This window comes from Marmota monax, unplaced genomic scaffold, assembly GCF_021218885.2.
Source record: "Marmota monax isolate L192 unplaced genomic scaffold, Marmota_monax_Labrador192_F-V1.1 WCK01_AAM20220418_F8-fsc00061, whole genome shotgun sequence".
NCBI lineage: Eukaryota > Metazoa > Chordata > Mammalia > Rodentia > Sciuridae > Marmota > Marmota monax.
Window position 1 is genome coordinate 19,774,745 of NW_026695230.1, and position 107,464 is coordinate 19,882,208.

Consider the following 107,464-nt stretch of genomic DNA (forward strand, 5'->3'; position numbering starts at 1 on the left):
ATCACACAAAAAGGAGGTTCAGGGTGCCAAGAAACAGGGGTGGAGTAATAAGACCCTCAGACTGCTAAATATAGTAGTACACTACACAAAGAAAAGGACAATAATGGAAAGGCTGAAATTAAAAGTTATAGAATAGGTACAGGGAGAACAATATAGGTTAGAAGTGGAAAGCTGGATTTAGGATATTTTAAGCAAGCAGTGAAACATTAAGGTATCATTAATTAGATCCCACAGATTTCACTTTGTCCTTTTTCACAATTTATTTCTCCTGTTTCTCTTCCTAAATTTTGTACTGTAGTTTTCCACTTCCAAATGCCCCTGAAGATAAAAACTCAGACCTTTCTTTACCTAAAAGTTTTACTAGTAATCCTGGGAAGATATACTATGAAAGTAACAAGCAGGGGAAATGGTTGAAATTATAGAATGTCCCCAAATTCCTACAGGTTTCAGCTCTGTTCTATGGCCACTGACTTCCTAGGAAGCTGAACCTAAAAGCCTCCTTTTTTTTTTGGAACACTGTTGTTCTTAGATACTGTCTTTCTCTAGATCCAAAAGAATTCTTTTTTATAAAACAAAGTCCAGGAAAAAGTTATAAGCCAATATATACTCAGCCATTTAAGTTAGACTCAAGAACAGACAAAAAAAGAGCGATCATGAGTAGGAACCAACTTTCTATTGCTATTACTAACCTTAAAATTGTGTCCACATACCCTATTTTACCCAAATGCCTGAGAATGCGGATATTTTCCTCCTACATATAGAAGGAAATTTCTCAGCTGCCAGGGCTAAAGCCAGCAGATATACACTAAATGAACAAAGATGGTACTAATACAGTGGACTAAGGTTCCCTGCCCAGAATATAAACCAAACAGAATAAAGAACAGGTTTATTGGCTCCAGAAGGAAAAACAAACACACAAACAAAAAACAGTACCCAACTTTCAGATAAACCCCTCAATCTCTCTGTACAAGCTTCATCAAGCCCAAAGTCTATTGAGTCCTTCAATCTGAGGATCCATCCAGCACCTTCTCTCCTGGGGTTGGAGATGGCTAGCTGCCTGATGACGAGACTCTGGGCTGTTCTGCAGTAACACCTGGCACAGCTGAGGAAGCCTCGTAGTCTGCGATGCGGCGCTGTACTAGAGCAGGCATGAGCTGCACGTAAGCAGCCATGAGGCGGTGGTTGGAATGGATCAGCTTCCCAGCGCAGCTATGCAGGCAAGCCTCCTGGAAAGACAAGATGCAAATAGAAGCCAGAGATGTCCCATCAAGCCCTCCTCCTCCTTCCCCATCTCCAATCTCGGGGTGAGGTCACGGAAAAGCCATGGTCAGAGGAAGGGTAATGGGGAGAGGTGCGGCGAGCACTCCATCGTTAACTGTGAGACTCGAGGGAAACCTCTCTACAGTTCCCCACCTCCTCAGCGTCCAGAGCTCGGTGGTGCAGGCTGGGCACACAGCGCTGAAAGCAGAGTTCTGTCATCCGATTGTAAACCAACAGGAAGTCTCGCAACTGGGAGAAAAGGGGGCCAAGAAGTCAGCGAGAAGGGCCTCCACCGCAACTCAAAGCCCCGCCGCCCAGGTTTCCCAGGACCGCGCACCACGGCCGGCTATTCCAGCCCTCAAATCCCTGGCTCTTTGGGGTTCTTGAGATGCAGACAGGGAAATGAATGAACGTCCGGTCCCGAAGCAACTTAAGTCTCACTCACGTTCCTCAGTTGCTGCTGCTGCTGCTGCTGCTGCTCCATCACGCCTCCGGAGCTAGCTACGCCACTTCCGTTACAGCGTCCCGGTTCCGCCCCGGAAGTAATCTCTCGCCTCTCCCCGAGGACTTGGCCCCAGGTTCGCCCCGCCTATGGCTTCAACGTCATTTCCGCCCTTATAATCTGCGACGTGGCCGGCTTCTTCTGCCCAGAGAGGACGTCACTTCCTTCGAGTCCCTGACCTGCTGCTAGAATCGCGACGGGAACTGGAACCTGAGGTCCCCGCACGGCCCGGGCCTGGCGCCCTGAGGGGAAAAGCGTCCCGGCCCAGGTGAGAGGGACATACTTTGGAGAAGGGAAATTGAACGCACAAACCTGTCCTGAAGGCAAGATGCTCATAAGCCCTGGGCAATGATGAGGACACACCTGATGCCCAGGTGTATGGGGTGGGGGGGAAGCAGGGACTCGCACACCTGGAAGACATAACTGACTTTGAAAGGGATTGCGTGTGTCTTGGGAAAGAGAGGCTTTTAGCAGACACCAGGAACATACATCAACTGAATCAATTAAGGCCTTGGGGGGAGGGCCCGAGGAAGAGGAGGTGCATGAGATGGAGGAGGGGGAGACCACCTGAAGGAAGGGGAAAAGAACACCAAGAGATGTGAAGGGCCACGCATTGGAGAACATACCAGAATAGGGATGAGCACCCGAGGCCCAGAAAGGGGTTGTCTCCTGATGGGAGCAAACACACCTGTGTGGGGATAAGTTCCAAGAGAGCACAGACTTTCTCTTGTTCACTGCTGTATTTCCCATTGCCTCAGTACCTGACACGTCCTGGTCTCTCAGTACACATCTGTTGAATGAGCGAATGCATGAATAATTACTAAAAGTGAGGTTGAATGTTGTGAGAAGACACCTGAGGCTTGGGCATGCATGTATAACAGTTTATAAACTTTGGAGGGGAAAAGTACATGTCCCTGACAAAAGAAGTGGTAGCTCAACCCCAGGAACATTCAATTCCTGGGACAACTTCTGAAACCTCAGAAATGGCAAGGGAGGCTCTGTCTTCTGAAGTGCTGGCCAGTTTCCACAATTGTCTGTGTTGGGCTTTGCAGGGTGCTGGGGTGGAAACTCCAGTCCCTTCCCTAGCCATGACGGACGGGATACTAGGGAAGGCAGCCACAATGGAGATCCCCATCCATGGGAATGGTGAAGCTGGGCAGCTTCCTGAAGATGACGGGCTGGAGCAGGTGCTTCTGTTTGATTATTCCAATTGTTTCAATTTAGGGGTCCCAATTTATAAATTCTGAGTTCTCACTCCCATTCCTGTAGCTTTCCCCTAACTTATCTTACTCCATTCTTTTTACAAATCTTCATTCTGATTCTGTGCAGAATATCCTTGTGTACTCTCTCTGATGCTTCAGTCTAAGCTTGTTCCCACCCCCAAAATGTTTCAGCTGCCCCTATGTTCCTGAAGCCCACCTCTTCTCTGGCCTATAGGACCTCCAGCAGGTGATGGTGTCAGGACCCAACCTCAATGAAACTAGCATTGTGTCTGGTGGCTATGGGGGCTCTGGTGATGGACTCATCCCCACAGGTATGAATGATTAGAGATAGGAAGCTTCAGTGGAGAGGGGAAACTGGAATGGTTTGGAGCAGCATAGGATTAATTTAGTAAAGTTTGAGATTTGGGGAATTTCTGCTTATATAAACCCCATGAACTCTCCTCAGCCCAAGGCCAGCTTCTGTGGTTAACCATTTGCTTCCCACTTACCATTTAGTCCCTAAGATGGTTCATTTTTCCTTTTATCACCACTACCACGACCACCTGAGCCAGGTTAATACCTCTACTTCCCAGGAATTCCCCTCTGGAGCTTGAGACTGAATCAAAACTTTGTGAGACTTCTCAAGAGTTTTACTTTGGAATTTAAAGTTTAAAGGAACAGACAACCCTGATTCTCACAGGTTTCCTGTTATTGGGACCCACCATCCTTGACCCCACTCCATCCCCAAATTCAGCATATTTTATTTCCTCTGCCCCTGTGTACCATTACCCGCAACCCCACCTCAAAGAGGCCAAGTATATATTGGGATTTGATTTTAGAGCACAAAGTTTCTTTCTTCTAGTTATCAAGAGACTCCAATTGTCTCCCTTCAGGAAAGTCATTTTCATATGGTGGGAGGGAAGTATAAGTGGGCCACAGAGGAGTCTGCTTATATCTGAGAGAGGCTGGTGTCAGAGAACTTGGTCCTTTAGGGTCTGGCCGCCATCCATCTCACAGTACCACGCCTGCTGGCCCTGGAGATGAGGTGGCTCGGGGCATCGCTGGAGAGAAGTTTGACATTGTCAAGAAATGGGGCATCAACACATATAAGGTGGGAATGAAGCACCTCACCCTTCTCCCCCGGGTACCTTTTTTCCTTTCCCCCAGGTCCTAATATCCCATCTATGGCTGAGACTAAGAGATGGGAGGTGCTGGAGTAGGTACCTATTGGGGGCAGGATCTATGGTCTCTGACCCATTACCCCATCTCCCCATTTTCCAATCAGTGCACAAAACAGCTGTTATCAGAGCGATTTGGCCGGGGCTCCCGGACTGTGGACCTGGAGCTAGAGCTGCAGATTGAGTTGCTGCGTGAGACGAAGCGCAAGTATGAAAGTGTCCTGCAATTGGGTCGGGCACTGACAGCCCACCTCTACAGTCTGCTGCAGACTCAGCATGCACTAGGTGACGCCTTTGCTGACCTCAGCCAGAAGTCCCCAGAGCTTCAGGTGCCTCAGCCAGAGGGAAGAGGTTGTTGGGGAGGGGAAAAAGGCCCGGGCCCTTCCAGGCAGTCACTTCTCAGCCTCCCTCCCTCCCTCCTACAGCCCACAGGGAGAACCCCTCCAGGGTGGTCCCAGCCCTGCCCCCAGCAGCACTCACCTGTGGAGGCAGCCTAAGGGTTTGTACAGAGATCCAGAAGTTGGAGGGAGTGGTGACAAGGGAGGGGGCACACTAGGTGTCTCATAAATAACCTCTTAGGTTGTCAAGAATACATTTAGTATTTGACCTAATCACAGCCCCTCCCCTGCCTGCTGCACTGGCTCTCCCTGTTTCAGTCTTGTGAATGTATCTGAGAACCCCCACACCCCACATTTCTACCCCAGGCATCCCAAGGGTTGCCTTACTAATTTTCTAGCTAAGAGAGCCTTACTAGAGGCAGTTCTTGATTGCTAACAATTTTGATGGCTGTTTCCTCTGCGGGAAGGAGGGAAAAAGGGGTTTATAGTTTCAGTCTAGTAGGGACTGTTACTGAAGTTCTGTCCCTCCCTTCTGCCCTCAGGAGGAATTTGGATACAATGCAGAGACTCAGAAGCTGCTGTGCAAGAATGGGGAGACACTTCTAGGGGCTGTGAACTTCTTTGTTTCTAGCATCAACACTTTGGTCACCAAGACCATGGAAGACACACTCATGACTGTCAAACAGTATGAGGCTGCCAGGTGTGGGCACTGGCAGGGCCTAAGGTTTGGGTAGTTGGCTGGCATGGGTGGAAGTTTGGGCACTAGGGGCATAAGAATTCAGGAAGGAAAGGCAAGCAGTGTTTAAAACAACAGGGTGGAGATCAGCCTTTATCACCCCCTCCCCAGGCTGGAATATGATGCCTACCGAACAGACTTAGAGGAGCTGAGCCTAGGTCCCCGGGATGCAGGGACACGTGGTCGACTTGAGAGCGCCCAGGCCACTTTCCAGGCCCATCGGGACAAGTATGAGAAGCTTCGGGGAGATGTGGCTATCAAGCTCAAGTTCCTGGAAGAAAACAAGGTGCCAACCCCATTCCCTTGATCCTAGACCACCTTCCCATCTGACAGTAACCTTCCCCTCTGACCCTCCCTGTTGTTGGATGGGGAGATGCACCCTGGCTAAGGGAGAGGGATGATTCCCCAGCCCCTCAACTCTTGAGCCTTTTCAGGTCACCCTCCTTCTAATTGCTGGCCTTCTTCTGTTGGAGGATTTGGCTGCTTGTCCCAAGAACATAACTAGGAAAAAAATCACCCCCTGAGCTGGGATACCAGGACCTTAAACCTAACAAATCAAGTCAGGTTTCTTCCATCAGATTGACCCTTCTCCTTTGACTCCCTGGGTGGAGTTCACTCCCCATCCCAAAAGCACCATCAGAGCAGAGTCCATGTGCCCCTGGTCTCTAGCCAGGCTCAGGCTCATAGCCCCTCAAGAAGGGCGCCTGAGTCCAGCCTTAGCTGAACCTGCTGGACCCCCAGATCAAGGTGATGCACAAGCAGCTGCTGCTCTTCCACAATGCTGTGTCCGCCTACTTTGCTGGGAACCAGAAACAACTGGAGCAGACCCTGCAGCAGTTCAACATCAAGCTGCGGCCTCCAGGAGCTGAGAAGCCCTCCTGGCTAGAGGAGCAGTGAGCTGCTCCCAGCCCGACTTGGCTATCAAGAAGGACATTGGGAGGGGCAGCCCAGGGTGGAGGAGTTGGACATGGGACATCCTTTGCCACTTGCTCTCTGGCTTGGGCTCCCTTTCCCTGGCTGGGATTTGACATCAGTTTTGCCCATCCTGCTGTGGTATGAAGAGGGCCTGTAGGCCTAGAAGCTGCTGCCCAGTCCTTTATCTTCCTGGTCACTGGGTTTCATTCCCAGATCTTTTCCTTCTACTCCACAGCCAAAGGCTATGACAAAACCACTCCCTGGCCAATGGCATCACTCCTCAGGCCTATCCCCAGCTCTCGGGGTGTGCCCCTTGACCAATGACAGAGCCTAATAAGGCCCTGTCAGCCAATGGCAGCTCTTCTTGGGCTCCCCTGGGCCAATAATGTTGCCTCCAATACCCTTTGTCCCTTCTCTATGCGTGTCCATTGCAGAGAAGGGGACTGGGACCAAAGGAGTGGGGATAGTGGGGAGCCCCACTTCTGGCTCTGTGTCCGAATGGGCCTCCCCTCACCCACCCACCCAGTTTAATTGTGCTTAGAGCCCAGGAAGATTGGGATCTAGCACTAGGAATAAACCTTTCATAAAAGCAGGCCCAGTGAGGTCAATTTGTGGTGGTGGTGGTGGGGGGGACTGTAGGAGGGTGGGCTGGGTGGAGAAATGTTCAGTCTAATCATATACCTACATCCTATGAATCCAAAAGAGTTATGGCCAGAAAGTAAAGTCACAGGTTTCAGAAACAGTCTGAAGATTCTGATCTCCCTCAGCCCCAACTGGAGCCACAGCTTTATTTTGCCCTTCAGGTCAGCACCAAAACAGCTATGCTCCTCTGGAACATAGGGTCCAGAGGAGTTTGGGCTTGCTGATCTACAGGATGCATTCAATAACAAAGCAAACATTTACTGAGTGCTTTTATTTGCCAGGCATTGCATTAGGCCCTGGGGAAATACCAGTGAATAAAACATGGTCCCTACTCACAGTGCTTACAGCCTAATGAAGAATAGAGACAAGTAACTAGGCAACTACAAAAGAGTGAGAAGTACTAGGATACAGAAATACAGGGCTTGCTTGGGAGTGAAGGGGCATCTAACTTAGACTGGGGCAGAGATAGGCAAGTCCACTTGAAAAGCTAAGACCTGAAGAGTTGACTAGATGACAGGCAGAGAGGCCAATATATATGAAGGCTGAGTAGGGTTCTAATTCCGGAATGAAAAGTGGAAGAGGGCATGGAGAAAGGGATCTGTGAAACCTAAGTAGAGGTTTGACAATTTGGGGGACGTTTAGGGTTGAGAAAATAGTCCAAGGGGGGCCTAAAATAGTGTGGTACAGTCTTCAATTTCTTCATCTTGGATTGCTGGGGACCCTATTCCCGAACTCCAAACATGAACAACCCCTTAGGCTCTTCACAAGAACTGGAGCACTCCTGTGCTGGTTGCTGGAACTCAAAACTTGAAAGACTGAGGCAGTTTCCATGGTCCTTGCTGCACTCAGGTGTTGAGCCCAAATTTGAGCCTTAAGTCACAAGAAAGCTTCCCAACAGCACTAGTTTAGTTGGGGTCTAGGTGTCACTACTTCTATTGCCCCTTGGCCAAAGAAAGCTCCAGAATTTTCAACATTCCCCCGCTATGGAGGGTTGGAGAAAGGGGACAACCCAGTCAGCAGATTCTTATAGTGCTGGGCTTCACAGGAGCCTAATTGTCATGGATACTGCAGTTCCCAGGCAGACTTCCTGGGGTTTGGTTGGTCTAAAGTTATCTGACTGGAGCTTGATTATTGAGGCAGTGGGCATTTTGGGGGCTACTGAGGTTCTTTCAGTATAAGGGCACTGAATTTCAAATGACTCGCCGTAGTGCCCAAATCCTTGTTCCACCAGTTTCTGAGTGATTAGAGTTAATGCCTTGGGGAGCCACAGTCCTGTTCCTTCGGTTGTAAACCGGGCCAAATAAAAGAAGCTATCTATTACGGTTATGAGTATTAAATGAGGTAATGTATGTAAAGTGATTAGTTCTGTGTCTAGTACATAATAAGCACTAAATCCCTGTTTTAATTTTTTATTATTTGCCATCTGGGCTGCTTTTCTATAATGCAATGACTGTGAGAACAATTCTGGGTCTTTGGTGTGAGGAAGGGAGTCGCTGGATGGTCTGAACCATAATTTCCTTACGAGGGGGCTCCTGAGGCAACTAGTCTCACCTATCTATACTGTGAATCCGTTTTCCCAGGGCTTTGAGTATTGCCTTTCTCCGCCCAGAGTTCGTGCAGAGGTACAGAAGATCCCTGCTCTCAGCAGAAACCAAACTAGCAAATTCATAGGCACCCCCCAACCTCCAAGAAATCCAGGAGACAGCCAGGGCGGGTTCCCAGAGTTCGAAATCCCTGCTAATCCAGCAGCTTTTTCCTGAAGGAGCCTCATCCCAGTACCTGAGATCGACCACACCGCCCTTCCCAGAGCCTTCGGGAGCGGGAGGCAGGTGGCGGAGATCCGGGATATGAGATCCAAGATCCGGCTTGCCGGCTCCCCAGCCGCACCTCTGAAGGCAGAGCTGGCTAGAGCCGCAGGGGCGTTAGGGAGGCGGTGCGGGCGGGTTGGGGGCGGACGGGCAGGGTGTGGGCGGGGCCTCCGTGGCGTCGGGAGGGGCGTGGGTGGGTCTTCGGGACTGGAGTCGCCCCCTCCCCCGGCCGGTCTGCAGCCCCGCCCCAGCCCCTCCCTCCGGCCTGTGCGGCTGGTCCGGCGGCGGCGCCGGCGCGGGGACAGGCGGAGGCGCGGGACGTGGGGCGGCGCCGCGGGCAGGGCCGGGCGGACGGGCGCTGGCAGCGGGGGCAGCGCCGCGGGCCCCTCCGAGTGGCCTCAGTCCGGGCCTTGCCCTCTCATCCTGCTCCAACACCGTGAGTGCGACTGGGGGCCCCAAGGGTGCGTTGGCTATCCCGATGTGCCTGGGTGTGGGTCAGGGTCTGAGCGACCGTGTGTCGGTCCGAGCGTCTGTGGGTGGGGGCGCAGATGCTTTTCAAAAGCTGTTCCTGTCTCCGTCCACGTGAGGCGTGTCCATGACCAAGAGAGCAGCGGGGGGATTCTTCGGGCTGTGACTGCTCACGTGAGGTCCATGTTTGCGGGGCGAAGGGGGGTGCGGGCGAGGCGGGTTAGCGCGGGTGGATGGGTGATGGTGCCTTTTAGGAGCGAGGGGTTTGGGAGCTTGTGTGTGTTGGCGGAGGGTGGCGAATGCTGCGGCCGAGGGTGGTTGAGGGTGGGTGGGGTTGCTGAGTGGGACTCTGGAATCTTATGGTTCAGCTTGTCCGAAGGTTTCCTTTCTCCATGGTGCAGGCACCTCCACCCCTCATCTCCCCCACCTCCATCCTCCTTGGGCACTCAGAGGCCCACTAGCCAGGATGGAGGACATCCTTTTCTCCTCTGGCACTGCTTGCTGGACAAGAAGCTTCGCAAGGAGCCTGTTTCTTGTAGGAAAAGACCCTGCTGGCTCCTTTGCAGTATGGGCTCCGTCTGGAGGACCCTTGGCCCCTCCCTGGTTCTGACCTCCTCCTTACTGGACTTGGCTTAAAATACTGGACTGCAAACCTGCAGGGACAGATGGTTGCAGGTTGGAAGGGCAGGCTGCACCCCAGGGAGATCAGTCAGACTAAAGGCAGGCCCTGAGCATGTTTCTGATGTGGGGGTCTGACGTGCACTGCAGAAATCCAGGATTGGCCCCACCAGGGAAATACATCTGGGATGTTAGGGCAGGTACAGAGGTCTTCTTCACAGGTCTCTCCGTGCCAGTCTGTCCATCTCACAAGTGCCCATTCATCCTGTAATCAGGGCTCTGGTTTGCTGCAGAATTGGAATCAGAACTGCAGGCCAGACAGGTGCCCTGCCTATCTTGGCTTGCATACCTCCAGTGACAGAGCACTTACTACCCTCTGCTGTGGGAAATCTTTCTTATGTTAAGTGGAGCTCTCTCTCCTAGAACTTCATTCACTATCTTGTTATTGCCTTAGGTTTTTGCCTTTCTGTTGAAAGGGAACTGCAGAGATTTAAACATGGCTCTTCTGTCATCAACATATATTGAATATCTTCTATGTGCCAGGTACTGCTTCAGCCACCTAGGGGACAATGACATTCTTGCTGAGAAAAGATCTTGAGGAAAGGGGATCATAGTTGAGATAGCATAGCTTGCCTTCAGAAAAACAGAAAAGCTGTATGGCTGGTGAAGGTGCTGAGAAGGAATGTCATGGGTGACTGAAACTCAGCAAACATTTATTTTGTAAGGAGGGTCATCCTTTAACACACCTAACCTTATGGGGGAAACTAAAAAATCAAATAATCAAGGTAGTATAAACCGAGATTTTATCATGGACATGTATTAAAATTTGTAGAGACCTTTGGCTTGAAACAGAGCCTTAGGATTCTCAGATTTTGAAAACAAAAAGACCACCTCCCTCCCAATTTACAAGTAAGTGGATGGGGAAGAACTTATCTTGTATTAGTGGAGTGACAGTGAGGGCTAAATCCTAGGTCTCCTGACTTTTTAAATCTAGATACATTTTAAAGGCAGCATCAAGGATATAGTCATAGCTTGTATCTGAAAGGTCAAAGAAAAGTCAGAATAGAGATTACCAGGGTTCTAGCTGATGTGGTTGGGCGAATGTTGGTGCCTTCTATGGAAATGAGAAACACAGCAAGCAGAGTATGTCAGAGGAAAATGAATTGGAATAGCCCTGTGCATTTTCTTGGTAGAGATGTCCAAGATGCAGTTAAGTCTTGCTCTCTTGCCCAACTAGTCTGTGTTTGTTAATTTTTTGTTTCTCTTTCTTTACTCACTGGTTTTCCAATGTACCTATCAATCTCCTACTTGTCCCTCAAGACCCAGCCCAAATATCCCTTCCTCTGGAAACCTTTTATATTCTCTACCAAGTTAAATTCTTTCTGCCATAGAAGTTTGGAAATGTCAGTGTCACAGTACTTATCATATTGTAGTTGATTTATGTCTATTTCCCACAGTAGTCTGAACACTTGTGAAAGATAGGAAGCACATTTGATTCAGTTTTATGCCTCCAATCCCCACTCAAAGGGCCTGGCCCAGAGAAGTTTGATTGGAGGATTCATTCCACTACTAAGACAGTAGTGCTGAGATTGCTACTGTGAATTTCATCTCTTTCCTTATCTACCAGTCTTTATTGAAAGGGTTCCCTGGATTTGAGGACTTTACTTCATCCAAGGTTTCTTTTGTTCCAGAGAAAGCACCAAAGCTATATCCTGTAGTCATTTGTTGTTTTGCTGAGGTCTCAAATGATCAAATACACATGGAGGCTAGTAAGTGGGAGTGAGTCATTTTTAGCAAGAGAGCCTAGCTGACCTCTTAAATGCACTTTTCAACAGTGCCTTGGGTACCTCCACCCATCACTGTGTAAGTCATGTATAACTGGGAATCTTATGAGATTGTAGGAAGAAGTAGTAGGGAAAATTAGATGCTGTTTGGGAATTTGGAGAAACTGAAGAGCCTACAAACATTTTTTGTAGATATCAAGTATCTAGTAGAGACAGCACTAGATGTCTTCATTTGTTCAAAATCAAGTTCTTGCTTTACTCCCTTGATCTGACTTCCTCTTGTCCAGCTCCCAGAAACTACACTCTTTGAGGTTAATGTCTGCTTCTTTTGGACTTAAAATCATGGGCCCTCGCTGTGGTATTTCACAATGAAGATCACTCCCTTGTTTATGAAGCTGTTTTCTCTTTTGGCCTTCACATTTGTCTTTTCTGCTTTTCCTTCTCCTGTGGCTATACCTTCTCAATCTTCTTTGCAGGCTTTGCTTCCTGGGCCTGTATTAAATATTGGCATTCCTTGGATTCATTGTATTAAACACTGAACTCATCACCCTCTCGTGCAAATTAATCTTCTTCCAGTTTCCAAGCTAGAAAACTAGGAATCATTAAAATTCCTTTTTTCCCCCTAGATTTTCATATAAAACTAACCAGTTTCCAGGCCTGGTGGTGCACATCTGTAATTCCAGCTGCTTGGTAGGCTGAGACAGGAGGGTTACAAGTTCAAAGCCAGCTTGGGCAACTTAGTGAGACATTGTCTCAAAATAAAAAGGGCTGGGGGATATAGCTCAGTGGTAAAGCATCCCTGGGTTTAATCCTCAGTATAGCAACAATAGCAATAACAACAAAAAACCAACCAACAAATTACTAAGTTCAGTGGATTCTTCCTTATGAAATCCATTTCAACTGTCTCTCTCTTGTTACCCTAATCAAGGCAGTCTTAACTTTCCACTCTTGACCCTCTAAGCTATTTCCCCCATAGCAGTAAAAAATATACTTTGATGACCTCTATGCTTAAACTTCCTTTCCCCCAGCTACCACCAAACTTTTCCTTTGTTCTTTGGATAAAACCTAAATACCTCAGCAGGGAAGGATAAAGTCTAAACTCCTTAATAGGGCCAAGGAAGCATTGTGTGATGTAGATCCTACTTACCTCTGCCTCTCATTTCTTAGCCTTCTCTTGTGACTGATGCAGCCTCCTGAAGCAGAAGGCACCATGTTCTCTGTAACTTACTCATCTTGTAGTTCTCAGCTAGAATGTCACTTTCTTTCAAACTCCCTTGACCTGCAATCTCTGGACCCACCCCTGCTCCGGATCTGAGTTAGGTAATTTTTTGTGAGTTCCTAGAACAATCTGTTTGCCCATGTGATCCTCACATTGCAGTGATCTGTTTATTAGATTGTGGAATCCATGAAGCTGAGTTGTGACAATTTATCTTTGTATCCCCAGCAGAGGTATTGAGTGAATGCTGAATAAGGGAATGAGATGCCTTTAGAACTGAGCCATAAAGGATGGGTGGGATTAAGGATGTAGGGGTGGCAGAAAGCAGCAGCTCAAGGAAGGAGGGAAAAATCCAGCTCTGAGTCTAAGACCCTCTTAAGTGTCTGTTATGATAAATTGCCCACTTGAACCACTGCCTGTTGGGGGGCTGATCTCTAGAGTACAGTGGGATGGGAAAGGTAGGTCTAGGAGCCCAGGAAAGGAAGAGAATCTTAGATTCAGACTGGGGTATGGCCTCATCAGTAAGTCTGGGTGGGGAACTGAAGCAGGAAGGGGAAGGGAGGGAGGAGCTATTGGTCTTGGCTATAGCCCAGTCCCCGCCCCTGAGTGACAGCCTAGGAGAGCCCCTGGGGCTTGGAGAGAGGTGGAGTCTGACATTCAGCTGCCCCAGCAGGGCTCTGCAGACCACTCCTACTCTTCCTCCTTTCTCTAGACTAGAGCTTCAGTTAGCTTCCAGCAGCTCCCCTTTCATTCTGCCACCCCTCACTCTGCCTTCCCCTTTGCTATATTAAGTCTCCAGATTCTGAATCTGTCACTTCTGGAGAGAAACTCAGGAACCCAGTGCCCATGTCAGGAGAGGATTTTCTCTGACATGACCTTATAAACCTTCCCATGCCCACTCTCACACAAACATAAGGCATGTACAGATCAGCCCTTCTCCTCTCCCTCCCACACTTGAAGAGGGCTCTGAACTGGCCCCTTGCATGCATTCATTCGTCCATTCATTCTCTGTCTTTAGAGAGACCCATGATACATCTAAATGGGGAAAGCATTGGTGACCTGGTCCTAGTCACAACCTGTTTTGAAATAGTGTGGCTATTTTTCTGCCTTCCTTCATGGCCAGATTTCTGTCATGAATTGTCTACATCTGCTATGTATGTTAACTTCACCTCCCATGCATTCTTCAATCACTCTGTCCTGGCTTCTGCCCTTACCACTCCCTTCACAACCAAATCTGGTAAACACTTCTCAGTCCTTATCTTATGCCAGACCTATCTCCCCTCCCACACTGTTTTTTTTTTTTTTTTTTCTTTTCTTTTCTTTAACAGAATTGGGAATTCAACTCAGGGGTGCTCTACCACATACCTAACCCTTTCCAGCCCTTTTCACTTTTTATTTTGAGATAAGGTCTTGCTAAATTGGCCAGGCTGACCTTGAACTTGTGGTCCTCCTGCCTCTGCTTTCTTAGTAGCTAGGATTGCAGACATGCATCACTATGCCCAGCAACCCCATCTTTTTCTTGAAGCTGTCTCCCCAGATCTCTTTGATTCTACACTCTCTTGAGTCTCCTTCCATTCCACCTTACTTGCCTTTGCTAGCTCTGCATCTTTGGGTGCAGCCCTTTTCTTACTCCACTCTGTATCCCAAGACAGCCATTCTCATTGTTTTAAGTGCCATCGATATGCCAATGATTCCAAATCGATAACCAGCCCAGACTTCTCTTTTGAACTCCTATGTTCTGTTCCTTACTTGACAACTGTATCTGAACATCACAGAGACACCTTAAACAGCATGCCTGGAACAAAATGCCCCAGACAACTTCTTCTTAGCTTCTGCTGTCTGTTAAAGGCCCACCATTTGCTCAAGTGAGAAATCTGGAAGTCATTATTGACATTCCTTTTTCCTTTGTATGTCCAATTCATCACGATATCCTTTTGATTCTACTCCATGACTGTTTCTCTTATCAGTCCACCTTTCTGCCTGTAGCTCTGCTAATGTCCAACATCATTTTACCTGAAGACTGGGGTAGCTTCCTAATTGGTCTCCCTGATTCCACCCTTGCTTCTTTCTCTTTTCAATTCTAATAGTTACCAGAATAACTTTCTTTGGGGGGGGGGGTGGAATGGGGTGGTAATACAGAATTGAATTCAGGGGCACTTGACCACTGAGCCACATCCCCAAAACCCTATTTTGTATTTTATTTAGAGACAAGGTCTCACTGAGCTGCTTAGCACCTCACTTTTGCTGAGGTTGGCTTTGAAGGAAATCCTTTTGCCTCAGCCTCTTGAGCTCCTGGGCTTACAGACATGAGCCACTACATCCGGCCCAGAGTAACTTTCTAATTTATTTTTATTTACTTGTAAATTATATCACCTCCTTCCCCGCTTTAGGATAAAATCATATTCTTAACCTGGCCTATAAATCCTTTATAATCTCATCTCAAATCTATTTCTCAAATCCACCTCTTAACGACATGGTTCATTCAGTTCTCAATGAGCTTTCTGCCTGAGAATCTTCGTATGCTTTTTCTTCAATCTAGAATGATTTTCTCCCTAATTCCTTGTTTCCCACCCTCATCCCTACCAATTTTCTCTCATCTTCAGATTTGCTTAGGTTCACTGCTTGGAGAGCCCTTCCTTGATCTCCAGTCAGAAGTGTTCTTTTTCATCATATCCTCTTGGTTTTTATAGTTCTCCCCCAATACTGATGTGACACCTTGTGTAATTTTATATTTACTTGTTACTTTGTTATGTTGTATAATTTTGTATTTACTTGTTACTTTGTTAATTGCCCTGCTCCTTTTTTTGTGTGGTACTGGGCATGAAACTTGGCCCCTCTCCTGTTAGGTAAGCTCTCTACCACTGAGCTACACACCCAGTGCTTTTTGTTTTTTATTTCAAGATAGGACCTCACTAATTTGCTCAGGCTGGCCTCAAACTTGTGATCCTGCTGCTTCAACCTCCAGAGTAGCTGGGATTCTAGGCATGTGCCACCATGCCCAGTTTGGAAGGCTCTTGGAGGAGGGTTTGGGAGAGGCAGAAGAGATGAAAAGTGGGTGTGTCAGTGAAGATGGACATCCCTGTACCATGCACTTGATGTGTACTATTTCAGATTCTGAAAACAACCATTTGTGGTAGGGAATTATTATTTGCTCAATTGCATATTAGGAAACTGAGGCTTAAAGAAGGCTTGTTCAAAGTCACACAGATGGTAAGCAAGAGACTGAGCCAGGTTAACCCAAGTCTGCCGTGAAACAGATCATCATGCTCAGGGGTCATTCATCACATCCACTTTACCTGCTCCTAGTCACTTCCCTGTCCTGTTTCTGTCAGGGAAGAGAGGGGTGAATTTCTCTGCAGGGGATTTGAATGGTGGGGATCAGATGGAAAGAGGGAGTGCTGGCCTCTCTGCTGCTGACCATCTCTCTGTACACAGGCTATTATAAGTGGCAGGAGCCATCTGTGGTCACCATGGCAAAGAGGGAGGACAGCCCTGGCCCAGAAGTGCAGCCAATGGACAAGCAGTTCCTTGTGTGCAGCATCTGCCTGGATCGGTACCGGTGCCCCAAAGTTCTGCCTTGCCTGCATACCTTCTGTGAGAGGTGAGGGGTTGTATACTGGTGAGGGAAACATTCACTCATGGGAGGGGAAGCAGGTGATCCCCAACCTGCTGGAGAAAAGGGTTTGGTTATAAGAACCTGTGAGTTCCAAAATCTGCTAATACTAGGCCAGGGTTCCTTCCCAGAAAATGTTTTTGTTTTGCTCCTTCCCAGATCCCAAGGCGGCTTTCAATATCACAGAGAAATCAGACAGTGCTGAGTTTCTCAGTCGGCTCTGGCACTGTGGATTTTGTGACTAATAGGAGGATTATTGAAGCCAGGTCTGTCCTTTCCTGCCTATCCTCATTGTCATACTCAAGCATTGATTGAAAGGCAATTATTCCCAGCCTCTAGACTTCTAATCATCATTCATTCATTGAATATTTATTTATTCAGCAACTAGTACATATCAGACCCTGTCCCAGACATTGAGTATATGGTGATGAGCAAAAACAGATATGATCTTTTCTCTTTAGGAGCCTGAATTATAGTAGATGGGCATGGTGGCACATACCTGTAATCCCAGCAACTTAGGAGGCTAAGATAGGAGGATCTGGAGTTTGAGGCCAGCCTGAGCAACTTAATGAGACCCCTTCTCAAAATACAAACAAAAAGAGCTGAGCATGTAGCTCTATGTAGAGCGTTCCATCCCCAGTACCGCAAACAAAACAAAACAAACCCCTAAAAACAAAAGACCATAGAATAGTGAAGGAAATAGTAATCAAATAATTATATAGCCAGATTATGGATAAATGTAATATTGCACCCTTAATTAGTGCTGCAGATAAAGTGTCAGCTATGAGAACTTGGCAGATAGGACTGTTATAGTCCAGAGAATCAGGGAAGCTTCCCTAAGGTGCGATTCTGAGGATGAACAGGTGTTAGTTAACTAGGTAAAGGAAATTGGAAGAGCATTCTAGGCAGGAAAGAGGACATGAAAGAAGCCACTCTCTCCAGCTCTGCTGAAGCAGAGCAAGTGTGATTGAGGATGCCTGGGACGAAGCTAGAGAAGGAACTGGAGGCCAGACCATGTGTGCTTGGTATATCTGTTAGAGAATGTGTGCCTTTCCTTGAAAGCCACAGAAAGCCTTTGCAAGGTTTTATGCATGATCACATCTGTATTTTGACCATATTCTCTCTTTGGCCCTCACTCCTCCTGAGTTTTTCTTGGATGTCCTGGTCCCTGGGTCCTTCTCACCATCACCTTCATCTAAACCTTCCATCTGTTCCATCTTCACTGAAACTTGGCTCTGCCCAAGACATTGCTTCCCTTCCAGATCTGCTCTTTTGAAATTCTAGCTCCACTGCCTTTCCCCTCATCAATAGGAAATGGTCTCAGCCTTACCACTCACAAGTTCTTATATCAACGTGGTGACTTCATTAACCACTTATGCTTCTTAGTTCTTCATTGTTTCTTCTCTACTCCATCTCAGTGATACTCTCTCCCAGCAGTGGTCTCAGTCTGGTCATGATCTGGAATAAAACCAATTTTGTGGTCATAAACTTCAGTATTCTACTCGTGTCTTTTATTACCCCACTGCCACTATGCTATCTTTGACTCCCTAAAAAAGTCTAGCCCCCTCAACTGCTCACTTTTCTCCCAGTCACTGACTCTTCCCTGACCTTCTTTTCTTTCCTGCCCATCCTAGATCCTATGGATGATCATCTGACTAGCCCCTACATAGTTCCCTCATAACTTGGGCATTTGCTAAATCCATGACAGCTCAGTGCTGGATCAGAGCTGTAATTGGACATCTCTGCACTTTCTCCTGTACCCAGATCACTGAGTACTCCTGAAGAAAATAGGTGCCTAGGAAATTATAATAATGATAATAACAATAGCTACAATGTATTGATTGCTGTTTGTCAGGGACTTTCACTGATTTTTTTTTTTTTTTTTTTGGTATCAGGGGATTGAGCACTTGGCCACTGAGCCACATCCCCAGCTCTATTTTGTATTTTATTTAGAGACAGGGTCTCACTGAGTTGCTTATCACCTCACCATTGCTGAGACTAGCTTTGAACTCGTGATCCTCCTGTCTCAGCCTCCCAAGCTGCTGGGATTACAGGCATGTGCCACTGTGCCTGGCTTGCCAGGGACTTTCTAAGTGATTTACATGTATTGATTTATTTAATCCTCACAATAGATACTTTATTACCCCCATTTTAGAGAGGAGGGAACTAAGATTTGGGGTCATTAAGTAAGAAATATGGCCAAGGCTACACAGCATGTAAATAGCTGAGATCTGAATCCAGATTTGACTGTAGAGCCTTCATTCTTCACTAGAACCCACTCATTTATCCTTTGGTCCCTGCTCTCAAAGAGCTTATGTTCTAGTAGTCATTGGTTAGTAAATAAGTGAATAATCAAAAGACTTGCAGCTTCTACTAAGTATTTTGTAGTAAACAAACTGTAAGTGATGAGCTGGAGGATATTCTATGTGGTTACCAGGGATAGCTATGAGAAGGTTACATTTGACCTGAGTTCTGAGGATGAGAATAGGTAGACATGTAGATTATTGTAGGCAACAGAAAATCTGGGTAGAGACCTTAAGGAAGAAGTCATCAGGGCATATTCAGAGACCAAAAAAGAAGCTAGTATGTATAACTGAGTAAGGAGGAAACTGAGAGGAGGTGAAATCAGTCATGGCAATTCATGGGGGCCCTTGCAGGTTTTAGGAGAGTATTTGGATTTTATTCTAAGCAGAGAGGGAAAGTATGGAGGGCCTTTCTATTTTTTTTTTCTTTCACAAAGTAATGTGATATAAATGAGATTTTTTTTTTGGGGGGGGGGCAGGTGTAGTGGTGCATGCCTGTGATCCTATCAACTTGTGAGGGCTAAAGCAGGAGGATCATTAAGGCTTGCCTAGACAACTTACTGAGACCCTGACTCAAAATAAAAATTTTTTAAAATTTTTTTTAAATCCCTAGCACCGCTAAATAAATAAATATAGAGATAGATTGTTTTTTTAATAAATTATCTTAATTTTAAAAAATATTTTTTTAAAGCTCACTTTGGTTGTATGGAAAATGGAGTAAAGAAGAGTGGAATTGAAACCAGTTAGGAAACTGATGGTTATTGAAGTCAGGTACACGCAACAGATAGGAAGGAGGAATTGGTAAGTTAGAAGGTATTTTGCAGGAGTAATGCTAGAATCAGTGAGCTGGGAGAAGAGATTTCAGAGTTGGCGCTGTGGCCGTTGATATGGTTGGTGGTGGGAACATGGATAGACAGCTGGGGTGAAATGGAAGAAAAGATCATTGGGGTGAGGAGGTTAAGGAATCAAGAAATCACAATGATAACAGGTCATTTTGTGTCTATCAGAGGCACCAACAATGATGGCAGAATGTGAGGGAGACAGGATGTAATAGAAGAGAGTGAGTCAGGAAAAAGACTTCAGCAATGCGGGGAGCGACTATTAGGTCAGAGGAGACAGTGACAAAGAGGGGTGGTACAGACAGAGGCATGAGTTTCAAAAGAGCTGAAGACAAATAGAATGTTCCAGTTGGGAAGAGGGGGGTTCCACCCTACCTCTGGCCCTACGGAATGTGGAGCATGAGACAAAAACCACCCTCTACTTGAGAAGACTTCAGGGAAAAGTAGGTCACGATTAAATAAGCTAATATTTGTGAAGCATTTAAAATTGTGCCTGGAACGTAGTATGTGTTAAATTTTATTTCATTAGTGGAAAAGGTATAGAGAACATTAAGAGAAGAGGTTAAGGATATGGAGAGTTTGGGTAATACAGGTCTTCCCTCCACAAATTTTCAGTCTTCAAATACAGCTGCTTGCAGTCCCGAGGTCTGTTTCTAGTAAGTATCATATACCCCCTGCCCCCATGGCAGTGACTAATCCCAGCCACCACAGTCTCTGACTCCTCCCTCCTTCCTCTCTTGTGCCCTTACTGCTGCTGATCTTGCCTGAGGCAAGTTAGGCATCCTCTCTGGGACTTTGCCCCTGTGCTCCTCTATATCCACTTCTCTTTTTCCTCTTTCTTCCATCAGAGGATGGTGTCCACTCCTCCCTTTCAGGACAACCCAAGCCATTCCCTCCATCCCCAAGACTTTGTACTGTTGGTTTGCTAATTCCTTCCATCTCTCCCTTTCTACTGGCTCCTTCTTAAATTATAAACATGCTCAAAACTCCCAGCACAAACACAGAAAAACTCTCTGTCCTCTTTCCCCCCTCCAGTGCCATCCAGTCCCTCAATCCCATTCCCATTCAATTGCCTGACCTCCCCTTTACTCTTCAACTTTTATCAGTCAGACTTTTCTTCTCTCACAACTCCTTTTCTCTTTTTGTTTTCCTCTCATGAAGAGAAGTACCCTCACATTTGTCACGTTCAGTGGGCATTTCAGTCCTCACCCTATCGGATACCTCAGCTGCATTCCACCCTGGTTAATATTCATTCCTGTTTGGACTCATCTTGTTGCCCTAACACTGCTGCACCTCTGGCCTTTCTGCTGTCCTTGTTCCATATATGCTGAATGATCCGTCCTTCTCTCCTATCACTATTTATCCCTTCTTGACTGATTTCATCCTGTTCCTTGGATATAAAGGCTATCTAAATATTGATGGCAGCCCCATTTCTATTTCTAACCTGTCTTCTCTCCAACTGTCTACTGGTACCCTCTACCTGGATATTCCACTGTTTCACTAAGCCAAACTGGAAAATGCCAAACTTCCTATAAGTTACTCCTCTCTGTTTCTCATCCTCTTGAATATCACTACTATCCACTCAGGTACCTAAGCTAAGAACCCAGGATCCAGCCAACATTCATCTCATTTCACATTACAATCAACACTTTTCACTTGTTAAACTTAAATACTTCTCAAATTTGTTCCCACCTCATAGTCCCAAACAGTGTTGCCACTGCCTAAATCCAGGTCTCCCTCACCTCTTTCCTAGACTACTGTAAGAGTATACTGCTTAAGTACATGCTTTTCTTTGCTTTGCATTTAAATCCAGACTCCAGAGCTCACTAGTTTTGTTACCTTGGACCACTTGCCCTTTCTGAGCCTGATAACATAAAGTGAAAAGTATAGCACCTGATATACATGTACTTATTAATAAATGATAACTAGAAGATGTCTCCTTCCCTTCAGATTTACCCTTTACGCAGGTTGGTGCCAAGGAGTTTAAAAAAATGCAAACCTGACTATCCCATGTTCTTGTAGCTCCCTCTTGCTGCTGGAATTAACATCACGTTCCTTGACTTCTCTTAACATTCCTTGGATTGAACTTTGTCTCCAGTCAGTTCAAACTGCTTCTAGATCCCCATAGACTGTGCTGATTCTTGATTTCTTCTATATCTGGACCACCCTTCCTCCTCCTCTTGTATCTTTCTCTGCTCTGGCTAATAATTATTTACCCATGAAGATTTTGGTTACATTACTTCCTCTATAGCCTTTCCTGGGCCATCTTCTCCACTCACCTAAGCCAGATATATTTCCTCATGACTACATCTACTATGTTCCTTGTATTAATGATAAGTAATATTAGTAGCCTACCTTATGTAGCACTTTGGTAAGTCAGGCATTTAGTCCTCTTTAAATGTAAGCAAGTCCTTTACATTTACTCCTCTGACAGACCCTGTGAAGTCTTCACTGTCTCCATTCTACAAAGGAAGAGTCCTTGGCTCATAAAAGTTAAGTAACTTGTCAGGGGTCACACTATATAATCAGTCATTGACCTAAGAGTTAAACCCAGGCAGCCTAGCTCCAGGACTCATGCCCTTAATCATTACACTATTAAATGCTTTAAATTCTGTATTTCTGTGATTTTGTTTTTCTCTGAAGCCTAGAACTATTTTAAGGGCAAGCACTGTGCTTTAGCTTTTTATCCCCAGAGCTTGGCTCAAATTAGGCAAGAGTGGGAAGCCAGTAAATGTTTAATGAGTTAAAGGAGGGTGGGGAGGCTAGTTGTACATTTTCTTGAGGTTTTATAAACACCTGTGAAAGGTAAAACTGTGTTTGTGCATACTGTGGGGAATGCAGCTATGTCTGCTATTCTGAGAGCACCCAGGGATATATTTCAATTCAGTCATGAGAGGCCTTTTATACCTGCTGGCAGATGAAGTATATGTGTGTCAATCACAGAGGTTTCAAAATGAAGTGTAATTATGGCACACCTGTAAGGAGGGGGGTTCACACCTGTGGGGGGAGGAAGTAGAGGCTGCCCCACCCCCTTCCTTTAACTGCCCCTTCTTCCTGGCCAGATGTCTCCAGAACTACATCCCTGCCCAGAGCCTGACGCTGTCCTGCCCGGTGTGTCGGCAGACGTCCATCCTCCCCGAGCAGGGTGTCTCAGCACTGCAGAACAACTTCTTCATCAGCAGCCTCATGGAGGCCATGCAGCAAGCACCCGATGGGGCCCACGACCCCGAGGACCCCCACCCCCTCAGCGCTGTGGCTGGCCGCCCTCTCTCCTGCCCCAACCATGAAGGCAAGGTGGGCCCAAGCGAGGCCCAGTGAGGCCAGGACTTGGGGTGGGAGGAGGAGGAAAGGCAATGGCAGGGAGCCAAGTGACTGTGGGTGAGAGGTGTTTCTCTAGATGAGTGTCCAGGTAGGGGGTGCACTTGGAAGGTGAAGGGCATGGAGGGCATATGGGAAGGGGAGAGGGCAAAAGAGTTGTAGAGTTTGGCTATTGCCTCACCAGAGTCCTTGTACCGCCAGACGATGGAATTTTACTGTGAGGCCTGTGAGACAGCCATGTGCGGAGAGTGCCGTGCAGGAGAGCATCGGGAGCATGGCACAGTGCTGCTGCGGGACGTGGTGGAGCAGCACAAGGCAGCCCTGCAGCGCCAGCTTGAGGCTGTGCGTGGCCGGTAGGCACTGGGTGGGGCCCAAGGCTGATGAGGCTGTGGTGATGGTATCTCAATAGTGGCAGGGTAGGTGTCCTGGGGAGGGGAGAGAAAGGGTCTGGGAGGGCAGAAATAGAAGTCTCAAGAAGTTATCAATTAAGGATCTCCCAGAGGGTAGCAATTAGAGTCCTCAGGGAAAAGGGATGGTCTGTTTTATGAGATGTTTCCATTCCCCAGCTTGCCCCAGTTGTCTACAGCTATTGCCTTAGTCGGGGGCATCAGCCAACAGTTGCAAGAGCGCAAGGCAGAAGCCCTGGCCCAGATCAGTGCAGCCTTCGAGGACCTGGAGCAAGCGCTACAGCAGCGCAAGCAGGCTCTGGTCAGCGACTTGGAGACTATTTGTGGGGCCAAGCAGAAGGTGTGTCTGCTTACCCTTTCCAATCATTGTCTATTGTGAGATGTCTACTTGCCTCCATTGCCCTCCCCCTCCACATCTTCCACAGCAGCCTTCCCTTTACCCAACCTCTGTTTTCTGTCTCCTAACATGGCCTTATAGATGCTGTCAGCATCTCCCTTATCCACATACATCTCTTTGTATTTCTTTCATGCCATGGTACTATTTAAGTTCATCAGTAGTTGCAGAGTTTCCCTTGGTGCCAGTCTGCACAGCCATTCCTCCCCTCTCGCCTCCTCAGGTGTTGCAAACCCAGTTAGACACACTGCGCCAGGGTCAGGAGCACATCGGCAGTAGCTGCAGCTTCGCGGAGCAGGCACTGCGTCTGGGCTCTGCCCCGGAGGTGTTACTGGTGCGCAAGCACATGCGAGAGAGGCTGGCAGCTCTGGCAGCTCAGGCCTTCCCGGAACGGCCACATGAGAATGCACAGCTAGAACTGGTCCTTGAGGTTGATGGGCTGCGAAGATCGGTGCTTAATCTGGGCGCATTGCTCACCACCAGTGCCACTGCACACGAGACAGTGGCCACAGGCGAGGGCCTGCGCCAGGCACTAGTGGGCCAACCCGCCTCGCTCACTGTCACTACCAAAGACAAAGATGGGCGGCTGGTGCGCACAGGCAGCGCTGAGCTGCGAGCAGAGATCACAGGCCCGGATGGCACGCGCCTTCCTGTGCCAGTGGTGGACCACAAGAACGGCACTTATGAGCTAGTGTACACTGCACGCACCGAAGGCGAGCTGCTCCTCTCAGTGCTGCTCTACGGGCAGCCAGTGCGTGGCAGCCCCTTCCGTGTGCGTGCCCTGCGTCCTGGGGACCTGCCACCTTCCCCTGATGATGTGAAGCGCCGTGTCAAGTCCCCTGGTGGACCAGGCAGCCATGTGCGCCAGAAGGCGGTGCGTAGGCCCAGCTCTATGTACAGCACAGGTGGCAAACGGAAGGAGAACCCAATTGAGGACGAGCTCGTCTTCCGTGTTGGTACAGATGGCCGAGGGTAGAGCCAGATGGGGGAGGGCTCAGGCAGGGGGCGGGGCAAGGAGGAGAGGAGGTTCAAAATGATATCCTTTCCTCTCTCATCCCTCCCCCAGGCAGTCGTGGAAGAGAGAAGGGTGAATTCACTAATTTACAAGGCGTGTCTGCAGCTAGCAGTGGTCGCATTGTGGTAGCAGACAGCAACAATCAGTGTATCCAGGTAAGTACCCTAGTAAGTGCCTCTACCTCTCACCAAAAAGGGTTTCTCAAACTACCACCTTTTGAAAAAATGGAGGGTACAGGTCACCTCTTGAAAGATGAAACCCTGCGTATAGTACCATTCACATGTCTCCACAGGCCACTACAGCAACCAGTACCTTCAGTCAGACACCAGGGTTTCCTGTGCTTGCAGCCACTACCTCCCAGGCCATGGCTCATGTTAGATCAGATCCTAGACCTCAATGATCTAGTCATTACCCTTCCCCTCTGCCTCTTGAGCTGCCAGCTGGCAGGCTTACTTTCTCCCTTTTGTCCTAGTGGTCAGAATGTAGCTTGCCCTGTCATGCTATCTTCCCACATATCAGCCTGGCTCCAGGGGGAATACTGCCTGCCTGGAGTCTCTTAAATCATTTAGTTAGCTAGACAGTTAAATGTGGGGGACTAACTTGACCAAAGAGGATACCTTCCAGTGGCTAGAAGATGTAGTGCAACCCTACAGGTGGTCCTGTTCCTGCCTACTTGGTACCTCACACAGTTGATTAAGGCATCTGCCACCTTGAATGGACATGGTCGCTGATGCATTGTGAGCTTTTTAAAACCAGGAAACATGTCTTTTTTTTTCTACTCCTTGTAATATGTCTAGAGCCCAGTATAGGGGTCAGTAGTGGAATAAACAGTTAAAAGCTCAGGCTTTGAAACCAGAAACCTGGGCTTGAATCCCAGCTCTGCCACGTACTAACAAGTCATGTGACCTCTTTGAGCTGTAGTTAACTCATGTATAAAGTTAGGAAAAGCATCTTTCACGGTTGCTGGCAATATTAAGTGATGTAATGTACTGTATCTGACACCTAGTGAACCTTCTAATATTAGCTGTTGTTAAAAATATCATTGTCCAGGTGAAGGCTGTAAACAAAGGCAAGGACGTAGGAAAGTGCTAGAAGGGACTGTTCAGAGAACTGGAAGGATACCAACAGGGCTGCAAGTAGATTACTATTAGGAACTGGGGGTAGCTGAGGTCAGATTGTAAGTGGTTTGGAGATGATGCTGTGGAATTTTGATTTTATACCACAGGGAATTATTTCTAACTACCACGTGCTTCAGTTATTAGAAATATGTTATTGGGTAGCAAAATTTTCCTGAAGATCCCTACCTCATAATAGCTATACTTTTAAATTTCCTGATCCAGCTCTGCTAAAGTCTTTTATTTCAGTGACAGCTCCTCTCTGGCCCCTGCTTTCCACTTAGCAGGCTAAAGGTACCAAGAACGCTTCTGTGGCCAGATTCTCAGTCCTAACCAGCTCCCTTTATTCCTACCCTATTCCTAAGAGCAGAGGATCTGAGAAGCCCATTGCAGCACAGGGAGGCATTTGGGCTAACCCTGGATGGTGAGGTAGGGCTGGAGAGCAGGTGGTAGGAGGACAGGTGCTGAGTCTTTACTTGGGTAGACCTTCCACCTTCCAATTCCTTGTATCACCTTATGGCACAAAAGTTGAGATTTGGGACACATCTTTCCTGGTGTGAAACAAATGGTGCTCACATGGTCACATACACAGAAAAATGGATGTTGCTTTGTATTCCATAGAGAGGAGATATGGCTGTCCATTATTTAAGGGTGAAGAATTGAGAGCGAAGGCCTCAAACATCTGATACAGCTGATGCAGCCTTCCTTTGATTTCTATTCCCACCTCTGCCCCAATATCATATCTCAGATGCCAAAGATGAGATTTTGCTTCTCTTACTCTAGGGTCCTCAGAACTAGTTTGGACTGGGATCCCAGATAGGGTGCAAGACCTCACTTTGTTCATAAGGTTTGGGATCCTTGTGAATTTTTTTTCTTTTGGTTTTTCTGGGGTATAGGGTGAAGCAAAGCCTATCATTGGAACCACACTGACAGAGCAGAAAAAGCTCTGTGATTTTGAAGGAAGAATTTAATTTGTGTATATTATGTCATTGTCTTAATCCAAACATTTTGTCAGCTCTTCATGAAAAATCCTCTTTCCCTTCAGTCAGAATGTTGGTCAGTTTCCTTCTCTGACCTCCCTTAGCATCTTGCTATAGCAGTTTTCATAGTTTGCTAGAAGCATTAGTTTGTTCTATTGGCATTTTAGTTCTTTTGATTTTTGTCTGGTTTTATTTTATTTTGTTTCTCTCACTTAGATTACTAAAGTCAGGGATCTACTTACTACTCCTAGGGCATAGGAGAAGTATTAAGGACCAAACTAGGACACCAGCAGATTCTAAACATATCAGGGAAGCAAATATGATGAGTTATCAGATGTTGAGGAAGAAGGAGGGATCAAGAATAGCAGGACTAGCTGGGTGCAGTGGCACATGCCTGTAATTCCCACAGCTCAGGAGGCTGAGGCAGGAGGATGACAAGGTCAAAGCCAGCCGAAGCAACCAGTAAGGCCCTCAGCAACTTAACGAGACTCTGTTTCAGAATAAAAAATAAAAATGTCTGGGAATGTGGCTAAGTGGTTAAGCACCCCGGGTTCAATTCCCAGTACTAATAAATAAATAAATAAATGGCAGGACTTTGCCAGGCAAGGTGGCACATGCCTATAATCCCAGTAGCTCAGGAGACTGAGACAGGAGGATTGTAAGCTTGAGGCCATCCTTAGCAACTTAGAGAGATCCTCAACAACTTAGTGAGACCATATCTCAAAAAATAAAAAGGACTAGGAATGTGACTCATTGGTAAACTGCCCTGATTTCAATTTCCAGTTCCAAAAAGAAAGAAGATGATAGTACTTGATGGACTAGGTGCATGGGTGTCATTCAGGAGCAGGCCCAGGTATATGTTGATGGGTTCACTTTCTCACATTAAGTTTGTGGTAGCTATACAGCATCTGAGTGGAGATATCCAGTTTAGGTCCAAGATTTACCTGGGGACTTCATTTGTTTGGTGAGTGTCCTCTCAATGCTGAAAACCATATCTGTGCTGAAAATTCAGCAGCAAGCAAAACAGAGGCAGTCCCTTTCCTTTGTGGGCCTTAAATCCTTAGAAAGGGATGCAGATATTTAACAGGTAATTAATCACAAAGTGACAGCTGAATATAAAGAGCACCGTAAAGCATGCATCAAGGAGACCTAACTTTACATGTATATATTGATTTGTGGAGGGTAGGGGCTGGTCATTAAAGGTTCTCAGAAGAAATGACCTGGAAATTCTAAGAATCCAAAGATGAGTAGAAGTTTTCCAAGTGTAAGAGCTGGTATGAGATAGGATGGGAAGAACATGGCCTTGCAAAGCCTCATCAGTCTACCGAGCTGTGTAAACTATAGGAGGCACTGACCCGATGGTACCTTTTAGTCCCCCTCACTTCTGGTCTTTAGCTTGTGATACTTCCCTTCTCATGCTGTCAAGTGATGTCCTGATGCAGAGGAACAGTACAGAACCCATGTGCTGTGCTGGCTGGCCAGATAAAGGCTTGCTGGAAGGTCTGCATCAGGAGGAGGTGATGTCTGTTGATGGCACCAGTTAAAACAGCCCCAGAGATCTAAGACATGGGGGTGGGGCTGAGTGGGGAACCCCGCCCATCAAGGAGGGAGCAGGTCTGGATCAAAGAGCAAGGCCAAAGTTCAGAACTTGGGTTCTTAAAGGCCACTCCTTCCTGACTCTGTTAATTCATCTTGTATCCCCAGAGCCCGTAACAAAGCAGAGTATAGGAGAATTATGCAGTGAATAATGTTTTGGCTGTGAAGGAGAAGCCGGAAGGCTTAGTTTAAGAGGGAAGGAGGATTAAATGAGGTGCTTCTAGGATGGAGAGACCTAAGCATGCAGGGCAGCTGAGGTGGAGGAGGTAGAAGAGGAAAAGTTGAAAGGTTCATTCTATCTAGGAGGAGGGTTACCTTGTCAGCCCTACAGCCTGAATGGAGTAATCTTTGTACACTTTTTCCTGCTTCACCTACTCCTTTCCAGTCTGCTATGAAGTCCTGTTGAGTCCTCCTATCTACTTCCCTTCAGCCTATATCCTTGATCCAAGCCTTCATCATTTCTCACTTAGACTCCTTTAGCAGCCTCTGACTGGTTGACTAGCTTCCAGCCCTGTAACCAGAGTGCTCTTTCTTAAAAAATAAATTTGATCTTGTCACTTCCATACCCAGATATTTTCATTGACTCCTCGTTACACCTAGGATAAAACATAACTCCTCTTGGTCACCAGAGTGTTCCCCTCAATCCAGCCACACAGGACATGTCCTTGAGCAGTGCCCATACTCAACTCTGTGCTTTCACACACTGTTCACTCCATTTCCTATTACTTTTTTTTTTTTTTTTTGGCTGATTTTGGTTCATCATTTGGCATCCTTTTTAGACTATTAGCTCCAATATCCCCTTCTCTTAGTGTCTTTCCTCACCGTTCCTCCCAACCCCTTTCATCTCACAATCCCCTTCACACCTCTGCTGCATGTTCCCTGAGGTGTGCTGTCACATTTGATTCCTCTGTATCCCTAGCATGGTGTCAGTGAGTGCTTGTTGAATGACTGAATAAATGGGGGGTTTCCTCCCTCAGAATCCTGCTTTCTTCCCTCTGTGCCTACAGTGTTTCCCCTCCTCCCTGCTCCCTCCCTTGCTCCTCTGCTCTAGGTTTTCTCCAATGAGGGCCAGTTCAAGTTCCGTTTTGGGGTCCGAGGGCGCTCACCTGGGCAGCTGCAGCGCCCCACAGGTGTGGCAGTGGACACCAATGGAGACATTATCGTGGCAGACTATGACAACCGTTGGGTCAGCATCTTCTCCCCTGAGGGCAAATTCAAGGTGAGAGGCCCACACTTGCTGCACTTGGTACCCTTGGTGTCCAACTCAGCTGACCATGCTCGTGCCTCTTGCTGGTCAGGGCCTGAAATGGTCCAATCCTGCCTCTTGTTGCTCTCTGGTCCAACCTCAGCCCAAGGTTCTGGTCTGATGTAGGACCTGGAATGCTTTCCCCATTAGTCGGGATAAAGCCCCTTACGGTACCTCCTATCTCTAGACCAAGATTGGAGCCGGCCGCCTCATGGGGCCCAAAGGAGTGGCTGTAGACCGGAATGGACATATCATTGTGGTTGACAACAAATCTTGCTGTGTCTTCACCTTCCAACCGAATGGCAAGCTGGTTGGACGTTTTGGGGGCCGTGGGGCTACTGACCGCCACTTTGCAGGTATGGGAGGACAACTGTAAGATCTATCCCAATATGTCCCAGAAAACTCCTCTGGATACCCTAACTCTATAAAGACCCATTCTCCTCTATCTTGGACCCTTTAGCATACCCTAATGTCATCATCCCGGAGACGGTTTATCTCAGCCCTAGATACTGTGTCATTCCAGATACTCTTTCTTGTCCCACTCAGTACCTGAGCTTAATGCCCTAACAACCATTTTCTATTTCAGGGCCCCATTTTGTGGCTGTGAACAACAAGAACGAGATTGTAGTAACGGATTTCCATAACCATTCGGTGAAGGTCAGTGTCTTCCCTCACTCCATGACTACTGTCCCAGTGTCCTTTCCTCTTCCACAAGACTCCTTTCTCTCTCATCTCCTTTTTTCCCTCTTGAAATAATTCACTGAACCAATAAGCATTTATGGCATGGCTACTTTGTCCTACACACTATGCTAGAAGCTGGGGTTACAGTAATGAACAAAGCAAACATATTCTTTATCTTCTTGGTTTGTCAGGTAGGAAAGAGAAGATGGTAACTAGGAAATTACAATATGATACGATAGGTTCTGTAATAGGGAGGTGCAGGGAACTGTGGATGAGTATTTGATTCAGAGGAGACTGTTTGGGGAAGACCTAAAGCACAAATGAGAATTAACCAGAGGTAGAGAAAGAAGAGAGTGTTTGAGGCAGAGGGCAAGGAGGAGCCAGGAATGGGAAATGGACACCCTTAGGGGTGTTCAAGAAACCGGATGTATTTCAGAGTGAATTTGAGGAGGGCACTGCTCCAAGGTGAGGGTGAGGCCCATGTGCCCTGTTAAGGGGCTTACTCTCTTCTCAGTAGCTCTAGAGTGTCCTTGAAGGATTGCAGGCAGAAGAGTGATGCAATCCTATGTGTCTTAGAAAGATCACTGTGGCTCTCAAATCCCCATTTCTGCATCTGTGAAAATAGGATAGTCTTTTGCCTATCTCCTCTGGGGCAGGAAGATTAGTCTCACAGTGGTCCAGATGAGAACTTGGGTCATGATAAAGTATGTACATATACAGATTTGAGAGGGATTTGAGATAGAGTCAAGGGTTGTGTGAACTGTTTGGCTGTCAAGCAGAGAATATGATAGAGTTGAGAGCGACGCATGCCATTGGGTGGTACCAGTCATTGAGTTTGAGAACTCTGACAGCTGCTTTCTCAGGGAAGATGTGCTGCTTAATTTGATATGTTTAGTGGACATCTGCTGAGCCATCCAAGAGGTGGTAGGCTATGTGGATTTGAAACCTGGGAAGAAGATCTGAGCTACTACTATAGATCTGGGGATCCTCAACCCTAGTGCTTCACCCCATCCTTCTCCACGGACCCGCCCTGTGCCTGAGGCCAGGTCTTCAGTCCCTAGCCCCTTCCCCCGCCAGGTATACAGTGCCGATGGAGAGTTCCTCTTCAAGTTTGGCTCCCATGGTGAGGGCAACGGGCAGTTCAATGCTCCCACAGGAGTAGCTGTGGATTCCAATGGGAACATCATTGTGGCAGACTGGGGCAACAGCCGTATCCAGGTGAGTGAGGCCTAGGGATAGCATGAGAGTGAAGTTTCCTGCTTTGCCCTTGTGCCCCTCCCCCAAGCGGCCTCTTACCTGTCTGACCTTACCTTTCCCTTCATTTTCCACTCCTTCCCCAGGTGTTCGACAGCTCTGGCTCCTTCCTGTCCTATATCAACACTTCTGCAGAGCCACTGTATGGCCCACAGGGCTTGGCACTGACCTCGGATGGCCACGTGGTGGTGGCTGATGCTGGCAACCACTGCTTTAAGGCTTATCGCTACCTCCAGTAGCTGAACAGGGGCCCTGCCTGGCTCATGGAGGGACGGACAAAGGGGTGATTGGACAAGAGGGTCTGGCTGGGAGGTGGGCCAGATCTGGCAGCACTGAATGTGGGCTGTGGGCGTGGGTGCGCCCATACCTTCCCTTTCCTCCCCAAACCCCATGGTTGCACTTTATTTATTCGGTTCTTGCTTTGGTGACTGGGTGGGCCTGGACTGTGGTCCTAAGGATGTGTGCAGAGCTTCACCTTATCCCCTTTACACACCTCCCCTGACCCCTCAGTCTGCTCTCTGCCCCACTGCCTGGGGCCAGAACAGCCTCTTACTCCAGGACAGAAGTCCCTCTGGTTGTCTCCCTACCACCCTTTACACACTGACAGAGACAGCAATACCCCACCCCCCATATTAAATAAATGTCTTCACCAAGATGTTTTTGCTGGGTTCTTGTGGGGTGGGACTGTGAAGGATGGGATGTCGGGACCAGCTCTGAACTAAAAGGTGGACAAACAGGTAGGCAGGGTATCCACCTTCCCCATGGGCCCCGTGTTTTGAAACTTCAGGAGAGGAAAGCAAGAGAGGGTAAATCCCTGGGACTCTCAGCCACCTCCAAATCACCATTTCTGCATTTATGATAATACGACAGTCTTTTGCCTATCTACTATGGGGCTGAGAAGAGCAGGGGAAGACCCTTGCCCAGAACACAGCCAGCAGCTCCAGGGAAAGCAGTTTCACGAAATGAAAGCAATGCTTGAAGCCCAAGTGGAAAATGAGTGTGGAGGACCCCTTTTTCTCCATTCCAAGGTTTCCTTTTCCCCACAGTGGAATGAGGATCTTCTTACCCATTCCTGAGCTCTAGTCTACCAAAGTTTGACTGCCAATTCCAGAGATAATTGAGATATAAACAGCATTCAGTGACGTAGGAAACAGAGACTATGATTTTCACTTTTGTTCAAAAGACTAAAGCTCAGAGCAACAGGTCATAATGCTGATGAAGTGCAGAGAACAGTATTGAATCTGTAGCTGTGAAACTCATAACTGGTAAGTTATAGCATCTTACTTATCCTCATGCCTCTGGCACCTAGCTTGATGACTACCAGAGAAGGCACCCAACAATTTGGGAAATGATTGGGAAGGTTGATCATAACAGGTCATGGAAAATATTAAGACTTCATCCTAAATAGCATAATTTCTGGGATGAGGATAGGAGTATCTGTCCATGGACCTGTGGAAGACTGTGGAGGCTTTGCAAAAGTCAGGGGGCACTCTTAGATCATCCATATGAAAGCCTTGATTATATTTATCTCTCTGGTCTTTTCTGTTCCCTCTGGTTGAGACATGGGAGGCAGGTTAAGGGACAGATAAGTTCCTTGAAAGTTCTAAGGCACGTGTTTTTATAGGGCCTATACTTCTGATTCTGATAATGCACAAAATTGCCTGAGCCACATGCCCTGGCCAGCAGAGGTAATGTTCTTATTTATCAACCACTCTCACCAGTAGAGCCTTCTTGAGAGCTCTCATGTGATGGTCTATTACTCCCCTGCACCCCTATTTTGAGCAAAGTACTAGCAGTGATACTAGTACTTACATACTAGTATTAAGCTCAAAGTTCCCAGTCCTTAACCTTTCACCTGTGAGTACCTAAAGGTAGGAGAGGAATAAAATAGCAATAAGATGCCCTTCCTTGGGTGGGAATCCCTAAATGACTCCACTACCAGCCTAAGAACAGACTGCTTGGGCTGATTTCCATAGATAACAAATTAGTGGTCTTCCTAGGTCATGCAAAAGGTCCTCAAAGTGAGGTCACTTCATTCCTCCTAGATCCAACCATGGTGGGCATTTTCCTTCCAGTTCAGGCCTTGGACCAAGTATGTGTGCCTGACAGTGGAAGCGATCCCTTGATTTGGCTGGTATGTGTCTTAAATGATCTTCACAGATTTGTGGGTCACTGCAAAGCCTCTACTGAGACGTGTCAGAAAGTTATATAGTGGTCCTACATGGGCTCACAACTTGCTCATATAGGTCTGTCCAGTGTGATCAACTCTGTGGCCACATGTGACCTATGAGTTCGTTGATTTTTCAACAAGTATTTACTGCTCAGTACTATTGGTAAGACAAAGTGATGGACCCTGGGAATAGAAATGGTCTCTGTCCTTATGGAAATTATAGTTTAGTGGGGAAGGGAAACAAATATGCAACACGAGGAGCTAAATATGCAATGGTGGTTCAAGTTCAAGCTGTAAAGGAAATCAATAGAATACAATGGTGGAGGACAGAGTGTTTAAAAAGGGTGGGCAAGGAAGGTCCCTTTTTATCATCAATCTACAGGTTTGGAGTAGGGTGGATAAGGAACTAGCTATGTCAAAAGGAGACAGAGAATTCCAGACAAGGGAAGAACAGATAGAAAGGTGCTGAGAGTGGAGGTCTTGGTTTATTTGATGATCTGACAGGAGGCCAGGCTGGCTGCAGGCAGGAGGATGCCAGGAAGGCAGAAAGGAATGAGTTGGGTGGATATGAGTTGGATCTTTTAACTCAGGTATAATTTGGATTGGATTTATAGTATAACAATAAACTACTGAGAAGTTTAAGCAGTAGGGATGAACTGGATGCCATATGAAACAAACTAACAATTGGATAGTGATTCTGTGGAGTAAGAAGAGAAACTAGAATGCAAAACAAAGCAGTTCAAAACCTCTAAACATTTCTTAAAGACTGAATACTTTAGAATCATCTATAGTCCTCCAATTTTAGGAATATATTCAAAGAAGATAATTTGGAAATGCACAAAGAGATGTGTGCACCAATGTTCATTACAGCTTTATTTATAAATTGAAAAAATCCCAGAAAAACCTAACTTTTCATCAGTAGGAAACAGTTATTTGAAGTTTTGCTTAAATGTATAGAGAAACCATATGCACATCTTTAAAAATGCTAATGTTTGAGATACACAGTTAAGAAGAATTTTATAAATCACATCTTTCTATTAAGAATGTTATAAGAGTAGAAAAAGCTGGAATCAAAAATAAAGGGATCATAGTGGTGTTCTTTGGCTAGTAGAATTAGAACTGATTTTATTTTTAAGAAAAAAGTTTTAAGTGGGAGCAGAAAGTGATCTGAGATATATTTTTGGAGATCACTGTGGTTATTGTGGAAAAGGCATTGTAGCCTGTGCTGCTATAACAAAATCCCTGAGACTGGGTGATTTATAAAGTACAGAAATTTATTTCTCACAAATTTGGAGGCTGGGAAGTCCAAGATAGAGATATCAGTAGATTTGGTGTCTGGAGGAACAGAAGAGTGCAATAGAACCCATATCACCAAGCCCTTTTTATAGTGCCATTAACACTCAACACCTCTTATTATGCCGTACCTCCCAACACTGTTACATCGGAGATTAAGCTTCCAGCACATGAATTTGGAGGTGGAAGTACCATAGCAAGTACTATATATATTTATTGAAATGAAATAATCCATATAAATTGCTTAGCACAGTGCCAGACACACACAGGTGCCCAATAGATATGAGCAAATCATTATTATTTATTCACAGAGAAACAATAATAGGCTATTCAGAAGAATCATTATAAACAAAGCAAGAGAAAGATATTGGGAGGGATCATTTGGGAGCAGCAAATTCTTTTAGGCTGCCTGAAGCTTTAACTCTGAGACTTCAATCTGGGGGAGGTGGGAGAACCCATACTCTGCTCTGAAGTACACAGCAACAGGCATCAGGCCCAGAATATCCAGCATTCCATGGGGCTCAGTGAGAAAACTCAGATCCACAGCAGGACAGGTGGGACATAGCCATTCCAAGGGACAGTGGATTAATGTCCAACTTAAATGTGACCCATTTCAGTGCAGGAGGAAGTTCTGTCCATGAAGATATTTTCAGGCCCACATTTATATCCCCTTGGGGAAAGTCAGAACTCTATTGGTTAGGAGAATTGAAAAGCCTACACACAAAAAAGGAGATAGTTCAATTTCTCTGGACTTGAATTCCCAAGGAAATCAAGCAAGAGATTGAGGTTCCTAAGCCTGCCCTGGGCAGCAGAGGTTCACAGAGAAAGGGAAAGAATCGTAGAAGGGGGCATTCCACTAAGTTCATCCAAGAAGGGCTAAGGAGAGTGAAGAATGAAGACTGTGGAGGCCTAATTTCAGGGAGGAAAAACCCTGGGCTCTAACCTAAATCAAAGCATGGGAGTGCACTGGTTCCTGAGGCCTCCAGGGGGCATCAGTCCTGAATATGGATAAGTTTCTCAGCCCAGGTCAGAGGGCTGAGAGGACTCTGGATAAGCAGAAGCTGCCTCCTCCAGTGAAGGGTCTGGAAGCAAGTCCTGCCATATCATGGGTACCCCGAGGGGTGTTGCCTTGTACCCTGTGACCAGCACCAGGGTGGCCAACATATCCACACAGTTCTCTACCTCTCAGTTTCTATGTGGAATTTGAGCTTTGGTTGGGGCTGCCTGTGTGTAGAAGACTCTGCTGGCCTGCTCCCTGGAGGCCCTGATAAGGTTTCTAAGCCATCCTGGGGTAGACAAATGGATTAGGAAACAACAGTGAAAAGAAGCCATAAAGCACTTTTCTTGGATAGATGGATTCAGGGGTGCTGTGAAGGGCACCAGAGCTATGTGGGGAAAAGGCCAACATGAAAAACTATCATCCAGTACATTTGCTGTTTCTCCTCAAAGAGCCCATCTAGGTCAGATGATCCCTGGACCAGCAAGTCAGTAATAGAACAATTGAAGACTTTTCTGGAGATTTGGGGTGAAAGCTTCTATCAACCCAGGCAGGCTTAGCAAAGCCTGTAGTTGGGCTGTGGCAGCTGAAAACAAATTGTTGAGGAAATTGCTGATGGAGGGTCATTAGGTGCTCAGGCAGGATCCCAGGAAGATTATATAAGGTTCCAGAGATTGTAAGGGAAAGAAAAGGAGAGGGGCCCAGCATTGGGGCTGCAGCAGATCCAACCAGAAATACCCTGCAATAGAGAGAAGGTGGGTGTCAGACATCAGCTGTTGAAGCTGTCATTACCTCTCAGGGAATCCAGCTTTGTCCACTGACCTATAAAGAGATAATGATGTTAATGGCACATTTTCATTTGTAATTCAGGAGAAGACATTGAACCTGACGGCAGAGGACTGGTGGCATGTAGCATAAATTCTGTTTTTCTGTTGGGAGGAAATTTTGCAGAGTAGAAAAAGGATCTCAGAGCTGGGGGTGAAGCTCAATGGCAGAGCATGTGGTCAGCATGTGCAAGCTCTAGGTTCAATCCCCAGCACCAGAAAGGCAAAGGCAGGTTGGGGGGAATCTCAGACTTTTGCTAAGGTTATATAGGGGGTTGTGAGGGGGGTTGGAATCCTCTGAGAAGGATCAGGACCCTTTCAAGCTTAACTAGAAAAGAGGGACCCAGTAACTCAGCCAGGCTCGTAATTGATTCCACCCACAATTCTCTTCTGACAGCAGCCAATCTCAGAAGGAAATGAGTAGTGAGGAGAGCAGGTACTGGAGATGGTGGGTGAGATCCCAGGAAGGACTAGGTCATCTGTGATCACTAGATTTCAATATGCCACCTATCATAACACACCATTACTAATATTCTACCTACCCTAAAAGAAGGAAAACTGTTAGAAATCCGGCTGTAACATTAGCAACACTAATCAGCACTTAAAATGCATTTATTCCATTTGTTTACTGACCAACTATTATGTGCCATTTTAGCTGGCAGGGATTTAATGGTAAATAAGACAGACAAAACAAGCAAAGTCAAAAAACAAAAATAGGGGTGAGGTGTGAATTGGTGTTAGAGTGCTTTTCTAGCATACATGATGCCCTGGGTTCGATCTCCAGCACTACAGATTTAAAACAAAAACAAATAACCAACAAAAAGCAGCCAAATGAGTAGATAAATGAAATAATTTAAAGTTTCAGTAAGCATCATGAAGGAAACAAGCAAGTCTGAAATGTCTGGATAAGGTGATCAAGAAAGACTTTATTGAGAAGGCAGCATTTAAGTAGAAATCAGCTGCAAATATTGTGAAACCCAGTTACAGTTCTGTTTGTTCTATGATGGGTAAATAAAGCATTTCCCCCCAAAGTGGAAACTACCGTGAGACTAATTATTAGTAATGGTAGTGCCCTTTGGAAGCGAGACACCTCCTCTTCCCACCCTGTTACTTTCAGTTCTTCCCTGCCAGGCAACTTTTGCAATGTTTTGCTGGCAGGCATTGAGGCTGGGCATGGGGCTTGGACATTTGGCAATGATGAATCTTTATTGCCCTCTAAATCACTAATCTAGGGATAAAGCCGAGAAGACTTGGGGTACCCAAGGAAAGCCCCTGATAGATCTTGGAAAAAGCTGTAGGTCTGAGTATGTTGTGTGTGGACCTATGTAAGTATCAGTCTCTTCTAATTGCCTTAGGGCTTTAGTTCAGTATAACTTGACACTTTCTACACAAAGCTGTTACTTCCCTCATCTCTCTTCCCCCACCATAGAGATAAAATCAATCATGGGAAGGTGATCCTCAATCTACCTCCTTCCCTGACTTATACGTACCAAGACCTATGGCCAGTATGATGGAGCCACTGCTGGATATCAATGGCAGGGGCTAGTCTCTGCTGGAAATTTGCTGAAGGGGGATGGGGTATACTGCCGGGAAGAGAGTCTTGGACTGAGATATCTGTCCAGACCCTGACCTTATTTGCAGTGATGTAATCAGCCAATATTAGCATAGTCCTGGGAGACAGCTCATTTCCAGTAGGGTTGGAAGTGGGGGTGGAGCTGCTGCCAACTCTATATAAGGAGTTCAACCCGGAGCCCAGTGCTGTCTTGTGGCCTTTCCAGCTCATCATGAATAGGGTACTAGGAGCACCAGTTGCACTGGGGTTTTTGGGCCTGTGCTGGTCTCTGGTCATTGCCAACCCGCTTCCTTCGTGAGTAAATTAGGGATGGAAAATTGGAATCTGGGCTTGGGTAAGATAAGGCCAGTTTTTAGGCCTGGGTCAAAAGCCAAGGGAGACAAAATGGTTCCACTGGATCCAGACCTCTATCTGTGTTCTCTTTAGGACTAATGCCCATGGGAGTGTTGCTGAAGGTGGGAATGGAACCAAGCCAAACCCAGGTGTGATATGTGAGACACCGACTCCTTGAATCTATCTGTCTGGTTGTATCTCTGCATTTTATCATCTTACTGTTTCTTTTGTTTTTGTTTTGTTTTTTACTTTGCCGTCTCCCTACCTCCACCCCAGAATACTGCCTAGATGGCTGGAGCTTTGACGCTATTACCTTTGATGACAATAGTACCTTGCTGTTTTTTAAAGGTAGGATGGGCTGTAGCTAGAGCATTTGGCACCACAGATTTGGCCCCCCTTTACAGAGACTATTTCTGCCTGTGGGAGGGCTGAGGAATTATCTGAGAGTATCACTAACAACTTCCCGGTAACTGTCTCAGTAGGCCAAATGTTTGTTCTGGGTCCCTCAATTAGTGTGGGTTTTTCAGGGGAATACGTCTGGAAGAGTCACAAATGGGCCCCAGAGTTAATCTCAGAGAGGTGGAAGAATTCTACCACCCCCGTGGATGCTGCATTCCGCCGTGGTCACGACAGTGTCTTTCTGATCAAGGTACTGCTGGGCCAACATGAGGGCTGGGCCAGAAAGAGCTGGAATTGACACAAGAGACCTCCTTCAAGTGGTCCTGGCATGGGGCCTGTCTTAGTCCATTTTCTGCTGCTATAACAGAATATCTGAGACTAGTTCTCTTTGATGAACAGAAATTTATTTGGCTTATGCTTCTGAAGTCTGGGAAATCCAAGACGTTGGTACTGGCATCTGGTGAGGGAATTCCTGCTGCGTCATAGCATGGTAGAAAGGCAGAAGGGCAAGAGAGAGGGCAAGAGGGGTCTGAATTTGCTATTATAACAACCTATATTTGTGGTAACTCACTCCCATTATCATGTTAATGTGATGACATTAATTCATTCATGAGGGCAGAACCCTGATGACCTAATCACCTCTTATTAGATCCCACCTCTCAACATTGTTGCACTGGGGATGGGGTTCTGACACCTGAACTTTTGGGGACATATTCAAACTACAGCAAGGCCCATACTAATAGATATGAACTTTTCTTCTTCTGTGTTTTCTTTTCCCCAAGAAAAGCCCAGGCTAAGGGAATATGTATGTACATTGACCTGAAAGGCACAACCTCCAGTTGCTATTTTTTAGTTCTGGTCTTAAGTTCTAGCAGGCTCTGCTACACCTAACAGTGTTGGCTATCCTTTCCTTACTGTGATTTCTTTACTTGGTTTTTATGATTCTGTGTCAGCTCATCTTCATATGGCAGGGCAGGTCTTCCCAATGCAATGGTATGTGGCTAAGGGAGCAAGTAAAGGATGAAATACAGACTACCATGCTTACCAAGTCCTGTGCCCTGGCCAAAACTGTGTGTGCTCGGAGAGTCATCTTCTCCTTACTTACCAAAGGTACCTACAGTTGAGGTGATCCTGGCTGCCTTTTTTCCCTCTATTCTTCAGTGTCCCATCGTCAGCCAATCCCCAGGTATTACATGGGGATCTACTCCAAGCCCTTTCATGAACCCTCCCTGGGTGATCTCAACCATTACATTATTCTCAGGACTCTTCATGCTGTGAATACCAGGTCTGGGATCTTCTCCTAACACGCCTTCAGACATTTCTTAACCAGTTTCCTGGCAAAAATCTCTGACTGTGGCGTTCCACAGGCACCTCAAATTTAGCATCTTCTGGATTTAATATCTTCCATACAAACAAACCTTTCCTTCTGTGTTCCCTGTTTCAGCAAAGGTACCACCATGTACCTGGTTACTACAAGTCAGGTGTACACGGGTCTCATGGACTTGGCCCTTGGTTTCTCCTCCCTTGTCATGTTCACTGCGTGCCAACCACATGAGATTATGTACATAAAGTTTTTGAGTTTCCTCATTATTGGGCTCTGCTTGCTGCTCCCCCTGCTGGTAACAGTCTTTCCTCATTTGTCCATCTGGAAAATTCCTGCTTATTTTTCAACTCAGGCCAAATGCTTCCTCTCTGCTGTGAAGCCTTCCCCAGGAATTTAGTAGACAGACTTAGGCATTTCTTTATATTCCAAATATACTTTGCATGCTTTCAACCTTGGTGGCTACCTGGCCAGAATTGTAGGAATTGTTTCTGCTTTTGTACAGAGAACTTCTTGAATTCAAAGATTGTCATCCCTTGACTCCCAGTGCCTCTCACAATACCTGGCATATAATGGTCATTCAGTAACTGTTTCTTGAATAAATGCATCGATAAATGAACAAATGAATATAGGAGTGGATGGATGAGTTCAGGATAACTATTTGTGGGTATGTTTGCCCAAACTGATAGTGTTATGATTGAGTATGCCACAGGAGTATCTGGTTATACTTAGCAAGGTGTGTGTGTGTGTGTGTGTGTGTGTGTGTGTGATAGTAATAGCAACAGATTTGCACAGAGGGTATGTATTATACAAGGAGCAACATATTGTTTTCCACAGATGGATTGAAAATGTGTGGTTCTGCAGGAGGATCTTATATAAGTGCAATAGATCAAAATATTGTGTGTGAAGGTTAGGGCTATGGCTCAGCGATAGGGCACTTGCCTGGCATATGTGAGGCACTGGGTTCGATTCTTAGCACTGCATACAAATAAATAAAATAAAGGTCTATCAATAACTTAAAAATATTTTTTAAAATGTTGTGTGTGAAAATCAAGTGGCAGTATCTGGGGATGCACAGTTAAAAAGAGAGTGCTTTTGGATGTAGGGGGACAAAGTCTGGGTGTATCCTCCTGAAAAGAAGGAGAAAGGATATCCAAAGCTGCTCCAAGATGAATTTCCTGGAATCCCATCCCCAGTGGATGCAGCTGTGGAATGTCACCGGGGCGAATGCCAAGAAGAAGGGGTCCTCTTCTTTCAAGGTCAGTCCAGGTGGGAATCTAAGGACCTGGTGGGATGATGGTGGTGGTGTAGTGGTACTGATAGTGATGGTGGTGGTAAAGCCACTGTGCGGCGTTATAAGGAAGGAAAATAGAAAAGCCAGTTATGATCTAGAGGTTAAGTGGGGAGGAGAGGAACTCATTCTCTTGAAGATAACTAGACATAATTCTGCTAAAATTCCTTCATTATTCCCCATGCCCACAGAAAAATGCATGCTCTTTAGTCTTATGTCCAAGATTCTCTAAACCCTGTTGATCATCCAGCTTTGACTCTTCTCACACCCTTATCTTGAACAGTAAATTTGAGAAACTCTGTGCTATTTCCTGTACCTTCAGTTTGCTTCACACTTTTGCTTTTACCTCTTTCTGGAGTTCCATCTCCCTGTCTTATCTGTCTTGTAACTCCTACTTCAGATTTCAGTTTCTTGCCTTCCCTGAGATGTTTTTTTTTTCTTTGACTCTATCACTGAGCTGATTGTGTGTATCTTGCTGTTGAATTGTTGTATCTTTCTCATCTGTCTCCCTGCTGGTACTCTGTGTGGCCAGTACCATATCTGACCCATCTTGGACCCCAGTGTCAGCACAAGCGGGGGCATAACCCAGCCTCACCAAATGCTTGTTGATTTTTTGGAAAAGGAAACCGCAAATGGTTCTGGGACTTTGCTACGGGAAACAAAAAGGAGCGTTCCTGGCCAGCTGTGGGGAACTGCACAGCTGCCCTGCGGTGGATTGGACGCTACTACTGCTTCCAGGGTAACAAATTTCTGCGCTTCGACCCTGTCACGGGAGAGGTGCCTGCAGTATACCCTCGGGATGCTCGAGATTACTTCTTATCCTGCCCTGGCAGAGGTGAGAAAGCCCCAGTCCCAGGGGCCTGCTAGAATTCCCGGAACTTGTGGACCACATGTGCCCCAGCTCCCACCTTAACTCTGTGCCGTAACACCTTGGCTCTTACCCCTAACCCCAGTGCCATTCTGACTCTTCCCATTGTCCAACCATCTCTTCCACCTCAGACCCCACTTTGACCTGTGGTCTCCCTCTATGTTCCCCTCACCTATTTTTTCCTCTAGGCCATGGAATGCACAGGAATAGAACTGCCCACAAGAATGGCACCCACCATGGCCCTCAGTACACACGCTGTAGCCCAGATTTAGTCTTATCTGCCTTGGTATCTGACAACCATGGAGCCACCTATGCCTTTAGTGGTAAGAGACTCCCCAACTCTCACATCTCTTTCAGTTATACCTCTCCTCTTTGAGGCTTTTCCTCCATTTTCATCACTATGGTCTCTACTTTGTGCTCTCTGTCACTACCCTAGCATGTCCTTTTCCATCCTCAACCCCTTTGATGAATATTTTTCAACCTTATCTCTCATTACTCAGGCCTCTAATTTCATCTAATTGTTAACCTCTCAGTAAGTAGGCATCTACTCCCAGGCTCTGTGGATCTCTCTGAGCCCCAAGGGTTCCTCATGTCTTCCTTGCCTAACATCCTGCTGAGCCCTCTGGCTTTTTTTTATTTTAGAGATCTTGTGTTTCTGTCTCCCGTGTGTCCCTTTACTTTGGCATATCTTTCTGAGTACACTAGTTCCCCTGGAATTGATCATTAGGAGCCCTATCTTTCCCCAGGTAGCTAGTTCATATGTCAGGCTTCTGAGATTAGCATCACCTGGGGATGAGATGTTACCATTGCTGAGAACCAGTCAAGAAGTTGTGGATATCCTAGGCCTTTATGAGGTGACTTCAAGGAGTTTTCTCCTCTGAGTGTCCCATGGAAACACCTGTGTCTTGACTTGTAACATCAATTGGTAAAAGCCATCTATTGATACCTGGAGATGTTCTGGGATTAGTTAGGCAAGGAGTGATGAGTCATGTTCTGTACTTAGATTATCTCTAAGAGAGGAAATGAACAACCACATTATACTCAACCTGAGATATATGTATGATCAGATATAAAGGGAGAGAAAGTATTGAAAATAGAAAAGTGAAAATTTCTTTTTTTGCTCCAACCTGGACAAATCTGATAATTTATGACTACCATGTTCTATTGAAAAATGCACAGCCTCAAAGAGAGCATATCCCCTTAGCAAGAATGTACACGATAATGATAACACAGAATTGGAATGAAACACACACATGTGACCATACAGAACTAAATTGAGAATGTATGCCACAGTAAGAACATGAAAGTATCAGGAGAATGTGCAAATATGGAGAGAGTGTGGACCCATTGGAGGACACATAGACAAAGATTGTAGGGGGTAGAGAAGGAGGGCTTGAGAAAAAAGAGCCATAGGAGTCATACAGAAATAGAGGACACTCAGCCATGGAGAGATCATGGCTATGAAGAGAATACAGCTTAACTCCTAAATAAAAAAAAAATCATATCTGTTCCATATGTTCCATAGCTGAGAGAGCACATGGCCATGGAGAGAACCCCATTATATTAAAAATATCCAGCTGAGGGCTGGGGTTGTAGCTCAGTGGTAGAGTGCTTGCCTAGCATGTTTGAGGCCCTGGGTTTGATCCTCCGCACCACATTAAAATAAATAAATAAAATAAAGGTATTGTGTCCAACTACAACTAAAAAATAAATATTAAAAAAAATCCAGATGAGGTGAGAGAACACACTGTCTTAGTGAAAACATCTATGTAACTTCTCTACTTAGCATGGGCCTAGTTATCTTCTCTCTCTCTAAATCTTTCTTTTCTCTGCCCCATGGTTTCCTATTCACTCTCTGCTCCTTATAACTTTGGCTTGCACAAGGATCATCATGTCTTCTCCACCATCTCTACTTCATGATCTTTCAGTCCTGGATCCAACTGACAACTTCTTCAATTGTTGTCTTTTCTTGAGAGGGGTTCTGAATGGCCCAGCTCCACATTCTCCTATCAGACCGAATTAAAATGGCTGTAGGTCAACCTACATATTGGCTACAGATGTGTTGGGGACTCATCACTTTTTTTCTGCACAAAGAGTAGCATAATTCTCAAAATAGGGCCCCTGAGGGCTGGGGATATAGCTCAGTGATAAAGAGTTTTTGCCTAACATGCACAAGGCCCTGGGTTTTATCCTTAATCTCTGAAAAAAAAAAAAAGTTCGGGTTCTGAGCAGGGTAATTCCAGCAGAAGGGGAAGATAAATATGGCAATCACCACTACAAACTCAGTTCACAGCTACAAAGCAAAGCAAGAATACCACGTATTTACTTAACAAATATTTATTGAGCCCCTGAGAGGCAATGGGCATTGTTTTAGGCCCTGGGGATACAATAGTCAACAAGAAAGACAAGACATCTGCCCTCATAAAGCCACTAGAGGGAGAAGACAATAAGAAAGAAGGAAATAGAATAATTTCACATAGTATTAAGATCTGTGAAAAAAGCCAGGCATGATGGCACATGCCTGTAATCCCAGAGACAGCCTCAGCAACTTAGTGAGATCCTATCTCTAAATAAATGTTAAAAAGGCTGGGGATGTGGCTAAGTGGTTAGCACCACTAAGTTCAATCTCTGATACAAAAAAAAAAAAAAATCTGTGAAAAAAATAAGAGGATTAATGGGATAGAAGTGAGAAAAATGATGGGACCCTCATTTGAAGAGACAAGTTTTAAGTTTGTCAGTGATGAAAAGGAATTAGCCATGCAAGACCCCTAGAAGGAACACATTTTAGAGAGAGTGAACAGCAAATACTTGGGGCAATCAAGAAAGAATGCTGGCGCAACTGGAACACAGTGAAGGAGCAGGTGGGTGACTCAAAAAAGATGGAGACAGGGACCAGATTACATAGGCCTAGTAAGGATTTTCAACTGTAAAAGGAAGCAAAGAGAAGGTCTTGAACTAGGCTGTGATATGTTCCAACTTATTTTTTAAAATACCATCCTGCTTCTTGTGGACCATCAGCAATGCAGATGTGATTATGTAAGCAAGGAATTCAGGTTGTTATTCCTACGGCTGTTCCAGTTGAAGGTGATGAAAGCTTAGACTAGCATGATAGCAGCAAAGGTGGTGAAGGGTCATCATATATTTTAAAGCAGAGTTGACAGAATCAATTGGTAGGTGGGATTGTGGTCAGAGTAGGGGAGGGAAAACAGAGGTTTCAAGAATAACTCAGCTTTGGGGGTCTGGGAAATGGAATGACTGGTGGTTTCTTTTTCTAAAATTGGGAAACACTACAAAGAGAAACTGAGAGAGACAGAGAGTTTTGTGTTTGCACATATTAAGTTCATTAGGCACCAAATAAACATGTCAGGTAGGCAATTGATTTTGAGTCTAAAGTTCAAAGGAGAGGTCAGTCAGAACTGAAGAGAATGGTTTGGAAGCCCTCAGCATGTGATTTAAAGCTTCAGGACTAGGTGGGATCACCAAGAGAGTGAAGAGAAGAGGCCCAAACTAGGGGACTCCAATCTTCAGATATCAGGCTGAAGAGAAGAAGCATCAAAGAGATAAGAGGACCACTGAAAGAATCTGGTATCATAGTCCAAAAAAAGATGTTTAAAGAAGGGATTGGTCAGCAGTCAGATGCTGCTGACAGATAGTCAGGTAAAGACAAAGAATTACACTAGATTAACATAACCTTGGCAAGAACAATTTCAACAGAGAAGGCAACACTAGTATAATTGAAGAGGGCTAAGCCAAAAGGGTGAATGGAAGCCTAGATAATTCCTTTAACAAGTTGTTGTAAAAGGTGGAGAAGAAAAATGGATGCTACTCCCTCATTCTCTTGCCACCTCACGGGGATCAGAGAATACAGCCAGGATGAGAACACTCCACAGAAGCTTGTCATGTTTCTTTTAACTTCTGGCTCTTATATCTCATTAACTAAAACCATATCTCTGTTCATACCTGAGATGAGCTAAGAGCCCCCACCAAACCCCACAATGTTAGCCTTATGTGGAAACTCGATTGCTTTTCTTTATGCTTGCCTCTTTGTGATATCAGTTGTTTTTTGTTTTTAATGTTCATGTTTTCAGCCCTGGGAATCAAACCCAGGGCTTCATGCATGTGAGGCAAGCACTTTACCATTGAGCTATATCCCAGCCCCATGCTTGCTTCTGTTGACTGCATTTCCAGCTGGGCCACAATTCCCAACATTACAGACGAAGTCTTACTCCATTCTCCTTTCACCTGACCGCTTACTTCTTGCTGATGGAGACATTTGATCCCTCTTGTGACTCATCCCTACATCTGCTACTAGCTTCTTTGCTGTCTGGGCTTTTCCTGCCAACACTGGAACTACTTTTGATACCCCACAGGGTCCCATTACTGGCGTCTGGACACCAGCCGGGATGGGTGGCACAGCTGGCCCATTGTTCATCTGTGGCCCCAGGGTCCTTCAACAGTGGATGCTGCCTTTTCCTGGGAGGATAAACTCTATATGATCCAGGTGTGTGTTGGGAGAGAGATTGAGGTGAAAACTTGGATACAAATATCCAGCTCTATGCTGATTATTGTCCTTTGTCTTCCAGGATTCCCAGGTGTATGTCTTCCTGACAAAGGGAGGCTATCCCCTGGTGAGTGGCTATCCGAAGCGGTTAGAGAAGGAAATTGGAAGCCCTCATGGAATCAGCCTTCAGGCTGTGGATGCAGCCTTTACCTGTCCTGGGTCTTCTCGGCTGTACATCATGGAAGGTGAGGGGCTTCTGATTCTTAAAAGTTGACTCATTCTGCTACCTCTCCATGGCATAGCTTCCCACCAGGGCATGAGAAGAGCTAAGTCAGCATCCCCCATGATATGGAAGCCATGTTATGTTTGATATCTTCTCTCTAGGACGGCGGCTATGGTGGCTGGACCTGAAGTCAGGAGCTCAAGCCACGTGGACAGAGCTTCCATGGCCACATGAGAAGGTTGATGGAGCTCTATGTACAGAAAAGTCCCTTGGCCCCAACTCGTGTTCTGCCAATGGTCCTGGCTTGTACCTTATCCACGGCTCTAATTTGTACTGCTACAGTGATGTGGAGAAACTGAGTGCAGCCAAGGCCCTTCCCCAGCCCCAGAGAGTGAATAGCCTCCTGGGCTGCAGTCACTGAGGAGCTTTCTGACAAAAGTTTGGGCTCAGTCCCATCTCCCTACTTTCCTCCCAATAAAGCCAGATTGCCTCTTCACTTGAATCATGGGGCCTCATTGTAGAACAATCTTCTTTCTTTGAGTTGAAAAATTACTAGCTTCTCTTTTGAGATTTTTAAACTCAAACAAAACTGTGGGAAGCAGAAAGGGAAAAGCTAAGGGATGAACCTGCATAGATGGTTTTTGATTCCAGACTACACACTGGCTTTTTCCAGACTATCTTCACAAAGCAAGAAAAAGAGGACCAGAATGGGAAGAGGAACTGCTGAGTTTGCACAGCAAGAAAGAGGCAGAGCTAGGATTCTGACCCAACCTGCTAAAAACTGACCACAGATTGGCCCCAAGGCATCTGGAACCATGGGAACTGGGGAGCTATAAATGTGCAAAGTGGATTAGTTCACAGCAACCATGTGGGGGGCACCTATCTCAAATTGCTGTTCCAGGTGGTTTAGGCAGAAGACAGAAGATGAGGTTTTGGTTAGGCATAACAAAGGTATGAAGTTGAAGTAGGAAAACAAAGACACTAGCTATGTGTCAGAGAAAGTGAAGAGAGGAGAGAAAGAAAGATTCAGAGACCTGGCACTATGAAACAGATTTGCAGAACACAGCCCCAGGGGATCTTCTGGAGCTTCAGGAACTCTGCTGGCAGAGAGCATCTGACATACCCCTTCAATCTCCTGGGTATTTGCACCATCTAGGCCAGCAACTGTCAATTTCATAGAGATTACAGTGCTTGATTTTTTTCTGGTCATGAACTGACCAAAGCTTTGGTTCTAAACTTCCTGACAACAAGTTGACTGGGGATTGGGCCTAGACTATAGGCAACTGGGTATGAGGTGAGGTTCTTTTCCTTCTTTACCTTTCAAACTCAGCTGTGGTTGGAGGTTAGTTTGTTTTAGGCTTAAATAGCTAACAACTATAATGCACCAATAAAAAAATGTAGAAAGGAAAAAAAAAATAGCCTGAGACTCTAGCAGAGCACCTTTACCTTGAGCTTCTGTGTCTTAGCCTCAATTACTTTTTCTTTAAAATGCGTATAATAAAACCCACCTTTCAGTGACAAGTTCATTCTTTGGTTTATTCAGGAAAAGAAACCCTGGCAGTAGACCCAGACTGTGGCCCAGGACCTCATCTAGTTTAGGGACAGACAGACCTCTTGACCTGATGGCCCCTTGTTTTGTGAGACTTTGGTGGATAGAATAGTAGACTGACAAGTTCTGATAGCCATGATGTCCTCTCAGATTCATATTCCACAGCTAATAAGCTTTCCTATATCCTTTACATATTCCATGGTTAATAAGCTTCTCTACCTGTTTTTTTTTTTTTTTTTGGTGGGGTACCGGGGATTGAACTCGGGGTGCTTGACTGCTGAATCACATCCCAGCTCTGTTTTGTATTTTATTTAGAGACAGGGTCTCACTGAGCTGCTAAGCCCCTTGCTGTTGCTGAGGCTGGCTTATGAATTCACAATCCTCCTGCCTCACAAGCCACTGAGATTACAGGCTTGCACCACTGCGCCCAGTATAGAAAACTATTGGTTTTTGTGTGTGTGTTGGAGATTGAACCCAGGGTCTTGAGCATGCCAGGCAAACACTCTACCAACTGAGCTATATCCCCAGCCCAGGTTCTCTACCTCTTTACATTCTGCTTTAATTAAGAGCAGGCTGTTTCCCTTTCCCTGTAGCTATCCCAGTGGATGGGAAGCTGTTAGCATTGATACAACTTCCATTCACAGTTGTACCATTTTTCTTCCACTTTTGATGCTGGTTAAATTTCTTCTCCTTGGACATCATACATTATATCTATCAATCTTTTTGTTCATTTTTTTGGTTTGTTTTTATGTATCAGGAATTGAACCCAGGGGCATTGTACAACTGGGTTACATCCCCAACCCTTTTCACTTTTTATTCTAAGACAGGGTCTTACGAAGTTTCTGAGGGTCTTGCTAAATTGGTGAGGCTGGCCTTGGTCTTGGGATCCTCTTGCCTCAGCCTACTGAGTCACTGGGATTATAGATGTGCACCACCTCTTTATCATTCTTTGGGCAACCCTTTATCAATGTCTATGTTCTCTTAGTTGCTGAAAATTTTGCAGATTGGAGTACCCTCTTTAGCCTCCCAATTACTATGGACAAATCCTGATTCTTATCACTCACAATAGTTTCACATGTAAACAAATTCCTTATATTCCAACACACCACTGATGAGCACAAACTCCTTATTTTTCTGCTTCATTCCTACCTTTCTGCTCTTGAACTTTGTTACTCTCAGTTTTCCATTCCCCAAAAGATATAATTTCCCTACCCAAATTGAACACTGATCATTTGAACAACTTTCTTTCTTTCACATACAAGGTATTGAACTCAGGGGCATTTAACCACTGAGCCACATCCCCAGCCCTATTTTGTATTTTATTCAGAGGTAGGGTCTCATTGAGTTGCTTAGTGTCTTGGTTTTGCTGAGGCTGGCTTTGAACTTGCCATCTTCTTGCCTCAGCTCCTGAGCTGCTGGGATTGCAGGTGTGTGCCACCATGCCTGGCCTGAACAACTTTCTTAATGATGGTCTTTTACTTGTCTTCTCTACCTGACTTTAACTTTTATTCAGCTATTAAAAAAAACAACAAAGAAAAAGTAAAAAACAAAAAACAAGAAAAAACAGCAGAGCCACATGGTGTATGTCTATAATTGCAGGCACTGAAGAGGCTGAGACAGGAAGATCCCAAGTTTGAGGTCAGACTCAGCAGTTTAGTAAAAGCCTGTCTCAAAATGTAAAAAGTACTTACTGGAGATGGTAGCTCAGTATAGATCACCCCTGGGTTCAATTCTCAGTATCATCACAACAAAACCTAAATTCAACTATAGGTCAGAGAATCAAACATGTCTGACTCATTTTTTTTTTTTTTTTTTTTTTTTTTTTTAGTACTGGGAATTAAACCTAGGGGCACTCAACCACTGAGCCACATTCCAGGCCTTTTTAAATATTTTATTTAGAGACAGGGTCTTGCTGAGTTGCTTAGGGCCTAAGTTACTGAGGCTGCCTTTGAATTCACAATCCTCCTGCCTCAGCATCCCAAGCCACTGGAATTACAGGTGTGTGGCCACTGTGCCTGGCTTCTTTCTTTATTTTTTAACTAATTAATCATTTATTGCAAATTTGTGTCTATTTCAAGAATAGATCTTCTTGGATGTTAGACATAGATTATCCTTTTCTTTTCCTGTTTTGTTCAAAGCATGTCTGATTTCTAATCCCAGCTAAGCTTCTTACTAATTTTGTAGATTTGAGATACTTACTGAACTTCTTGAGCTCTTTGTGTGTATATGCATATGTACATATGCATATATATGCAAAATAGGAATGTGTATTTCATCAGTCATTTTTCAGTAAAATAGAGAAACCACTCTAGAAATTCCAAGTAGAGAAGGATTTAATGCAAGGAAAGTGTTACAAAGTGATAGGGAGGTTTTGGAGACACAAGAAAAAAAACATGGTTACCCAGAGATCAGGAAGCTAGTACCAATCTTGATTTAGAGAAGCCAAAGGAAGAAAAGTTATTAACCAAAAATCCAGAAGCTGGAGCCCACAAATCTGCACTACCCTGTATTGCTGATGCTGCTGGAACTGTCTCCACTTTTTCTAGGCAGGAACTGCTGCAGTTGATGTTGCCAGTGGCACTGCCAGAAACGGAAGGGCTTTCCCCTTCTTCCCACCTTCAGACTTAACTGGAACCAAGCTGACAAGGGAGTGAGAAAACTGTGGTTTTCAGAGTCCCAGCCCTGGTGATACAGGGGAGATTATAGAGGAGTGGAAGTGCAAATGAGTAGCAACAGGGAATATCTGCCACATGTGTTCATACTCATCGGATCACTTAGTTAAGCGATGAAACTCAAAGTGCTATAAGCAAGAAGAGAATTTATTGACTTATGTAATTTAAAAAATCTTTAGGCAGCTTTTGACTTCAGGCAGAGGTCAATGTAGATATTAAATTGATATTCTAAAGCATCTGTCTCTTTCTATCTCTGTGCTTTGCTTTCTTTGAGTTGGCTTCATTCTCAGGAAAGCTGATTCTTCCTAGGGGTGAGATGTCTACCAGGTTTTCAGTCTACCAACGATTTAGACTGATAGGTCAGGGAAATACCTAGATCTGGTTTTCACTTGCTCAGAGTTAGTCATATGCCCATCTCTGAACTGACCCCTTTGACCCTAATATGGACAAATCAATGAAGTGGGTTGTGGGACTGGGATCCCATGTGAGCTGAGAATAGGGAAGATTCAGGCTGGGGTTGTGGCTCAGTGGTAGAGCGCTGGCCTATCCTGTGTGCACTGTGTTCAAGTCTCAGTAATGCATATAAATAAATGAATAAAATAAAGGTCTATAAACAACTTAAAAAAAAAAAAGAATAGGGAAGATTTGGATTTCTACAGAAAGCTGATGTGCTGTTTCCAAGGGGGAATGGATGTTGGGCAAATAACAATGGTATCAACAATGGATGTTTATGACAGGATAATACTCATCTTGTGAAATTTTTTCTTGTTGCCCATCCAATCTTCCTTCCTTTCCTCAGCTAAAGACTTTAAAAATAGTGTTATTATTAGCCATGAAATACCTCAACTTCTTCCCTGCTCCTGCCCTTTAAATTACCCTACATGCCCTCCTTATCCTCACCTCTATCCCTTCAGAATATAAAATTATGGACTATAAAGTTGATCCCATACCCCCCATCATCTCCAGAATCTCACACTATCTATCATCTTCCTTTTTCTTTATTTTATTTTACTTTTTTGCATTGCTGGGAATCAAACCCAGGGCCTGGTACTCACTAGGCAAGCACTTTACCACTCAGCTAGATCCTCAGCTCCTCTTTATTTTTAAAATGATCTTCTCCACTGGTATCTTTTGCTAGTTTATACTCTTGTCCAAGTTTCTGTTATCTTTTTTAATTATTAAATTATTTATTTATTCTAATTTGTTATACACGATGGCAGAATGCAATTCATTTTATGTTACACATATAGAGCACAATTTTCAAGTCGCTGATTATACACAAAGTATTTTCACACTATTCATGTCTTCATACATTCTGTTTTAAAAAGATGACAAAAGCAGAATTTTTTAACTTGAAAGATGAACTTTAGTTTTTCAATTTTTTTCTAACAAGTTATTTTATTGATAAATAATAATTACATACATTTATAAGCTATATGATGTTTTGATATATGTATGTAGTATGGAATTATTAAATCAGGTTCATTAATATATCCCTTACCTTGCTTACCTATCTTTTTTTATAGAAGATATTTCAAATTTACTCTCTTAATTATTTTGAAATAGATAACACATTATATGTGACAAGTCTCCCAGCTGTGTACTAGATATCAATACTTATTCCTCCCTTCTCTCTGGAACTCCCTATCCTTTGATCAACAATATACATTCCCTTCTTTCCCACCCTCTGTCCAAGTTCCTGGTGAGTATCATTCTACCATGTAATTCTGTGAATTCATCTTTATTAGATTTCACATATAAGTGAGATCGTATTTGTCTTTTTGTGCTTGACTTGTTTCACTTAATATAATGTCCTCCAGGTTCATCCATTTTTGCCACAAATGCCAGGATTTCTCCTTTTTTAAAAATTGAATAGTATTCTATGTATATAAGTATCACATTTCCTTTATCCATTGAACAGTTGATGGAAACTTTGATTCTACATCTTGGCTATTGTATAATGCTATAATAATCATGGGATTGCAGATATCCCTTTGAAAAACTGACTTTAGTTCTTTTGGATATATATTTAGTAATAGGATTGCTGGATTGTATAGTAGTGATATTTTTTTTTTTTTTTTTTTTTTTAAAGAATTTTTTAATGTTTATTTATTTATTTTAGTTTTCGGCGGACACAACATCTTTGGTTGTATGTGGTGCTGAGGATCGAACCCGGGCCGCACGCATGCCAGGCGAGCGCGCTACCGCTTGAGCCACATCCCCAGCCCCAAGTAGTGATATTTTTAGGATTTGTTTTTGTTTTTGTTTTTTGGTCCTGGGGATTGAATTGAAAAGCACTTTACCAATGAGCTATATCTGCAGTCCTTTTCTTTTCTTTTCTTTTTTTTTTTTTTTTTTTTGAGACAGGGTCTTGCTAAGTTGCTGAGGCTGGCCTCAAACTTGCAATCTTTGTTCCTCAGTCTCCCTCATCACTGGGAATACAGGTATGTGTCATTACAGATTTGGCTCTATTTTTGTTTTTTTGATAAAGTTTCATACCATAAAAACAGAATCTTTAAACTCATATCACTTCTCAGCTATTGTCTATTCGTTCTTCCAAATTTCTCAAATGGAGGTTCTATATTTATTTACTCTACTTTCTCATTTATAATTGCTCAATTCATCCCATTGTGCCTTCTTCCTCCATTTTCTGATACTGATTAAATCGTGAGGATCCATAACCTCCATGTTGCCGAATTCAAAGAATACTCTTTTTTTCATTTTTTAAATATAGACTTTTAGTTGTAGATGGACACAATACCTTTATTTGTTTATTTACTTACTTATATGTGGTGCTGGGGATGGAACTCAGTGCCTCATACATGCCGGGCAAGTGCTTCACCACTGAGCTACTATCCCAGCCCCCAAAGAATACTTGATTGCCTAAACTTACGGGAAATCTTTGCTGCATTTGATGCTTTTAACCACTCACTTCTCCTTGAAATTTTTTCTTCCTTTGGATTTCTTCCATGACCTTACTCTCTCCTGATTCTTCTCTTACCCTTCTATTTCTTTTCATTTTCCTTCATAACCTTCTCTCCTTTGCAGGCTTCCTAAATGTCGGCATTTCCAGAGTTCATTTCTCTATCCTTTTCTCTTCTCATAGTATCTGTCTTTTAGAATATCCTATTGAAGGATGTTGAGGAAGTTCTGTCAGGCCTTGAATTTGACTTCTAAATTCCACTTCAGGTAGTACTGGGAAGATTTTACTCTTCATATATTTTCCAGATAAAAACTACTACTCAGAAGAAAGCATTTTGTAAATAAACTACAAGAAAATTTATAATATAAGAATACTTCTGTGTAAATGGAGGATAAAGCTACTTTTGCTCTAGAACTGTCTTCACTGTTAATAGAGCTGAAAATTCTGATCTTTCACATAGGCATTTGGTTGCCAACTGCCTGCTAATGCTAATTGGCTGGCTTATCAAATCAAATAACATAAAACTATAACTCTTAGGGACTCTTCGTAAATACTGCTAGTGACTCTTTGTAGGATCCCAAAATGGCTCAGGGCACCACATGGCAAGAGGTGCATATAAGAGATTGAGTCAAACTTGCTTTTATAATAGATCCACTCTCCAGATAACTCATTAGTCCATTAATCCATAAATGGACTAACCCATCCATAGCAGCAGAACTTTCATGATCCTATCACATCTTTGTGTGGGTTTTTTACTTTTGGTTTTTGTGGTGCTAGGACCTTTTACATGTTTGGCAAGTGCTCTACCACTGAACTATATACACCCCAGGCCTATTTATTTTTTATTTTGAGACAGGGTCTCACTAAATTGTATAAGGTGACCTCAAATTTGTGATTTTCCTGCCTCAGCCTTACCAGTTGTTGAGATTACAAGTGGGTGCCACCATACCCCACACCTTATCACCTCCTAAATGTCTCACCTGATCCCACCTTTTGGGGATTAAATTTCAAAGTGAGTTTTGGTGGGGGCTTGAGATCATAGTAACACCCATATTTGCCTTCCTGTGATTCTCCTGCTATTTGGAAAAATTTTCTCTTCTCCTGCCTGATCTCTATGTACTTCCTTCATCCCTCACTAATCTCTGTAAATTCTATCTCCTAAATATTTATTAAACATGTGCAATTTTCTCCATCTCTAGTCCTGCTACCATAGTGCAAATCATCATTGTTCTTGAAAGCCTCCTAAATATTCCAGACCAAATTAAGCTCATATCAAGCCCTACACATCTCCTTTGAGATACTCACCACAGTTTTTGTTATATGCTTAATGTCTCTTTCCTCTGTTAAATTTCAAGCTTTATGAAGGCGGAAACTCTATCTTGTTTCTTTAGGTATTCCTAGTACCAAGGACAGTACCTCATGCATAATAATAATTTGTTGAAAGAGATGAATGAATGAATGGGGACACCTTTCTTCTCCTGGGTAACCTAACTCATTTTTTCAAGGACTCAGGTCAGAGGTCATCTCCTCCAGGTGGGTTGCAGTTTAATCTGATTCATGGATCCCCCATGCCCTGGTTTGGGATCTGGTACATAGTTCACATATCACAGGTGAGTCAATTATAATAAACTAATAAACTCTTGACCATGAATTGATAATTGTTGAAAATGAATGATGAGTATATGATTATACTGTTATTTTTGTATATAGTTGAAAAATTTTATAATAAAAAGTCAAAACATTCACCTCAAGTCAAGTGAATGTCCATTCAAAGACAACCGTGAAGCTTCTGGCTTGGGCAAACCAGTAGATGGTGGTGCTCATTGGGATGGATGAAGTGGCAGCTGCACCTAGATTGAGGTGTGTGTGTATGTGGGTGTGTGTGTGTCTTGGGGAGGGTTCTTTTTCACCTCAGTGTAACGCCTTAGAAGACTAATAAAAAGAGAAGATTTGGACACCTTTACTTTTAGATGCATCTCCAATCAGTTGTTCAGTGTGTAAAAGATCCAAAAAATTAAACTTCAGCCGTAGGGGAGTAAGCCTTTAGAGAATTTCTATGGGTAGCATTGCCCTTCATTATCCTTGATGGTCTCTAGGTCAGTGATCTGATCACTAGGATCCGCAGTAAACACTGCGCCCCACCATCCCTTCCTTTTTATTTTTCATTCGAATTCTCTTCCTTCTTGTGAATTTCTCCCGGGGAGAAATTTATTATTGACATTTGCGAGGCCTTGTGTCACAGTTTTATGTTCAGCATCAGGAGTAGTTTCCAGTCTGATTTCACCACTAACTGTGACTGCAGGCAAGTCGCTTTACCTTTCTGAATCTCGGTATCTACAGTCTCTGAAAAATAAGAATAAAAACTGTGGCGACTGCACAGGCCTGATTTGAGGATTAACGCACGTATATGGTTGCACATAGAGCCCCGCACAGGGTAAGCGGTCAATAAATACGAGCTATTATTATCACCAGCGCGGTGTCCTCATTGCCTCCCCACCAGCACGTCAGGGAGTGTTGCCGCAAGAGCCGAGCAGGCTGCCTCCCGCGAGCCGCTCCCGGCAGCGCCGCGGCCCCAGCACAGCTACAGCCGCTCCAGCCCCAACCTCGCGGGTGCGTCGCCCTGCGTGGGTGCGGAGCCAGGGCCCTGCGGGGAGCGCAGGGTGAGTCTGTGGCACCATAGGGGAGGGCGGTGCCGCGCTGGCCAGGGGTCCCAGAGGTCCCAGAGGTCCCGGGAAACCCGGTGCAGCCACGTCCGCTGGCCAAGGGGTTTGAGCCGGGGTGCTCACCGAGGGCCGCGCGTCTTACAGGGTGGGGCCCCCGGAAAGCTGCAGCAAGTGCAGCCCCACAGGGGCTCGCGTGCCCGCGCCTGGCCCAAGATGGCGCCCCTCCCCCTCCCCCTCCCCCTCCCCCTCCCCCGCGCGTCTCCGCCGCTCGGGGCGCGGCCCCGCGGCCTGCGCGCTCCTGGGCGGGGGATGTTGTGATGGAGAAGCCGCGGCGCAGCCCGAGCCCCGCAGCCTGAGCCACCTCCGCCACCTGGGCCTGGGGCCTCGCCGCGCAGGTAGGAGCTGCCCCTGCGGGGGCCCAACCCCAGCGGCCGGATCCCGACTCCCAGCAGGCGACCTACCCTGCAGTCCCCTTCCTCGTGGCGGCCCAGGTCTCCTGGCCAGGCCCGAGGCCACCCCAACCCCCCAAGACAGGGCGGACCTCCCACCCGGGCTTCTTCAGACCACCCGCCTTTGCCCCTCTCAGGGTCCGCTTTGGTCCTCACACCACCCGCTCCCCTGATCTTTACCTCTTGCTCCTTGGGACAACTAGGGGGCAAGTGTAGGGGACACGGAGCCAGGGGCTTTGGGGGTGGGGTGGGGGAGGGGAGGTCTAGCGCTGGGAAGGGGACGGGGTGGGGTAGGAAGCAGGCCGCACGGAATCCCGCAGGAGTCCCAGGCCGGGGCTCTGTCAAGCCGCATTCTGTTGCCCTCAGCGACCGAGGGGTGTGCCCTGGGGCCGGCTGTGTCCCCAGCTCAGCCAGGAGGCCTAGCACTGTCAGGAACATTCATTAGGAGCAGTTTTCCCACCTTCGGTTCCGAGGTTAATCCGAACCTATTTTGAATTTGCCTGTGTGTGTCTTGCATTCTGAGCCCCTCCAGCTGTGGTTTCAGCTCTCCACCCTTCAAGGCAAAACCTTATTTATACTTCCTAACTTCCCATTCATTCTTGAAACCACTCCACTCCGTCCTTACACCCACTGAAACTGTCCACACCAAGGTCATCTGAGACCTCCGAGTAGTAAACTCTAGTGGACGCTCTCCTTTGACTCCCTTACCTTTCAGTGTTCAGTTGGCTGTCAGTCCACTCTCCTTGAAACATTTTCCTGTCTTCTCTCCTAGGCATTGTCTGCTGCTTCTCAATCTCCTTTGCTCTCTCCTCTCTTTTATGTTGAGGAGGCTCTTGGTTCTGACTTGAGCTGTCTTCTCTCATTTTGCCCTTCCTCTCTTGGAATTTTATTCCCTCTCAAAAGTTTCAAATGTTATGTATATTCTGATGAATCCAAAATTTATGTATCTGGTACAGACCTGTCTCCTGAAATCCAGACTCATATATCCCACTGTCCTCATGACATCTCTTTGAAATTCCTATAAGAATTCCCAGCCTACAGATCCCAAGTTGATCCCAGTCTTCTAACTCTGTTCTTCCTTCAGCTTTCAGAAATGACTCCTTTCCAGTCAGTTTCCAAGGCTGGAATCCTGGACAACATTCTAGAATAACCTCTCTCCCTTATACCTCTACATCTGATTTCATCAATTTTTGTCATGTTTATTACCTAAATGCTTCTCAAATACATTGTTTACTCCATCCCACTGTTATCAAACATACTCTTGATTGCCACCCTTTTTTCCTTGACAGCTCTAATAGCAGGGCCTCTTGCCTACCTTACCTTAGCTAGTCTCAATATAGCACCCAGAGTGATCTTTTAAAAAAAGCATATGACGTTTACTCATTCAACAAATAGGATTTGAGCACCTAATATACACCAGGCACTGTGTTAGGTACTGAAGATATAATTATAGGCAAAATAGATTGGGTTTATGAAGCTGAAAGGGAAATCAAATAAGTATAACATTACAAATGTAATAAACACAAAGGGAAGCTGTATGGTGCTTTGAGAGCACCCGAAAACAGAAGCTAAGTTGCTTGGGGAATAAGGAGAGAGGGTCAAAAGAATATGATGTTTGAACTAACAGATATAAAGGAGAATTAGGGTTCATTAGGCTAAGAGAGTAGAGGTTGTAGTAAGAGAGTAGAGGAAGAAGCTTCCAGGCAGAAGGGAAATCATACAGAAGAAGAGAATTTCAAAGAGTCAAAACCACTGAGGCTAGAGAGGATAAAAACCAAAGCTGGGGGCAGAAAGGACAAGGTAGGGGTCAGGCTAAGCAGGACTATTTAAACCATGCTAAGAATTTTGACCTTGGGGCTGGGGATGTGGCTCAAGCGGTAGCGCACTCGCCTGGCATGCGCGCGGCCCGGGTTCGATCCTCAGCACCACATACAAACAAAGATGTTGTGTCCGCCGAAAACTAAAAAAAAAAAATAAACATTAAAAAAAAATAAAAAATAAAGGTGAGGGCTGGGGATGCAATTTAAAAAAAAAAAAAGAATTTTGACCTTAAAGTCCTTGACCTTGATTGAATTTTTTGATGGTAGTGAGGTATAGAGTAGATGAAGTCCAGACATTTTTCTCAAAGAGAAAATGACCAGTACTTGGGTGTAGATTGAATATTGGGAATGAGAGGGAAGATTGTATTTCAGATGGTACCCCTACTTCTGATCTGCACAACAGGATGGCTGGTCATATCATTCCACAATCCCAGATCCTGAAAGAGGACCAGTTAGGGGAGAAATGCAAGTGGGAATATTAGTTTGAGCAGTCTTTGAAATATTCAAATGGAGTTGTTGAGTAGAAAGTTAATGTACATGTCTGAAGCTCAGATGAAGAGTCTGAAATGGAGATGTAAATTTGGAAGTCCTCAGTATTTAGAAAGCAACTGAAACTGTGGGCATGAATGAATTCCTGAACTGAAGATGGGATAAGAAAGAGAAAAGGGCAGAAGAACGAGCTTTGAGGAATTCGGCCTGTAATGGCTGGTAGAGGAAGATGAGCCAGCAAAGGAGTCTAAGAAGCCAACAAACAGTAACCAGAAGGGTAGGAAGAAAACTGGGAAATGTAGAGTGTGGGAGCCATGAATGAAAGTTAGATGAGGAGTTCACGGGGTCAAATGCTACTGAGAGTACAACCAAGATGACCAAGTGTCCATTGGATTAAATGACATGGGGTCATGTTGACCTTTGTAGGAGCTGTTACTGAGTCTTTCTAGGAAAGGAAGCTGGATTAACAAGGATAGGGACTGAAGTTGGTGATGTATGTTTGAGGGTGTTCCCCAACTAATGGTTTCCCTTTCCTCTGTAATTAGAAGAGCAGTTGATCTTTGAGAGGAGGGGGAGTTGGTAGGGGTGGTCCAAGGAAAGTTGTGCTCTAGGCTCAGACAGGCTTTCACTGATGCTGGGCTAGAGTAAGTCCCAGGCTTGGTGGTGCTTTTTTCTTCCCCCATCACAACACTCAATCATTTGTTCGATAAATAGGAAGTGCACATAGGTGCCAGATGCTATTCCAGATATTGGCATTTCACTGCATTGTAAGGAGTTGCTCAGTGACTCTTTTCCCCTAGACTGTGAGCTCCTCCAGGGAGGGAACTATTTCTTTATTATTCATCACCCTTCCCTATGCCTAGCTCTGTGCAGGGAATCTAGTAAGCTGTCAGGGTAGAAGACCCCTGACAGAACAAGACTCAGCTTCTACTCCTATGGTCTAATAGTAGCTTTTCTAGGCTTAGTACCACTTCTTTAGTTCCAGTCCATCTTCTTGCCTTGAGCTAGAACCTGTTGGCTCTTTCTATACCTTGAGAGACTCCAGGTCTCAAAGTGGGAGAGGAAAGGTTGAGCTGTGCTCCTTCTTGAAGAAGTCGATCAGTTGGTCTCTTTTTCTTTTTTCTTTTTCAGAAACAGTTCTCACTAAATTGTTGAGTATCTTAAATTGCTGAAGCTGCCTTCAAATTTGCAATCCTCCTGCCTCAGACTCCCAAGTTACTGGGATTACAAGTGTGAGTCACCCTGCCTGGCTAATTGGTCATCTTTTTGACCTCAAAAAGTGAGATGATGATGGCCACACCACCTGGGATGATGTCCAGGCTTTAGCATTTACAGCAGATCTTCCTCATTCCATTCGCAGTACTTTCTGCCCTAGTGACCAGGTTGGTAGGGCTGCCCTGAAGTCAACCTGGCTTTTCACTTTCCTAGCTTCAAAAGGCATGTGCTAAAGAAGTTGGTCCTAGCCTGACCACTGAGAACCTGACTCCTTTCACCATTGCTTCAGAGAAGGGCTTGTCATCCCTCTGACTGTCAGAGTCATGGGTTCTTCCACCTCCTAAAACTTATGGAGATGCCACCTTCAAACAGTCGTAAGACAGAATGTTGGTTTAAGTGAATTTTCCCCTGTCTCCCTTTTCCTGGACTTAGCCTCATTTGTCCAGGACTCCTATGCCATCTGAGCCTCCTCTCAGCGGTCCCTTCATCATTCTGTAGTACCCTCCCTAAGACTGCCTTGCCCGTGTCTACCCTGTGGGACCACACAGGCTTTCTTGGTGTTGATTCCCAGCCAGTTTCAAGCTTCCCGGTTCCTAATTCCTCCCAACCCAGTGTCTGTGTCCTCCATCCTTCCTTTCCTTCCACATGACAGCTCACTCTTGTAGATCTACAGCACTCTCCTTGGTAATCGGAATGCAAAATTTAATAAGACATGGTCTCAGATACTTTTATACCATGTGGTACTGGATGTTATGGGACACAAGAGGGAATAATCACTGGAGGGTGGGGAGAGTACAGGAAAGATTGGTTAGGAGCTGTTTTGAAATGAGCCAAGTTTTGAAATACAAGTAGAGGTTCTCACAAGGGGAGACAGGATTCCAGGCTGAGAGAACGATGTAAACAAAGATCCAGGGCTTTGTTCCATACGTGTGACACATTCCAGAATCTGCCACAGTTTATGTGGCTGGAGTATAAGGTATGTAGGAGGCAGGAAGGAGGAGATCTGAGAGGTCCTGGAGGTTGGCTCACAGGGACTCTCTGGTATCCTGATAATAAGCTCAGACATTATCCTAAAGGCAGTGGTGAGCCCTTTAATTTTTTAAACCAGAGAGTGACACAATCTGGTTTCCATTTTTGGAAGATTACTGTGGTTCTGGGTGGAGGCAGAGCTGTTTTTTTTTTCTTCCTTTATTCCAATGACCATGAGTTTCCTCATTGCCCAGGTGGAGCCACATTGAGCAGATTAACAATTACACGTGAGGCAGACACATTGACAAAAACCGTTTTCCATTTATTCTATTACGTATGCATAGCTTCACCACTAGGATTTGAGGAGCTAGAAACCATGGAAAGGGAAGCTGTGGCTCCTGCCTCAGGACCATGCACCAGTCCTAAAGAGATGGGGGAGCCTGGCTCAGGCAGTATAACACCTGTTCTAAGCATAGGAGGTAGAAAGTATTGGGGCAATGGGGAGTAGGGAAGAGCTCCTTAGTGGAGGAACAGGGAGTTAGGGAACTGAGATAAGAAATTGAGAACAAAACAGAAACAAAGAACTGTGGTGTGTGTTGGGGTGGTCAGTGAGGGGAAATTGTGTTGGGGAAAGGGCAGTCAGTTAGGAGGAGAGAACTCTGTGTGAGGCTGTTGGGGAAGAAGAGTAATAGGTAGGGATGGCTGAAGTCAGGATTGTGGTGAGGGCTTAGGATGGGGAATAATTGGGTTGTGGTTGGTGGGGAGAAGTGAATTGGGAGATGGAGGGAACAGTGAGGGTCCTGGGAGGGCACATTTTATAGTGGGGATCAGAGAAAGAGAATAACAGAGCAGTGGAAGGTCAGGGAGAATGAGAGGGTTCCATGGTGGGGATGTGGTCTGTGAAGGGCTGGTGAGGAGGGCATCTGAACAAGTGGGTAGGGTGGGCTGTTTTTGTAGAATAGAAGATCCTCTTACCTAACAGGCAGAAGTTGAGCCCACTTATTCTCATGGGACACAGAGCAGTACGTGCTACTTACATGGAGGTAGGTGGAGGCATCACCAACCATTTCTAAGACAGAGACATAACCCAAATTTTTTCTGACACTGGCAGAAGAGATGCTAAAATGGGGCCTGGAGGAGATGTGAGGCCAGACTCATACATTCATTCAGCACATTTTTGTTGACTTCCTACTCTGTGCCAGGACTGTTCAGGCACTAAGCATACTGTATTTGTGTGGGTAGGAGCAAGAAAAAATCCTCACCACCATGGAATTTAAATTAGGGTCAAAATTATTTATCATTAAATAAAATAAATACTAAATTAGCATGGGAAAAATGTGGGATTGCTGAGGAGGGGAGTGGTAGTCTGCACAGAAGGGCTCACTGAGGATGTAACATCTGGGCAAAGACCTGAAGGGCTGGAGGGTTTAGGTCAAAGGCTTCTATGGTGACCCAGGCATGGGTCATTTTAATAGCTGTAAGGGGGAACTGGTGCCCAAGGTGAGATTTCATAGAAATAGTCACCAAAATATAACTTTATTTGGCTAAAGGAACCATGAATTGGAACTCAAGTCCCTTTCTCTGTGACCGTCCTTCCTCTGCCATGCTCTGGAGGTTGGCTCTACACTTACTCGCCCTTGCCACACAGGCCCTAGTATAGGGAGGGCTTGGAAGCTGGTTGAGCTCAGAGATTTATAATGATTCAAACATCCTGGGGAGCTCACATTGATGGGGCTTAGGATAGCAGTGTGGCAGGAAGAAAGGGACACTAAGTGTCCAGTGTCCAAAACACACGAGCCAGTCCCATGCCAGCTGTGTCCCTGGCACAGTAAGCTCGGGTTGGATGAGCTGGGGGTGGGGATGCACAGAGAGCCATTGTGTGGAGGCTCTGCTGGTGGCGGTGAGGGCAGAGTAGGCACTGACTGTGCTATCCCAGATGACCAGGGCTGAGGAGTTTGGGGATGCAGTGGGCAACACAGTTGGTCCTGGCCTGTGATGGTGGTGATGGAGCGGGGACCGAAGTTGAGCCCACTTATTCTCATGGGACTCAGAGCAGTATGTGCTGGTCTACTGAGTGTGGAGAGATGAGAGGCAGGGCACAGGTCTGAGACAGAAACAAGGATGTTGCTGTTCTGCCCAGCTGCTCAACATGGTCTCCCTTTCCCACTCCACAGGATCTGCCAAGGCCATGTCTGTTCCATCGTCATTGAGCCAGTCGGCCATTAATGCCAATAGCCACGGAGGCCCTGCACTGAGCCTGCCCCTGCCCTTGCACGCTGCTCACAACCAGCTGCTCAACGCCAAGCTGCAGGCCACAGCTGTGGGACCCAAGGACCTGCGCAGTGCCATGGGGGAGGGTGGTGGGCCTGAGCCAGGCCCTGCCAATGCTAAATGGCTAAAGGAGGGCCAGAACCAGCTCCGGCGGGCTGCCACAGCCCACCGTGACCAGAACCGCAATGTGACCTTGACCCTGGCAGAAGAAGCCAACCAGGAGCCTGAAATGGCACCATTAGGCCCCAAAGGTCTGATGCATCTATACTCTGAGCTGGAGCTCTCAGCCCACAATGCAGCCAACCGAGGGCTTCGAGGACCTGGCCTTATCATCAGCACCCAAGAGCAAGGGCCAGATGAAGGAGAGGAGAAGGCAGCAGGGGAGGCCGAGGAGGATGACGAAGATGAGGATGAGGACGAGGAGGAGGACTTGTCTTCTCCCCCAGGGCTGCCTGAACCCATGGAGAGTGTGGGCCCCCCTGGGCCTCAGATCCTTACAGATGGCCCCCGGGAACACAGCAAGAGTGCCAGCCTTCTATTTGGTATGCGGAACAGTGCAGCCAGTGATGAGGACTCAAGCTGGGCTACCTTATCCCAGGGAAGCCCCTCCTATGGCTCCCCAGAGGACACAGGTACCTTGTAGAATTTGACATGGGAATGTGGGGGGGCATGGGGTCTGAGGTCAGGCTTTACACAGAGGCCAGGGCCAGCCCAGATGTGAGTTGCGGAATCCATGTCCTTGGTCCTCAGTAGTCCTTGCCCAAATTATCTCATCCAGAGAGTGTGTGGACAGTTTGATACCTCTATTGATCCTGTGTGCCATGATGGATGGATCTATTTGTTATGCATGCCATCATGGTTAATATATGGATTAGTCAGTTTATTGGACACTTACTAGGTATTGGGCACTTACTGGCCCTCTGCTCAGCATTATCATATTTAATAGTCACAATAATGCTGTGATGTAGATATTGTATTTATGCCCATATTGCAAATGATGAAAAAGATGCCTGGAAAAGTTTAGTAGTTTTTAGAAGATCACAGAACTGAGATCTAAACCTGGTCTGAATTTAGGCCTGATCTCTCGGTCCTGTGTTACTCTGCCACCAATGCATACAGCAGGAGGCACTGTGGTATGCTTGGCAGCCTGCTGCTTTAGCAGGCTAGGTCTGGAGGGAGCAATCAGTACCTCCACACAGAAGTCTCTTTGGAAAGACTGGCAGTATTTTGTGTTTATGATCCACATGCCTTGTGCAAAGCACCATGGCCATTGCAATGATAGTTTGCCAGAAATAGGATATTGACCAAAAGTTAGGGAAAAAAGGAAGAATTAACTTATGTTATTTTTTTGTGTGTGGTGGGGGATAGATATTAGTATTATAAGATTGATCATTAAGTGTATCACACTTAAATTAGTTGACATTTGCTAATATTTCACAGAGATATGGACAGAGCTGAGGAACAGAGAAGATCACAGACTATATCTACAACCTAGAAATTCTGTGAATGGGAGTAAAGATTAGGGGGGCTGGGCATGGTGGCACATGTCTGTAATTCCAGCAACTCTGGAAGCTAAGGCAGGAGGATTGCAAGTTTGAGGTCAATGTCAGCAATTTAGCAATTGCTATCTCAAAATTAAAAAAAAAACACAAAGATTGGGGATGTAACTCAGTGGCAAAGCACCCTTGGTTTCAATCTCTAGTACCCCACTCCCCAAAAAAGTGGTGGAGTGTTGGGGATGTTAGTGGTAGAGTACCCCTGAGTTTAATCCCTAGTACTGTAAAAAAAAATTAGAAAAATTGGGGGGCTGGGAATGCAGCTCAATGATAGAATGCTTGCCTAGTATGCATGAGGCCCCAGGTTTGATCCCAGTGCAAAAAAAAACAAAAAGGGAAAGACTCCCATTTTCACCAGGCAGTGGACTTCATACCCAGACCCCAAACTGTGGGTCCTTTGCAGGAAACATGCAATTCAGATGAACTTAGAGCGCACCGTTCCCTTTCGAAAAATTTAGTATGGATATTTTGAAGTATATACAAAAAACAGAGATAATAGAATAATGAGCCTGGTTTACCCTTGACCCAGTTTCAATAATTACTAATACATAGTTAATTTTGCTACATGTATGCCCCCACCCACTTCTGGGTCCCAGCCTGTTATTTTGAACAAACAGTTTCATCTGTAAATGTTTGCATATGCATTTCTGCAAGAAAAAAACTCTTTAAAAAATACTACAATTCCAATATCATATCTACAACATTTGAGCAATTCCTTACTATCATCAAATTCTCAGTCAATGTCGGCATTCTCCCTGTTGTATAATAAATGACCCTGCTTTCTAGGAACTTCAGACTGTAAAATCAGTATCCAAATAGGTCTGTGGTTGATGTCTCTTAAAGTTTCTTTTAATCTACAAGTTCCCACTATTTCTCTCCTTATTTTTCAGGTTTGTTTTGTTTTTTTAACTGGAGAAACCATGTTATCTGATGTGGGGTTTTTGGACTTTTCAGACTCATTCCCTGCGGTGGTGTTTAGCATTTTCCTTTTCCCTTAGATTTCATATAAATTAGTAGAAAGTTTCAGAACTTGGATCAGATTCAGATTTGAGGAGTTTTGTTTTGTTTTTGTAAGAACACTTCATAGGTGGCATCGAGTATACCAAAAGCATCTCTTTTTATGAAGTTAGTGGCTTTTGATGGTCATCAATTCCACCCCACACCACCCTGTTCCACTCCCCCTTTTTTTCCAGCACTTGGAATTGAACTCAGGGGTACTCTACCACTGAGCTACATTCCCAGCTCTTTTTATTTTATATTTTGAGACAGGGTCTTGCAAAGTTGCCCAGGCTGACCTCCAATTTGTGATCCTTCCGCTTCAGCCTCCTGAGTATCTGGGATTAGAGGCATGTACCACTGAGCCTGGTACCTACAACCCTTAAGAAGGGACAGCCTTTGTTTCACTCCAGCTGATTATTTTTAGGATTGCGGGTAAAATGTAGTCTCAAAGGAGTCAATTCAAGAGAAACTGAAAATTAGATATTGATATAAAATATCCAAATTTCTAAACATTAGCAACTAATTCTGTTTTTTTTTTTTTTTTCCCCAAAAGCACTGTGTAGGCCACACAGAATCTGAGACTTGTGTCAATCTGCAGGTCACAGGTGACTAACTAGCAAACCTAGGGAGTATGAGTCTTGGCCAAATAGAGGCTTAGTGGCTTCTAGGTGATCACTAGCAGCTGCACTTATCAGCCTGTGGGAGTTGTGGGGTAGAAGTGCTCAAGAACAGGGAATGGTATGCAGGTATGGGCAGAAATCTCAGTAAGGAGGTGGGAGTAGCAAGAGGAGTCTTAAGGATCATGCACTGGTGGAGATTGTGGGTATTGAAGGTAGAAGTGTGGGGACAGTCCCAGCAAGGGGTTGGGTCACTGCTTACTCATGTGATTGTTGCTATGACCATGAAGGCCACAAAGGTTTGAGTTCTTGTAGGAATGGGAATAGGATGGAGCACAAATTATTTTCTCCTTTGCATACTAAGATCTTCACAAAGTTGTTGATGGGATGCCTAAATATATGAATGAGTGAATTAAATGAATGGATGATAAATGAATGAATGAATTTTACTACCTATGTTGGGTTATACCAGGTTCTGTACTTGTCCTAAATGCTGGGAATGTGTACTACACAGGAAATGTGTTCTTACCCTCTTGGCACTCACAGTCCAGTGGAGAGACAGAAGTAGCTTCAATATGTATGATCAGCTGGAATGTTGGGGAAGTGTAGGAGGAATCTTTACCTGCCTGTGTGTGGTGGTGGGGGACAGGGGAGTGGGTCATTTTCAAGAAGTGACTTTTACACTGATATCTGATGGAGGAGTAGATGATTGAGAGGAGGTAGGCTGGGCTTGGGCAGATTGGTGGAAACTATATAGGAAAATGGAAACCAGTTATGAGGATGTTGCAGTAATCCAGGTTAAAAACAACAGCAACAAAAATAATGCTAGTAGTCTGGACTGTGATAGTGATTTGGGATGGAGATTCAATCACTGAATGAGTGATTAAGTAAATCACTGAATCCTGAGCACATGAGTATACCTGACTTAGCTATTAAGGTGTTTATGAATGAACGAAGGAAGAAAGGAAGGAATGAAACATGAATATTTGCATTCATGTGTGGATGCCTGCATGAATTGATGCAGGAAAGTGTACATTCTGGAATTAATGCATGTGTGTGGAAGCAAAGGCCCTGGTGGGTTGTGCTTGGAGAGAGATGTGCCAAGCTCCAGAAGGGCCTCCCAGATGGTCAAGGGGGGAGAAGCTGCCCTCCAGGACAGATCGGAAGGATGAAGCTCTTTGAAGCAGGAAGGTACAGGCTGACAGGGAAGGCAGATGGATTGATGTGTGTGACTCATGAGATGGTGAACTGAACCCAGATTCCAGAAGTGTCTAATCCTCCATAAAGAGGGCTGCCCTAGCACTGTGGAGGGCAGGGGCTCCTAGTTGCTGGTGTTCCTGGAAGGTTTTAGCAGGGAATCCTTGAGTGCAATGGAGGGTCTCTGGGGAGGAACTTGCATTTGATGAGTCTCAGCTGAGTGCCAGAGCCTGATATGGGGATTGGAGAGATAGTGATCACTGCCTAGAAGGCAGATAGATGGGCAAAAAGAGCCCCTCCTCATTGGGCATCTGTGGGCGTATCTCATTCGTAAGCTGAGGATTGTGAAGCACCTTGCACACCTCATGTCAGGTGTGCAAACACTTTGGTGTAACCACACCCACTACCAGCCCCTCTGTGCCTTGTTGCCCAGCATCCTGGGTCTTGAGACTGCCTGTCCCTCAGTGCTGCCTCTTGGACCAGTCAGGATTCCTGGTTTCCCTGGTAACGGGAAGCACGTCAGCAGTCTGGGCGCTCCCAGCCGGTCCTGTGCTGCTGCCGTTGCCGAGGAGACGCTGCAGCCTAGCTGGGCCCTGGAAGGTGAGGGGGGGTGGTGCTGGGAAGCCCCAAGCCCTGCCTCAAGCTTGCTAGGGTCCAGGCCCTCAAGGACCACCCTTGGGTTCAAATTGCTGGGCAGGTTCTAGGCAGGGGAAGGATCCCTGAGGGCCTTGAAGCCACACCCTATTTATGCTGAGAGCTTTAGGCTCTGCAGGGATCTAGGTGGCTGGGGTATTCCCTAGAGGCTGAGCCTCCTGGTGTTCCTAAGATTAGGCTTGATTGTGGCATTGAAGTTACTGCTGAAGGGTAGGATGGAGATTCTGGACTGGGGGAGAGTGGCCAGGGTCAGGAGGAACAGGTATGAGCAGGAAAGGCTAGGGTCTCATGAGACCCCCACTTCCTACTCCCATCCTCACCCCAAAGAGATTCTCTAGTATGGTGGTCTTGGCCCCTCCCTGGTGAGCTCCAGGCGGGGGAGGATCTTGCCTGGCAGACGCTCTGCCCTGGTGAGAAGGGGGTGGGATGAGCTTTTCTCTGCAGCCCAGCACCAGGCTGTGAGCCCAGCTGGCAGGGCTGGAAGGGCTGTGAGGAGGGAGGGTGAAAGCAGGAGGGGCCAGGAATGAGCACCATGTTCTCCCAGGACTTCTTCCTGGCCATCATCCTTCAGGACAGCAGCCCAGGTGAGGGGGTAGCACAGGACTGGGCATGATGAGGGGTGGGGCTGGCACAGAGAGCAGAAGTGGAAGATGCATGAGCTGAGGGGTACCATGGAGGGAGTGGTTAGCTCTGCTGGTGAAGGAGGAGTGTATGTCACAGATGCATGGTATGTATGTATGTACATGACGTATTTGCCTGCATCTACATGTGGCAGGGGTCATGGTATGAGTGTGATGTGGCTGACATGTGTTGTGTCTGAATGGGCATCCACCTATATGTGTGGTATCCACAAATGTGTACAGTTATGGAGATGTAGAATCTGCACACCTGTGTCAGGGGCTAGTATATATAGCTATAGCTATATTTATATATATCACTTCGCAAGTATATGGAGTTGGTGTGTGTATTTGCCCCTGCACACACATATGCACCTGTATGTGATACCTGCTGTCTGTGCTGGTATTTTCTATATTTGGCATACCCTTGTGTTTGTGGATTTATAGGTATGTGCTAGGGTTTGTATATAACATATGTGTGTGTACACATGTATGTGTGCAGGAGCTAGCAGGTGTGTGCACCTTCGTGTACCCCAAGATATGGATATGTATGATGTATAAGAGTTTAATTTGGGTCACCCAGCCTCTCTCTCACTCCCATCCTTCTTTCTTCCCTGCTTTCTTCCTTCTCTCCATGTGTCCACATTAGGCAGTAGCAAAGCTCAGGAGGAGACCTGAGCCATGTTGCCTGCTGGTGGCCCCCCATGAGGTGAATCAATACTGTAGGCTCTAGAAGGAAGCAGGAAACGTGCTGTGCTATAGCCCTTCCCCCACCCCTTATTCTCAAACATGGGGTCTCAGGGAGAGGACTGAGCTTAGGATCTGCTATCTATTTTTTGGATGGACTGACCCTTACCAAGCCTCCCACCTGGCAGATTCCTTCTGGAACCCCAACGCCTTCGAGACGGATTCCGACCTGCCGGCTGGATGGATGAGGGTCCAGGACACCTCAGGGACCTACTATTGGCACATCCCAACAGGGACCACCCAGTGGGAACCCCCTGGACAGGCCTCCCCCTCACAAGGGAACAGTCCCCAAGAGGAGTCCCAGGTAAGGCTCAATGGCCTATTGTTTCTTGACCAGGGATGGAGAGGGTGTGTGATGCTAGAACAGGATGAAAAAACCACTCACTTCTCCCATCCCCTCTCCCAGCTCACCTGGACAGGCTTTGCCCATGGAGAAGGCTTTGAGGATGGAGAGTTTTGGAAGGTAGGTGAGGGGACCTGCTTCACTATAGAGATAGCTGAAGAAGGTACATCATTTTGGTTCTGATTCCTCAATCTCTTTCCCAAGGATGAACCCAGTGAGGAGGCCCCAATGGAACTGGGATTGAAGGACCCTGAGGAGGGGACATTACCCTTCCCAGCTCAGAGCCTCAGGTGAATCACTAGACATAGTGGGCTAGCAATGTGTTGGTCTCTTTGGAAAGGGCTTTGGGATGACTCCACATAGGGGGCACCATGTCAAGTGTTACCATTTGCCTCCAGCCCAGAGCCACTGCCCCAAGAGGAGGAGAAGCTGCCTCCACGGAATGCCAACCCAGGAATCAAGGTTTGTTCCAGACTAGTACGCATTCTTCAGACTGGAACCCCTTGTGTGGTATGCAGGTCATCCCTTCATGCTGTGCTGCGAGGGTATCTTTAGTCTTCATGAAGCTTCCAGGTCCTAAGTTAGGAGTTCTTTTAGTCTTTAGCACAGAGCCTCTTCAGTTTTAATCCAACCAGCCAGTGATCTGCCACAGACCCTTCCAGGCTAGTCTTAGATGCTTCCTTGTACCAGCAGGGGTCTCCCCTGAGCTCTTCCTCTCCTTGACCATAGCCTATGTAAGGGGCTTCTCAGTCTTAGTTCAGAATGCCCTCCCACCTGACAGGAAATTCTGTGTCCTGTGCCCAGGGCATCTCCAGTTTCAGCTCAGACTTTCTACCCCAATCCTCTCTGTGTCTGGCAGTGTTTCGCCGTGCGTTCCCTAGGCTGGGTGGAGATGACTGAGGAGGAGCTGGCTCCAGGACGCAGCAGCGTGGCAGTCAACAATTGCATCCGTCAGCTCTCCTACCACAAAAATAATCTGCATGACCCCATGTCTGGGGGTTGGGGGGAGGTGAGGGCCTGAGCCAGGGAGTTGGTGGTACTGCGGGAGTGTGGGGGAATTGTGGGAGATGGGAGAGCTTACCTGCACAAGGGGGGATTGGGGGAGGCCTGGGGATGATAAAAGAGTTATGGGAGAGAGGACATGTGACCTCTACCAGAGTGAGGCCCGCAGGTGGGTGGACTGACACCAAAGCAAAAACCCCCCAGCTGTGGCTGATGTCTCCTGAGCTGGAAGTGGCAGAAATCAGCTGTCTTCCCAGCTGGGATACTAATGATGAATGTCTGCTTTCTGGGCCTGCAGGGAAAGGATCTGCTATTGCAGCTGGAGGACGAGACGCTAAAGCTGGTGGAACCCCAGAGCCAGGCACTGCTGCACGCCCAGCCCATCATCAGCATTCGCGTGTGGGGCGTTGGGCGGGACAGTGGAAGGTGGGAGCAGGGCCTGGGATTTGAGGGTGGGGTTCATCTATCAGTCCAAGTCCTCCTCCCTAACTCTGTTCTTTGCCTCTCTTGTGCTGCCGGACCCAGGGAGAGGTACTATCCCTATCTGCCATGACCATCCCCACCTCCTTCACCTGGATCAGACACCTTGAAGCACCCTAGCTCCCCTGTTCTGTCCTGCCCCTTCCTTCCCTGCTGTGCTTGACCATTATGCCCTTCCTCAGCATGCTTGCCTGTCTACCCTCCCTCCAGAAGGCAGCACCTACAGGGCACCGTCCAAGGGCAGAAACTATTTTGGAACTGTGATGGGCAGGGAGGATGTGGGTGGGTTGGTGGCCAGGCTCAGCACTTGATGGCTCTGGGAGACACTGAGGTGCCCCTCCCCCAACAGGGACTTTGCCTACGTAGCTCGAGATAAGCTGACCCAGATGCTCAAGTGCCACGTGTTTCGCTGTGAGGCACCTGCCAAGAACATCGCCACCAGCCTGCATGAGATCTGCTCTAAGGCACGGCCCCCCTCCACTCCCTGGACCAGCTGCCACCTTTGCTCTACAAGGGTGTGGGTGGAGTCACTGAGGGGATGGGGGGTTTCATGGCCATGAAGCTCTAATAGACACCCCCCCACTCCTGTCCATTCCTTCCTTCCTCAGATCATGGCCGAACGGCGCAATGCTCGCTGCTTGGTAAATGGACTGTCTCTGGACCACTCTAAACTTGTGGATGTCCCTTTCCAAGGTCAGTGTCACAATCCCACCAGGTCCAGCTCAACTTTGTTGGCAAAGGTGGGGCAACCAAAGAAGAGATTGAGTACTTTGGATCAAATAGTGAAGGGATTTTGGTTAAAGGGAAACAGGGAGAAGTGGAGATGGGGCCTTGGCTTGGCAAATGTCCAGGTTATGCCCTGGTTGTTGGAGATGAGGTCTAAGCAAGGTCTACTATCACAATTGACTCTCCTCTTCTTTCCACAGTGGAATTCCCAGCACCTAAGAATGAATTGGTACAGAAGTTCCAAGTCTATTACCTGGGGAATGTGCCTGTTGCTAAACCTGTTGGTATGTGTGTCCTTTCTACCCAGGGACCATCAACCTGATCCCAGAGCTCTGCCCCTGCCCTTTACCTTCCAGTGCTTCTTCTAGTGGACTTTCCTCACACTTGGTGTCTCCTTGCCCTTCAGAATTCATCCCATCTCCCCATATCTCTGTCTTGGCTGTACCCTGTGACTTACTTATAGCAATTGTCAGCATGCCTTCACTGAGTACCTGTCATGTGACTGATGCTAAGCCAGGCACAGAAGGATATCCCACTCCTACATTCTGTGCAAAAGTTTTTGTGGGTTTGGGGTACAGGTAGTAGGTGACTGAAGATAACAGGTAGCAGTTTGAAGATGGGTTTGGTATTATAGCACCAGCTGTGGGCCGTGAGCATCCAGAGAAAGAAGCAGTAAGCACCATTGGCCCATGTTTTACTGTTGTCAAGTACTTCCTTTTTAGTTGTTATTAGTATAGGGGATTGAACCTAGGGGTGCTTAGCCACTGAGTTACATCCCCAGGCCTTTTTTTTTTTTTTTAATTTTGAGACAAGGTCTTGCTAAGTTGCTTAGGGCCTCACTAAGTTGCTGAGGCTGGCCTTGAACTTGGCAATCCTTCTGCCTCAGCCTCCCAAGTCACTGGAATTATAGGTGTACACCAACACTCTGTTTTCTAGTACTTTCTCATATTATGACATTTAATTTCTGATAATACTATGAAGTTGGGATTATAATTCACACCTCTTTCTAGATAAGAAACTGAGGAGACTATGCTTTAATGGTACCTGTCATTGACTGGTGCTGAGCCAGGCACAGAAGGATATCCAACCCTTGCATTCTGTGCAAAAGCTTTGGTGGGCTTGGGGTACAGGTGGTAGGTTTATTCACTTAACAAATACCTTTGAAGTTTACCATGTGCTAGGCCCTGTATTAGGCACTGGGAGAACAATGGATATAGTCTTGCCTTCATGGAGTTTGCAGGAGGTTACAGTAGAAATACAAGGAACCAAATAATCACATAAATGCAAAGGTAATAATAAATTTATTTATTCTTGGAAAGAAAGTAGCAAGATGTAACAGGAATTTCATCTATTCTGGGGAATCAGAAGAAACTTCCCTGTGAAAGTGACATTTGAACTGAAGTAAATAACATGAATAGAAAACAATGTAGGAAAATGAGATGGAGGTAGGGGCAGGGTAGGGAAAGGCATTCCAGGAAGAATGAACAGTGTGTGTGAGGGTCCAGAGTGGGAGGCATTTTGGTACTTGGAAAGCACTGAAAGAAGGCTAGCAGAGCAAGGCCAGGCTGAGGGCTGGGCAGTGGTCAGGCTGTGAGGAACCTCAGGGACCAGGTGAATGATTTCGTCTTCAGGCTAGGAGGCAGCAAGGAGCCATTTTTGTTAGTTTCCATTACTATAACAAAAACGTGGGATATCAGTTTATAAAGGGAAAAGACTTATTTTGGTTCATTTTCAGAGGTTCTAGCCTATGATCAGTTGGCTCCATTACTTTTAGGCTTGTAGTAAACAACATATCATGCAGGATCATGTGGAAGATTCACTTCATGGTCAGGAAGCAAAGAGAAAGGAAAAAGCCAAGGTCCTATAGTCCTCTTAAAGGGAAAGGGCATGTCCCCAACCTGCAGACCTCATACTAGTCCTGCTTCTTTTCTTTTCTTTTTTTTTTTAATATTTTTTTTTGTAGTTGTAGATGCCTTTATTTTATTTGTTTATTTTTATGTGGTGCTGAGGATTGAACCCATTGTTTCATACATGGGTTCTACCGGAGCTCTGCCACTGAACCCCAGCCCCAGCCCCAGCCCACAGCCCTGCTTCTTAAAGGTACCACAACCTCCCAATAGTGCCATAGGCTGAGGATCAGCCTTTAACACATGGACCTTTAAGGGACACTTTCCAAACCATAACATCATTGAAAAAATTTCAGGAGGGTACTGGACATAAGTAGATTTGTATTTTGTAAAGCTCACTTTGGCTGTACCATGAAGAAAGATGTTAAGAAGTTAGAGATGAGTGTAGGTAGCTCAGTTAGGATGCCCTTGCAGTAGCTGTAGCTAGGTGGTAGAGCTAAAGAGAAGTGTGTGGGCCTACCCTTGGGGCCTTCCAACATTTAATGAATGGGTGGAAGAAGATTACACTTCCAAGGATAGTGAGAGTAGGAAAGAGATGGGAGGGAAAAATAAGGACCGCTTCCCAGAGTGTCTGTGTCAGGTGTTATGTGTCAAATGACACCAAGGAAGAAATAAACGTGAGGTAAATGAATAAACAAATAAAGGATAAATGAACAAGATTTGCCTCAAATTACCCACAGAGCCAAAAATGGTAGTCCTAGAACTCAAACCTTGGCCATCTTTAAATCTCTTCTCTTTCCTTCAAAACATGCTGATTTTAATGACCAAAACCTTACTTGGAAAGAGAGAACCCTTGTTTGAAAAGGTGGGGACTGAGGTTTTGAAGGAAAGCTTGGATTTGTAAAGGAGTAGGTATTCCAGTTGGATTCACTGACAAAAACTTGGAGCTAGAGGTGAGCACAGCATGCTCAAGGAACAGGAGGCTTTGTGTAAACCTTTGCATGTGTTCCCTCCTCCTCACCCTCAACTTCTAACCCCTTTTTGGCTCCTCTAATTAAAGCTATTAGCCTCACTCCCTTGTCTGTTTTTTTTTTTTATACTCTTCAATCTACCACCTTACTCAGCTCTGTAGGTCTGTTCTGGTTAAGGTGGTTTCTAAGCTCACTTCCTGCTTTGTCTATACTCCCTTTTCCGCCCCCTGGTACCAGAGATTGAACCCAGGGCTACTTAACCAATGAACCACATCCCCAGCCCTTTTTATGTTTCATTTTGAGACTGAGTTTCACTAAGTTGCCTAGAGCCTCACTAAGTTGCTGGGACTGGCTTTGAACTTGTGATCCTTCTGTCTCAGCCTCCCAAGTGGCTGGGATTACAAGCATGCACTACCAGGTCAGACTATCTATATTCCCCTTTTAACCTCCCTTTTAACATTGCTTCTTCAGAAGCTGCAGTGTTCATTCATTAATGATTCATTTATTTAGCAAATGATTATTGAGTACCTGATTTACATCAGGTACTATTCCAGGTCTGGGCATACATTAATGAACAAAACTAAAAAAAATCATGTCTTCAAGTAGCTTACATTCTATAGCAAAGGAAGATGGACAATAAAATAAGTAAAGTATATAGTATTTTAGAAATCTACAACTGATATGGAAAAAACAAAACAAGTACAGCTAGATAAGAGAGATTAGGAGTATGAGACTGATGGTGAGGGTGTAGGTTTTAGTCCTGAGTTGTTATCAAATCTGACAGCCTTTTTCTATACCACATTCATTGCTTTTTAAATTTATTTGTTTGTTTATTTTTGTCACTGGGGTTTGAACCCAGTAGTGTTCTACCTCTGAGATATATCTCTAGCCCTTTTTACTTTTCATTTTGAGACAGGATCTTGCTAAATTGCCCAGGCTGACCTTGAACTTGCAATCTTCCTGCCTCAGCTTCCCAAGAAGCTGGGATTACAGTTGTGCACTCTGGCATCCAGCCATTTCCTTGCTTTTGCCACTTCCGTGTCAATATGTTCTGACTCTAAGACTAGGCTCCACCCCCATAATTATCTACATATTCAGCAGTTTGACTTTGATGCCCCTCTCACCTCGGTGAACTTAGAGTTTTCCCATTGCGTTGACCTAAATTCATAGACATCAGACCCCTCTGTCCTGTTTTTGAGGCTCCCTTGCAGTGTGACCTGGTCTATCCACTCCTACCTGTGTGATTACGCTTCTGTAGATTCCTGTGTTACTTGGTTTTACCAGTTAGGTGCGTTTGCCCATGCTGCCTTGAGGGTGACTTAGTCATGCATCTTGAATTCCTTCAGCAGATAAGTTCTGTGTTAGGACTGGGGACTTAGAGAGGAGCCAAACATGCTCTCTATTCTTGAGATGGCCACAGTCCAGTGTGAAAAAAGTTTCCAGCAGTTACAAGGTATTGTAGTAAGAGTTGTCTTAGACTTGTCCTTTCCCTGTTCTGGTGAAGGCTTCCCAGCCAGAACCTGAAAGATGAGAATCTGGAACTCTCAGACAGCCAATGTGGTAATGGCGCTCCAGCAAAGGCTTCTCCCTTCATCACAGTCTGTGTCCCACGAGGGCATCCTCCTCTCTTGCTTTATATTCCCCATCTGCCTATCAGTCCATTTGCCAAGATTAAATGTTAATAAATGCTATATAAGTCATTTGAAGCTCAGAGAGCAGTAAAATTATGAGGCTTGACAGCTCAGATGAGGCCTGTTTTGGAAAGACTTGCACACTTGGGAGAGGAGTTTGGCCTTGATTCAGCCAGAGGTAAGATATGCAAGGCCAAGATTGGAGGAGATTTTCAAGGAAGACATTTATCCGTTGCTTTGTCTTCTGTTCACAAAGCAGCCATGTGGTCTGCTCCCAATAGGAACTTAGAGGCACTGAAAGGGGCATGGACCACAGAGGCTTGTACCTTTTGTGTTGACCCTATATGAAGATGTCTTAGGCCATTTAGTCAGTGCACAAATACAGCTGGGACTGGAACCCATGCCTCTACTGAGCTGTGTACTCCTGGATTGGTTCTTGCTGCATTCAAGCAAAAGTGGGATGCATAAATGGCAGTGTTTAAAAGTAGTTTCAGGTGAAGGAAAACATTGTGTTTTAATGGAATAATGACTTATTTAAAATTCAGATACCTTGCTGGGCATGGTGGTGCATGCCTGTAATCCCAGCAGTTTGGGAGGCTGAGACAGGAAGATCACAAGTTCAAAGCCAGCCTCAGCAAAAGCGAGGCACTAAGCAACTCAGTGAGACCTTGTCTCTAAATAAAATACTAAAAAGGGCTGGGGATGTGGCTTAGTGGTTGAGTTCAATCCCCTGAACCCCAAAACAAACCAAAAAAAAAGTCAAGACACCTTGTTCATTGAGAACACTAGAGAAATTTTTGATATGGGCACAGTGGCACATGCCTGGAATCCCAGCGACTCAGGAGGTTGAGGTATTAGGATCACAAGTTCAGGGCCAGCTTCAGCAACTTAGCAAGACCCTAAGCAATTTAGCAAGATCCTGTCTCAGATATAAAAAATAAAAAGGGCTGGGGTTATGGCTCAGTGGTAAAGCACCCCTGGGTCAATCCTTCATACAAAAAAAAAAAAAAAGGTTTTGAGAAGAACTAAGATTGTGAAAGTCCTTCTTGTTCTGAAAACTAAGAATATAAAGAAGAAAGAGGTAGGGGAAAGGCAGATCCTTATTCCTTTATGTGATTTGTATATATTACCTAGTCTATAAGTTTCAATTTCTTTATCTATAAGGTGGTAATAAAAATACCCTATGTAAGATTATATTGTGGGCATAAATAAGATAATCCATTATAATGATTTAGCACAATGTGATAGAGTAAACCCTCCTTAAATGGATATCTTTTTTTAAAAAAAATTTGTTCCAATTAGTTATACATGAATGGTTATCTTAAAAAAAAAAACAGGCACATAAATCAAAATCCTAGTGACTTATGGGGCTGAGGCAGGAGGATCACAAGTTCAAGACCAGCTTCAGCAATTTGATAAAAACATGTCTCAAAATTAAAAATAAAAAAAGGGCTGGAGGATCTCAATGGTGGAGTGTTGTAGGTTTGACTCCCCAGTACCCCCCACCCCCCCCAAAAAATTTTAAATTTTAAAGTGTGGTTCTTGGGAGTACTGGCCTAGGTGATTTAGAAGTCAAATCCCTCTGTGAAGTAGTACAATATCTGAACATGGGTGAGCACTAAGGGAGTTCGGGTGGGGAGGGCAGAACTTGGGCAGGAGCCTGGGTGCAGTGGCACACACATTTAATCCCAGCAACTTGGGAGGCTGAGGCAGGTAGCAGGTACTTAACCTGCTTAAATTACAGGTCAGCCTGAGCAACTTAATAAGACTCTGTCTCAAAACTCAAAAAGGACTGGGAGTATAGCTTAATGGTAGAGTGTCCTTGGGTTCAGTCCCTAGAAACACACACACACACACACCACACAAGAGCCTTGGGCAATGAGGGGAGCGGGGGCAAGTCAGTTTAGGAGGCTGGAGGAAGAGGCAGAGGCAGTGAAGAAAACAAGCCTAGGATTCAAGATAGGAAAAAAAAAAAACAAAAAACAGGAGAGGGTCAAATTGAGGAAGAGAGCACCAAGAAAGGGACATCTGGACAGCATTGTCCTCAGGGCCATAGGTGGGTTGGTGGAGTGGGGATGGAGCAAGGGCCCCAAGTTTAGTAGGACTGAAGGTCAAGGGCAGAGCTGGGGTATCTTCACCCTTCAGTGGTATTGTTTGTGTCCCTGTCTTCTAGGGGTAGATGTGATTAATGGGGCTCTGGAGTCAGTCCTGTCCTCCAGTACCCGTGAGCAGTGGACCCCAAGTCATGTCAGTGTGGCCCCTGCTACCCTAACTATCTTGCACCAGCAGGTAGGTAAACAGCTGGGGTAGAAGAAGGCCTGGTTGTGCCTTGCCATGGTGGGAATCTAGGGGTGAGGGGAAGAGCCTGAGTCTGTTCCTTTTTAACTGGGTTCCTTCCCTCCAGACAGAGGCAGTTCTAGGCGAGTGTCGGGTACGCTTCCTCTCCTTCCTGGCTGTGGGCAGAGATGTCCACACTTTTGCATTCATCATGGCTGCCGGCCCAGCCTCCTTCTGCTGCCACATGTTCTGGTGCGAGCCTAACGCTGCCAGCCTCTCAGAGGCTGTGCAGGCTGCGTGCATGGTAAGCAAGTGGGGTAGCAGGGTGGTGATGGGACCTTACACGGGGCAGACTGGAAAGTGAGTGCACCTTCTGCCTCTGCAGCTCCGCTACCAGAAGTGTCTGGATGCCCGCTCCCAGACCTCCACCTCCTGCCTCCCAGCACCTCCTGCAGAGTCTGTTGCCAGGCGTGTAGGTTGGACTGTCCGCAGGGGTGTTCAGTCGCTGTGGGGCTCCCTTAAGCCCAAACGTCTTGGGTCCCAGACCCCATGAAGATGCCCCACTCCTCCCTCCACCTGCTCATGTTAGGCCCCAGGGAACTCAAGGGTGTGGGGCAGGAAGGAGCCCTGGATACTATTCTTGAGGTCTCAGGTCCCCCAAAGTTGCCCTTCTTCAGTACCCCTGGGTTCCCTGCCTAAGGGCTGGGGTGGGAAGAGATCTAATCCCTTCAAGGAAATGATAACACTGGATTTAAGACAAGAGGAGCAGGAAGCAAGGCCAGTCCTGGGCTCTCCATCCCCAGTATTTGAGGTGGAACAGGAAGAACTGGTCCAGACCAGGCCCCATCTTAATAAGGCCCAGCAGGGCAGAAGGAGGGGACTGGTCCAGGCATGGATCCCCCTCCCCTGTTCTGTGGGCACCTCTGCTGTACTGATATCACTAATAAAGTCTGTCTGCGCTGCTGTGTGCCTCCCTGTGCCTGTATACACCATTACCCCCTTTACCAATTTCTGTTACAATCTTGTTCTCAAGTTCCTCTTGTCCTGACTGCTTGGAAAGAAGAAATTGGAGCAGCCATAGAGGAGCCTGGAGTCCAAGTCTCCTTTATCTTTATTTTAACAGCTTGGCAGGATCAGGTAGCAGCAGTGGTGCAGGGTTCCTGGCCTGGCATGACAGCTACTGTATGCTGCCCACGGCATTGAGGCCTCAGCTTCATGGCCATGAAAGGACAGCAGTCTGGATCCCAGGCATAGGCGGAGCAGCCAAACCCTCTCCCAAATCCAGCTAAACCAGCTCTAGGAAAGAAGGTCTTGTTTCCCAGTATACGTGGGGCCTGAGGATGGGCTCTTCCCTGGCATGTTCCTGCCAGGTTGAATCACAGCAGCACTCAGGTTTTTGCTCCTTTCGTAAGACATGAACATTCCTGACTATGGGTCCTGTGGCCCTAGCAGTACAAGGGCCTTGGCCACAAGGTCTGGCCACCTGGGAGGCTCCCATTCGGCACCAGGTGGCGGCACAGAGCAGGGCTGTCAGCTCTGGCAGAGAGCTGGGCACACAGAGTAGCGAGGCGGCAGGGTGCACCACAGGGCTCTGAGGGCGGGTGGCCCTTATGATAGAGAAACCAGAAGGTCTGGAAGAGTCGCATGTCATCCCGCATGCGGAATACTAGGTTGTGCCAGGCAGCCGGCAGCGCGTTGGGCAGCCCATAGGTTTCTCTAGCCTTGTAGAGGAGCTGCCATTGTGGTTTGGCTCCTGGTGCGTTCGCCTGCGTCAGGTTCAGGATGTAGGTCTCGTGGTCCAGGACCACATGAGAGCTCCCGGTGTAGTTTCCATCTATTAGATAGACACGGTAACCTGCAAGGAAGGAGGGCTGACTGAATGGAAAAGAAGCAAAGGCAAGTCCAGAGAGGATCACACATCCTTCCCCTTGCCAGCCTTGGCTCCCATCCCCTTCACCTGTCCCACCAAAACCCTGATAAGGAGGCTCCCCCCTGCATCACTCACCAGGATTAAGGCTGATGTAGGTGGTGGCGCTGGGTGCCAGGAAGGCTACGGCCAGTGGCCGGCTCAGAGTCTCTTCATCATAGAAGACCTCAAACTCATCTACATGAGTATGGCCAAAGAACTGACCAGCCAGGGTGTTCTCATACCTGGCCAGAAGACATAAATTATATTCAAAAGTGTCTGGAGTGGGGGAGGAAGAGCTAGGGATTTAGGATGCTCTTTCACAAGCTTCTTCAGAGGTAGCCTCCCCACCAACCCATGGAACAGCAGAGAAGCTGAGATGTTCAAGGGAATTCTAATCTTTAGACTCTTCAACCCCCACCATCCTATTCCCACCCACTTCTTCCTACCTGGCTACAATCCGGTAATAATTCCAGCTCCAGCTCTTCAGGCAGTGCCCTGGGGGAATGTGACCAATAATATGCACCTGGGGGAGAGAGAAGGGTGGTTATCAGGGACTCAGGCAACCCTAGCCAGGGGGTATAGAAGAAAGGGCTTTCCAGAGTGACCATGAACTGAACCCCCAGGAAGCAGGTTGACAACACCAGAAAATCAGCCCATAGATGCTCTAGTTTGACAGGAGCTTGCTTCTCCTCCAACCCTCAGCTGTACCTACTCCACAAGATTCCCACCATTGTCCCTCACTTTGTCTCCTCGATCCTCAGCAGCCTGAAGTTCCCCCACCAGCCACTGGAGCTGTCCAGCGGGGTCTGTGGAGTTGATCAAGAGCCAGAAGTTCTCACGGGAACAAAAATTCATATTGAGAGAGATGAGGCGGAGGCCTGGGCGTGGGGAAAGGGCATAGAACCCCCCAATTCTGAAACAAAGTGAACAAGATGGTCAACACTTGTTCATAATCCTATCCTGCAAGTCCAGTCTTGTGCTAGGCAGAGGCACACATGAGGTCATCCCCACACTGGAGGAGTTTGCATTCTACCTGAAGACTAAACTGCACTAATTGTAGGACTCTTATGAGAAAAGAAAGGCTCAGAGAGTTGGGAGCACCAGGAGCATGGGGGAAGAGATAAAGGTGAGTTAGAGTGGGAAAAGGCCATTCTGACAGAAGATGACCTGAGCCTAGGAAAATTGGGAAAAGTTGGGGATGTTAAAGAGGAGGGGAAATAATTTTAGAGGGCCAACACAGCCAGACATGGTGTACATGCCTGTAATCCCACTGACTCAGGAGACTGGGGAAGTAAGATCACAAGATCAAGGCCAGCCTCAGCAACTTAGTGTGTCCCTAAGTAATAAGCAACTTAGTGAGACTCTGTCTCAAAATAAAAAACAAAAAGGACTGGAAATGAAGCTCAGTGGTTAAATGACCCTGGGTTCAATCCCTAGTAAAGTAAAAAAAAAAAAAAAAGTCAACATGAATCCAGGCTAGGGCGTGGAGAGGTTGTGCTTCTAGCTTTTTAAAAGAGATAAGGGTAGAAAGTGAAGGTGGAGTCAGATTAGGGAGGAGCAGTGAAGAGCCCTGAGCAGTCAGAGATAATGCCCCAAGTTTCCTTCTCCCTTCACTCTCAGCCATCTTTCTTTTCCCTTCTTGACTTTAAATGAACCTGAAGTACCTGAGGGTATTAAGGGCTTCAGCAGGCAGCCAGGGCTCCCAGGCCTTGGCCATTGCCTCATAGAGCCAGCGGGAAGATTGGTTGCCCTCTATGAAGGGGGGAGGAAAACCATTGACGGGTGTGCTCTCGTGGTTGCCCACAGCAGGGTACACTGGAACTGGTCCCAAGAACTTCCTCACGAGGTCTGTGATGGTGGTCAGAGCTCGAAGCTGGTCCTGACGAGACTGTTGCCAGACATCATGGGCAGGGATGTCTCCTGTCCAGTACACCATATCAAAAGGCCCAGCAGGGCCCAGCCCACTTAACAGGCTCTCCAGGGTCCGCAGGGGCAGGTCACACTTGCTGTACTCTCCCCAGTATCCAGCACCTGGCTGGGAGGTGGGTGGCAGGCCAGAGCCCCGTCGGCAGCACAGAGGATCTGCACAATTAGGATCTGTGCCTTCCAAATAGTCATGATCCCAATGCAGGTCAGTGAGGAAGAGGACCCGACTGACAGGGGCACCTGGGGCAGGTGGGCTGGGCGGCTTGGGGGGTGGCTTCGGCACAGCTGGCAAAGAGATGTTCCAAGATGAGAAGATATCCCAACGTCCACAGGTAGAGCCCAGGAGTAAGCCACAGGCCTCTGATGGACTCAGTACTGAGCGTGTCCACACCTCCACCATATCATTCTCAAAAAGCTGGACAGCTGACTGGCACACAGTGGGTGGTGCTATGTTCAGCATCTTGCACAGTTTGATGGCCACTGAGCCCACCCGTGCCACATTGGGCTCTTTCTGTGGTGGAAGGAACCAACAGTGAGAAGTCAGAGATGGGGCAGGGGAACCAGTTCAACCAGACCACAAACCTGTGGGCCTCTATATCTAAACTGGGTCTGGGCTGGACTCAGTGCCACATGATGAAGAGACCTCAGTGCCTCCTATATAATGCCCCTGTGTCCCAGGAAATAACAGGCTATTACTTCCCCTTCAACTCAGTGGCCAGCAACCTTTCAGGCCTATGCTCGACTGGCAGGCTTTCTCAGGCAATGTCTCCACTCTTTCCTTTACAGAGGTTACAATGGGGTAGCAATGGCAAGTAGGCATGGATATCCCCAAAAGGAAGCCAAGTCAGTAAAGGCATTGTAGAAGCCAGGCTAACAGGGATACATTCAGACCTGAGGGCACCTCATCAGTCCTAGCCACCACCCTCAGAACTCCCCCTTGACCGGCTCCACCACAGTTTCTTTTCAGTGCTCACCTTCAGCCCGAAGTTGATGGCGGTGAATAGGCCTTTGCAGACTGGGCAGGTGAGATTTCTCCACCCAAAGGCATCCCGGAGCTGGGGGACTATGCCATGGAATCTGGTAGGATGGTCTTGAGCAGGAAGAGGGTGAGCTCTGGCAGGGACCCAGAGAACCATGGGGTCGAGCAGAACCAGCACCAGCGCCAGGCTCAGGACCATCCACGGGAGTCCCAGACCGGGGGCTCCTGAGGTCCTCTCCAGTGCCTGCTTCCAGCAGAACCTGGGATGGCCCCAGCGGGTTGACACTCCGTGGCAGGGCATAGCCGGGCTTCCCACACAGGGCTTGTTCGCCCTTCAGGCCCCTACCGACCTAGGGCCAAGCCCCGGTGGCGCTGGGGGCACCCGATTACCCTTCGCTGTGGTCGGCTGATTGCTCAGCAGCTTGCCAAGCAGCAGCTCCACCCCTTCCTGTTCCTCCCGTGCCCAGCAGCTGATCCTGGCGGTGGCGGGTGGTCCTGTCAACGCTGCAGAGGCGGGGCGGGTGAGGCGTGCCAGGGACCGCCCCGGTCCCGCCCCCCCAGCCCCCGCCCTCCACCGCCCTGACCCGAACCGCGCCGGCCACTGGGACTGGCGGACGCGCTCTGAGGTTAACTGGGGCACCGCCTTGTTGTCACCGTCGCAGGAGGCCGCCTGCGCTCTCGCTGATCTAGTGAGGCTGGCGGAAGCCCTTCGGAGGCTCCCAGGAACCTCCTCGCTCGAATCCGCATTCAGATTCCCGAAATAGCTGTCCGGCTGACCCCGGCGTCCAACTCCCAAACGCCGAGAGGTAGGCGCGGCAGCGATCCTCCCACTGAGTGTGTTGCCCTAGCTAGGAGGCCCCGCCCCTCGATTTCCTACCTCCAGCTCCTGGCAGCTGCACGGTTGAGTCACCTTCACTGAGAAACTTTGAATTACATTTGATTCAGAATTCTCCAGATGGAAGGAACCCTGGACACACGCGGGGCATATTTGCTTTGTTTTCATAGATGAGAAGAGTAAGGCTCAGTCAGGGATGGTGAAGTAAATAAGAAACAGGAGACCACACAGCTACCAAGGCCAGGAACATAAACTAGACCCTGGGTCTCCCATTACCCATTTATCGAGTTCTTTATGAATGCCAAACACTAACAGAGGCATTTTAAAATTACTAATTTTCAATTCTCACAATCCTACCAAGTAATTAATTATAAAAAGATCATTAGTCCCATTCTACACATAGGAAAACTGAGGCACGGGGAAGTTAAGTGGCAGAGCAGCAATTAAAAACCAGATCTGTTTGACTTCTAGACAACTTCTCCAAGATCCACAGAACTAGCAAGTCCTTTCCTCCTTCCTTCCTTCCTTCCTTCCTTCCTTCCTTCCTTCCTTCCTTCCTTCCTTTTTTTCTTTTTGGCACTGGGGATTGAACCCAGGGTAACTTTACCACTGAGCTACATCACTAGTCATTTTATTTCTTATTTTGAGACAGGGTCTGTCTAAGTTGTGTAGAGCCTCGAACTTATGATCCTCCAATCTCAGTCTTCCAAGTCACCAGGATTACAGGCTGCACCATGAGGCCTGGCAGAACTAGCAAGTCCTGTTGTTACAGGGCTGGGGCCTTTCAGGAAACTGGCTTGTGAAAAATTTCCCTTCCTTCACCCTGATTCTTGTAATCAAATCAGAAAGATTAGCCCAGAATAACAGGCATACATTTGTTAGATGGAGAGAATGGATCCTTTCAGAGAAGAAGGACAGCTGGACTTAGTGATGCTCACCTGCAATCCCAGCAACTCCAAGTGATTGCAAGTTCAAGGCCAGCTACAGCAATTTAGTGAAGCCCTGAGCAACTTGGTGAGACCCTGTCTCAAAATACAAAATAAAAAGGGCAGGGGATATGGCTCAGTTTTTAAGTGCCCCTAGGTTCAATTCCCCAGTACCAAAGGAAAAAACCAAACAACAACAACTAAATAAATAAATGAGAGAGAGAGAGAGAGAGAGAGAGAGAGAGAGAGAGAGAGAGAGAGAGAGAGAGAGAGAGAGAGAGAGAGAGAGAGAGAGAGAGAGAGAGAGAGACCCAAAGTTGGGGCTGGGGATGTGGCTCAAGCGGGTAGCGCGCTCGCCTGGCATGCGTGCGGCCCGGGTTCGATCCTCAGCACCACATACAAACAAAGATGTTGTGTCTGCCGAGAACTAAAAAATAAATATTAGAAAATTCTCTCTCTCTCTTTAAAAAAAAAAAAAAGAGAGACCCAAAGTGTCAGATCCAGGTTCACCTCTTGATATTTGACTGACAGCATAATGACATCAGTCTTTCAAGTCCCCACTGCCATGACAAGTTGGGATTTGCTCTGTGTTAATGTTACAGAAAGCTCAGTCCTTGTCACCAATGCCAATCCAATAACAAAGACAAAGGTGGGTTTTTTTAATACTGGGAATTGAACCCAATAGCACTTAACTACTGAGCCACATCCCCAGCCCTTTTTATCTTTTATATTTGAAACAGGGTCTTATAACAGTGGTCCACTTTGCTTTGAATATAACCTTTGCTGCTCTTCCACTGCAACTTATTTTTAAAATGGACATGTTTCTTTCTCTTCCTCTCCCTGCTCCTCCCTAATCTCTCCCCCTCCCTAATCTTGGGGAAAACAGGATTACCTTTCTTCCCCATCCTAGGCAGATTTATCTGTCTCTGAGTACACACCGACCATAGAAAAAAGGTAATCCAGACTTTAGGGATAGTACCAGAAGATCTCAGAAATGACTATCTCCCAAATTAACAAGTGAATTACAGCTCCAGGGAGGGAACAGGTGTTAAGTAGCCTTTGCATTACCTCTTTAAAAGCTCCCTGTTCCTGCCAATGGGCAGAATCACAGCCTCTGGAAGTCCCCTGTGTTTCGAAAGCTTGGTCCTTGTACCTGATGCTAATCTAATAACAAGGACACAGTATTGAGAAAAAGGAAAAAGAAGGCTTATTGCTTTGCTAGCAGAGGAGAAGCACTGGGGACTATTGTCCCAGAGGCTGTGCTTCATCAGGGTGAACAGAGTTTTTTTTTTTTTTTTTAAAGATTCGAAGGCTACATTCCACATGTTCTCTATTGGAAGTTGTATTTTGCTTGTTATTTTGGGATGAGAAACCAGCCTCTACCTCAGAGCAAAGCCTGTCCAAGGAAGGGGGCGTGACCCTTGTCCTTGGAAAGACCCACAGAGCACTCCTAGGCACAAACCCACCCTGCTGAGTTGTTTATCTACAAATAACAGGAGAGATCTGCAGAGCCAAGTGTCCCTGACTCAGTCAGGCTAGGTGAGGACCCATGGCAACCCCCTAGCAACCACCAATCAGCATGAGACCAGGAAAATACCTGGGACACCTGATGACCCTCCCAGTAGTTTATGGTGGTTGATAACATGTTGGGAAACCATGTAGTTTAGCATGGTTTCCCAACATGGTTTTGAGCCCCTCGTGGCTCAAACCAATCAGTTCAAAGGAATCCCACTCTTGTACTAACCAATCACCCTTACCCAACTTGTTCCTGCCAGTGAATGTCCTAATCATGTTTTAGAGTTGTTTTATGATTTTCTCGCGGTGTGTGATGATTTGCTAAGAGATGCTATGATGTATGTGAAGTCCCTGTCTTCCCCAAAGAGTGTATAAAACTGCTGCAAACCCTGGGCTCTCAGCATCACCAGTTTCTGTGTGCGCGCAGAGGATGGAGCTAGCTCGCAATAAACGCCTCTTTGCTGCTTACATCAATCTTGGTCTCTGATGGTCTTTTGGGGGTCCCGAATTCGAGCATACCAGGGAGATAGTCATTCCTGAGACCTTCTGATGCCAAAGTCTGAACTACTTCATTCCTGTGGTGAATGTGTGCTCAAGGACAGATAACTCTGCCTAGGATGAGAAAGAAAGGTAATCCTGTTTACCTGCAAGACAGGGGAGGGGGCAAGATTAGGAGAGGGAGGGAGAGGAAGAGAAAGAAATATGTCTGTTTTAAAGTAGTGGCAGCCAGGTGCCCTGGCACACACCTGTAATCGCTGCAGCTCTGGAGGCTGAGACAGGAGGATCTCAAGTTCAAAGCCAGCCTCAACAAAAAGCAAGGTGCTAAGCAATTCAGTGAAACCCTGTCTCTAAGTAAAATACAAAATAGGGTTGGGGATGTGGTTCAGTGGTAGAGTGCCTCTGAGTTCAATCTCCAGTACCAAAAAAAAAAAGAAAAAAAAAATAGTGGCAGAGCAGCTATATTCAAAGCAAAAAGTGGACCATGGTTACACCAGAAGAATAATCTTAATCTTCTTCTTCTCCTTCTCCTTCTTCTTTCTCCTCCTCCTCCTCCTCCTCCTCCTCCTCCTCCTTTCCTGCTGCCAAGGATTGAACCCAGGTGTGTTTTACCACTAAGATACCTCCCCAGCCCTTTTTATTTGTTTATTTTGAGACAGTCTCCCTAAGTTCCTTAGGGCCTTGCTTAAGTTGCTGAGGCTGGACTAGAACTTGCAACCCTTTTGCCTCAGTCTCCTGAGTCCCAGGGATTACAGGTGTGTGCCAATCATGCCTGGCAGATGAAATGTTCTTAATTTCTGAAAAAATGAGGACTGCCACAAATTTCCTCTTCTGGGAGGCTTCTAACTCCCAGAAGAGAGATCGAGAATAAAATTAATCATAAATACCCTCTCCAGGGGAGTTTTATGGCCTCAAAGAAGACAGAAAGACCACTGATACTGATACTTTACTTCACACACTTCTTCTCTCCCCTTTATTTCTCTTAAAGACCTGTTGTGTTTCCTACAGAAACCTATTTTCTTCCCTCTTCCTCCCTCCCTTTCCCCCCTCTTTTTCCCTCCCTCTCTGCTAAGCCTTTCTCCCCTTTACCTTTCCCCTACTAAGTGAGACTTGTAAGCCTCTAACTTTAACCATTTAATGAGCCAGCTACTTCTTTTGTTGATTCCCTGTGCATACAAATAAACCCCTTTCTCTTGTTAATCTATCTTTTGTCGCTCTAATTCACAAGCCTTAAGCACTGAACAGAAGAGGGTGGAGGAAAATGTTTTCCTTCCTCACAGCTACTTCTTTGTCATAACTATATGACTGGATTTATAATGGCTCTTTGGGATTAAAATTTTGGCAAAAGAAAATGGAGGGAGAAAGGATGTTGTGCACAAAGTACAAGGCATTTAAGTGCATGGTATATTTGTTCTGAAACGTAATATCCCCTTTCTGGTTTCCCTGCCAGTGATTTCAAGTAGTCTCATTTCTCCTTAACTGCTACTGCTCTGAATTTCTGTCCCTCATTGTGTAGAAGTACATTGATGACCCAGTGTTGCAAATTCTACCTGTTGCCCAACACCTTGGTAACATACTTCTTTTTTTCCCCCTTAGTAACATTTTTTTCTTCCTCTTCCTCCTCCTCTTCCTCCTCCTCCACCACTACTACTTCTTTTAGTAACATATTTCTTGACTACTCCCTTCTTTCCCATTTTCCTAGTCCTCTTTTACACAGTGTTCTCACAGTCTATCCTTGCTTTGATGGAACCTTTAATAATTGTATACCACATGCTCTTATTCTTCTGGGTAGGTGATCAAAAATTCTTCCTTTGATCTGGATGGCATAATTCTCTAGTAATCATATGCAGATGCAGCTGGCACAGGCCTATAATTACAGCTATTTAGGAGTTTGAGGCAGGAGGATGCAAGTTCAAGGCCAGCTTCAGCAACTTAGCAAGACCCTATCTCAAAAATAAAAATATGAAAAGGTGTTAGAAATACTAAAGTGCCACAAGAATCAAACATTACTCAGAAGTGGTTGGGCAAGGCAGACTTTACTTCTGCCAGAAGGGCATGCACTTGGGAAGGCAATCCACCTGCTTTTATTCCTAATGCAGCACTAAACACTATGTTCTGAAAATGGACCACTGAACTTTCTATTTCTCACAAAGGACTGAGGTTGTAGCTCAGTAGTGGAGGACTCCTGGGTTCAGTCATCAGCACCAAATAAAGAAAAGAAAAATTGCCCTTGGGATGAATACCTATGGAAGGAAAAGAAAGGGATGTGAAAATCAAAAGAAAATTATGATGAAAGCAACATTGAAAGAGCTTTTCAAAAATAGAGTCAGATGGCCATTAAAGAAGCAGAAGTTATATATGTTTCCAGCAGCTGCCTAGAAATGTGAACTTTGGTGACCTCCATCCTTTTGAAGGCAGATAACTGAAAGACCAAAACAACTGGACAATTACGTTGTGCACAGAGACTCAAGATGCTTATCAAGATGGTAACTGAATTCTTGTTTCATGGACTTTCCATTCTTTTATACATTTTTTTTTTTTTTTTTTTTGGTACTGGGGATTGAACTCTCAGGGGCACTCAACCACTGAGCCACATCCCCAGCCCTATTTTGTATTTATTTTAGAGACAGGGACTCACTGAGTTGCTAAGTACCTTGCCATTGCTGAGGCTAGCTTTGAACTCGTGATCCTCCTGTCTCAACCTGGGATTATAGGTGTGCACCACCACACCCGTCCTGTTTATACATTCTTTATCTTCCATTTCTTCACAACCTAGAACAGCGCATATAATTTCCACTTTTTGTTCCTTCTTTGAAACACTTATTCAGAGCTCTCTGAACCTGTGTCTCTTGAATTGCAATTCCCAAGACCTCAAATAATGTATCTTTTTTACTTTGGCAGCTTTTTTTTTTTTTCCTTTTTCTTTGTGTGTATGTGTGTGCACACGTGTGTGTGTGTGTATGTGTGTGTTACTTAGGATTCAACCTAGGGACACTTTACTAAGTTACATCTCCAGTTCCTTCTAATTTTTTTATTTTGAGATAGTGTTACTAAAGTGCTGAGGCTAGCCTTGAACTTGTGATCTTCCTGCCTCAACCTCCTGAGTTGCTGGTTGCTGGGATTACTGGTGTTTGCCATTGCACCCAGCCTTGTGTTTTTTGTTTGTTTGTTTTGGTACCAGAGATGAACCCAGGGGCACTTAACTACTGAGCCACATCCCCAGCCCTTTTTATTTTTTCTTTTGAAGCAGGATCTCTTGCTTAGTTGCTTAAGGCTGTGCTAAATTGCTAGGGATGGCATTGAACTTGCTATCCTCCTGCCTCAACCTCCTGAGCCACTGAGATTACAGGTTTGTATCACCACGCCTGGTCCAACCTTACTTTTGAAACTTATGAGTTTGGATTGATTGATAGAAGCCGAATTGGGTACAAGGACAATTGGGTAGAGGAATATATTCTGTGTGGCTGTCTCACAAAAGCCTCACTGGACCCTAGCAGAATTCTGAAGGTGAGATGACCCTTCTGAGTTCTAAAATGGAGTGAGAGGGCTAGTTGCCCTTCAGAGGGAAAATCTCTGAAGGGGTTGATAGCAGAGAACTTTCTTTTGAGACCACTGCAAGAAGATTCAAGTGGCAAATCACATGTCCATCACAGTCTTCCACTTGTGCCACTTGGATTCTCTTAAGTAAGCTCTCCAAGTACTTTCTCTAGCATACTAATAAGTCTCTTTTCATGGAGGAAACAGAAAAGACAGTGAAAAGAATTAGAGCTTATTGCAGTTGATCTCAGTACAGCAACAGATATTCATCATTTCCTTCTTCTATCCATTCTAGATTTTCTTCACTCTTGGCTAGCATCTCTGCTGATTTCAATGGCTTGCTTACCTGATGGTGTGACCCAGATTTTTCCCCCTGGGAGGTCTGAGCTGCTGGTATCCATGCCCTTCTCAAGTCATGTTTTTGTTGTTTTGTTGTGTTTTGGCAGTACTGGGAACTGAACCCAGGGGCGCTCTATCACTGAGTAACATCCCCCCAAATTTTTAATTTTTTATATTTTACTTTTTTTTTTTTTAAATTTTATTTTGAGACAGAGTGGGAACTTTGGGCTTCATTAAGTTGCTGGGCTGGCCTCAAACTTCTGATCTTCCTGCCTCAGCCTCCCTAGTAGCCAAGACTACAGGCAAGTGTTGGTTGTCCTACCTGTCTTTTTACCATCAAAATAAGGCAGGAGAATAATGGAGGGCACCCAAGTGGGCCAGTGGGATGCCAAATACATTTCCACATATCTCCTTTACGTAACAGCTAGGCTTCCTCCTCTTGACAATCAGAATTCACTGGACAGTTAAGATGGTAATGCTTTTTCTTGCAGCTGGCTTCTTTACATAAGAAGCTCAAAGTTCCTAGGCAGCAGTCATAACCTCTTTCCCTGCTGGTCATATTCCTCCTCTAGAAACCAGATCATCTAAGCCTGCATAATTTTAGAGTTGCAGGGGGAGGAGGCCCAGGTTCGATAATATCATTCCACTCCCAGGAATGATAATAGGAGGACCATTTCTACTTTACCTACCTGATTTTTGACTCATACACTCTATCTGTTAGGAACACAACACAGGGTGCTGGTATAGAGCATATTCTGCACGCTGTAAGATGGCACTCTGTCCACCTTAAGTATCATTTCCATTTGTGCTTCAGCTTCACATTCATCAGCCCATTCCATCAGTGTATCAGGCTGGCAGTTTATGAGTGGTCCGATATGTAATGTGACCAGTGGCTCCCATAGTCACATGCCCATTTTGTACCTCCTTTGATGAAAAGTAGGTCTCTGGTTCAACATGATGGAATCCCACGCTAATTGTTCAATGAGCCCTTGGATGATGATGATGGTTGAGGCCTAGTGGGCAGAAAACACAAACCTATTTCTGAAATATGTCTTTATTTCTACCAGAAGAAATTGCTTCACCTTTTAGGGTAGAAGGAGCCCAATGTAGTCAACTCATCACACAGAGGCTTGTTGTTCTCGAGGTGTGGTGCCATACTGGAGATCTGGCTATTGCTTTTGCTGTTGTCCCATTGGACACTTGACAGAAGCAGAAGTTACATCAGCCTTGCAAAGTGTGAGTTCATGCTATTACGCTATTCTAGAGGGGCTTCTGATGGTTACAGGAGACTTAGCTTCTATATTGGCGGGACTGTCATCTCTTGCTATCATTGAGTCCTGCTCAGTAGTGGTACTTCTACCACTCAGTCTATAGAGGACAGCCATTATGAAAGTTCTTAGGGCTACTGGATCTCCTCTCACTACATATTTTGGTTCTGGGATTGAACCCAGGGGCACTTTACCACTGAGCTATAGTTCCAGTACTTCCTTTTAAATTTTGTTTTGAGACAGGGCCTCATTAAGTTGCTTGGGGCCTTGTTAAATTGATGAGACTGGCCTTGAACTCATTGTTCTCTTGCCTCAGCCTCCTGAGTCACTGGGATTACAAGTGTGTGCCACAGTACTTTATTGTTTGGTTGTAGGTGGACACACAATATCTCTATTTCATTTTTATGTGGTGCTGAGGATTGAACCCAGTGCCTTACCTATGCTAGGGGAGCGCTCTGCCACTGAGCCACAACCCCAGCCCTTCACAACACATTCTTTATTGCTAGTAAGTCACATATCCTGCAGCCATGGAACATAGTTACTTGGTAGGTTTTCTGGCCATTTATAGTATGTGTCTGTCTTTCTTTCTCCTCCCGTTCCTTTTTCTTTTTGTTACTGGAAATTAAACTGGAGGCACGTTAACACTTAGCCACATCCCTGATCCTTTCTTTTTAATTTTTACTTTGAGTCAGGGTCTTGCTATGCTGTTTAGAGCCTCAGTGAGTTGCTGAGTCTATCAATGAACTTTTGATCTTCCTGTCTCAGCCTCCTGAGTCGCTGGGATTATAGTGTGCACCACCAGCCCAGCTCAATGCCCACTTTTCTAAGACTTTAAATTCTTTAAATTCTTTCTGTCAATAATGGCCTTTCTTTCTTTCCTTCTTTTTTTTTTCTTTCTTTCTTTCGCGGGAGCAGGACTGTGGATTGAACCCAGCAGTGCTTTATCACTTAGCTACATTCCTATTCTTTTATTCTTTTTTGTTTTTTATTTTGTGGTAGAATCTCTCTCTCTCTCTCTCTCTCTCTCTCTCTCTCTCTCTCTCTCTCTCTCTCTCGGTACTGGGAATTGAACCCAGGGGTGCTAAACCTCTGAGATACATCCTCATACCTTTTAATATTTGATTTAGAGACTGGGTCTCTCTCTCTCTAAGTTGCTTAGGGCCTCACCAAGTTGCTAAGGCTAACTTTGAACTCATGATCTTCCTGATCCAGCCCTCCAGAGCCGCTAGTATTACAGACATACACCATAGCACCCAGCTGCATTTCTACATTATTTAGTGTGGACCATCACTTTTCCCAATGCTTTTGCCAGTTAATTACTTTCAACTTTCTGTTCTTTTCTCCCAAGTGCTGATGGAGCTCAGCAATAGCCTCTCATTTTTTCTATCCTTTCTATCCTTATATCCTTATATATCCTTTTTCTTTGAAGTCTGATTCATTAAACTAGCTAATGTATTCCTTTCCACCATTATAACACCCCAGTTTGCCAGTGACTATGCAAGCTCTACCTAACCAATAATGGTTAGCTGGGAGGTGAGTGATCTATCCCCCAAATTCTATCCCATCATCTACTTTCTCAGATCACTTCTGGCACTAACCATGACTGGTTACCCAGGATCATAAAATGGAGAGGAATTTACAGGTTTGTTAGGGAGTACTCTCAGAATTACCACAGGTGAAGGAAAAAAAGAAAGTAGGATTGGGCAGAGAGAGAGAAAGAGAGTATGAGTTTTGATATAGTCTCTACAGAGGCCTCAGCTGACCCTACAGAATACTCTGAAGTGGAGACAGCATTTCAAAATTGCTTCAAGTGGAGGCAAGGGAACTGGGCTTTTATTGCCCTCTAAACTGATCATTCAGAGTTATGAGATGCCCCAGAAAGCAGGTATGACTTTGGAGACATTGACAGTGGGCTAATTGTCAAGGTTCATATTTCAGGAGCACCCTCTTATGGTTTAGATATGAGATGCCCCCCAAAGCGCATGCACTAGACAATGTAAGACTTTTCAGAGGTGAAATGATTGGGTTATGAGAGCCTTCACCTGATCAGAACATTATTCCACTGATAGGAAGTAATTGGGTGGTAACTATAGGCAGTTAGGGTGTGGATGGAGGAGGAAGGTCACCAGGGGTGTGCCTTTGGGGTTTATATTTTGTCCCTGGTGAACAGAGCGCTCTTCTCTTCTCTTCTCTTCTCTTCTCTTCTCTTCTCTTCTTTCTCTTCTCTTCTCTTCTCTTCTCTTCTCTCTCTCTCTCTCTCTCTCTCTCTCTCTCTCTCTCCTTCCTGATTGCCTTGTCCTGAACTGCTTTCTTCTGCTACACTCTTCCACCATGATATTCTGCCTCACCTCAGGCCCAGAAATGTGGAGTTGACAGTCTGTGGACTGAGATCTCTGAGTATCCTTCCTCTTCTAATTGTTCTTGATAAACTTTTTGGTCACAGCAAGAAAAAAGCTGACTAAAGCACACGCTTCTATTCCTGAAGGCAAATTTGGACAACACACTGTGTCCACCACACTCTTATTCTCAATGTTCTTCTTGGGAAAGGACGTAGATATAACTTAGATATCCTGTGGTCAAGGAGTCATTATGAACAGCATTCTGGAGGTCTGGAAGTGCAAGTCATGAGAAATACCTTATTTTTAATTTTTTTCTGGGTTTTCAAACTTCTGAAACCTGTTGTGAAGTTTTCCAGGTTACTGAACATTATCTAGAACTTGGAGGATGGAAGGGAGGTTGTTGTTTAAAGATCTAAGGCTTAGACAGCCCCTGCCACCATGGCAAATTGGATGTCAGGCATGGTGAGTGGTTGGCAGAGGGACAATATGGGCTGCCTGGTTGGGCAGGTAACTTTCTAGTTAATTTAGGGTAACTTGATTGAGAATCAGCTTAGAATACCTACGTTCCTTGTGTCAGAAAATATACAAATTCTCTACAGGTGATCAGTCAACTCTTGAAGTGCTCACAAGCTAAATTAAAGCCATAATTCCAAATCCAGCAGCCTAGAACTGGTAGGGAAAGGTCACCCTCTTGTGGAATTTTTAGGGAATACTAGCAAACTAAGAATCTATCCATTGAAGCCCCAGATTCAAAAGATATCTCCTGATAGACAATTCCAATGCTTTGTATGTAGAATCTTCTGATAAAGGGAGCTTTAGGTTCAGAACTAGATGTGTGACCTGGACAAAGCATGTTATTTTTTGAGCTTCAGTTTTTTCCTTTGTAATGTGGAGATAATGCATACCCGTGAGGAGCCAATTAAAGAGGGATTGTTTAGAGTAATAAGTAGGATAGAGGAAGTCTTTTAGTATCCGATGTATAAGATATATATAATGAAGTATCTAGTATTCGGAATGCAACATAAAGAGTTACTATGTAAGTTTTATAGAAGTGTTTCCCCCTCAATGCTAGGGATTGAACTCCTGTCCTTCCACATACACTATTTTACCATTGAGTTACATCTCCAGTCCCACTATGTCTATATAAACTTTAGACCTTAGAATGGCAATGTTATTTCCTTACCAACCATAAACCATTGTCTTACACACAATAGGTGCTATATCTGAGGTGCTATTGACTGTTATTGAATTTTTTTCTTTATTTGGTACTGGGAATTGAGTCCAGAGATACTTTATCACTGAGCTACATCCCCAACCCTTCTTTATTTTTGAAGACAGGGTCTCACTAAATTGCCTAGGTTGCCAGGGATGGTGGTGCATGCCTGTAATCCCAGTGGCATGGAATGCTGAGGCCAGAGGATTTCGAGTTCAAAGCCAGCCTCAGCAATTTAGCAAGGTCCTAAGCAATTCAGAGACCCTGATCTAAATAAAATATAATAAAGGGCTGGTGATGTGGCTCAGTGATTAACTGTCCCTGGCTTTAATCCCCAGTATAAAAGAAAAAAAAAAGAAAGAAAAGAAAAACTGCCCAGGTTGACATGGAACTTGTGATCCTCCTGCCTCAGCCTTCTGAGTAGCTGGGATTACAGGTGTATGCTGCCATGTCCAGCTGTCATTGACTCCATGAGGCTCAGTTCCCAGCTTTCCCCAGTGTTCTATGCAGCAACTCATATGTCCGTTGTCAGAAGAGAGGAAGCTGTGGCTGCAAGGAGGTAGAGGCCAGAGGAAAGAATATGAGGAACTTTGAAAAATCATTTATTTTACCCTCTGTGGAAGATGTGGGGAGTAGTTATCTAACAGACTATAACAGCTCCTTCTATTGGCAGACAATCACACACACACACACACACACACACACACAGGATATGTTTTGTGCCACTGTGTCAAGCTCTGATCAAGCAGGTGGAGATAAACCTGTTAGCAAAAAATAAATATCTCTGCTCTACAGGAGATCCCAATTTAGGAGAGGAGAGGAGCAGGAATAACCCATATGTGACAGGCTGCTTTATGGCAACCTCTACTTTTGTTCTGTATTTCAAGGACGGATTCAGTTTTTCCAAACATGTTCAATTCCAAAATCCTTGGTGAGTAGTGTAACTTTTATTAACATTTTCACGGTGCTATGGTTTGGGTATAGTTTTATCACAGCCCTCCCACCACCACCACCCCTGCAAGGTTCAGATGATGGAAGTTTGGATGCTAGTGTAACAGTATTGAATGGTGGAAGGCTTTGGGAGGTTATTGGGTCATGACTGTTCTCATAAAGGGATTAATGTTGGTCTTGTGGAGTGGATTAGGCCTGGTAAGAATGGATTAGTTCCCAGGAGAGGTAGTTGTTATAAAAGAGTAAGTCTGGCCCTCCCTGGTCTCTTGTTTCCTCTCTCAACAAATGACCTCTCATTCATTGGCATATGTCACTTGTCACTCTGAAGCCAGCATTAAAGACAGGCAGTCAGTCTAGATATGTAAATCAAGTTGGATCAAAAAAACTGGAGGTGGATGAAGACTGCCCCTGAAGGATTGAAATGCTAATGCCTTCAGAGCCCTTCCTCCAATCTTATCAAGATAACCTACTCCTTCTCTAATGGGTTGTTAAAGTCACCAGTCCCAGGGATTGTCCCTCCCTACAGGGAGTTAATGCACCTTGGACCCCACTTCCTGCCCTGCATCATTGCACCTTAGCTCCTCCAGCCCATTTGCTTCTCATATTTTGGTCATCCCATCAGAGCATTTCGTGGGCCTAATCACCTACACAGGAAGGAGAGAGATAAGGAGTAGAGAGCAAAAGAACAAAGGAAGCCTAGGACGTATAAAAAAGGCAGAACGCTTTTACTTCCTGGGATACCAGGATACCATCTATGGCTGCCTTCTCTCTCCCGGGAGAAGTCTATGATACCCCTTTTTAAATAAACCCTGCTGTATATGCTTGCTTTGGCGTGCTTCTCTAATGTTATACTTCAACATATGAGGAAGCAGAACTCGTCACTGGTAACCCGTGGTATCAACTCTCTCACACTCTTCTGTTATATGATGCCATCACCATATTATGATATACCCAGAAGGTCCTCACCACAGACCAGACAGAAGGAACTGTCTGATTTTAGACTTTCAGTCTCTAACATGGTGAGCTACACACATCTCTATGCTTTATAAGGGAACATTCTCAGGTATTCTGTTATAGCCACGCAAAGCACCCAGGAAACTTCTCCTTTAAATACTGTTTCCCTTTCCAAAGCCTCCCTTTATTTATTTTCTCCACTTCCTCTATTTTTCTTCTTTTTAAAAAATTTATTTATTTTAATTAGGTATATATGATAGCAGAATGCAGTTTCATTCACTGTAAACAATTGCAGCACAACTTTTCATTTCTCTGGTTGTACATGATGTAGCGTCGCACCATATGTGCAGTCATACGTGTACTAGGGTAATGATGTCCATCTCATTCCACCATCTTTCCTGCTCCCAAGTCCCCTCCCCTCCTCTCCCTCTCCTTTGCCCAATCAAAGTTCCTCCATTTTCCCATGCCCCCCCCCCATTATGGATCAGCATTGGGTACTTTATCATTGAACTGCATCCCCATTTTTAATTTTATCTTGAGATAAGTTATGGCTAATTTTCTGAGGTTGACCTTGAACTTACCATCCTCCTGCCTCAGTCTCCTGAGTTGCTAGGATTACAGGCATGTATCACATCACCTGGCACATTTTAGTAGTTTTAAAGGTATTCTTTTTTTTAATTATTTTTTATTTTTTTAATTTTTTATTGTTGGTAAAGGTATTCTTTAAATAAAAAGATGTTACCTTTCTATCTCTAACTCCTATCTTTCCCTGGTGAGGACCAGGACTTCTTTTTTGTGTGTTCTTCTAGAATGTTTTTACAATGTATTGATAGTTATATGTAACAGAATGTTGAATGGGACTTCTCATGTTTTGACATTTTGATAAAAGTACTAAGTTTAGATAGTGAGTGTAACCAAAGGATTAAGTAAAAGTCTAGTGAACATGGCCTTTGACCGTCACCCTAACACCCACCTTCAGCCTATATAAAAGTCTAAAAATTCCATGATTGTCATGAAAGCAAGGGAGCAAGTGCTATGATTTTCTAAGTGTGTGCATGGTGTGTATATGCATATGTCAGAAGTTGGGAAGGAGTGTCAAGAAAACCACTCATTGATATCTGTCTTCTCTGCAGGAGGCCTAGGACCTTGCAGAAACTCATTTCCCAATGCAACCTCTTTACAGCATTGGCAACTGCTGTGCACTAGCTCATCAATTGAATCATACGCTGAGTAAAAGGACAAAGAGCCAGAAATGCTCTCTAATAGATTTTCTCTTGGAGAATAGAGTTGAAGTCCTTCCCTTCCATGAAAACTTGAAGAATGAAGTACTAAGCAACTTCTAATATATTTAAACATTTGAAAGCAAGAGTTGTAAATGTAGCTTAGTGACACAGTGTTTGTCTAGAAAGCATGAGGCCCTGGGTTCAGTCTTCAGCACTGTCAAAATAAAATAAAATAAAGTGATTTATCTTAGAACACTTTTCTTTGTGTGTGTATTTTTCTTTTTGCCTGTTCTTCTTCTAGACTGGAGTGGGCAAACAATTGTACTTAGGCCAAATCAGGTCCACCACCATGTTTTGAGTACAGTTTGTAAGCTAATAATTTTTTAATATTTATTTTTTAATTATAGGTGGACACAATGTCTTTATTTTACTTTATGTGGTGCTGAAGATCGAACCTAGTGCCTCACGCATGCTAGGTGAATGCTCTACCTCTGAGCCACAATCCCAGCCCTAATAATTTTTTTTAAGTATAAATAGTTTAAAATAATTAAAAGAAGAGTAATACATTGTGATACATGAAAATTATATGAAATTCAGAATAGACCTGCACCCACAGGGATAGGAAGCTAGCTTTGAGCTGGGCACGTTGGCACATGCCTGTAATCCTAATGGCTTTGGAGGCTGAGGGAGGATCGTGAGTTCATAGCCAGCCTCAGCAACTTAGTGAGACCCTATGCAATTCTGTGAGACTCTGTCTCAAAATAAAATATAAAAAGGTCTGGGGATGTGGTCAGTGGTTAAGTGTCCCTTGGTTCAATCCCTGGTACAAAAAAAAAAAAAAATGGAAAACTAGCTTTGAATTATCTGAATATTTGTATAGTAGTTGGGTGTGGTGGCTCAGTAGTTAAGTACCCCTGGTTCAATCTCTAGTATAAACAAATAAATACATAAGCAGAGTCATTATTTTATATCAACAGTAAATAAGATCAATATATCAATACCCAACTTGGGCTGTTTATGATGTATTTCCTAAATTTCAAGACATTCTTGTATTTCTAAACCAGAATCATGCTACAGTTGGCATTAAATGAGACTTACAGTTGTCTGATAGGATAGTTAAAAAAAAGAAAGAAAGCTATATGAAACTTAAATTTTGGTTTCTGTTAATAAAGTTAATAAAGTTTTCGGTTTCTGTTAATAAAGTTTTATTGGAACATAGCCATCTCATTTGTTAGCTGCTTTTACATTAGAATGACAGAGTTGAGCAGTTTTAGCAGTGATAGCATGACCGTCTAAACCTAAAGTGTTTGTGATTTGGCCGTTTACAGAAAAATGTTTGCGGAGCCCTGCTCTAGATGGGGAAATAGTCATAGTAAGAATAACTTAAGAGTTGTTGTAGAGATAGGAATGTAGCTAATACTGAGTGGTGCTCATGTGTATCTGAGTGTATGTTCATGTCCAAACAAGTTTTGGGGAATAATAAAAAAAGGTGGTGGGGGGGGGATCAAAGCATAGAATTTATATCCTTATAATAGCTGTCAACAGAACCGGGCTAGGCAGGTAATTCAAATCTCTACCCATGTTCTGAGAAACCAGAAGCCAGGAACCTCTGAGAGTGAGGAGGTGGTAGTGATAAGGTGGCTGGAATGTCCGGAGTGAGCCTGTCAGACCAGGAGTGACTGTTCCATTGGGGTTGTCAGCAAGATAAGTGAGCAGTCCATCCTACCCACATCAGCCATCAGGAGGAAGAGGCAAGCAGCTGACCCCCCGCAGGCCTTCTATCAACAGTCCATGGATTCCCCACGCCTCCAGCAGCGTTGGCAGATGATCTTCTAGTGATTCCTGGAAGGAGGTTTTCCATGCACAGCTGTCTGTGTCTTATCTAGACTAAAAGGCACCTCTCTGTGTCCTGAAACACTGCTTTCCCAACCACCTTGTCCTATGTGGACACCTGGTTTTCAATGACTCAGAGACTCATAATCCCCACTCAACCAGATGGGGAGATCTTTGACATACAGAATGGGGAACCTATGTGGAAGGGAATGCTGGGGCCCATAGTTAGGTGGGCTGAATAAGGGTGCAATCCAGACCCTAGAATAGAGGTTTACATTTCTTACTATCTCTAGTCTCTGAAGAAGTTAAGCATTGGAGTTCTTTTCAGCCCAAACTCAAGAATTTATCTAGAAAGCAAATGGGTGTGGCTGTGAAAGTATGTTTGTGTGCATGGGTGGTATGCGTGGATGGGTGCCCACCCCTTCTGCAATAGCAATCTGTTGTCATCATACATCCAGTATTTTCTTTTCTTTCTGTTCATTCCCCCATCTCCTGGCTTTGTGTCCATGTAAAGATACGTTCAATAATCTAACACTGTAATGATTCTCTTGTAGAAACCCTCAGCTCCCAGGCTCCTCTTGCCTCTGTTGGTTTCATCGGGCAGAACTCTTGTCTCAAAAGATCCCAGGCACATGCCTTTTTTACTCTTGAACCCAAGTAGGAGAAAAAAAAAATGTGTGGAAAGGGATAATGTGAGTCATGGTCCCCTGCCTCATGTGGGCACATAGTGCAAGCCTGGCGATGTTTCTGTTCTTCTTTCTCTTTTTCTATAATAATTGTTTCATAACTTTGCAGATGTTTTGGTAACTCTGATTCCTCTGCCCACATACCACCTCCTCTCATCTAATGATTTAGGCTTCTATTTTAGAGATAATTTAGGAACTATCCAGACAGAAATTGCCTTGTTTTGTTATAATGAATTAAAAGCCTACTTGATTTGTAGCCACCCTCTTTCCCCTTTCTATGTCCCAGAAGACATAAAAAAAAAAAAAACATTAAAAACATTAAAAAAATGATTCTCTTGCAGAAACCCTCAGCTCTTAGGCTCCTCTTGCCTCTGTTGTTTTCAATCTGGCAATACTTTGGTTTCAAAAGATCCCAGGCACATGCCTTTTCTACTATTGTATGTATCTTCCCTTACCCTATTTTACAAATGATGAAACATACAGAGATTTAAGTAACTTGCTTAAGATCACACAGCCAGCAAGTGGTGGAGTCCTTTCCAGCAGAGTAATGTTCCTCCTTCTGCAAAGGGCTAGTATTTTTATATTCCTCCTCATTTATTCTATTCAGGAATTTGACTATATTAGTTATGCCCCCTTTCTTAGTTAATATTAAGTTCCATGATGAGTTTCCAGGATTTTTTTTTTTTTTTTGGTCAATACTGGAGGTCGAACCCAGGAGCACTCTGCCACTAACCTATATCCCTAGCCCTTTTAAATTTTCTATTTAGAGACAGGGTCTTGCTGAGTTGCCCAGCTTGGCCTTGAACTTGTAATCCCCCTGCTTCAGCCTCCCAAGTGGCTGGGATTACAGATGTGTCCCTCACCCCCACATCCCATAGAGATCTTGTGGTGAAAAACCAGCCTCTATCTCAGAGCAAAACCTGTCCAAGGAAGGGACATGGCCTTTGTCCTTGGAAAGACCCACAGAGCACTCCTAGGCACATTCCCACCCTGCTAAGTTGTTTATCTACAAATAACAGGAGAGATCTGCTGCGCCAGGTGTCCCTGACTCAGTCAGGCTAGGTGGGGATCCATAGCAGTCCCCTAGCAGCCACCAATCAGCATGAGACAGGGAAATACCTGGGATGCCAGATGACCCTCCCAGTAGTTTATGGTGTTGGGAAACCATGTAGTTCAGCACGTACACCCCTCTTGGCTTAAACCAATCAGTTCAAATAAATACCCCTTTTGTACTGACCAATCACCCCTACCCAACTTGTTCCCGCCAGTGAATGTGCTAATCATGTTTTAGAGTTGTTATTTGATTTTCCCGCGGTGTGTGATGATTTGCTAAAAGAGGCTATGATGTATGTGAACTCCCTGCCCTCTCCAAAGAGTGTATAAAACTGCTGCAAACCCTGGGCTCGGGGCCTCTCAGCGTCACCAGTTGCTGTGTGTGTGTGCGGAGGACCGAGCTAGCTCGCAATAAACACCTCTTTGCTGCTTACATCGATCTTGGGTCTCTGGTGGTCTTTGGGGGTCCTGAATTGGAATTCGAGCATAACAATGGAAGTCCTGAATGAGCTGGGCATGGTGGCACAAACCTGTAATCCTAGCTACTTAGTATACGGAGGCAGGAGGCTTGCAAATTCCAGGCCAGCTCAGTAATTTAGTGAGATCCCCATCTTAAAAAAAAAAAAAAAAAAAAAAAGTCAGGTGCCCTGGCCATATGCTGGTAATCCTAGTGACTCAAGATATAAGATGTCTAAGGCTGGAGGATTGCAAGTTCAAGGCCAGTGTCAGCAATTTAATGAAGCCCTAAGGAACTCAGCAAGACTATCTCAAAAATTTAAAATAAATAAATAAATAAATAAATAGGACTGGGGATATAGCTCAGTGGTAAAGTACTCCTTTGCCACTTTGGTACTGGGTTCAATTCCCAGTACCAAAAAAAAAAAAAAATCAGATTAACACTAAACAAATGCAGGCCAATCTTTATTGGGAAGTGTCTGAAAAGAGCTCCCCCCGATAATGAACTATAGAAATGATCCCTGAAACTGGGAATGGAACCACCATTTGACCCAGCTATCCCACTCCTTGGTCTGTACCCAAAGGACTTAAAAACAGCCTACTAACACAAGTGGAGGGAAGATGGCGGCGAGGGGAGTGCATTACCCCCGTGTGCTGCTTCACTGTGTGGGAGTATGACAAGTCAGGACGGCTAAAGGATATCTTGTTAGGAATTTCCAGCAATAGTGGGGTGCGCCGGAACCTGGAGGAAGGATTTCCATCGCATGAGGATCGGCTACGGGGACTCAAACGCGAGAGGTTTGTCACACGGAGGGTAATACTGCTTATTCAGCAAATCGCCCCGCGGCTAGAGTCTGCAAGGCGCGCTGGGATAGAGACGCAGGGTTACAGCGCTGCAGTTTCTGCCAGACGCGCAAGCACCGCACTCAGGGCTGAATTCTGGGTTCGAGACGGGGAAGGAAGCGGTCCATCTCGGTTCTCCACACCGGTCAGACCACAGAGGAGGCCAGCAGCCACCATGTTGGTAAACTGACGTCACCACACCTGTTTTTGACTGACCGCAGCTCATTCAGCCATAGAACAGGTAATTTCAGGCTGCAATTCGCCTGCGGCTTGCAGACAGATTGCTAGGGTTCAGCGCCTGGGGGCTTCTTAAAATCTGATCTTATCGGAGTGAACACGGAGCGCGGGGCGGCCAAGTCCCGGCTCCCGGAACCGTCCCGGAACCGCCCTGGCTCCGGGCTGCGGAGCCTGCGGAGGCTGCTTCTTGGACCCTGCTAATATCAGAGCAAACACGAAACACCAAGAAGCCGAATTCCAGCTCCCGGAACTGAGCCCGCGGGGACTGCTTCTTGGAGCTTACACTTATAGGAGCTTACACCGAGCACAGAGCGGCCGAGTTCCGGCTCCCGGAACCGTCCCGGAACCGCCCTGGCTCAGGGCTGCGGAGCCCGCGGAGGCTGCTTCTTGGACCCTGCTACTATCAGAGTATACACCAAACACTAAGCGGCCGAATTCCGGCTCCCGGAACTGAGCCCGCGGGGGCTGCTTCTTGGAGCCTACACTTATAGGAGCTTACACCGAGCACGGAGCGGCCGAGTTCCGGCTCCCGGAACTTCCCTGTACCGGGGCTAGGAGCCCGCGGAAACTGTGTCTCGGTCCGGGTCCTGCTGAGGGCAGGTCAGGACTCACCCATTGCTTGGGTTGCCTGGCAAGGGGAACGAAATGCTGCCATTCGCATAGGATACCAACATGGCAGAGATCTGATGTCAGCAGAAAGCGGTGGAGGAGAGATCTTCATCAATACCAGCGGTGACATAAGCAGTTGGTCTTCTGGTAAGGGGGGTGAGGCTCAGTCACCCGAGTCTCCTCAATTTGTCCTCGAGCCGGAGGGAAGGAGCCGGGCCGCCGCCAGCCCCCGGAGCAGGCCCAGCGGCTCGCCAGCGTGGTGACCGCGTGACCCCAATTGGAGAGGGGGCGGAGCGGAGCCGCCACCCACACCCGCCAGGTGGGCAGACCCACGACCCAGTAGTACATGGGCGTGGTAGGAGGGGCAGGGCAGAGCCGCCCTTCGCGCTTGCAAGGTAAACAGACCTGTGACAGCCTGGCGGGTCAGGCCCAGTGGCCTGCCAGTGTGGTACACACGTCACCCCAACTCGAGTAGGGGCAGAGCAGATCCTTATCCCACGCCCGGATCAGGCCCTGCCGGTGTGGTGGTCACGTGACCCCAATTGGAGTGGGGGTGGAGCGGAACCGCCACCCGTGCCCGCAGGGTGAGCAGACCAGTGATCAACCTGCAGATCAGGCCCAGGGGTCCGCAGGCGTGGTAGGAGGGGCAGGGCAGATCCGCCGCCAGCGCCTTCAAGGTAGGCAGACCTACAACAGACCGGCGGATCAGGCCCAGGAGCCTGCCGGCGGGGTACAAACACCACCCTAATTGGAGTAGGGACAGAGCAGAGTCGCCTCCCTTGCCAGGAACAGACCCAGCATCCTGCAGGCGGGGTAGTCACGACACCCCAATTGGAGTAGGGGCAAAGCAGAGCCTCCACTCGTGCCCGAAAGGTGGGCAGATCTGCGACCGACCAGCAGGACAGGCCCAGTGGCCTGCTGGTACGACAGACACGACACCCCAATTGGAGTAGGGGCAGAACAGAGCCGCCACCAGCTCCCAGAACAGGCCCAGTGACCTGCCGGCGTGGTAGCCACGACACCCCAATTGGAATAAGGAGAGAGCAGAGCCGCCGCCCGCACCTGCAGGAAAGATACGCAAGCAGTATGAAAAGACAAGGAAAGAAAGGACCACAAGCAATGCAGGTCAACGCAACTTTAGAAGAGGTAACAGCTGCAGCAGATGGAATGTCAGATAAAGAATTCAGGATATACATGCTTCAGATGATCTGGAGTATCAAGGAAGACATTAAACAGCAAAATCAGACAATGAAAGATCACTTCGACAACGAATTACGCAAACAAATCCAGGAAGCAAAGGATCAACTATACAGGGAGATAGAGGTTATAAAAAACAAGCAATCAGAAATCCTAGAAATGCAGGAAGCAATAAACCAACTTAAAAACTCAATGGAGAATACTACCAACAGAGTAGAACACTTAGAAGATAG

At 45.8% G+C, this 107,464-nt stretch overlaps 6 protein-coding genes and 1 long non-coding RNA gene across 15 annotated transcripts; 5 read left to right on the top strand and 2 right to left on the bottom strand.

Moving 5' to 3' along the window:
- Positions 1-871: 871 nt before the first annotated feature.
- Positions 872-1,802, bottom strand: Timm10b (translocase of inner mitochondrial membrane 10B). The gene is made up of 3 exons (XM_046438166.2): positions 1,706-1,802; positions 1,414-1,509; positions 872-1,226 (listed from the first exon to the last, which is right to left on the bottom strand). Exons 1-3 carry the CDS (start codon positions 1,742-1,744, stop codon positions 1,050-1,052), a joined length of 312 nt encoding a protein of 103 aa, XP_046294122.1. The 5' UTR covers positions 1,745-1,802; the 3' UTR covers positions 872-1,049.
- Positions 1,803-1,892: 90 nt separating this feature from the next.
- On the top strand, positions 1,893-6,723 carry Arfip2 (ADP ribosylation factor interacting protein 2). 3 transcript variants are annotated; one of them, XM_046438342.2, is made up of 8 exons: positions 1,893-2,030; positions 2,815-2,949; positions 3,200-3,296; positions 3,957-4,075; positions 4,250-4,471; positions 5,023-5,180; positions 5,328-5,502; positions 5,958-6,723. In XM_046438342.2, the coding sequence occupies exons 2-8, from the start codon at positions 2,851-2,853 to the stop codon at positions 6,111-6,113; spliced, it is 1,026 nt and encodes a 341-aa protein (XP_046294298.1). In that variant the 5' UTR covers positions 1,893-2,030; positions 2,815-2,850; the 3' UTR covers positions 6,114-6,723. The 3 variants fall into 3 exon arrangements, with proteins under 3 accessions (XP_046294298.1, XP_046294299.1, XP_046294300.1); XM_046438343.2 differs by lacking the exon at positions 1,893-2,030 and having other exon boundaries at positions 2,814-2,949; positions 3,157-3,296; XM_046438344.1 differs by lacking the exons at positions 1,893-2,030; positions 2,815-2,949 and adding an exon at position 3,611 and having other exon boundaries at positions 3,237-3,296; positions 3,906-4,075.
- A 2,165-nt stretch (positions 6,724-8,888) lies between these two features.
- Trim3 (tripartite motif containing 3) lies at positions 8,889-32,083 on the top strand. Of its 4 annotated transcripts, none has more exons than XM_046437915.2 (12): positions 8,889-9,017; positions 16,103-16,268; positions 22,485-22,716; positions 22,942-23,093; positions 23,307-23,487; positions 23,765-24,497; positions 24,608-24,711; positions 29,299-29,466; positions 29,681-29,849; positions 30,080-30,150; positions 31,252-31,392; positions 31,515-32,083. In XM_046437915.2, the coding sequence occupies exons 2-12, from the start codon at positions 16,138-16,140 to the stop codon at positions 31,665-31,667; spliced, it is 2,235 nt and encodes a 744-aa protein (XP_046293871.1). In that variant the 5' UTR covers positions 8,889-9,017; positions 16,103-16,137; the 3' UTR covers positions 31,668-32,083. The 4 variants fall into 4 exon arrangements, with proteins under 4 accessions (XP_046293871.1, XP_046293872.1, XP_046293873.1 ...); XM_046437916.2 differs by having other exon boundaries at positions 8,934-9,042; XM_046437917.2 differs by lacking the exon at positions 8,889-9,017 and having other exon boundaries at positions 16,129-16,268; positions 21,857-22,716.
- Positions 32,084-38,422: 6,339 nt separating this feature from the next.
- On the top strand, positions 38,423-47,723 carry Hpx (hemopexin). Its single transcript, XM_046437921.2, has 10 exons — positions 38,423-38,579; positions 38,712-38,767; positions 38,895-38,966; positions 39,146-39,267; positions 41,444-41,597; positions 42,252-42,464; positions 42,686-42,820; positions 46,868-46,998; positions 47,081-47,243; positions 47,383-47,723. The coding sequence occupies exons 1-10, from the start codon at positions 38,497-38,499 to the stop codon at positions 47,640-47,642; spliced, it is 1,389 nt and encodes a 462-aa protein (XP_046293877.1). The 5' UTR covers positions 38,423-38,496; the 3' UTR covers positions 47,643-47,723.
- A 9,153-nt stretch (positions 47,724-56,876) lies between these two features.
- Positions 56,877-80,868, top strand: Apbb1 (amyloid beta precursor protein binding family B member 1). 4 transcript variants are annotated; one of them, XM_046437923.2, is made up of 14 exons: positions 56,877-57,025; positions 64,145-64,873; positions 70,757-70,932; positions 71,035-71,091; positions 71,176-71,261; positions 71,370-71,433; positions 71,831-71,980; positions 72,272-72,399; positions 72,803-72,917; positions 73,062-73,146; positions 73,380-73,463; positions 79,802-79,917; positions 80,033-80,209; positions 80,291-80,868. In XM_046437923.2, the coding sequence occupies exons 2-14, from the start codon at positions 64,159-64,161 to the stop codon at positions 80,456-80,458; spliced, it is 2,121 nt and encodes a 706-aa protein (XP_046293879.1). In that variant the 5' UTR covers positions 56,877-57,025; positions 64,145-64,158; the 3' UTR covers positions 80,459-80,868. The 4 variants fall into 4 exon arrangements, with proteins under 4 accessions (XP_046293879.1, XP_046293878.1, XP_058433002.1 ...); XM_046437922.2 differs by lacking the exon at positions 56,877-57,025 and adding an exon at positions 57,293-57,423; XM_058577019.1 differs by lacking the exons at positions 56,877-57,025; positions 64,145-64,873 and adding an exon at positions 69,102-69,210.
- A 130-nt stretch (positions 80,869-80,998) lies between these two features.
- Positions 80,999-85,249, bottom strand: Smpd1 (sphingomyelin phosphodiesterase 1). Its single transcript, XM_046438354.2, has 6 exons — positions 84,715-85,249; positions 83,479-84,251; positions 82,556-82,727; positions 82,261-82,337; positions 81,911-82,056; positions 80,999-81,760 (listed from the first exon to the last, which is right to left on the bottom strand). The coding sequence occupies exons 1-6, from the start codon at positions 85,018-85,020 to the stop codon at positions 81,351-81,353; spliced, it is 1,884 nt and encodes a 627-aa protein (XP_046294310.1). The 5' UTR covers positions 85,021-85,249; the 3' UTR covers positions 80,999-81,350.
- A 53-nt stretch (positions 85,250-85,302) lies between these two features.
- LOC124088619 (uncharacterized) lies at positions 85,303-100,549 on the top strand. The gene is made up of 3 exons (XR_006850392.2): positions 85,303-85,525; positions 97,985-98,120; positions 100,228-100,549. It is a non-coding gene; the product is annotated as an uncharacterized LOC124088619 (long non-coding RNA).
- The last annotated feature ends 6,915 nt before the right edge of the window (positions 100,550-107,464 follow it).

Bases quoted from the DNA above. Each gene is read 5' to 3' on its own strand.
- Timm10b (XM_046438166.2), bottom strand. From the start codon at position 1,744: ATGGAGCAGCAGCAGCAGCAGCAGCAGCAACTGAGGAAC. The intron at 1,510-1,705 runs GTGAGTGAGACT...CTTTTCTCCCAG, and splicing joins AGCAGCAGCAACTGAGGAAC to TTGCGAGACTTCCTGTTGGT. The intron at 1,227-1,413 runs GTGGGGAACTGT...TTGTCTTTCCAG, and splicing joins GAGCTCTGGACGCTGAGGAG to GAGGCTTGCCTGCATAGCTG.
- Arfip2 (XM_046438342.2), top strand. From the start codon at position 2,851: ATGACGGACGGGATACTAGGGAAGGCAGCCACAATGGAGATCCCCATC. The intron at 3,297-3,956 runs GTATGAATGATT...TTGGTCCTTTAG, and splicing joins TGATGGACTCATCCCCACAG to GGTCTGGCCGCCATCCATCT. The intron at 4,472-5,022 runs GTGCCTCAGCCA...TTCTGCCCTCAG, and splicing joins AGAAGTCCCCAGAGCTTCAG to GAGGAATTTGGATACAATGC.
- Trim3 (XM_046437915.2), top strand. From the start codon at position 16,138: ATGGCAAAGAGGGAGGACAGCCCTGGCCCAGAAGTGCAGCCAATGGAC. The intron at 16,269-22,484 runs GTGAGGGGTTGT...CTTCCTGGCCAG, and splicing joins CTGCATACCTTCTGTGAGAG to ATGTCTCCAGAACTACATCC. The intron at 22,717-22,941 runs GTGGGCCCAAGC...TTGTACCGCCAG, and splicing joins GCCCCAACCATGAAGGCAAG to ACGATGGAATTTTACTGTGA.
- Hpx (XM_046437921.2), top strand. From the start codon at position 38,497: ATGAATAGGGTACTAGGAGCACCAGTTGCACTGGGGTTTTTGGGCCTG. The intron at 38,768-38,894 runs GTGTGATATGTG...CCTCCACCCCAG, and splicing joins TGGAACCAAGCCAAACCCAG to AATACTGCCTAGATGGCTGG. The intron at 38,967-39,145 runs GTAGGATGGGCT...TGGGTTTTTCAG, and splicing joins TACCTTGCTGTTTTTTAAAG to GGGAATACGTCTGGAAGAGT.
- Apbb1 (XM_046437923.2), top strand. From the start codon at position 64,159: ATGTCTGTTCCATCGTCATTGAGCCAGTCGGCCATTAATGCCAATAGC. The intron at 64,874-70,756 runs GTACCTTGTAGA...CCCACCTGGCAG, and splicing joins TGGCTCCCCAGAGGACACAG to ATTCCTTCTGGAACCCCAAC. The intron at 71,434-71,830 runs GTTTGTTCCAGA...TGTGTCTGGCAG, and splicing joins ATGCCAACCCAGGAATCAAG to TGTTTCGCCGTGCGTTCCCT.
- Smpd1 (XM_046438354.2), bottom strand. From the start codon at position 85,020: ATGCCCTGCCACGGAGTGTCAACCCGCTGGGGCCATCCCAGGTTCTGC. The intron at 84,252-84,714 runs GTGAGCACTGAA...CTTCCACCACAG, and splicing joins CCATCAACTTCGGGCTGAAG to AAAGAGCCCAATGTGGCACG. The intron at 81,761-81,910 runs GTGAGTGATGCA...CCTTCCTTGCAG, and splicing joins CTACATCAGCCTTAATCCTG to GTTACCGTGTCTATCTAATA.